The sequence below is a fragment of the Onychostoma macrolepis genome, chromosome 21 (assembly GCF_012432095.1).
Source record: "Onychostoma macrolepis isolate SWU-2019 chromosome 21, ASM1243209v1, whole genome shotgun sequence".
Taxonomy (NCBI): domain Eukaryota; kingdom Metazoa; phylum Chordata; class Actinopteri; order Cypriniformes; family Cyprinidae; genus Onychostoma; species Onychostoma macrolepis.
This window is the reverse complement of record NC_081175.1, coordinates 14,425,373-14,569,551: the sequence shown is the minus strand read 5'-3', so window position 1 is coordinate 14,569,551 and position 144,179 is coordinate 14,425,373. Positions and strand designations below refer to the sequence as shown.

Genomic DNA, 144,179 nt, shown 5'->3' with positions numbered 1-144,179 from the left:
CGGGCAACATGTACACTGTAGTGGTGTTTCAGTCCTGAATGAATGATTCAGCTCACTGTAAAAAAAAAAAAAAGTCACTGGCCACTGCCTACAATACCATGTCCATCTAGCGTTTAAAAAAAAAATCTCCCCCATTAATCCACACACTGACAGTCTGTCTGGAAAGCACAAACAGAGACAAGCGGAATTATATAAACAGCGAAAGTTCCCAGAGCTGTTGGACTGTTACATCAGCCCTCATTTGTTTCAAAACTAGATCATTTGAGGACTGGAATTGTTGATGATGATGCTTTTGCAAACGTGTAATTATGAAGCAGTTGTGCTCTACGGTCAAGAGATATATCTGAGTATGGATAATTAAACCAGTGCTCTTCAGATGCTCAGTCTTTGAGAGCATGAATAACAGCATTTACTTGCTTCCCTGTGCATTTAATGCTCCGAAATGACCAAGCAGGGGATGTTTTAATAAACTACAAGAGAGATTTACTCTTGAAATTTACTTAGGGTAATTAGAAGACCCATTTTGTAAAATTGTCTAGTGAGAGTTGACAGTTTTCCGGGAAGGATTCCAAAAATTAACTTTTTTTGCGAGAGGAGGGAGACATATTGTTGCGTTTCCTTCAATTTAAGCTTTGCAAAGGTTCGGTCCAAGACCTTGTCAGATTAAAGTCTTGACGAGTGACAGAGCCACAGGCCTGCCAGCCGAGGAGGTGGATAGTGAGAAAGAGAAAGAAAGAGAGAAGGTGGGGCTTCAGCAGAAAAGATGCACTAAACACATCTGTTGTTTGAAACCACTTCCCACTGGTACCCTTAATGTCTGTATCATCAAGAAAATAGGTTTCTTAATTGCCTTCATTAGTCAAGCTGGTGCGACAGTAAAAAATCAATAATGGTAAAGAATTACTCCAATTCCACCTGTTAAAGAGAGCTGGGTATTCATATGGCAGATAAGTGAAGGCATCAATTGTGTGTACACACAGGGTGTCATCGTAATTATAGGTTAGCGTGCAGGATTTTTATACACCCGCATGCACAGATCCAATATTTTAATTGAGTTTCGGTCAACGGTGATTCACTCTCTGCACAAGGTTACTTTATCTAAGGATTTAGCCGGCCTGCCTCCTACACCCACAGATAAGCTTTGTCACTATCTGTGCTTCTTTCTCCTCCTTAAATGCCAACATTCACCAACTACTATTTATGTGTCACTGCTTCCCCACAAACCCCTTTCCCCTTTGAATGGCCAAGGAGTGGAGAGCAATTGCATGCACCAAAAAACCTGTATTTATTGGAAACCTTCAGAAGTGGCACAAGGGGAATTATTTTTACCAGGCATTAACACGGGCTGTGACAAGAGCACTTTGACAAAATGGGGAGCTGTCAGTACCCGCGTCACCAATCACCACAAACAGCAAGGTCCTCCAGACGTGCGGGACAGCCAGACAGTCACTGGACCTCAGCTGGGAAAAGGACAGGAAGGCAGAGGCGGTAATTTGTAATCTTCCTCTGAGAATACTACCTCTGTCTCTTTGTCTGAAGACCCTTTTAGTCTGCCTTCAATTCCAATTTTATGATCCCAATGTCCTTGATAAAAATTAATGTCAGACTATTTCCTTTCTGAGGTTTTGCTTTTCATGAAGAAAATCATATGCAAATATGATGAAAATGATCATGGATTAGATAGATGTTGCAATAAATTATTAAGAAATATATGAGTATATATATATATATACTCTTCCAAAATGTAGGCAACTTAATTATACTGCCTCACAAGAATCCTTGCTTAGCAAATTGGAAGGCAATGCCACTTTTGTCTTTCACATAGAGGTAAACCCAGAATGCAACATGATGAGCTCAATGAAAAAAAAAAAACACACAAAAAAAGATTGTAGACAAGGTAATAGAAATGTTTATTATAAATTGCCTTTTCAATTAAAAATTTAATTGAAAATGTCACCTTTTCACCCAGCATATGTGCACTCAGTTTAGCCATATTAATCTTGCTGTTAGCTTAGTGAAATGCAAACTGAATACAAAAGTATTGATTAACTGCTAAATTTGGTAACATTTTAGTTATTTCACCCAGTATATTTTTGGCATATTAATAAAACTGCTAGCGAAAAAAAAAAAATTAAGTGCCAAAATGCCATTTTAATGAAAGTGATAGTTCACCCTTATGTTGTTTCCCAACCTGTATGATTGTCTTTCTTCTGCTGAGCACAAAAGATAATATTTTGAAGAATGTTGGTAACCCAGCAGTTGACGTTAACCATTGACTTCCATAGTATGAAATAAAACACTGTGGAAGTCAATGGCTATTGCATTTGCATTTTTGAGTGACTTATTCCTTTAACAACTGGCAATATTTGAGTTTTCTATTTTTAGTCTTAACAAAATGCTAACTGCAAATTAAAGGCAAAGGTATTGATTATAAATTACTTATATATATGTGTGTTGTGTATTTTCTTCTCAGCAACGTGTTAAATGAAATACTATTCCAACTGGTCACTTGGTTAGGGTGCACAGGCAGTGATACACAGCTGCAGCTGACATTATGTCGCTCATATATGTATCTAACAAGCATCTGCTATGAATACAAAGAACTTTGAGTGATGTTGCATCCAGTGCCACAATGTTATGTCACACTGGCCTCAGTGGGGAGAGGGGTAATGTTTAAAGATAGACCAGTGCAATGGTTGCTTGTGCAAGGCAAAGTATTTTTCCCTTATTAATTCTCCTTCATAATATGTCTTGACAGAGCCTCCCAAAGCTGATCCATAATGCAGTCCTGCAGAGAGCTTTGCCTTGCCCAGGCTTGCCTTTTGAAGAAGTTATTGCTTTGATGTATGAGGGAACACATGAAACAGTGAGGGGAGCGAGGAGTAATTGCGTTGTGTCTACGGGGGGACAGTATTTAGCCCACACAATGACTTCAATCTCTTAGCTTCTCAGCCAAATGGACACTGCATCATACTCAGACTGCGACTGAGGTATCCGGACAGAGCCATTCCCTTTCACAGGCCAAAGTTTAATCTCTAGATTGAGACGCGTAATAAAACTGTCGATTGTTTTGTTTCCCCTGCAAATGACGACAGTAGTATAGCGACCGTTTCTGATGAGACGGGTGAACAGGGGCTTTCCTTCTGATGGGGTAGTTCAGCACAAGGTCAGGATGCTTTGTGGTCCTCATTTTTGGGTCAAAGCCTTTTCGTTTGATGGCCTGTCCACCACGGAAGTGTTGAATGCGACTTGAATGTCAATAGTGCCTACCGGTGAGGACAGAAAAAAGAACTACTCCGCTAAACTGCACTTGAGGAACATGAATGGAATATTGACACTGTAAAAAAGAATCCTTAGAAAAACTGAAAAAGTACTTGTCATTTTCCACCAGGACATTTTCCATTAAGGTTACACACATTTTGTTTAATACAAAAACACAACACAATGCATAATTCAAAATATGGATAAAACCTTTTATTTCAAGACGGGGGGAAAAAAAAACCTTTACATTAATGCAGTACATTGTGCCCTATTTTTACAAACTTTTCTTAGAGTGCTTTTTTCCTTTACACACACCATCACTATAGAGTTTGGTTTCACTAAACATAATGAAAATAATGATGAAAAGGTGTATAGCAATGTATTACTGTGAAAATGTCATGCAGAGGTAGCGTTTTAAGGCTTTATAGGTGACAGCTGAAGTGAATACTCTTCCAAAAGGTGGGCAACTTAATTATACTGCCTTCTGATAAACCTTCTTTAGCCAATTGTAAGGTAATGTCACGTCTTTCACAGAAAAGTAAACCCAGAAATGCGGTACAGTGAGCTCAGTGAAATATTAATCCAATATGGTAGAAAATATAATAGAAATGTTGATTATAAATTGCCTGTTCAGTTAAAAATTTAAATGCAAAATTAATGGGCAATCAGTATATTGTGGCAAAATAATCATGCTGCTAGCTTAGCAAAATGTTAATGTCACGATACCAGGAGTCAAGGAAGCCAGGAACAAGGAATTCACAAAACGAGAGTCTTTAATAAGCCAACAGAGCACAAAGAAGACATTCAGAATGACGTTTAGGACTGACAAACACTAACTGAAAGGACTGGGGCTTTTAAAGACAGGATAACGAGGCACGAAAGGAGACACACCTGTAATCAAATCAACAATCAAAGGGAGACAGAAACTGGGTCACATGGGGAGCAAAAACACAACAAAACAGTCCAGGGGCATGACAGTTAAATGCAAAGATATTGATTATAAATTGCAAACTGCATACAGAAGTATTGATTAAGAATTGGTGAAATATGAGCTATTTCACCTAGTATTTGTGTACTGTGTGTTTTAGGCATATTAATAATAAAATATTAGTGGGGAATAGTGAAAATCTGATTAATGAGCTATGTTGAAAATGCCTGCTTGTCATGTTTGCCGCCACTCTGCAAACAGGCCTGAATGAGTAAGACTGGTGGAAATGGAAGGGCTAATTACAAACAACTCACTCGCACAGACATTATCACTGTCGGTCATGTCTGAATCAAAATGAACTTGAAATGATAATCTGTGGGTGAGACTATTTATAGCAAACACTCTAGTTAGTTGCTTACATTAGGCTACTATTGGTCCAAAAAGGTGACTATTAATAATAACAATAATAATATTAATAATGTTTTTGAAGCAATGTACCAAAGTGTGTGCCTGAGACAGATTTTTCCTACATTGTGTAGCAAAACAAATATGCATATGTAAAAGGATTTTTGGTAAGCGTCTTAAAGAGACATTCCTCTGATGTTCCTCTTCAGCCTTAAAGAACAGAAGCAAGGTCTGTGCCCAATTTCTACCCAGCATTATAACAGCGCAGTGTGTGTGTGTGTGTGTGTGTGTGTGTGTGTGTGTTTGTGCTCACATTTCACTGGCTTCACAATCCGCAGAGGCAGGATAGTGAGCATTAAAAGATCTCCAAACTTCTGTATCAAAAGCAGTAGGAGTTTGTAAAGCCAATTACACTTTTCTTTTTCTAATGGTGGAACAGTATGCAGCTTTGTGGGCGATCATTTATCAAAAGTTTGAACTGACGTTAAGTGAGATAAATTTGACATTTTATATTTGCTTCAAAGTTAAACAAAGCACTTTAAACAGGCTGTATTAATTTTAATTGGCTGTGATCATGCTGACTATGGTCCAATTATGTTTAATATTCGTGCATGTGGGCCTACTCTTTAGCTTAGCAGCTAATTATCAAAACACTTGCTGCATTCATATTGTGTTGCTAGACTGTGTGCCGGCAGCTGCTGATCTTTTCAATGGGATGGTGCCATGGCAAAAAAATAGAGTTAAATAGGGTCCATATACTACAAATATGAATTCATTTTAATATATATATACTGTATATATATACAGTGGGGCAAAAAAGTATTTAGTCAGCCACCAATTGTGCAAGTTCTCCCACTTAAAAAGATGAGAGAGGCCTGTAATTTGCATCACAGGTATACCTCAACTATGAGAGACAAAATGAGAAAAAAAATCCAGAAAATCACATTGTAGGATTTTTAAAGAATTAATTGGCAAATTCCTCGGTAAAATAAGTATTTGGTCACCTACAAACAAGCAAGATTTCTGGCTCTCACAGACCTGTAACTTCCTCTGTCCTCCACTCGTTACCTGTATTAATGGCATCTGTTTGAACTCGTTATCAGTATAAAAGACACCTGTCCACAACCTCAAACAGTCCAACTCCAAACTCCACCATAGCCAAGACCAAAGAGCTGTCAAAGGACACCAGAAACAAAATTGTAGACCTGCACCAGGCTGGGAAGATTGAATCTGCAATAGGTAAGCAGCTTGGTGTGAAGAAATCAACTGTGGGAGCAATTATTAGAAAATGGAAGACATACAAGACCACTGATAATCTCCTCGATCTGGGGCTCCACGAAGATCTCACCCGTGGGGTCAAAATGATCACAAGAACTGTGAGCAAAAATCCCAGAACCACACGGGGGGACCTAGTGAATGACCTGCAGAGAGCTGGGACCAAAGTAACACAGGCTACCATCAGTAACACACTGCGCCGCCAGGGACTCAAATCCTGCAGTGCCAGACGTGTCCCCCTGCTTAAGCCAGTACATGTCCAGGCCCATCTGAAGTTTGCTAGAGAGCATTTGGATGATCCAGAAGAGGATTGGGAGAATCAGATGAAACCAAAATAGAACTTTTTGGTAAAAACTCAACTTGTCGTGTTTGGAGGAGAAAGAATGCTGAGTTGCATCCAAAGAACAGCATACCTACTGTGAAGCATGGGGGTGGAAACATCATGCTTTGGGGCTGTTTTTCTGCAAAGGGACCAGGACGACTGATCTGTGTAAACGAAAGAATGAATGGGGCCATGTATCGTGAGATTTTGAGTGAAAACCTCCTTCCATCAGCAAGGGCATTGAAGATGAAACGTGGCTGGGTCTTTCAGCATGACAATGATCCCAAACACACCGCCCGGGCAACGAAGGAGTGGCTTCATAAGAAGCATTTCAAGGTCCTGGAGTGGCCTAGCCAGACTCCAGATATCAACCCCATCGAAAATCTTTGGAGGGAGTTGAAAGTCCGTGTTGCCCAGCGACAGCCCCAAAACATTACTGCTCTAGAGGAGATCTGCATGGAGGAATGGGCCAAAATACCAGCAACAGTGTGCGAAAACCTTGTGAAGACTTGCAGAAAACGTTTGACCTCTGTCATTGCCAACAAAGGGTATATAACAAGTATTGAGATGAAATTTTATTGACCAAATACTTATTTTCCACCATAATTTGCAAATAAATTCTTTAAAAATCCTACAATGTGATTTTCTGGATTTTTTTTTTTTTCTCATTTTGTCTCTCATAGTTGAGGTATACCTATGATGAAAATTACAGGCCTCTCTCATCTTTTTAAGTGGGAGAACTTGCACAATTGGTGGCTGACTAAATACTTTTTTTGCCCCACTATATATATATATACACATACAGAGATTTTATGATCAGATTAGAGGGAAAGATAATGGTTAACATTTTTAACAAGTAGTAAGGAGAAGATGCAGTGGGAATTATATGCATCTGCTGTTTCTATTTCCAACAAAATGTAAAAAGAGATAATGACATAAGTGACAGCTTAATTATAGATTTTTACCAGAACCAAAATTGAAAGATACTGTATATATGGATACAAACCAGTTTATTAGAAATACAGGCCTAGTTATACAAAATTAAGGGTTCATGTTGAGAACATGTTGACACCATATGAGTGATTGCAACTTTGTCTGTCAAACTGAAACTCTGAAATCATAAGCAGCACGGTTTTCCAGCTCGGGGCAATATGATAAAACACAATTAGCTCAGGCAGAACAAAAACTTTCTGATAAGAAGCTTCCAGCGCTGTTTTTTTTTCCCTGTTGTTGTTGTAAATCTTCATTGACTGAGCATCTAGGGTGCATAGAGATTAAACTCACTACGCCACAGTGAGTATTAGCTGCCGAAGCTTAAGCAACCGGTTGGCAGTGAAGTGTTTATCACTCGCCAGATTTAATTAAATAAAGAGAGCACGGCTCTCACGACCTGCGCGGCATAATTGGATGAGCGCTTTCCATGTTCTGAGGTTACCAACTTGTGACTATCTCACAAAGAAGATGACACGATGCAGAGCTAGTTTAGGCCATTTCCCTCTCCGAGCATCAGTGGTCCCTTCTTACCTCTTGTTTCATCAGCCAGCTCTGCTGCAGTGGACCTGGGCAGCCCTCAGTGGCTCCATCTGTGACATGCCTGTCAGTCTAACCTCGAATCAATGCGAGTCACCAGCCAACCAGAGGCAGCTGCTGATAATTTAAAGCCGCGATGTGCTGTCACCAAGACAACCATGCAAAAAAAAGCCTAAATATGATATGGGACGGCAAACTCTGGCGCTGTCTGTCACTGTCGAGGTGTATAGAATGGTGAAAATTGGCATCTTTGAAACACGATTGAATGAATGCACAACGGGGAACCATTGGAGAAAGTCGTGCCCTCTTAAAATTCAACAATATTAGACACTCTCTGCTCGGCGGAGCAAAGAAAAACAGCCTTATATGGTTATGGAAATTTTGTGAAATTGGAGGGAAACAAGCCTGCCTCGCCATAAGCTGAGGATTGATTCGGCTTTGTGTTCTTCATCTCGAGCAGGCCTGAGTCTCATGCAAAGTTGAAGCCAAATAGCGGTAAGAAATGAAGGTAATAACCACTGCGCTTCAAAAAGCGCTTTCCATTTTAGTGAGTTTTGAGGAGCTTATGGTGAAATTCGTAATCAGCCTCAAATCTAGCTTGAAGAGAAAAAGAAATCTAATTTGATAAGGAGGTAATGAAGCCTCACGGTAATTATCCAAGATAACCTATTTGTGGCACTGGTTGAGCAGTGATGAAAATTCTATTTAACATAGTTGGCTGATTTCTCTATTTTGATCAGTGCGAATCAAGAGACGGTGTGCTTTATAACCCTTGCCAATTTACTTTGAACTCCCCAAGATGCCAGGGATCATTACTTTAAGGATCCTCAAACACCCTCCTGTTACTAGGTAATTCAAAGCAAGAGGTTTGAAGTCTCGGCTGATAACTTGGGCATTGTAGCCAAGGTGCTGAAGCATTGCTGTTGAGCATGCATATGAAATAGGCACTTCAGAGTGGACAGTGGAGCAAATGCTTCACCTGCGTGACCAAGGCTGTTATTTTCCTCTGATTTCACCTTGCTTGCTTCAAAAAAAGCAGTTGAATCACAAGAAAAGGATTATCTTTTCTGTCTGTAAAGCCAAAATTGACATACAGCAGCATTTCTGCTTTTGCTTGACTGCTGTGAATGAAAATAATAGCAAGCATCCACGTTAATTTGATAACGCACACTTTAAGGGCTCCAGTTCAATGAACGTTTAGTGATGGTGGAAGTGTTGCCATAGATGTACACTACCACCTTCGCCGCCAATAAACCTGCACAATCTCTGCTGTTAAATGAACAGAGCTGGTTATTAGAAGTGACATGATTAATTAAACAGACATAAATTAAAACATTACGAATCCATCAGATGAAAGCGAAGGCATGTAATTAACTGCAGAAGTTAAGCTGCATACTGGTTGCAGTGTATTCGGTTGGCAGGGAAACTTGCATAATACTGTATTGGAAAGACACATACTGTGCTCTGGAACTGTCCAACACTCTGTGTTCTCTAAAGACTGAATTACCATCTCAAATATGAGCAGCAAAAAGAACCTTGACTGTTGTATTATCTCACTACATAAACCCTTAATCCTCATCATTGGAGAATTAGTTTAGTTGTAAAATAAAGAGCATCTTTTCCACTAAGCAGGGATTTGATATTCGACAATTTCGGAATGGCTCTTAGTTAAAAACCTTGCATTCGGTTACAACAGATTCCTCCTCATTTACCTGCCCCAGTTGTTTTTATTTCGCCCCAGAACAAATGTATTCACTACCGAGTCCATTTAAATACTACAAGGCTACCAAATATCCTTCAGTTTTCTCAGGCATGCCAGGCTGGGGAAGCTGTTTTGCCGAGCTACATGTACTCTTTTGAAAAAGTAGCTAATGAATATATCTAAAGGGCATTAACTTTTAAATATATATCTGTCAGACTGCATACGCACTTATACACTGGCGTTCAAAAGTTTGAGGTCAGAAAGTTATTGAAAGAAATGAATACTGTTGCTCATCAAGGACAATTTAAATGAATCAAAAGTGACTTACATTTGAAATAAATGTTGTCCTTTTGAACTTTCTATTTGTGAAATAATACTGAAAAAAAAGAAGTTTCATTTAAGTTTTAAACCTTGACATTAATAAAAATCAGCATTTTAGAATGATTTCTGAAGGATCATGTGATATGATCCACAGGAATAAATGGCATTTTAAAATAATACAAAAAAAAAAAAAAAAATAGAATAATAGAATAAAAAAATAGAAAAGTGTTATGTTATAATATTTCACACTATTTCAGTTTTTACTGTAGTTTTTATCAAACAAATGCTGAACATAAAAAAAACATTAATTATGCTATTATTATTATTTTACATGTCCAATATAATATAAAATAAGCTTGTTACTGTAAAAGCTGCACTATTTCTAAAGCATCTGAGTTACTGTCCCGCTACTGACAACTAGTTTAGTTACATGGCTACTTTTAGATGAACACTGAAGACACCCTTAACTAGTTTCCACCCCGTGAAGCATATCAGTCCTCCAAGAATTAAGCCCAAATATTACTTTCTAGGTGTTAAAATGTAAAAGTGTGTCCCGTTTCAACAGAGTATATTAGAGATCGTCGGTAAAGGAGGCAGCGTCCCCCCCCCCCCAAGGATTTTCTTTTTAATCCATTTCTCTTTTGTAAATGGCCTGATGAAGTGGAGTCCATCCACCTGCCAGTGTGTCATGACTGACTGGTCATGTGTCACAGTTAGAGCCAGCTCAAACACACTCACCCAGCAGCATATCTCTAATAGCAACCAGCTGTCTGCTCTGTGCAAAGAGAAATATTGACAGAAGTGTCTGCTGGAAAAGTATGCCCGTCTTATTATCTGCCCGTTGGCAGGAGCCGGAGAGTCTTGTGGCTCGAGGAAAGCTTCATTGCCCATATTTGTTGAGCTAACAAATCTGGAAGCTCAGTTAGTGCAGGATTCAGTGGAGCCACTATTGTCTGTCATATTTCTGTGGCTAGCCCTGATAGCATACAGCTAGGCTGGCTAGGGAGCAGAGAAGAGATTGGATCACAACAGAAAGCCAAGTCCCTTCACAAACCTGGATCCCTCTGGCATAAAATGCTCGACGAATAGTCCAGTTTGTGTTTATTTGTTTGCATTTAATCATTCGAATGAAAGCTCCACGGGCAACGTGACTGAAATACCAAGACTGGCTTTCAAAGTGGCCACACTTTAGCATAGCCGAAAGCCTCCGTACCTTTTGATTTGGGTTTGAGGCTGTTAGCGCTTGCCAAATTTAGCCCGGCCGGGTTGTTTGGTTGCTAAATGAATGCACGAACATGCGCCGTCTTCGTCCGTGATGTGGAGTGTGCCGTTCTGACATGGAGCAGGAGTCTACCTGTTATTTTCACTATATTAATATTCAGCACAGCTTGTTGCTCTAGTGCAGGCAGCCAGTCAGAATGACAATGTAATTGGGGAAATATGGGGATTTTGGAAAGCGGCTAGAACAAAGTAATTCCGAACTGACAACTTTGAGGAAGATCAAGGTGTGTTTCCTTGTTTTGGCAAGGTTCAAAAAACAATTGCGCATTTAGAGTTTCCATTTTATATCAGTTTAGTGAGAATTACAGTGCTTGCCTGACTAAACATCTCAGACAAGGGGGTGTTTTGTCACAGCTGTTTGAGAAACTGATCTGAACCTCTTGACAAGACAAACAAATATCAAAACAGGGTTTTGTACCGTGCGTGACAGGCACGTTTGCGCGAGACGACAAACGACAGCGTGCTCGTTCTCGGCGTCTCGAAGCGAGACTGTGATTGTGCATAAAAACGTGCGGAAAAGGAATCGTAATAAAGAGGTGAGTTAACGCCGGAGAAGATGAAAGAGAGAGACCGTTCATTTAATGTCAACTGAAGGAGAGGCAGACGTATGGATGATTGAATTCTGCCATTACTGCATCTGGTCATGCTTGATTTCAAATAATGACAGCAGGTGCTTGGATATCAACAGGATATATCTGCTGTTTGCAGTCTGTCAGTAGACGGAGGTGGAAGACGGTGACGAGAGCCAAAGCTGGACGACAGGCTGCTGTCCACAGTCAAGCCATTTACACGTGACAGTCGGGGCAATGGCATGTGGGAGAGTACGTTCAAAATACAGCCCACTTTCTTTTCATACATGGAAACTTTGTAGGAAACTCTTGAATGATATGCATGCATATAATGTAAAATATAACGATCCCCACCTGTACAGTATATTCTATAAAAACCTTTAAAAAAATTCTAAAGTCAACATACTTCCTAAATGCTAATGTTATTTTAATTTGATATTAATATTATATGCGTTTTCAAATATTAAAACACATTAAAAAAATATGATACGGAAAATATTTACCTCTAATGAACTTGAGAAATGATGAAAACGATAAAAAGTCTGTAAAAAGTGTGGCTCTTTAAAGTTCTGTACTTCACTTTCATAAACTTGGCGATTACACAACCAAGAGGTTTATTCTAAATACTGACATATTTCCCATATGTCAAATGCAGCTGATTTTATAAATAATTTCATAAAAAGACAGATCTAATGGGGCTTACTGGTAATACAAGCTGATAGTCAATGATATTGGATTGCTTTCCCTCTCTGTGATTTGAGTCGCTCAGGGGACTGTTTTTCCGTGAAGCGTTTAAGACAGCTGACAGTGTCCTGTTTATAACACACTAATCACATTCCCTTCACAATTCATAACTTCATTGTCAACAAATACAAAGCAACCCAAACAACCACTCTCAGAAGTTAGACACTAGAAGTGCTAAAAGTACATTAAATACTAATGATTTATAAAAATTTCATGTGTATACCTACACTTATGATTACAAAAAAAATCATTCAAGATACCACAGTTGTATACTAATATACTGTATGTCCAGTCATTAAATTTATTGGCATTCTAAGTGTGTTTATTTATTCCAACAACTAGTGCACTATTTAGTTCTCAGAGATGCCTACTGTTGGTTCTGATTTGGCTTCAGTTGAAACTACTTTTGTTTAGCAAAAATACACAAGGTAACAGGCAATACTGTGTCTAAAAAAAGTTATGTAATATTAAAGGAATAGTCACCCAAAAATGTAAAGTCTGCTGAAAATGTACTCACCCTCAGGCTGTCCAAGACAGATGAGTTCGTTGGATGAGTAAATCTTCATCAGAACAGATTTGGAGAAATGTATCATTACATCGCTTGCTCACCAATGGATTCTCTGCCGTGAATGGGTGCCGTCAGAAGAGTTCAAACAGCTGATAAAAAATATCACAATAAGTCACAAGTAATCCACACAACTCTTGTGAAGTGAAAAGCTATGTTTGTAAGAAGCAAATTCATCAGAGAATTGAGTCCATAATCAACAATGACGCTTCTAGTGGAAAAAGTCAATTCCCTGTTGACTTCTAACAGCAAAACCCACCGACATATTTTTAAAACTGTTTTGGACTTGTAAACTGTGCTTGATCTGTACATATTTCTTTACCCATTCAGACGAGATTACTTTTTTTCACTGGAGAAAACATTATTGGATATGGATAGAGGACTCATCTTAGGCGGGAGCAACTGCTTGAAGTTAATATGTGTTAATGGCAGATTTGTTTATTATAAACACACAGTTTTCATTTCATGCACTGGAGTCGTGTGAAATACTTTGTCAGCTGGATCCATTGGTGAGCAAGTGATGCAATGTTAAACTTCTCAAAAAGAAACAATCTCATCTACATCTTGGATGGCCTGAGGGTGAGTACATTTTCAGCGAATTTTCATTTTTGGGTGAACTATTTCTTTAACTTCTTGTTTTAAAGCAATATCAACAGCCTTAAATACGACGTACAAACCTTTTAATTTAGTACATTTTTGAGCTATTCACATATTCCTCAACCTTGAAGATATTTTAAGAATTCGGTCTCAATCCAGGTCCACTTAGGTTATCATTTTTGAGCACTTCACTGACAGCACTCAGGTATATAACCACTGACACCCTGGTCAGTTTAGATAAACCAAAATGAAGTCCATTGAGGAATATTATCAAACTTCAGCAGCTGCGCTCTCTAAAAGAGATACCCACACATATCACTCCATTTAATTGCTGGTGTAAGAGAGACTGTTTCCATGCCACCTTCTGTAATTTCCAATGTAGCAGTGCCAGTGTAATCTGATGACCCCCAAAGCAGATATTGCGTAATGTATAGTAATCTGTAGAGTGGGCAGGATGTGATTCTTGAGGTGTGTGATTGACAGCTCTCGAGCTCCGCCATTCATTCAGAGCAGCTCTGACTCTCTGCACTGGCACTCAATGCAACTCTATGACTGCTAATGATTTACAGAGGACAGCATGTATTCATCCGGCTATGAAAGAGGCATCAGGATATATGACATGACAGAGACTTGAGTATTCTCACTTAATGAACACACTCCTTCTTCTTTTTCGTTGCGGTTTATCTTTTCATGAATAGTTCCATGTGAAGTCATAAAAATAATAACAGGGTATATATTTCCCCCCCATTGCGTCATCCCAAAATATCTGGGAAAATTTCCATTTGAAAGATATTTTTCTCAGGGATTGGTGCCACTGAGTGTTTTTCAAGTGACAAATAGATGAGACATAGATGAAACGTGTAGACTATCTCATCTCATCACACATCTCTGTCAGGGTCGAGAGAGGAAAATTACAGTATGAAGAAAACCCAAATTACACTACGATAAAGTAAAGCTGCGCTATAATGACAAAAATAATTGTCGGTTATTTTCCGTAAATGCCATATTTTTTTCCATTTCAATTATTAATTTCAATTAAATACATTTTAATAATATTTATACTTATTTTGTTTGTGAAAACCACATTCTTTGTATAGGCCACATATCCAAAACAAGCTGTTTCTGAATGAATTTATTTCTGTTTATACTGTACATCAAAAAACATCACTTTGGTCCTCTGAGCATCATTAAAAAGCAAACTATTCGTGAATGTTGAGTGATGTTTCTTCAGCATTCATTTTTATGTGCCACTGCAAAAGAAGTAAAACATACAGTAAAACAAATCTGTGAATTGCTTCAAACTCATTGCAACAGCTGTAGATACTGAATAATTTGAAGTAGTAGTTTGAAGTACAAATTTAATGCTGTAATCGACTGTTTTTACAATTACAAATCACAGCACCAATAATTTGATCAACTGTGCATCTCTTTACCCTGTTTTTGTCATGCTTTAATTTAAAGACGTCTACTATGTCAATGAATTTCATAGCATGATCACTTCTTAACTGGTCAAGTCTGGCACTTCATTTTCATTTCATCTTCCATCTGAAGATAGTTGAGACCTCACTCTTTTCCTTTTTAAAATGAAATATAATTTACATTTATGCATTTGGCAGACACTTTTATCCAAAGCAACTTACATTGCATTCAAGTTACAGTTTTTACATTTTATCAGCTCTTGCTTTCCCTGGGAATCAAACCCATGATCTTGGCATTGCTAGCGCCATGCTCTACTATTTGAGCTACCTGTAGCTCAAATAGTCCTGTAGCTCAAATAGCTCAATATCACTCCCACATAGAGCCATCCTGGCATGTTCAACCTTTTAAAAAAAAGTTTCTGAGAACTAGAGAATATTTTGTTGAATTGTTGTTGGCTGAGAACCAAAAAATGCAGCACTGCACTCGTCACTCTGAAATTATCAGGGGTGCTGAAGACTTCTGCTCTTTGCTGTGCTCTTCCTCCTTTTTATATCGTTAAACACAAGTCTTGTTGTGGGAAGTGTTTAGCACTGGCACAGAATTCAAGGCAACTGGATGTCCTGGAGCAAGACTTGCATCCACAGAGAAGCTGAATCATTTTCCATACAGAGCATGTGAGCTTTCAGATGTGCAGGATCTAATTAGAATCACCTCCTCTGCCTTGTCAAGATTGGTTTGTGTTTGGGTGTTCAAAAGAGGTCTTTTCACAGTTTGCCAGGTCTGAGAAGCCAGCAGTTCAGGAGCCAGTGGACTATACACATGCATATTCAAAGATTTTCTCTTTACTACAGCCAAGGAGGTCTATAATACCTGGAGACAGCTATCCGATCATCTCAAAAAGGCAGTTGTTCGGCTGGCGCAGGACTCCCGGAAGTATGTGGTTTCAAATCTGCCATCTTTGCTCACGGATGTTTGGTTCTACTGTCAGGTTGTTTTGAGCCAATCAGCTGAGCCGAATGGTGAAAAAAGCAGGATTCTTATAGTTTTAAATTTAGAATTTATTTCTATTTCTTGTTTGCTTTTCAGTTGAGAGCTGTAGTTGAATTTTAATTTTAGTTTTAGTATTTTATGAATGGCAGTGTCAAGCATGTTCATGTTTAAGGCAGACAGGTTTTAAAGGTTTTAAGTTTTATACTATAAAAGATTGGAGTTAGTAAGATTTTTTTATTTATTATAATGTTTTTAAAGGAATTAAAGATTTCTATTTTGAATGAATGCACTTGTTTTGAACTTTATATTCATCAAAGAATCCTGCAAAATGGTATCACAAAAATATTAAGTTTTATATTAACTGTTTCAACATTGATAATAGTAAGACATGTTTCTTGAGCGCATTTATTTATTTATTCTAAAGGATCAGGTGACATTTAAGACTGGAATAATGGATGCTGAAAATTTTTGCTTTTGACATCACAGGAATAAATTACATTTTAAAATATATTGAAATCGAAAACAGTTATTTAAAATTGGTATTCTATTTCACAATATTACTGTTTTTATTGTATTTTCAAATAAATCAATTATCAATAAATTATCAAATTCTTAATTAATAAATTATCAAATAAATACAGCCTTGATGTTGATGAGTGTAAGAGTTGTCAAAAAATCAAACATTTGAAAGGTAGTGCACGTATCAGGAACTAAAACTTGAATTTATTAAGTTTTGGCATGATGAAAATGTATTTTTGTTTCAGTATTTTCCAGATATGTAAGCTCTTATTTTATTATTGATAAAAATACTACATCAAAGGAGGGGGAAACAATTTCATGCTTTTAAGAGCCCTCTAAAAGCAAACCAGATCCAATTTCTACTATAACGTAGGTAAAAAATAAGGTAACTTAAAAAAAAATGCATGCATACCTTTCAATGGTTGCAAGTGGAGGAACATGCTTATTGCAGCCAAATGGTGTCGTTGCAGTATCTACTAATGGTGCCATGATAACCAGCCAAACTTTGACCTCTTGGCTGCAGCTCACAATGTGAGTATAGCGTGTCATGGATCTGCAGCATCATGTGCAAAAATAACAGAATCATTCATTTGCTTATTCACTGATTTATTGCTTAGGCAAACGTATGAGCTACGTATCAGCGGGTATTAGATTGCAAGACATGTCTGACTCTTTCTCATTCCTTGAACAGGGACTCAAGGCCCCCTGATTATTGCATGTCCTTTATTCAGCCTTGAGCTCGCAGTCATGGTAGGACTTGTACATCACTCTTTTCTGATTTTGTAATAGAGGCACCGAAACACTAAAGAATCCGTTTGATACAGCATGGACAGGGCACATATGAGTAGCAAAAGCGAAGAGAGACAGGGTGCATTTTAATGAGAACTGAGCAGTGTCTCAGCTAGAAATTCAGAAAGAGACAGGGCCTGTTTGGCTCACTCTCCTCAGCAGTGCATTGCTCTGACAAGCTCCCAGTTTTACTGAAGTGTGCACTTGTAATAACAAAGCCCCATTTCTATCCAGTCACTTGGTGGCATGAGATCTGCCAGACTTGATGTCTCGCTGCCTTCACCTTTTTTCCTTTCTTTTTCCCTTTTTCTTGTTGCTCTGTGTGCGTGATACGACGTCTGCCGGCATCTCTGGCTATGCTTCATGTTTCTCCTATGTCTGTGCTGTCAAGTCGACGCTGACAAACAGGATTTGACAAACAAGCAATACGTGAATACTAAAATCTGTGAAAACTACTTCATGTGCCAATGAGCGGCACTTCAACTCAAAGCAGTGGAGAAAAAAGATGTCATTTGCTGCACGAGGTGATTAGAAACCCATATAAAGTAACAAAAAGGACAGCAATCGAGTGACAGATTGAATACCGTAAGTCATTATTTCACAGAACATTACAGCACAGAGAGATGTGAAAATGTCTGTAATTTCTGATATTTATTCATTGGCGGGAGATGACTTCCTAAAGAGACCAGGAAATTGGAATTCTTCATGTCCTCACTTACATTAAATATGGATTGCGGAAGCGTATGATAGGGCCGCTATTTAAGTGGCTGGGGTTAAAGTAGGCAGTGATTGACCACCTCCTGTTCCTGCCTGACAAAACTCCATTTACATGCCACATCTAAAGACACACTGATGACTCGACGGAGACACTAATTCTCCACTTTAGCACCAGCAAATGAGAGTAACATAAAGAGATAAATGTTGTGAGCGGCATTTCGTAGATGTTCCTTCATGGTATTTTGTGCACATGGATTAAGTCATTCAGACTCTCTTAACCATTTGTTAGACCTTACTGGGTTGATAACACTCATGGGCAAAACTAAATATTGGAGAATTAACTAAGACGGAATTGTGTACTAACAGCAGGGAGTAAAAGCGATTGAACGGATGGCAGAGGAAGACAGACAGTGAGAGATCAAATGAGACATCTGAAGATCCAAGGCCAACAATCTCTGATTTCTACCCCCGAGCGACTGATGATTTGCCAAGTCAAACCAAACCTTCTCATCTGTGAGCTTAGTTAGCTTCCAAACCAAACCCTCATTTGGACGTCCTCAAGCCTCTGAAAAGCCTATGTAGGCTGCCATTTACGGAGGAAAAAAACAGAGACAGTGGAAGGATGCTGGTTGATACACGGTTTGAGACTTGTAGTTTTGCTCCCGCTTTTGGCCAAGTCAAAGAGACAAAAACAAGAGAAATCCTAGAGCATTTTCTTGAAGACTCTGTTGGTATGAATGAGGAAATAAGGTGCGTTCACATTCTTATAGAACATGAAATTACAACTTGTAAACTTGTCATTTTCTGAGAGCTCCTGATGGCTTCAGCAGTAAAATGTAGTTAGGTAAGGAGGTATCTCTGATTAATAATTCCTATAATGTCTTAATACTACAAAAATAATCTGAAAATAAACATAATAAAGACACACAATAGAGTTTAATGTAACTAGCACAGTTGAATAACTATCTAATGTCATGCTAAATAAATGAGAATCCACTTTCATAATGACTATTACCTGTTGTATTGTGGTTCTGTCTATTGATTACTGAAATTACACAATCATTTTGGCGTTAATAGTGTTGCCACAGAAACGCATAATTCTAGAACAAGAACAGTTCCAAGTAGAACATCCAGGTTGTCGTCTATAGTAATTACAGTAATTATGACACGTAATTGCAGCATTATTTTTTATCTGTTATAGTTTTGTTTTGTTTTTTGGTTGTTGCTGATTGTTTGCTTTGATTCATAGGGAAATGTCTTTACAGGGATAGTTCACCCAAAAATTATAATTCAGTCATCAATTACCCCCAAGTTCTTCCAAATCTGTATGAATTTCTTTCTTCTCCTGAACACAAAAGAAGATATTTTGTAGAATGTGTGTAACCAGTTGGTAGTCCCCACTGACTTCTATTGTATTTCATTCCCATACTATGGGACTCAGTGGGAAAAACTTAATAGTGATTAAAAGATGACCATTTTCTTTTTTGGGTGAACTGTCACTTTAAATGTAAAAATAATTTAAACTGCACAAAGTTTTACATTGTACATTTTATTAAATATGTTTAAAATAATGTATATTCACATGATCTGTCATAGCATGAGGTTGCTTTCTCATGTTGGTGACCAGATGTGTTTGGCAATTTAATAAACACAAACGTCTGACAGCTTTATTTCAAACTGATATCTTGTAAACTTGTTACAGAGTACACTGGTTCACCTCAAAGTGTAACACCTTGTCGTGTTGCTCCAGAGCTGCTGGGGGCAGCAAAGAGAGTAATACTGTTGTATTGGTTGCTAAGGAAGATGAATAAGAGCCAGTGAGACATAAACATAAAAATTCCTTTTAAATATTAAATCTCCAAATATGCACCTCTAAATATTAAACATTTAAAATGTATGTACTGAACATGAACACATTTTTAAGCCTACCACAAAAAAGTACTGCAGATAACATTGTTGCACTTCAGCAGTCATTGTTTATCGATATAGTAAGGCAGATCATTGAAGCCGTTGCATTCCTTGCACTGCTTTTTCGCATTTTGCATCATGCAGAGCAATCCTGGCCGAGCTTTCGGTCAGTCTGACAGTAATTTCAACAGTGAATGTGTATGATTGCACAATTGAGCACTATGGTGTCATTCTCTGATATGGTGTCATTCCTATTGTATGTCATAAACTTCAGGCTGCTCCAAAAGATACAAAACAAATTCTTTGTATTTTAAAGCAGATTCTGTCTCATGTTGGAGTGAGAGAAGGAGGTTTTCAAACAGACACGATCATTATCCTCATCACCACATTTCATTGTGTCAATCACAGTAAATGTGAGCTCGCACACAAAGCTAGAGAATATTTTAGTCATGGTGCAATAATGGGAAACCATTTTAAAAGAAGGACACCTTTTGTGTGTGCTATTAAGTGTTATTGAATTCACACACAGTGGACTTCAGAAGTCAGTGTACATTGGAAATGTGTGACTTAGAATCTAATTTCAAACTGAAAAGAGCTTTCAGGATTTGAAAAGAAAAATACTATGGTATAAAATAAATCAGAAATATTTAAGATTCTGCTCTATGGTTATATGAATACTACCATTTGTTATTAAAAAATGGTAACACTTTAGTACAGGGACCAATTCTCACTATTAACTAGTTGCTTATTAGCATGCATATTATTAACATATTTTCTGTTTAAATACTTATAAAGCACATATTCTGCATGACCATATTCTACATCCCTAATCCTATCCGATACCTAAACTTAACAACTACCTTACTAACTATTCGTAAGCAGCAAATTAGGAGTTTATTGAGTCATAGTTAATGTTTTTTTAATAGCGAGAATTGGACCTTAAAATAAAGTGTGGCCAAAAATTGCAGATGGACCCCTTTGTATGTTACACACCTGGTCATGCAATTGAGCAAACATACAATGTGACATTTATATCACAAGCAAACATTGTCTTCTTAGTGTCGGATCCATAAGGGATGTCCTTCACTATAAAAACAAATATTATCTGAAAATCTCTGGCATGCATAGGTCAGAGAGTCAGTCAAAGAAGCTCTAGCTGACATTTAGTTGCACCGATAAATACCATGACATTTTACAAGATGGCCTTGCCTTAAAAGAGGACCTCCAATAAGGGAGTATATCAGTCAATCCATCACACTATGCTCAGCATGTAACTGATTTAAGTGTGTTTACACTGTATCCTGTTATTTACAAGCTCAGCAGAGTGTTCCCTCCAATTACGGACAAATCAGCCAACATGCATCGCCTTGAAAGTGACGTTTTACCCCTAACTCGCTTCCCTTGATCAGAGAACAGCCCAGCTTTTATCCACTTTGGATTCACAAACAATATGCAAACCGCAGTCGCACATAAAAGCAGCGCGGCATCTTTGTTCTGTCAGTTCTTAATGTCTTCCATAAAGGCTTTGCTTATTCATTAAGAGGGTTATCTCCCCCGCAGCAGAATTCCCTCAGATTGAGACTGTCACCCCTGCTGCGAGGAAGCGCACAACTGACGGTCTGGATAGATCATTTTAGAGTGGATATTAGAGAATGATGTGTGCCTCACAGGTTTCAGTGTTGACTGCAGGAAATACCCAGAATTCCCAGGCTGATCACGCACACCTCTAAGCTAATTTACTTCAGTTTTATCCTGCGCTAACTCAAAATGCTGTCAGAAAATGCTCAGAATGAGCACTGAATATGAATGTAGGTATTGATTATTGTTGGTTCAGTTCACCTGTTTGAATGGGTACAAATCAGTCATTTTTATTGCTCTGTTTGTTTTAAGAGAAATTTGCCTCCAAAAGGAGTCATTTTGAAAGACTTTCTACAGCACTTAAAAAAATATTGTGTGTATGTAAATTGCATTTCTGTCCATTTTTCACAATTTTAACATAAACAAACTAATAAACTTAATGTAAACTTATAACTAATGTTATACATGAAACAGGTACGATTTCTGACAATTTATTTTAGAACTATTTGCAGTTATTTGATTTTATTTAAATAATCGTTTTCAAAAATGCATTCAAACTGCTTTGAACCAACATAAATCTGTTAAATGTGAAAACAATTACATTTATTCAGTTAAAAACCAATATTCAGTTAGTTAAAATGTATGTAATAAATCTGATCGATTGATGATAAAATTTATAAACCTTGCATTGCATATTTAAAACATTTTCAGCTTATGCTATTACAGAAACGTTACCTGTTTGTGTGACTGATAAACATTGTAGTGAACAGCACATTCCAAGGCCCAGTTTAATCACAGGTCAAACCTCTTTCCAGAGACCTTGGCATTGTTGTATATTATCAGTATGTATTATTTTTTTTTTATTAGATATTATATAGCTGATATCAGTTAATAACAAATAATTACACTTGATTAGTTTCAGAGAAGCAAGCATTTATCTTTTCATAAGATAACTCAACTCTGCCATGGGAACACCCAACTTAATCACGCAGTGATTTATAGATTTTATGCATCTTGTGCACTTTTTCCTCTTTATTATTCATGGAATTCATTTAGTAGTTGTTGATTACTCTTGCTTATCTTTTGTTAATAAAATTAATTTTATTACACGTGATTTATTTCCTTGTGTATTCCTAATACAGTAAGAGGCTCTACAACTTAACAATACATCACCAGTCCTTTTGGATAAATCATTTGACCAACTCTCTCATTTACATTAATTTTAATTCTATTCTAATACTAGATTCATTCTAAATTATCGAACAGCCCCTGCTGACAGTGTTCTCATGCCAGGGTAAAAATCCTTGACTGGTGCTCCGAACTAAGAACGGGGGAAGTGATCATCCGATATGCTCATAACCGCACCTCAAGTGACGTGTGATCCAAAAATCACAATGTCAACAGTGACGTGAGTACCAATCCCTACATAGTTGGCATCCCTGTTCTTGGAATGAGCCTTCTGTTTTATCAACACGAGTCAATACACTGGAAGATAACAATGGAGGTAACTTTGGCATCAAAATTTAGTTCACTAAGTTCACAAAGTTCTTCCACTGAGTCGGAAACCAATTGCTTAGCAACCCTGATTGATAGTTTAACTGGTCAACTCTTTGGTAGTATTTATGAATAGGACTGGTTGCAAGGTGGATAGAAGTGTGATTTTATTGCGACATAAATTTTGAAAAACATTTGTTTGTTTGTTGTTGGGATTTTTTAGCACACATTGCAATTGTTGATTATAAGTAATTGCTAATAGAAATATATCATATAGTTTTTGACTAGCCTATATAACTAAACCTGCCAAAGACAAAATATACCTTTCCCATGACCAGGACAAAGATAGGGATTTAAAGTGTCAGGAACTCAAAAATGAGCTGGCTGATCTGAGAAGAGACAACTTAAAGTAAAGAGCTAAAAATATGTAGATTGTCTGCAGAGACTAAAAACTTGCAATCCAGTTGAAAAAGCTGAACACTGATGTGGTTCACTCTGCAAAAATAGCTGTCCAATTCCCATAATGACATCAGTACAGATGGAGAGGTTAAGTGCGGTAAGTACCAATCTGAATAAGACTAAAGCTGAGTTAAGTTCAGCTTTGCTGGAAATTTCTCACGTAAAAAAAAACAAACAAAAAAAAAAACATGCTCAAATGACAGCTTTCCAACTCAAATATTACCTAAATCCAGCTTAAGGAACAGTTGGGTACATCAGTGTTGTTGGTAAATAAAGATGGTGTTGCAGAACAGAGATGTGAAAGGAGTAAGGACAAGGATGAGTGAATTGGAAATAATCAGGAACAACCTGAACCACAGAGGATGCACACCTACTCCACTGGTTAGGTGTAAGGGATCCTCTGACTAATAATCTTTCGCACATGTGAAGGAAATGTTACCAGCAAAATGGTAATGGTTCACTCATTCCTATAACACAGCTTCTTACTCTTCCATAGGCTGGGAAACTAGTTGCTCCTTACCTGTCATCTAGAGACAGCTGCCTGCATATTCTTAGAGACTAGGCATGTTACATGGATCTTTTTAACCATGAGACTTCTGATAACAATATATAGTTGTATTTAAAGGATGTAAATGCAGCTTTGACATACTTTCCTAAGGCTAGTCTGAGAAAGACCAATGCACAAACTGTCTATGGCATAGACAGACAGAGCCAGGTTATCACTAACAATTATGACAAACTGTGTAATCCCCTCTATCAGAGTATACTTTGTATCAAACCCCATCTGCCTCTAGTCTCTCAGCTTTCCTAATTAAGGCCATCATGAATCTGCCAGAGAGTACTATGAGTGCTTATGGAATATGTATTTTGCTGGCAAAGATGACCCTAGGGCAGAAGAGGATGTCATGTTTAAGAGTCTCTTTGTGATTAACCTATACCCCACTGTTAGGAAACCACTTATACTCCTGGTAGATGTTGACTGTATGTCTACAGTAGAACTGAGGCAGCTTGTAGTGCAAAACCGGGACAGTGAGAGGGTAGGCACAAATAAGACAGAGTATGATATGCATCTGTTCTTGAAACTGGGAATAACAGTAAGACACCCCATCAAATGAAAGGGTCAGAACTAGCCAGAACAGGCTTGTCCATTGCAATAATCTCCAGCAGAGCACCCACAGCCCTAGGTTCTGGGCATAGGCGGAGTTTAAGGGGGGCTGCCCCCCGCCAACACCCCACCCCCCTCCGCCCCAGACGAGAGCCAATCATGATTTTGTCTGAGCTATGAATAAAATATAAAAATTAAATCATTTAAATTTTCTAATTTTATTTGTATTATCTTATTATTTTAGTGGATATAATAAGTACGTTTTGGGCTAAATTAATTTCTATGATATTTAAGCCCCATCGTTGCAAATCGCAACTCATCATGATTCTTAATTTGTCGCTATAGGCTATATGACAGAACTCTCCTTTCATTATTTTCCCGCTTTAACAAGTTAACTGAATAATGGAAATTAGTGGTATTTTTTAATAAACCTGTGAATAAAAATGTCACTGCTGGCTGAATTGGACATGCGATTTTCACATGAAGCGATGGGCTTGAGTGTGGCGTGTGATACAGCATTCAGTTGTGAGTAAAACGGCATCAGTCCTCTACTAAGCATGTAAGCAAGCCTTAAGATTCACCCTCAGCTTGTGACAGCTGAAATGGATCTTGTGAAATGTGCGATCGCATCGTCGATCAATCTTGAGAAACTTAAAGATGAAGTACGGAATGACAAATATCCAAACTTTTTCAGACTAATGTTACTGCAGCTTGCACTCGCACTGCCCACTGGTTCGGCTACATCAGAAATAAGTTTCTCAGTTATGAGGAGAATATGAAACTGGCTTCGATCTAGCACACAGAGAACGTTTTGATTGAAAATTTATCAGAAGAGATGAAAGAAAGATAGTGGTCATCTACGCAATTCGGAAAAAGACTTCTGCATTAGGTATGTTTTTTTAATACTCTTTGTACAGCAGTCATTGTTAATTCTAAATGTATTTTTAATGTAGAATATGTGTTACATAAATACATGAAATGTAGAACATATGAAAAAGTGCTCGTGGCTCATCTGCCAATGGGTGCCCCCTCACCCATAAAAGTGAAACTCCGCCTATGGTTCTGGGGTTACAGTGGACACAACAATCACTGGCATGACCCCAGAAAGGAGAGCAGGAAGTGGAAGGACAGAGGGCAAATACTGAGATAACTCTGAGAATAACTGTAAACAGGATAGTCATAACAGAAGTAGGAAATCTAGAGAAACTGAAAGTAAGGATGCTGAAAACTTAGCAGAGATCCAGCACATACTTCTTAAAGCCCTCAAAGATCTCAAGTCAGAGGAAAACACCTCCAATGACAGAGACTTGGTTTTCTTAGCATAACCAGGTCAGGGCCTCTCCACAGCATCTGAGTGTGGACATGAGCCAGGGTAAAGGGCGGTTATCCCTTAACTGAATCCCCTAACTCCTCGCTCTGAGTCTTTGGCTCATGAGGAAGAGACATTAACAGATACAACCAGGTTCTGAGTCCCTGGCCTGTCTCTGGTCCGTCCAGTGAGACATAACAGATACAACCAAGCTCTGAGCATCCAGCTTTTGAGGCAGAAACAGATACAACCACTTTCTGAGCTTCCAACTTGTGAGGAAAGAGACAACGAGACAACAACAAATAAAAAATAAAAAACAGAATGGGATTGACCATGTTCTGAGTCTCTGGCTCAGAAAGGCAGCAGACATACAGACATTTGTAACAAAGTTAAACTCCAGCTGGCAAACATTCACTTTAAGGTATACATTCTTCTGCTTGTTCCAGATTAAGGACCTTCTGCACCTACTTTAGGCCTCATTTGCATGTTCCAGATTTTAGGAAATTTTGGTGCTCCAGGAGATCAGTGTATCACAGCGTTTCGAGTTCAAGGCTGCTGAAGTGGATTCCTGCTTCTTTCTTTACTGCATTGTTACCCACACACAAGCAGTGGAAAAAGTCATCAATAGCAGACTGCTTATTTAGTTTAAGCTCAATATTGACTTAAACTTAAACTTGACTTAAACTTAAACTTAAACTTATTGAGTTTGAGTTTAACCAAAACTTGGCTAAATACAGACAGCATGTTACATGTCCCACCAGAGACAGTACACTGTAAAAAGTGATAAATTGGCTTAACTTATGAGGAAACCCGTTACCTTAAAATGATTAAGTAAATAATAATTTAAAAAAATAAGTTAAGTGAATTGTCAAGTTCACTTAACTTTTTCTTAAAATTATTATTTACTTAATCATTTTAAAGCAACGGGTTTCCTTATCACTTTTTACAGTGTAATATATTGGATCACTGTTACACAGCAATAAAGGATGCATATCACTCTGTCCCACAGGCAGCTTTGGGGCACTCTGATCACTATTTGGTTCATCTCATACCGACCTACAGTCAGAAACTGAAATCAGCTAAACCTGTATTAAGGACTGTAAAAAGATGGACTAATGAAGCAGAGCGGGATTTACAAGCCTGTTTCTCTCTCACTGATTGGACTGTTTTTGAAGCTGCTGTCACCTCCTGCACTGCAGATCAGTGACGATGGCGTGTGCCAGGTCTTCAGAAAGAACAAGAGAAGAAAGGCACCAGGCCCAGACGGTGTGACACCAGCCTGTCTGAAAACTTGTGCTGACCAGCTGGCCCCCATCTTCACACAGATCTTCAACAGATCACTGGAGCTGTGCGAAGTCCCTTCCTGCTTCACCATCATCCCCGTCCAAAAGAAACCCCAAATTACTAGACTTAATGACTACAGACCTGTGGCTCTAACGGCTGTGGCCATGAAATCATTTGAAAGACTGGTTTTGGCTTATCTGACATCACTGGACCCTTACTGGACCCCCTGCAGTTTGCAGGTCCGTGGACGATGCAGTCAATATGGGACTGCATTATGTTCTGCAGCATCTGGACAGACCAGAGACTTATGTGAGGATCCTGTTTGTAGACTTCAGCTCTGCTTTTCATCATCCCATCACTCCTCCAGCCCAAATTAACTCAGCTCTCCGTGCCCACCTACGTCTGTCAGTGGATCAGTAGCTTCCTGACAGACAGACAGCAGCTAGTAAGGCTGGAAAAATTCTCATCCAGCACCTGCACCATCAGCACTGGTGTCCCTCAGGGCTGTGTTCTCTCCCCACTACTCTTCTCCCTGTACACCAATGACTGCACATCTAAAGACCCCTCTGTCAAGCTCCTGAAGTTTACAGACGACACCACACTCATCGGCCTCATCCAGGACGGTGACGAGTCTGCTTACAGACAGGAGGTTAAAGAGCTGGCTATATGGTGCAGTCTCAACAACCTGGAGCTGAACACACTCAAAACAGTGGAGATGACCGTGGACTTCAGGAGATTCCTGGGCACCACAATCTTCCAGGACCTGAAGTGGGACAATCACATTGAGTCCATTGTTAAAAAGGCCCAGCAGAGGTTGTACTTCCTTCGCCAGCTGAGGAAGTTCAACCTACCACAGGAGCTGCTGAAACAGTTCTACTCCGCCATCACTCTGGACCCCTCACATCCAGCACACTCCCTCTTTGAACTGCTGCCGTCTGGTCGACGCTACAGAGCTCTGAGCACAAGAATGACCAGGCACAGGAACAGTTTCTTCCCTCAGGCAATCCATCTCATGAACACTTGACAATAAACGTGGAACACACAACACTATAATACATTATTTATTTAACACACATACTTATTTACATTTCAAATTTTCACATATCATAACTGTACATACATAATTGTCTATATTACACTGTAAAAAGTGATAAGTTGACTTAAGTTAAAAAAATTGAGGAAACCCGTTGCCTTAAAATGATTAAATAAATAATAATTAAAAAAAAAAAATTAAGTGAACTTGACAATTCACTTAACTTATTTTTTTAATTATCATTTACTTAAAAATTTTAAGGCAACGAGTTTCCTCAATTTTTTAAACTTAAGTCAACTTATCACTTTTTACAGTCTATATATTGTGTTTTTTTGCTATTTTGTACATTGTCTATTTTGTATATTTGTATATTATTCTTTTTATTATCTGTCTTGTCTTGTCACTGTCATTCTGTTGCACGGTGGAGCTTCTGTCACTAAAACAAATTCCTTGTATGTGTAAACATACCTGGCAATAAAGCCCATTCTGATTCTGATTCTTATTCACAGTCAGCTAATGGAAATATCACTTAACCAAACATCTTTCCAGAGACCTTGGCACTGTTGTATATTATTAGTGAATGATGTTCTAATTTACATGAGATGTTATATATAATCTTTCGTCTACTTGTTTGATGCATAATGAGGTTCATCACCTTCTTAGTTTGAGAGAAGCAAAATTTTATCTTTCCATAAGATAATGTATCTATGCTATGGCAACACCCAACCTAATCTCTTGCATTTTATGCATCTTTTGCACGTTATTCCTTTATCATTCATGGTATTCATTTAGTAATTGTTAATTACTCTTTTTTTATCTTCAGTATGAGGCTCTAAAAGTTAACAATATCTCACCATCCTTTAGACAAATCAGTTGACCAGCTCCCTCCAGTTTGCATTAATTCTAAATTATCGAACAGCCTCTGTTGGCAGTGTTCTCATTCCAAGGTAAAAGTCTACGACTGGTGGCCAAACTAAGAAAGGGGGACATGATCATCTGGCACCAGTGTTGATGTGAGTACCAATCACTGAAATATCCATTAAATTATGTTTAATATCCATTACATTATGTTTAAAACTGTATGATCCTAATGGATGGACATTTTATGTGCAATTAAAAAACATAAATGATAAATTAAGGGCTAAACATGTTATTGAGTCTGTGCACAATAAATATTCTATTCCAGTTTTATTCAATGAACATGCCTTATCATCTTCGTTGAACGTGCCTTTTTTATCATCTTTATTTTTTTTTTATATTGGTGTAAATTCATTGCAATAATTAAACTATTCACTGCAACAGACACAATGAAACATAACTGTGGTTTAATTAAAGATGTAGTTTATTTACTTATTCTAAAACACTAAGTATTACAACACTGCTATTTCGAAAAGCATGTGTAAATGGTGTTTGTTCCTTCTAACAATTTTATGTGAAAACAATCAATTATCAGTCTGGGTAGCACAGCACGGGCCACAGAATTGAGTTTTATAGGGAGGGCAAGAAATAACTGAACTAACTGAATTATGGTTTAAACATTTTAGCAAAATGCAAATCTACACTTTTAATTATGAATCCACAAGTAACATGCACCCTCAGGGATATCATGATAGTGAATGTTGCCCTCTTTATCAGTAGTTCAGCCCTGTGCTAGCAATAAACAAGCGTGGCAGTTCATTTCTAGTATTATTAGCTGCTCACCGACTGAATCAGAAATAAAAGTATACTACTGCGCACGCAAACAAACAAGCCCCCAAAAGAGGCCATTCCGTTTCAGTTTGATGCTCATAATAAATTCAAAATGACATCTCCAATTCCTCCACATTATAAGAGCGGTGCTAAAAAAGGAAGAGGAATTGTTCTTCATCTAAGTGGAACTGATAGACAACCTCAGGTGTTTGCTTTGGGCCTTTCATTTTTGATGAAGCAGGCAGAGCTAAAAGAGCTTTTTACACAATCCACTAGGGATGGAGGCAGGTTTTTACATACAGTAATAACACAAACATGATCATAATCCTCAGGGATGAATGTCATCAGCATTTGCCACATTGTGACTACAGTAATCATTATTTTAAAAGGCGCCATTGTCTTTAGATTGCCTTTGAAATGTTAAATTAATACTAGATTGCTTTTAGCTCAGTATTTATAGAACTGTTTGCCGCAACAAAAATGCTTAACTTTTTTTTTTTTTGATCATTAAAGACAACATCTTGTTGACAATAAAAAAAAAAACCTGAACAAACGCTATTATTTCCTCTGTAGTGTAATTCAGATTAGTTTTATTATCAACAATAACAAGGACAAGATGAAATAATGCGCATGATGAAGATAAGTTAATTAAACATACTGTTGACGAACACGACAAGAAAAAAAAAAAAAAAGATTTTTTAAAAAGTAAGATACTAATACTGCCATAACAATGTTTTCCTAAAAACAAAACAAAAAACAAACAAATGCAGAATGGGCGTCATTGTTTCAAATGGTATGATCATACTCAAAATTACGCCAATACAGAGATATGGGTAAAATAATTAAAATAGTCCATGTGACATCTGTGGTTCAACCTTAATTTTATGAAGCTATGAGAATACCTTTTGTGTGCGAAGAAAACAAAAATAACGACTTTATTCAACAATTTCTTCTCTTCCGTATCAGGCTTTGACGCGCATTCACAAGCGTACCATGACGCATATGTGCATTTCTCTGCTTGCAAACACGGTGCACGCATGCATTGTGGTACGCTTGTGAACGTGTCATTATTTTGGTTTTCTTTGCACACAAAAGGTTTTCTCGTAGCTTCATAAAATTAAGGTTGAACCACTGTCCAATATCACATAGACTATTTGAACAATGTCCATACTACCTTTCTGGGCCTTGAACATTGTAATTGTGTTGCTGTCTATGGAGGGTCAGAGCTCTCGTGTTTCATCAAAAATATCTTAATTTGTGTTCCGAAGATGAATGAAGGTCTTATGGGTTTGGAATGACATGAGGGTGAATAATTAATGACATAATTTAAATTTTTGGGCGAACTATCCCTTTAATATATAAAATGTTTGAATATTTATTTTAATTTCTCACCAATTAAAATTAGGCCTATATATCTGTAAACTAAGATTAATGAATAGGACATGAATTTTTCACCAAAAATAATAATAAAAGCAAAGCACAAAATAAATTTCCCCCCAAAACAAAAACAAATCAGCATCAACCACCGTACAAGGGGATTTCATACCTTTGAAATGAAAAGATTTCCTTAAGGTGTTACTAGGTCTTATTAATTTGTGTGGAAATACATTCTGTGGAAGGGACATTTGTAAACAGCCTGCAGATATCATTAGAACGCCAACAGAATGAGCATTGGTCTGCGCTGTAATTGAAAGATAGTGGCCGCAGCTGCAGTACAGCAATCTCCATTCAGCACGCAATGATACCGATTCAAATAAAGGGTGGAGATTATTCTAGGTAGACAGAAATGTAATGATTAATTTCCTCTTTGGGTTTCTCGCGATCATAATAATGGGTAAGAAAATGTGGCATTGTTGTGCACAAAGCAATAGTGCTCCTGGTGGTACCCACAGTGTGAACTTTGAAATGATGTGTTCCTGTACCTCAGTTAGCTGCCAGGATACAAATGAGTCACCCAGCATCCCACGCCTGCATGCACATCCACCGTATAATAAAGCCATTTCACCCAGCATGAAATAAAAGACCATTTTCAAGTTCAGTGATTGGGTTCATAAACTCTCTCACTGCCTAAAACACACACACGAGTGCAAGCAACAGTTCGCATATGCACAAGAGCACGGCTGCAAACTTACATACTGTGACACCAAGCCATGTCGTTTTCTGACATCAGGCATGCAAAATAAACAAGACTTGCTAAATAAAGCAAACAAAACAGATATAATTCCACATTGTTATTACAAAAGTGCACCCAAAAATGAACATTTGCTAAAAATGAATCCTCAGACCATCCAAGGTATAGATGAGTTTGTTTCTTCATCAATACGGGTTTGCAGAAATTTAGCATCACTTGCTCACCAATGGATCCTCTGCAGTGAATGGGTGCCGTCAGAATGAGAGCCCGAACAGCTGATAAAAACATCACAATAATTTACAAGTAACCAACACAACTCCAGTCCATCAGTAAATGTCTTATTAAGCATGCGTGTTTGTAATAAACAAATCTGTGTCCATAATATTGCTCCATAATATTGTTTTCTCCAGCGAAGCGTTTCATGTGAATCAGGAGAGAAATATGCATAGATCAAGCAAGTGAAAACAGTCCAAAACAGTTCTAAACAAATATGTCTGTGGATTTTGATGTGAGAGGACAACATGGGATAGACTTTTTCACTGCAGGAAGCATTATTATGGATTATGTATTTTGGCCAGAAACAATGGTTTAAAGTTAAAATGCCGTAATGATGGATTTGTTTCTTACAAACTTTCAGCTTTTTGCATCCCAAGATATTAACTGACACACTGGAGTTGTGGTGTGGATTATTGTGGTGTTTTTATCAGCTGTTTGGACTCTCATTCTGACGGCACCCATTCACTGCAGAGTGAGCATGGGTGAGTAAGCGATTTAATGCTAAATTTCTCCAAATCTGTTCTGATGAAGAACCAAACTAATGTATATCTTTGTTATCCTGAGGGTGAGTAAACTTTTAGCAAATTTTCATTTTTGGGTGAACTATTCCTTTAAAGCAATCATTAAAAAAATTAGAAGTAAAAGCAAAATGCCATTTGATTTTCACAGCATTCAACCTGAAGGAACCCTGCTAGCCCACCCACTTCAATACACAATAAAGCTGCCAGCTTCAACTCTTATCCTGATTATAAGCTCATTTTTATTCCATAAAGCATTGAATGCAATGTCACATGCCTTTCATGTGTGGTCATTTGCATCAAATGATCTGTGCTGTAGTTTAACACTGCACAAATAACCCTTCCCCCTCGGACACACATTTTAATCAAAGTTGCATGCATCTTTAACAAGTGATTCAATGGTCGTTACATCTTAGTTCCAATGTTAATCCCTTGTCATAACCTTTGTGGCAATGCATTCATCATAAAAATCATAAACTGTTGCCATAAACACTAATTAGCTTGCCAGGATGTTTTTAACAAGAGCATGAATTAAATTTGCCTAACAATGCATTGCCTAGAGGTTTCTCTCCTCATTTAAATAATGAAGAACAAATATGGTTAATTTGAGTTTGTTTGTTTGTTTGTTTGTTTTACGGTAATAAAGTTGTATGATTATTCCTTCCCACACTTTAAGAAAAAAAATGTCTTTTTGTGATGTAAATGTGATGCAAACAAGAATTCTGGCAAAGCTGTTCTTTTCACTGATTTGGTTTGTCAATAAAACTACTCGAATCTACATTTCTTCTGCACCTTTCCATTCTTTAATCACAAATACCTGAATATTGTGTGATTCAACAGCACCCTCTAGTGTGTGCCATGATGGTTAGATGATTGTTGCTATGCTGCAAAGGACAATAAAATGTCAGTGTATTCAAAGCTTCAGTGTTTGCTATTAACAGTCATGTTACTTGAGCAATCTGGCTCTCTTCTCCACAATCAAGGTGTCTGTCAATCTGAAGAATAAGTGCAGAATTACATAACCTGATTTGACCTCAGATTCCCATCCACAATATAACACCACCAATGAAATACAGTACTTTTTTTTTTTTTTAATTTGGAAAGAATGTGCATTTCATATCAAAAGCAGACCACAGAATCTCTTTTAAAACTAGATGACTGTAGATCAGAAAAAACCTTCACCAGGTCTATGAACCATTTATCAGTTCATAGATAAACAAAGCTATGGAGAAAGTCAGTCTTGTGTACTTTAACAATGCTAATAGAAAGGTGAACTGAGGTGAAGTGAAGGGATAGTCTGTCAATCTTAATACATTCTTTGAATGTTTATGACAGTGAAATTACAGACGCTTACTTGACAGAAGCCTGTTAATTTAAGTTATTCATATTAAGTTACACAAAAGCAAGAAACCAACAGGGTAGCCATAGCGAATGTTTCTATTTGGCAAAAATATACACATTTTGTCCATGCTTCTTTTTGGCAATTTTATGCATAACTGATTATTTAGTAATAAGAGTCTCTTGTGAATAAGAACTTATCTTAAGAGCAAAAATCCTAACTTGAAACTCATTCATGATGCTTATTCTGCCTACCTACTCTTCCTTGACATGAACACCATTTTTATTATTATTAGTCTGGCCGTTTATGCTGTTTGTGTTCAGCTTCCCTTCTGCCATCAGTTTTTTAATGTGGTCGTGTGGCCCCTTCCCCATCAAGGCTGAAGGGTAGCGGTAGGAGCCTCCGATGCGGTCCCACAGGGTGAAGTACTGCCCGTAGTTGTAGTCGAAGAAGAGGTGGTGGTCTGTGTGGTGAGCTGAACCGTTGATGATGTGTTCCATCAGGTTGGGCACGCGGTAGTCTCCGTCGTGGATGGAGATGGTCCATATGTTGACAAACACGTACAGGATTAAGTAGAGAATCTTGTGTAAGGGGAACAGGAAGGGGTAGATGTGGTATGGCAGCCCCTGAAGAAATCCGTCCACAGGGTGGAAAGCATGGCTGGCGAACGGAGAGGGGATCTTCCACACGTGATGAGGTTTGTGAAAATACTGTATATGAGGGAAAAGATTAGACATTAAAGACATTAAAGGATTAAAAAATGACAATAGTGCATAAAATCACCAAAGCAAACTAAAAAAATGAAAACTGAAAATATAAAAAATAAAAGCTAATTCAGTATGTTTTCTTGGGAATATTGTTTCAATTGATTAAGATTTCCTGTGTCCTCAGTAATATCACCCTATTAATATTTTGTAATATTACTCTTTATTCCCATCCTATTCATTTTCTTGCCCTTTGTTAATTAATAAACTATAAGTAACCGAGCTTGACCAGGGCACATTTACTAAGTCTCCTACATGCTTTAATAGAAAAACTACCTTAAATCACAACTCACACATATTTTATATATATATATATATATATATATATATATATATATATAAACACTACATAACGGGAATTTACCCGTCTTTGCTCATATTTACCTAAATGTCAATGCAAGGCAGTTCATATATATATATATCCTAAATACCTTATATATCAACTTGTGGTGAAGGAATCTGTGAACCCAGTAAATGCACATGTCAGTGAAAAGCAGGAAAGAGACCATGCTGAAAATCAGTCCTGACCATCCTGAAAAACAAGCAGAAATAGCATGAGATGGTTATGCCCATAGCAATACGATTATCTAAAGCACATCTGACAGGCTGCATCACTGGCACTTTCTAAAATTAGGGCTGTCAGTTTGTTGCATCCAGATTCAATCATTTTTAATGTTTCTGGCCTAGCTTTCCTTAAAGTTTAAAAACTGGTGGTTTCCAACATATCCAGCACTTTATATACCCATTTGATAAAGCAAAGGATCTTACCGAGTGGCGATTCATCAACACTGTCGTACAGCTTGCTGTATCCTCTGACCTCGGCGAAAAACAATGCTACTGTTGGTACGCTGATCCAGGGCAAAGACCACAGAGCATACTTTATTTCACGTTGCACCTGGTTCTGTGGACAAAATTATAACAACAATCATACACATATATTATATACATATATAAATATGCTCCTCTTAAAGACTGTAGGTTGTTAGATGAATAAACAAACCTCCAAAAATTGAGGGTGTTGCATTAATTTGTGGTCAAAAATGAAGAAGTAGCTCAAAGCACCCAGGCCTAGATATAAGATTGCAGCACCCAGGTTGGTGACCACCATCAAGCCGATGATCTGCCGCAGAGGCTCGTCCTCTGGCCATGATGAGGGATACACATATGGAGTGAAGAAGTAATCATCTGCAACGTTGAGCACAAGGTCCATCTTTGACCCTAAGAGTTGGACATAAGTGTTATTAACTGTCTAAAATGTGATTGAACAAGGCCTTTCAATAAATCAGTTGATCATCATTGCCATATTCTAACAAACACTGAAAATACACACACACACAAAAAAACACTCCAGTGCACTTTAATTAATATTGTAAATGATAACTTTGTCCTTTTCCAAGACAAAATGAATCAGAAAAAGAGCAAACAGAATGAATGCAGAGTATTATTGTTAATAATACATGTTCATGTCTGAAACCAAATTCTGTAACTGTAGGAAACAATCAGCTCACCTGTAAAGGTGCTTTTGAAGACACAGCAGAAAAGAAAATACGTTAGGTTAAAAGCCTCATAGAGGCAGTCCTCCTGTGCTCAATGTAGAAACACAAACGGACGCAGCCAATAGCGGCTCACTTCCTAACAGCGCGAGCCCGTTTCTTGACATCTCATTGGACAGATGAGAGATCTGGTCATGGCGTTAGTGATAGGAAGTCCAACTCCTTTCTGCGACACGGTTCTTTTGAACAGTTCGTTTAGAAGAAGAACCGGTTCAATGATCTTTGACGTCGTTCCGTAATTGTATCATCACGAAGCACACATCTTTGTGACTTTCTCGATTGGCTGTTATTATTAATTATTGTTATTGTATTTAAATCTGCCTCAAGTTCAGTTTGTTATAGACATGATTCAGTCATTTAGAAAATACATATAATTTATATTTCCAATAGGCTAAACAATTCTAAATTCATTTTCTCTGAAATGTTTTCGTTCGTTTTAGTAAAACCAACTCTGCATAGAACTGTTAAACATATTTCCGATACGTTTTGTGTGAACCGGTTCAACAGAATCAATAAAAAGGTCCGTTCACAAACCGTACAGGCGTTAACTTACAGATGAATCATAGACTGCATCCCAAAGTGCATACTATCCATCCTAAATTCTATGTGATATTAGTAATTTTCAATACTATTTAGGGCAGATAGGGTGGATAGTATGCACATTGGGATGCAGGGATAGTCTATTAAAGAAAGATTGTGATTACTCAGTTTCATTAATGTAAGCGCTTCATGTAAGCAGAAAAGGGCCAATGAGTAGGAGATGCCGTCATCAGAGAGCGACATAACAACAAACTGCAGCGCTGGGCAGAAGACTGCACGGGTCTGTATTATTACCCTTACTAAGATCATTTCATAGCTTTCATAATAAGAGTGCTTTCATGAAATCAATGCACTGCATAACGTAAAAGTGTTTCAACATAGTTTGATCTTTTGATTGTGTACCGAAGTCTGATCATGGACAGTGAAGTGCAGAGAGATGGAAGAGTTCTCGATCTCACAGACGATGCCTGGAGAGAAGACAGACTGCCATATGAGGATGTCACAATCCCACTGGTAAAACTTAACATCTACAGTGTTGATATGTGCGTTTCGAACTGCATACGTTAAAATGTATTATCTTAAGTAGTCTTCGCAATGATGGCGAGTCATTTTCTTTAGAGACAGCAACATATTTTGCACGTGGAAATATTTGAGCATGAATACTTTACATTTGTATTATATGATATCACGTTTGCCATAATTGCCTATAATTCCACTGTATGATTTAACTTTACTGGCAGAGTGAACTTCCAGAAGCAGAGCAAGACAACGGCGGATCGACTGAGTCAGTCAAAGAGCAAGAGATGAAGTGGTCAGATCTCGCCCTGCAAAGTTTGCATGAAAACACCCCAAACATTGGCACTTAGATGGGAAGATGCTCCGTTCGCTATGTGGGTCACTGATACAAGATTTATGATGCAAAGGACTCATTTGAGATTATGAGCCACTGTGATTTGCATTAAAAGCGTTTAATTGTTTTGATATTTAAAAAAAATACATGAAATGTGCTGTATTCATTTAAATTGTGTTTTTTTTTTTTTAGGAAATTAATACTTTTATTCAGAAAGGATGCATTAATTCGATCAAAGGTGACAGTAAAGACATTTTACCGTTACATAAGATTTATATTGCATAAAAGTTGCATTCTTTGAACTTTCTATTCATCAAAGAATCCTGAAAAAAATATATCACGGGGTCCACAAAAATATTAAGCACTATTTTAAGTAGTTTTCAACGGTGAAAAATGCTTTTTGAGCATCAAATCATCATATTATAATGATTTTGGAAGGATCATGACACTAAAGTAGAATAATGGCTGCTGAACGTTCAGCTTTGACAAGAATAAATTTAATTTTAGAATCAAATTTGATCAAAAAATGCAGTGAAATAAGAATGGGAATACTTTCAAAAAAATCTTACCAACCCCAAACATTATCCTTATACTTTATTTGGATAAGAATTAGACTTAAAAAAAAAAAAAAAAAAACTCCATCTTTATAGTTTGTGATATTTTGATTGTACTAAAGTAAAATACTACAAATACAACATAAGCAAGTGTAAAATAGCTGAATGAACTGAATTAAATGCACAAGCAGTAAAGAATGGAATCAATGAATCATTCCTTCTTTCAGGCTAAGCTGAATTTTATTTGGGTTCAAAGGTGACAACTGAGATGCTCCATTTGTTATCACAAATATATCTGAAACATGGCTAACTGTGAGCATATTATGTTTTAGTCATAGCCAACATGTATGATAATACTTTCTTGGTATTACAGAAAGATGTTCAGCTAGGTGGCTCCTCAGGCAAATGCGTAGAGGTTTGGGGGAATGTGACCAAATAGCTATGGATTTATAGTATAATGGCTTGAGATTAACATATCAAATGCTATCTTAAAGGATTACAACAACCCAGTCAAATTAAATCAAATAGCAGCAGCTGTATTATATTACAGATTTAAGCTGAATAAGTATTTGTTTTAAAGAGAAATACTGGTAATGTTCAGCCTACTAATTTGTTTGCTATACTAAAACAATCCTCCCCAAAAATGTGCATTAAAGGAGTAAATGTCATTTGAGGCTAAATGAAATCAGACCGCAGGTTCATACAAGGTTAATTAAATTAGGCTCTGAGGCTTTAATGCTATAGTTTTCAGAGTCAAATCCTCATGAGAAGAGTGCAAGTATGGAGATGCTGCATTAAAATTTCAGTTTGGTCCCATAAAATAGGTTACATATGAGTGCCTTTATTTTTTCCACACTAGCCACCCAACCATTTTTTTTTTTCACAGTCTAAAACAAATAAACAAAAACAAGAAAACAGCATATTAAATGTCAATCATAAAAATGCTGGAAAATGAACTTCATAAGACTTGGCAAAACACAAAAACAGATGTTATTAGGGAATCAACCACAAACATACAGATTATGCCATTGTGAGCTTGGGCTCAGTTGAATACTCGAACACAAATTTTAAAGGCATCGTAATGCAATAATAATTACTGTCTGACAGAACGGTAACATGCAACGACTTTGCAAAACAACAAAAAAACGGGTCCTCTAATCATAAACTGTCCTTTTAAATAACTAAAATATTGGTTTATCTCCACCTGACTGATTCATTTTGAGGGCAATGTACATTGTACTCATTGTAAATGCACAAATTGTTCAGCATTATGAAATGAATGGACTTTTCAGGTAAGTGGTTCCCCTTATATAAAGTTTATGGATCTTATATAAAGTTTATGGATCTAAGTGAAATTTAGTAATGCAGCTTGGTACAAAAATGTAAGTAAGGTGCTGGTCTAAAATCAGTCAGAGACATTTTAATCACTAAATGTATCAAAAACTCCCTGGTCAATAACACAATTTCCTGAAAGTGGGACGAGAAATGTGTCACTTCACACTGGCACTCTCACCTTCAGGCATTCTCCAATATCTTAATGAACACTTCTGCCATCACAATCTGCATTCATTGTTTGGTCCCTCCAACAACAAACAGCAGCCAATCCAAGCAGAGTTCAGTCAAATCATGTCAAGTTTTCAAATGAAGAAAGAAATCCAGTTGCTTATGATGAAACCCTATCATATATAATAATGATGGCACAGTTTGGACAAAATGGAAAAAAATGCACATTTTGGGCCCCCAACCTGAAGGCAGAATATTAAGAATTTCATGAACCACCTAGTTGTGTAAAATGAAGGTAGGATGACTTAAACAGGGCTTCCCTTCCACTGTTACTGTAACATCCAGAAAGTACACAATACATATATATATATCAAGGTACACAGAACTGTTCTGTAAAATGTAGATTACATGCATTTCTAAAATGCAAACCTTTACACTTCATTTATACCCAGTCCCAGACCTTTTCAAAGTAATAAAACAGAAGAAAAGAATCCCTTATATCCAGTAGTACTTCTCAGATACACATAACTCATCTGGTTATGATTCATGTAACATTTGTCAATATCACAGAATATCTACAGCATATAACAAGTTATATTTCCATGTCACAATGTTTAAACAACTGATGAAACTATGGTACATTCAGTTCAGTAAAAAGTCTTTTACATTTCTTTGTACATTTAAAAAAAAAAAAAAAGGAAACTGAATGTAAACAGTCAGAAGTCAGTCCACTGTCCTGCAGAGGCTGCTAAACTTCAACTGAATTATTGACACCTACAATAAACTTAATTTTCATTAAATGCCTGTTTACTCAGCATTAATCTCAGTCTCTGGCCTCTGCACTGAAAGCTCAGCCTGTATGAAGGCGCCCTGTCCCAAGGCAGTGGAGTATGCGCGATTACTATGTGGAGTTGAGAAACCAGGGCTGTGATAGGAGCTGGAACCACCCCTATTTGATAGTGAGGTTTGGGACTGAGGTCCCGGATGGTAGTCATCCAGGTTGTCATAGTGTGACTGTAAAGTAATGGCACTTTGTCTTTGTCCCTGTGACTGATGAGAGTAGGATCCACTATGGTCTGAATTGTCTGGTAGATGTGCGGGAAGATTGGATTGGTTGTAATGCTGTCGCTCTCTAACGCTATGGGATCTCTCTGGCTTGGGTGGAGGAGCTGGCTTCGCTGGAACTGCTTGTTCATCTTCACTGGCGCTGCTCGTGGCTTTAACCCTGCATATGTGGCGATCCAAATCTGACCTTTCGTAACGAGGTTGGGCGGTCCTGCTCTCCGAGTGTTCCTGCCAATGTTTACTGCTCAGTTGCTTTTCCCCAGGTTCAAACTTCGGGTCATGATGACCACCCTCTGGTAAGTGCTGCAGGCTTCGTGGTGGAAGTTGCGATTGATGTGAATGGATGGACGAGTAGGTCCTAGAGCTGCCTTGTTTGGTGGTCTTATCCCCCATCCCATTTCCTTGGCAGTGTTTCTCTGTTTCCATATACATCAGGACATCTGGATCGGAGATCAAGTGCCTGGGAGCATGCTGAGGTCCAGGAACGATATTATATCTGGCCTCTTTGCTCTCGGCAGCCATCAATACAGTTTTGCCGGGATCTGATTTGCTGCGCAAGTGTAACATGTCTATATCCATTGGCATGTAGGGTCCTATGTTGTCATACTGAGACATAACAGAACCCTTCACCTTTTGTCTCGCTCTGCTTTCCCTGCGGATAGAGTGTATGCGGAGCCTCTCTGCTTCATCTGGATCCCATGCAAAGTAAACACTCCCTTTTGAACCACCGTAAGGTGGCATGTCTCTGCTTACGAAGCTATGCTCCTTTAAAGGAATGAGATGCCTTGAAAGGTAGTGGTAGCCTCCAGATTTGGCTCCAGACCGAAGGAGAGGGGCACTGTCCCGACCGCTGAAGGAATGGACGTGCCGTAAGCGGATCGTACCGTAATGGTCCACATCATAGAAAGGGGCATCCAGAACGTGAGAGCCAGAGTAGGGGCTGTAGCGGTACTGAACTCTTCCATTCTCAAAATAAGGCTGCAGTTGTGTGACGTGGTAGTCAACTTGAGAGGCCGGTTGGTGAGACTTGCAGTGGTAGACTGGGCGCTGGTAGTAAAATAACTCATCATCTGGTGGAACCTCTGTTCTGGTGACCGGCATTGAGCGGATAGCAGTGGGGGGCACATGTAGAGAGTGGACCCTGCGGATTGATGGGTACACGGTAGGTCCATCTACTTGGCTGTAGCCATGGGAGTGGTGCAGTGAGCCTGGAGAAATATATTCACTTCTCAGTGGGCCACGAGATTTGATGGACTGGTGGTAGGACCTAGGTCCAATCGTATTGTATCGGCCATCACCGTGGCCTCTATAGGAAATCTGTGGCTCTGATTTCGAAACATAAGAAATATGTGGTGGAACACTCTCTGGTCTGTAATGGTATGCCATCGTAGCCTGACCTGAAGGAGATACTCGCTGATGGTAATATGCCTCTGTGGTGGCCTCCAGTTGGGCAGCATCCCCTTTTGAGTGGTAAATGTAACCTGACTGATGAGTGGAAGCCCTACGGTGAGATGGATGAGATTGCGGGGGAGTCTCCTCCACTGAGCCTCTCATGGATGTTTCTAAGATGGCATGAAAGTTGGTGGGGGTTGCAGCCTCAGTATTGGAGAGAGCAGCCATCGCTAGTTTACTTTCAATAGAACGAACTGGGGGGGTTGGCGGCGTCACTCCCTGAGTATGGTGTGGAGCACTATCTGCTTTTGGATGGACAGGCTTTATGGCTTCCCATGGTTTTTCCACAGGATCAAGAGGTGCTGCGGGGGTTGGTGCAACTCTAGCATTGGGCTGCGATTTGGGCTGAAACTGCGGCTGTGCTTGTGACTGAGAATGAGGCTGAACTTGAGGTTGAGACCGAATCGCTGCATGAGGGTGAGTCTGTATTTGTGGCTGAGGCTGGAGAATTGCGACTGGCTGATCTGGCATCTTTGTGGGTTTTGGTGGCATAACCATTTCAGTCATATGGATCTAGGGATTAAGCCCAAACAAACACTGTTAGGTGTCTTGCATATTTCCCTTTTTGTATTTACATGTGCTGTAATTTTAGTTATTGATATCAATACCAGATTAATGACAGAATAATTTTAAGGTGAAATGGTTACACAACATGCAAAAAGATGCACTCTAAAGGTTCACATAAATACTAACAAATTAAATAAAAACAAAGGCAGGCAGCTTTTGATCTAACAACTAGCAGCACTTATGCTTAACATGCTTTTCTAATTTTGAATTTACAATGGCGAAGGTCTGGCTCATGAATATTTAGAACATTGCTTAACATTCAGCCTTGGCACTGAAGTACTAGTGCTACTGACATTCCTGCATGTGCCACTGCTTACCTCAGAGCTGGGTTGTTGAATGACAGTATCCTTGCTGCTGATAGCTGGTGTGGTGATTGTAGAAGTGGTTTTGTCTGTGTTCACAGGTGTCTGGCCCACAGCTGGCTGCTGCCTTTCTGGGCTTTTTTGTGTTTGGGAGACTTGAAAATGTTGACTAGAAGGCATAGCACTCTGGCTTGAGGTCTCTGGTGAGATAACATCCTGGCTATTGCAAGAAATGCTGGATGGCTTCCCGCTCTCAGCTGTGTTGAGGTGCAGACTGACAGAGCGAGTTAACTTTTCAGTTGGGGTGGAGGGTGGTGAAGACGTAGGAGCGGATCTCTTTGATGCTTCGACTGCAGCTTCCTCCAGGGATGGCTGTGATGGCAAGGAAGGAGGAGGAGGCCAGTCCATGGTCTCCAGTAACTCTTGTGGCTTAACGGGTGACACTGGTGTAGGGGGTCCAGAGGATTGCCTCTGAGAAAGAATGGTGGCCTGCTGGGCAGATTCAGCTAGAGCTAGTGCAAGCATGCGGGCAGCGTTCTTTGGTGGGGGAGGGGGAGGTATGAGGGACACAGAGCTGACAGGGACATTGCCCTTTGGTGAGTCCAGAGCTACGGCTCCTACGGATGGACAAAACAGAGGGAACTCAAACAAGGAGAAGGCAGGCTAATATTCATGAGAAGGTAAGATAGGGAAATGTTAAATTTCTACAGATTGTGGACAGATTTCTCTACATTGAGGGTGTTCGTGCAAAGCGCTACTGGTAAAAGCCTGGTGAACTAAACCTGAAAAATCAAATAATTATCTTATGAAATCCAGTATACCTTGGAGGTTCATATCACAGTCGCATCAGGGTTAATGTCAGTGTTTACAATAAAATAAAATAATTTTTTTCTTTTCAAAAATCTATTGTCTAAGTTCTTAATGTACTCTCTGTATTCGTGTTTGTTTCAAATATATTTGAAAATCTTTTATAAAATGACAGCTGTTTCACCCTGACATTTTGAAAATTTATTTTAATACAGGAATTAAAAACTATAATTCTCATTCTATAAGAGGTGAATTAAACTAATTTAGGAAAAAATGCCTCAAGAAACATTATGGATTTAAGCTACCATATCCCTGTATTTCAGTTCAGCTTACCTGGCTGCTCTTGAGAGCAGGTGACCTGTGGTGGCTGTGAACATTCAATGCTTGATATGTCTTTACTCTCTTTACTCTCAAAGGTAGCAGCTTTAGAAAGAAGCTCTTGTTGAATGGCTTCACTCAGGGGCAGATCGGTGGCTCTTGACAGAGAGCTCAATTTTGCAGGAGAGTCGAGTGGAGATGGAGGGGAAGTGGGCTGAAGCACAGTGCTCTCTGGTGCTTTCCTTATCATGGAGGCAGCCGATTCAGAGATGCTTAGAGGAGTCACAACAGCTGACTTCTCACTGCTCTCAAGGGATTTAACTGGAGCTTTCTCTGAGAAAGATGCAGGGGGCAGTTCATTTCTATCTTTTAAGGCTGGACTGTGGTCTGGAGACACAGAATGACTCGTAACTTTAGCTCTGACTGGCGAGACTGGCTCTGAGCCACTGGCACTGCCCGGGCTCCTCTTCAGACTGCTTTCATCTGTGTCAAGTGAGAAAATGGAAGTCTCTGGCAGAGGAAGGCTACACTGGAAAGACATGGGGTCAAAGTCTAAAGAGGCCATGCCAATGTCAGGGGGGCTCAGGTCCACATCATCAGCGGAACGTGGCGGGGAGATGAGAGCAGGCACACAGATTGGTCCATCATCCCCATCACTGTCCCCTTGGCCCAGGTTGTCATATGAGTTACAGTGTTGTCTGCTATCCAGCAGGTCACCATTGAAGGAAGCAGAGAGAGCATCGCTGCTGGAGCGAGGTCTGCGTGGCCTGTACACCTTAGACTCTCCTGTGTTAAAGGAAAAGCAGAAAAGTCAGAATTTCACAATGGCTGGTTTATAAGTTGAGGCTGAGCGTTTTTAGAGCTTTAAGAGTCTGTTACCTTCAACGTTATGTAAAGAGGTGAGAGACTCCTCACTTTTGGCAGACCGAAGAGTACCGGTGTCTCCTCTTCCTCCTGAGCAATAAAGTGGGAACAGAGAAGTTATAATAAATTGCTTATACATAACCAAACAGAGTTCTAGAATACTTGACTCTGATTGGTCAATCTGTGGTCAGATATTGTTGTCTCTCGTAAATACTCTGCAGTCTCTCTGCTCTCACATAATAAAATCATTTAAACTAAAATCAATATTTCATGTCCATTTATGTATTCAGTAAATAGCAGAGTAATTAGCAGGCTAATATACAATCAGCTGGTCATTACTGCAAAATAAACCACTTCCACACGATACAAGGCCTGATTAACCTCTGGGTTTATTTTGTGTTAATGACTAATCTAATATTTAAAGATGACAAAATGGCACAACACTAACCAGCCAATGCCATGGCCTTGAGTTCGTTTGGTTCACTGGGATTGCGGTGTAGTTTTCGTTTAGACATCGAGGAAGACTTGCCCAAGTTGAAAAAAGACCGCCAACTGCCAACTGGAGACTTTTTAGACTTTATGGGCTGTCTTTTCCTAGGAGAGAAAAAAAAGATAAAACGTACAAAATGTAACACTTTGAGAATAACAGGCATATAATTGGTTTCTTTATGACAGCATAAAAAAAAATTACAACATTTTAAAGCTCGCTTTATACCTCTCAGTAGGAAATTCAATGACTGTGTGGAATTTTCCCTGTAAGGCTGCAGGACCCTCTCCCACCTCTATGTACTTGCTGTCTGCAGTGATGGGTGAGTTGATCTGGGCCTGGGTACGTGCCTGTGCCTCTTCTAGTGTTAGCAGCTTTGTGGACGGAGAGGGTACCAGCAAAGATTTAGGCCGAGACAAAGAGTTGTGTCCTACAAAGACAAAAAATGTGTGATGAATATATAGCAGTGCAAAAAATTTAAAATATGTTGAAATCTGTCCATATTGCATACCTGTTCCCTCTCGTATGAGTGAGCTCAGTTTGGGGCTGAAGAGAACATCCACATGGTTGAGGATGAACTCCACCACAACCGACTGTATTCGCACCTCCATGAAGGCTGCTGTGCCGCTGAAGCAAGCTGATTCTATCTGCTTTGACCTTTTAAGTTGGGAATGAAAAGCAAAGATTAGTTATGAATACTAGGTTTTTATATTCATAGTTACAAAATTGCAGAGCTGGGTAGTAAATGATTACATGTAATCTGGATTACACAATCAGATTCCAAAAATTGAGTACTTGTTGTAATTAGATAAAATTACATTTTTAAATACTCAGAATCAGGCTACAGTTACTTTTTTATTAATTACATGATTACATATTATTCACTCAATAGCAATAAATTATTCACAATTTACTGATTCTCCCCAATTCTTCTTTTTCAACTTTTACATTTTCTTTTCTAAAATAGCCTACAGCTTATATACATTCTGAAAGTCTTCCAGTTTTGCTGACATTTTGCAGTCAGGTGGATATAATTACACAGAAATTTGAGAGACCACACAGCATTTGACCACTGGATTTACAACAATCATTTCAGTTTTAAGAAGTGTTTTCTTAGCATTTCAACATTACATCAACTACTGATGAACACAATCTTTTTTTGAATTATCACTCAGAGGGTTATTTAATCATGTATTACTTTGTCTTTGGAAGGCTTTTGTCTTTTAAACATATTAAAATGCACAAATTCACATTATTTCTTATTTACATAAGAAATACTTAAAATGCGGTTAATGGTCACATGACATGCAAGGCACATGGTCACATAAACAAATAAAACATTTACATTTTTAGTTAGGGTTTTATTTTGATTGATGTTATCTTAAAATGATTTATTTCAATTTTACATTTTTTTATGATTTAATTCATTATTTTGCAATTCATTAAACTCACAAGCCCCCTGCAGTTCCTTGACGAACCTCAGTTTGGGAAACCTTACATTAATGTGCATTAAACATTAAATGTAATGTTTAATGCACTTCATTTAGTCAATAATAACGAATGGAATATATTTTCTTTTTCTTTGCATTTTTATCTCGTTATGGTACAAGATTGTCCTATTTAAATCAATGTGATAAACGACTTAGGTCAAAAGTAATCAAAAAGTAGTCTGACTATATTACCTAAAATGTGTAATGTAATAGATTACGTTACTAACTACCGTTTTTGTCATGAAATTTGGAATCAGTAACGGATTACAATTGGTAAGTAATTACCCAGCTCTGTAAAACTGAGTATCTGTTTCACATACATTACAGTTGCATCATGCAGAGATCTTACCTCAGTAAGTTGGGGGCCCAAACGATGGCCAAATTCTTCGTATGCATGTTTGTTACATAGCTGAAGGTTGCTAAGTGTGAAAGATGCCTCATAAGAAACTCAAGGGTTCTACAAGAAAAAGCATGAATATTGAACGTTAAAACTACAGATCCATTAAAATCTGATGCCAAGTAAAATGAGCAATAATGGATTAGATTCAGAATCACACACTCATTTAAGTGAACAATGCCTTGAAATGTTGAAAAGAGAACTGCAAGTCCTCCAGAAACCAGCAGAGGGCACTGTGGTCATTTACAAACCTATAATGCGGAGGCGGCAGCTGCTGAATGACATCATGTATTTTGATCAGCCTCTCCTCGTCCGTGGCTGCTGACACAGCCTCCTAAAAAGGCGAAGAGCGGGTGTAAATCAGGGTCACTGCATCTAGAGCAGCTCTAACCAACAAAAATACTCTCAAAACCCATGTTCACATTATACCACCGAGTGGACAAAAGCACATGGTCAATCGCATTTCCTGTGCATTATAGTTTCACTGCTTCCATAGCAACCTGAAAACATTGACACACTCTTTACTCTAGCCGTTTTCATTTGCAGCGACTTATCTCCAGATGCTGTAAATGTCACTGCTTTGTTTGGCATGCAGATGAACTCCTTGTGAAGCAGGGTTCTTAAGAGACAAGCAATTCATTTTGTATACTCATTAAAAGCAATCAATAGAACGAATAGCCTCAAGCCTTCAATGACTCCTGCGCTGTTTTGCCAGTCTCAGATAAGAGACCCACGCATATTACCACACCAAGAACTAAAAAGGTTTTGATATCATAAGTATGGGCTGCTTGTTCTAATATAATAGGTGCTCTCAGCTGGAGCTATTTGTATGACAAAGAGTGTGTGAGTTTGAGAAAAGCCTCTTTAAAGGCCTGTCGTTCTGGGATAAACGCTTACCGAGAATTTCTCATACAGCTGGTAGGTGAGAAGTGGGTTGGGAAGCTCTCGAAAGTAAAGCTTGCACAGGGAACCCACGCAGTGTATGTCTTGAATGTAAACATCTTTTGTCAGATCTGGGATCTGTTCAGAGTCAAATTCATGCCTAAAGTGAAGAAAGAAAGTGTTTTAGGCTTAATACACTATCGTAGACAATTTGGTGTGCTTAAAACCTAAATTGAAGTGAATTCTGATTAAATAACATTAGCTTTTAATATCAACATTTGAAGGAATTGACAACAAAAATTGGTTTCCAGTGGTCGATGCTGATGAAGAAGTTAATTCTTTTATTTAGCAAGGATGGATTAAACTGATCAAAATCACAGTAAATACATTTATAATGTTACAAATAAATGCTAATCTTTTGAACTTCCTTTCAAAGAAACCTGAAAAAAATGCCAAAGCCTCCACAAAAATATTAAGCAGAACATGTTTTCAACAATAAAATAGGAAATGTTTCTTGAGTGCTATATCAGCATATTAGAATGATTTCTAAAGGATCAAGTGACAATGAATCAATTGCTGCTGAAAATTCAGATCTTCTTTATTAGGAATAAATTAACAAAAATGGAAAATAATAATTCGCAATATTACTGTTTCTACTGTATTTCTGATCAAATGAATGCAGCCTTGGAGAATATTAGAAAATTCTTTCAAAAACTAAAAAAAAAAAATAAATAAATAAAATAAAAAAAATCAGACAGACCACAGACTGGAATGATAGTGTAATATTTAACAATTTACACAAGTAAAAAATAAAATTGGAAAAAATATTTATTATAGCTTTATAACAAAACTACATGTAGGGGAGAGAAAACTTGTTAATCGGCCAAGCAAACAAGTCAACTTGTCCTGGACCTGGTAATAAACCCCCATCTAATCACTGGTGTACTCATTTCCTCCTGTATTCAAGAATACAAACATTCCCATTATGAAATGTAATTAGCAGCAGCTTAATATTCAGCCACTGCATTCAGAGTTTCTCAAGCGGTATGATAAATCCCTATCTCTGCTACTTGCAATTAAGGGAGTGTGTTTATGTCCTACCGCAGCTTCTGAATGTTGGAGGCAATCCCAGAGAGACGGTACATTCCATCAACCACTCCATGCTTCTCAATGAACTCAGTGCAGCTCTTGAGTACCTGGGGGACTAGAGGTTTAGACAAAATGTTACTGGAGCATCCTTTTTGGCACGTAAAGTGTGAGACTTGTCAAAATGCCAATGGAATAGAATGCCAGATTCTTTGTGCAGTAAATTTCAGATTTTGTAAGCTATAAATAACTTCAACGACTGCCGGAGACAGGCCCGATCGTCAGATAACAAGTCCGTGCTCTCCTGTATAAGCAGAGTTTATAGCTTCACATTTGCTCCAGTGGCATTAGACAAACTCCAGATCTCCAACGTGACCTTGCGATGTTTCAACCAGAGGAATCATAGTCACAGACAACCCTGACTGGCCTCTAGTCTTGACAAACTTTATCCGGCAGATGAGTGAGTCCAAGTCTCTCAGAGGCAGCTGTTCATCTACATTCCTGACATAACTGTCTGAAACACAAAATCCTCAAAAATGCAAGAAAGTTTAGTCTCTAAGCCATCTCAAAAATCATTCAGTCAGCGCTTCACAATAAGGATGGCCTGTGGCCACCGTGAGTGTGTTTCAGGCCAGTTAAAGGAGCTGTCACTTGCCCTATAAAGCCAGTAATACATTCTTCATGTCTTCAAAAGCTAAAGCTGTTTAGCTGGGAAACATAGATAAATTGTCAAAACTGAGAATGCTTCGTGACATTCTTGGAAGCATCAGTCAGAATGGTTTGAAAATGACAAACAAAATCGCAATCTTTTTTTCCTGCAAAAGTGTTTATAAATTTACAACCATCACTGAGGTAAATTATAGCTGAATAATTTCCAGTTGTTTATGCAAAACCTAGTAATTTGCTGTAAAGACAAGAAAAATAAAACAAATACAGTACCATTCAAATGTTTGGGGTCAGTAAGGTTTTTAAAGTTTTTGAAAAAAAAAAGAAAAGTCTCTTGGGCCCACCAAGGTTGCAATTATTTCAAGCTAAAACATTATCACAATTTTAAAAACAGTTTCCTATTTTAATATATTTTAAAATTCAACATTCTCCTGTGATGGCAAAGCTGAATTTTTAGTAGCCATTACTCCAGTCTTCAGTGTTATATTTCTTATTATCGATGTTGAAAATATTTGTGCTGCTTAATATTTTTTTCAGGATTATTTGGTTAATATAAAGCTCAAAAGCACATAATTTATTATAATACTAAAATATTCAATATTATTCAATAACTGTTTACATTACAAATGTCTTTACTGTCACTTCTGATCCAATTTAATACATCCTAGCTGACTAAAAGGATTATTTTCTTAATCTTAACGACCCCCTACTTTTGAATAGAAAGATTTTTTTGCCCAAAAAAAAAAAAAAAAAAGGCAGTGGAGCCAGTGGAAACATCAACAGGGCAACAATAAAACTACTGGCTCGATTTGGTCAGCAGAATTTTTTGAGCCCTTTCAATACTTTGAAAAATACAGCAAATTACTTCAGAAGCCAAGATCCTTATGGCACCAACTGAGAAAGAGAAAAATTTGATTAATGTGTTTTGTTCCCAAGCGAAACACTGTTCAAGAGTATAATAAGTGCATTGCAGGGAGGTCTGCAGAGCTTTATGTTAATATGACTGAGCCATACTAACGACTCTCTACTTGAATAAAGTGTTTTGCCATTTCGTCTCACGTTCCTCTGAGATCAGAGCGTCTGAGACGGAGGGTACACATTCAGCCATTACCCGTTTTACAAACACATTAAAGCTGAGTGGGCTCATGGGTGGGAGAGGACAGTGAAGAGAGCGAAAGGTTCAGATCTAGGTAGTAAACCTAAACTTTATCATCTATCTAACCAACTACAACGGATGACCTTTTGTAGGAAGACATTTTTAAAGAATACCAGGAATTTCTGCTTTGAGGATACTTGCTCCTGAGGGAAAGAATGTCCATTCTGAAACATTTAATAAAAGCAATGTTTTTTTTCCCCCTCCTTCTAAATGTAATGGTCGAGCAGTCGTATCAAGTTGCGTGGATCCCCTTTGAAAAGGACAAGGCTTAGATTTTAAGGGCAGGCAATGGCTCAGGGAGGATTTGAAGTCAAACAAATGGAGCAAATGCTGAAGGCTGCCAGGGAGCTTTGAATCAATGGGCAAGAAATCTCCAGACACGGCCCCCTAACCATTCCTCCTGACCTTTAGACCGCTTTAAGCCAATCAGATGCCATGACAACCTATGCAGCTAGATCCAAGGGTGATTCTAGAGGAGGGGGGTTAGCTATGCTTTCCAGCCCACCCACACGGTGTCACATTAGTGTCAAGCACTTTCTGGAGCATGAGTGCGAGTTTGAGTAGGACCAGAAGGGGGCAAATCTCACCGTCATGGCCAGAGTTGAGGAGATGTTCTCCTAGGTCACAGCCAAACACCCTCTCTCTGAGGATACCTCTTTGCTTCAGCTTCTGCTTGGTCGGCCTGGACTTCATGAATGTGCGCAGAAAAGTGATCAGTTTCCCGTGTTTCTTGGACACTGGAAGATAAAAATAAAGACATGCAAATTTACATAATATTTTCACATCAGGGAAAACTGCACTGTGAATCACAAGCAGCGCAACAACAAATGACCCCAAGAAAATCCGGTTTAACAACAGGCCAGTGCCAGCCACATCATGTCAGTGAGCCAAGATCTTATGAAGTAAAAAAGCAAAAGCACTAGGTTGTGTGAGAATAATGGGTTTAGGCATTAACCCTGTTCCTTTACTGAAGGAATTTCCCAAATCCTCCATTGGAAGTGTTGCTTGAATAACCTAGATCACAAAGGGCTGTTTCGTCAACCGAGCAGAATTATTAATTCACCCAAATTCCTCTGAGGGAAGTACATCCTCCATCTTTGGGTGTTTGTTCTACTTTTGGTAGAGCAAAATCAAACCACTTTATTCTCTGCATATCAATGCAACTGTTACAGAGGCGCAAGTACAGTAGCATATAAATCAACTATGAATGACTTCACAAGTCTAATCTAATCTCAGCATTGGAAGAAAAAAGCCTGAAAATGAGTGGCTGACAACATCTGTAAAAGTCTTCTCATGAAAGTAATAAATGTTTCCTTTCATTTCATTTTTGAAGGAGGCCAAGCAGGAAGGACGTCTCAAGCTGTTCGGTCTCTGGAGCAGCTTGCTTTGTTATTACACCCTGACACTAACCACCATGCCCAAAAACAAAACAAAACAAAACAAAACAAAAAAAAAAAAAAACACAATCAGCAGCCTGACCTAGAATTTGCATGAGAAGCTCTTGGACGATTCAGAGGAAACGTATCAAGAGAGAAATTCCAAGTATTTGACAGGAACACAAACGCACCAAAATAATTCCACTGGATTTGCTAGAAAACCTTGAGTCCTGTAATTGCTCATTTAACTTGGATTGTTCTGATGTTCCTCATAAAATATTAGCAAGCTTAAATATTACAAACCAAATAACTGTTTGCATAATGAAGCTGTATGAATCAGCAAACAATCTGTTGGCGGAAACAATTTCAGAGCTATTACAAATGCAGCTGGGATTCCTGAAAACCACAAACTCGTCCATCTGTGTTTATGTTTGTGGGCACATGTGGTGGATTTAGCAGGAGACGGAGTAAAAATGATTAGCAAAATAAATGCAAATATTACACTGTTATTTAACAGTTTAACTCCCTGGTGATTTCAAGGATGTGTGATTCTTTGCACGCTGAAACCACAGTGGACGTGGCAAGGGGACATCTGCCAGCTGTGATCTCATCTGTTCCTTTGTGTCTTTTTACCTTTTAAAAAGGCATATTATTCACAATTTTTCATCATAAAAGTTATCAATTTTTCCAACAAGCAGTTGCAGCTGGTCTCGATGCAATTAATCCTCTCATATCCAGTCGAGGTTAATAATAAAAAGAGCCGTTGTAGGAATTTCCTGTTCTACTTTCCAAGAGCCAATAAAGTAACTGCAACACATTTCACAGATCCTCTTATTCTGAACTCCACAACAAACCAAACACAGGGCATGTGCTGAACTTCACAGAAGCGGCAAGAAGACTTACTGAAGAATGAGTGTTTCCTCCAGGCTGCACTTTACCTCCGCTGAGGAGACACTGATGACGTTACAGCGCAACGTGCCTGACACATTATACGTTTTTCTTTTTTTCCCTCCAAATCAACACTCAGAACGTGACTTCCGATGACTTGCTAAAAATGTATTTTTAAGAAAACACAAATGACTTTGTTAAACTCATTAAGACTACTATTTTCTAATCGCAAAGTCAATAAAATGCATTTATCACAAATTAACACCAGTGCACACATTTAAAATGCTATTGTTTTCAGCACTACAAATGAATAAACCACACACAAATCTGGCTATAGAAAGCACTTCAGTCGCATCTACAAGTCTGAGATAGTTTAGCAATCTTATTAGCACTAAAACGGCAACTTCATAACTTACCTCAATGTGAAATATCCATGAAAAAAAAAGGACAGAAAAACAGTACTTGAGTATTCTTAAGTTTGCCAGGCTGCAGCTGCGGTAGAGAGCTCGAGACACAACGGTGAAGGATCATCACAGACCGCACTCCCTCTCTCACTCTCCCTGCCAGCCGGTAAAAGCTAATAGTCAGCATGCATTCTTTCCTCTCTGCTTTTTCCCTCCTCTCTTTCTTCTCGGAGTTTGTCCAGCCCCTAATATCAACTTTCAACAGTGCTGGCTTCTAACTGCAGAGATCGGGGCGTGAGCAGCCAGGCAACCCAGAGAGCGACAGTTTCAGCCTGCAGGCTGTTGCATTTATCAGATATCCACTATCGAGTGATGAATGTGCCCTGAAAGACAATGGCAATACAACACAGCTGTCTCCTGTGATGTTCTATTTAGGCTACAGCTTCAATACGACTTAGTAAAACTACAACAAAACAAGAAGCCAGACGAACATAAATATAACTCATTTGACTACACCACCAGGGCAACAACAATGCACTCTTTCATAGCCAAGTCCATGTTCCATTCAGCTTTTACAACCCAGACTGACATGGTACAGCAATAAGGAACTGACAAAGACAAGCTTGTCTGCACTCTAAAGCAACAGGTTTGTGGCCAAATTGTCAAACAACACACAGATGTGTGTTTTGCAAGGTAACGCTTGTGTTAAATGAACAATAAAAGTCAAAACATTAAGAAATAAAAAGTTGTAACTTTATAAATGTCTTTACTGTCACTTTTGAACATTAATGCATCGTTGCTAAATTACATCATTAATCATACTGACCCCAAACTTTCTAAAGGTAGTGTCTATACATAATGATAACACTACTAATAATGATAAAACAAAAACACAAACCATTATGAGAGTTAATAGGAATGTGCACGAGTACAACAAACACCAATAAACTGGTTTCCCAACCCAACAGCTAACAGAAGTTCACATAAAAGTGAACAGAACAGTTCAGAACAGACCAGTAAGGAAGTACACAATCCCCTGTAGGACAAACGGACACATATTGCTATGTAAACTTAATACAGTTTGTCTCATTCTCACACAGTTCCTTCCAGCTGTCTTGGCTTGTTCACAGAGGCAGCTGCCCTTTACTCCACTGAGAGGAAGACATTTTTGCCCCACAAGAAAGTTAGGAAGTGAGAGGGAGCTAAGGGAGCTACATCTGGAGCAGCACCTGCTACAGCTGAGAATAAGGGAATGAAATAAAAGCAACTTAGTCTGTGAATGTGAAAGTGTCTGCACAAGAACAAGAAATTATTATACTTCAGGCATTTTTATAACATACAATACGCCCTATTCATGCTTGAAAACCTTGGTAAATAAAATATTACAGCAACCTTTATCACTGTTACGTCACCTGCATGATAGGACAGTATGTGGTTAACCATTTACATGGGGCATTTGCTTAATGAGGTGAATGATTCATAAGGTATTTTGTGTCGTCTGATAGGCGCTTGCTGCTCGGCTAAATCTTTGCAGGGGAGCAGAGAGGTATGTTGTATTTGAGCATGTACAAAGGCAGTACACAAGAATGTGTTTGAGTCGCCATGGAGAGACTATAGTTCATATTGTCAGTAGACAAAGATGGGATTATTTTATAGCCTTTCCTAACCAGGGTCATGTAAATCAGCCCAGGAGTGTGTTGTAAAATAACTTCACAATAGGGCTTTCTGGTGCACTTGAAAGAGTGGTGGAACAGTGCCATAAACTGAAGTTACAAGCTTCATTTCAAATACAGACACATTAAGTGTTGACACAGTCAAATAAGTATAGATGCAATGATATTAAAACAATTATCAGTATCGACTAGAATTTTCATGTTAAGGATGACAAGCAATAAATAACAGACATTAAAATCCTATTCTATTTTGTCTACATAAATGAAAAATTAAACAGTAAAACTAAAATCAATCAATTTAAATGATTCATGATTTTAGACATCATAGTGCACAGTATGAAAATAATTAAAGTTATTTATTTTTATTATATTTTAAGTGCCTGTTTATTGATGGCAAAGATAATCAACATGCAACAATAGGGATGATGAGTATGCACAATGAAATATACAACACTGGCTAATATTCCCATATGGCTGATAACTGATAAATGGCATTACAATTCTATACTATTTAAAGCTGCAGTCCATAAGTTTTGCCTCTTTGTCGCCATCTCTGTTTGAAAACCTGGAATTGCAGCTCTGTGAGAATTATCTTCCGTGCGTGGGGTTGTGATCCGGTGTAAAGATTAACTTTAAGTGAACATTTAACGATGACAAAGGTAATCTAAACATAAAAATAGGGGAAATAAGCATGTACAATTAAATATTGTTTGGCAGCCAAAATAGTCTCTACACATCATGCATCTCTAGAAGTAAAATAAAATGCAAAAACATTGTTAAACAGTAACATGCATTCAAATGCAGGTCAAAAGAGAGAGAAAGTGCTATCAGGGTAAATCTATAAGACAAGGGTCAAAGTCACACACTAGAGACACCAGAAGAGTGTTAAGTGAAAAACGAGACTCTATATTTGTAGTGCTTGCATCTAATCTTCATATAGTTAACACGTGGTGTTAGGAAAGACCAGTTCTAAAAACTACATTCTAAAGATACAGAGTGCCAGTAGTGTTCAGAGCACCCGTGAGTGGTAGGCGACCGTGCGGAGATGCACAGGAGAGTTCAGGGTTAGTCCGTGTTAGACATAGTACATGGATAAACTGTTTGGTCTACCTGAGCTCAGCCTGTAGGGGTTTAATGGGTCGGGTGCCCATGCACTGTCCTGCTTTACACTCTCCATCTCCAAATCTGTATGCCGGGAGGAGAGAAGGGGAGAGGGAGGGACCTAGTTAGAGAACACGAGAACAACAGCTGCACATGCAGCTCTATTAGCTTAGCAGTCTTTCAGGAGAGTTTCCCCCCTCACTCCACATTTCCTGGCCACTGGGAAAGTTTCACAACAGTTCTGAAGCGGCTATAAATGATAATAAACAAGACGGTGCAGTAAAATGCACGTGAAGACAAACACTAGACTAACATGTATAAGAGTGCTCTAAGTTGCAATGCAAGAGAGAAACAGTTTTATGATACTGCCAAAAGACAACTTATGCATGCAGGGAGAAAGTGTGATAAAATAATGATAATGTGTGTGTGTGTGTGTGTGTGTGTGTGCGCGTTTTTGTGACAAATGAGGACAAGGGTATGACATCGGTATTTCAAGGAGAAGGTGACTTCAGGACATTACCCCATGTCCCCACTTTTCAAAACACTTATAAATCACACAGAATGGAGTGTATTGAAAATCTGAAATAGCACAAAGTTTCCTGTAAGGGGTAGGGTTAGGTGTAGGGCAATAGCACATACAGTTTGAACATTATAAAAACCATTATGCCTATGGGATGTCCCCACTTTTCACAAAAACAAACGTGTGCGCACGTGTGTGTGTGTGTGTGCGTGTGCGCATGAGAAAAAGAGAGCAGGAGATGGAGGGTGTGAGACTATATGTATTTTGTGTTTAAAGGGATAGTTAACAATACAAAAATGAAATGGTCAGCATTTACTTGGCCTTATGTCATTCCAAACCGGTACGCTAACCAGTTACTTTCCAGCTCACACAAAACCAAAAAACAAAAACCCAAACAAAAACAAACAAAAAAAAGGCCAAAAAATAAACAAAGAATAAAAGAATATATAAAAAACAAAAAAAAAAAACAAAAAAAAAAAAACCAGTCTCTTTCCAGCTCACACAAAACATTGTCCAAAAAACAAACAAAAAAGAATATACAAACAAGACACTAACGAAAAAACAAACAAACAAGAAAAAAATAAATAAACAGAAGATAACCAAAAATTATATATATATATATATATATATAGTGGTATGCCAAAGTTTGGGCACCCCTGTAAATTTTCATGATTTTCCTTTATAAATCATTGGTTGTCTGGATAAGAAATTTCAGTTAAATATATCATATAGGAGACAAACACAGTGATATTTGAGAAGTGAAATAAAGTTTATATGATTTATGGAAAGTGTGCAATAATTATTTAAACAAAATTAGGCATGTGCATAAATTTAGGCACCACAAAAGAAAAATTAACTCAATATTTTGTGCATCCTCCTTTTGCAGAAATAACAGCCTCTAAACGCTTTCTATAGCTTCCAATTAGAGTCTGGATTCTGGCAGAAGGTATTTTGGACCATTCTTCTTTACAAAACATCTCCAGTTCAGTCAGGTTTGATGGTTTCCGAGCATGGACAGCCCGCTTTAAATCACACCACAAATTTTCAATAATATTCAGGTCTGGGGACTGAGATGGCCATTCCAGAACGTTGTACTTGTTCCTCTGCATGAATGCCTTAGTAGATTTTGAGCAGTGTTTAGGGTCGTTGTCTTGTTGAAAGATCCAGCCCCGGCGCAACTTCAACTTTGTCACTGATTCCTGGACATTGTTCTCCAGAATCTGCTGATATTGAGTGGAATCCATGCGACCCTCAACTTTAACAAGATTCCCAGTCCCTGCACTGGCCACACAGCCCCACAGCATGATGGAACCACCACCAAATTTTACTGTAGGTAGCAAGTGTTTTTCTTGGAATGCTGTGTTGTTTTTCCGCCATGCATAACGCCCGTTGTTTTGCCCAAATAACTCTATTTTAGTTTCATCAGTCCACAGCACCTTATTCCAAAATTAAGCTGGCTTGTCCAAATGTGCTTTAGCATACCTCAAGCGACACCGTTTGTGGCGTGTGCAGAGAAAAGGCTTTTTCCGCATTACTCGTCCATACAGCATCTCCTTGTGTAAAGTGCGCTGAATAGTTGAACGATGCACAGTGACACCATCTGCAGCAAGATGATGTTGTAGGTCTTTGGAGCTGGTCTGTGGGTTGACTGTGACTGTTCTCACCATCCTGCGCCTGCTTATCTGAGATTTTTCTTGGTCTGCCACTGGCCTTAACTAGAACTGTGCCTCTGGTCTTCCAATTCCTCACAATGTTCCTCACAGTTGAAACTGAGAGCTTAAATCTCTGAGACAGCTTTCTGTATCCTTCCCCTAAACCATGATGTTCAACAATCATTGTTTTCAGGTCATCTGAGAGTTGTTTTGAGGCTCCCATGTTGCCACTCTTTAGAGAAGATGCAAAGAGGAGAAACACTTACAATTGGCCTCCTTTAAATACTTTCTCATGATTGGATTCACCTGTGTATGGAGGTCAAGGGTCACTGAGGTTACCAAACCAATATTGAGTTCTAATAATCAGTGCTAAAGGTATTGAAATCAATAAAATGACAAGGGTGCCTAAATTTATGCACATGCCTAATTTTGTTTAAATAATTCTTGCACACTTTCCATAAATCATATAAACTTTATTTCACTTCTCAAATATCACTGTGTTTGTCTCCTATATGATATATTTAACTGAAATTTCTTATCCAGACAACCAATGATTTATAAAGGAAAATCATGAAAATTTACAGGGGTGCCCAAACTTTGGCATACCACTGTGTATATATATATATATATATTTTAATTAATTTAATTAAAAATTAAAAAGTCCATGCTCCATGGAGAAAAAAAGTCATGAGTTTGGAACAACAAAGGTGAGTACATGTTGACATTATTTATTTCTGGGTGAACTAGCCCTTTAAGGCAAAACGAGAGGCGTTGGGGAGAGTATACCAGCACGCACAGGGTGGGAACAGACTCCAGGAGGCCGGCCGCAGACCAGAGCAGGGGGACGCTGAGGGAGCAGTGGAGGAAGCATGGTCAAATAACACATCACACATGCATGCAATAAGTGCAAAGCAATGCAACATACATTCCAAATACAGTGTCAGAGTCAGTACATGTACAAGCTATGAAAAATAGAGCTAAACCCCAGCAAAAAGCTTCTGCATAGTCAAAGAAATTAATGTACCTCATTTGTTTCTTGCATTGGCCTTAATAATGAAACAGTAAAAAGCATTGCTGTAATTACGGCCAAGAGCCCCGGGGCTCTTTTTTCGGGCTGATTACACTGTGCTGTGCCACATCATTGCATCTCTGCGATAATATTAATCCTACAAGGCGATGTGTACCACAGAGCCCTACCACCCACCCACTGCAAGCCAGCATTCTGATTGGTCCGATGAGTCATGATGATGATGATGATGATGATGATGATTCACCCCTCTGCAGATGCCAATAAGCATTGATTTGATACACAAAATGGCTAAAACCAAACAGAAACGGCTGCAGGTGATGGATAAGTCTCTGGATGGCTTGGCAGGCCAGTTAGTCCAAGTTATGATGTAAACTGACCTCTCTTAAAGCAGTCCGCATGGTCCACAGCCTCTCCAAATATGACTAAATGTATTGCTCTTGTTAGGATTGTGAAAGCTAGCAACAGCCTATTTGAGATTTTATTAATCAAGTTGTTTTTTTCGACGTTTCAGTACTTTCAGAGATATTCTGTAAATAGGGGAAATAAGTCGTACCATTCTGTGCCACAGTGTGTGATGTACATTAAAGGCACATACTCTCCAACAAACCATCAGGAGTGAAATGAGGGAAAGCAAACAACTGTGCAACACAGATTAAACTATGAATGTAATAAATGAAAAGGGTCAAAGGGTTCCTTCGTGAGGAGGGAGAAAAAAAAATAAAAAATGTAGACTGGGTGTGAACCACAAATTTCACATGCAGTCTGTTGACAACGTGCTTCGAAATCTGAAAACCTTGCATGTCTCACAACCAATTTGTTGAAATCTGAAGTGACACTTTCTTAAAAAGCAGCTGTGCCCTTCCCAAGGACGACAGGCTCTAAAACAACAAATAGCAGCTTGTAGTCTTCTCTTCATGGAGGTTTGAAGATCTGTGATTCAAGCAACAGGACCCAGAGGCTCCAGTCAGCACCTGTTCCAGCTCACTCAAATACACACACCACACAGACTCAATCCATGGCTGATTCAACACGTCACTTCTTATACACTTTGCTCCAATCCACTCTCTCTCCAATATGATTAATATCTCACTGCAACACATGAGTAACAAGCTAACCTTCCAAAACCTGCATCTTTTCAAAGGCCCAGCAGCCTCAGGAGGAATCTGAATGCATATGAACAGCAAGTGTGACCTTGCGTTCGCTTTCCTGATGATGTTTGCTGGGTTGCTGGGTTGCTGCGGTTTATAATGCTCTGCAGTAGAAGTAAGCTGTTATGGGATGGTTAATACAGACGTGAGCAGAGGAACCGATGAGCTGTCCCAGCAGGATTTGAGGTATGTGTGTGTGTGTTTTGTGGTACCTGGTTTTGGCACTGAGTTGGTAACAGACTGTGGGACCTTGTCGTTTATCAGCTCCACACACTCGCTGGGAAAGAAGCCAACCTGTGAAGAGCAGAGAAGGTTTGAAAAGCTTCTTCTCTCTCTGGAGACAGACATGCCAATGCTCATCGTATCACTCTACATTCTGCACTTAGTCACATTCAGAAAATAACATGTTACTGTGTCATAACAAACTATAACTGTGTTAATATATTATAATAATTCTTAGGCAAACTAATGAGCTAAAATAATGAAAATAGTGAATTCTGAACATTTTTATGCACAGTCATGTGATAATATCTGCTAGATTATATTAATAGTTTTATTTGTTTAATCACAACTAGAGGTTTCTAAAAATGCAGCCCTATCTCATTTAATTAATGATCGTATTTTGAGCCCACCGGAGTGATGAAGTGAAAACAGGCATCTATATGCTTTCATGCTGCATCAGCATATCTAGAATGATTTGTAACTCAAATTAGAAGAGCTGAGAAAACAATAATATACACTACCGTTTAAAATTTTGGGGTCTTTTTGGGGCATTTTTAAAAAGTCTCTTAATCTCATCAGGGTACATTTATTTGATCAATACAGTAAAATACAGTAAAAATAGCAGTAAATTCAATTAAGATTTAAATTTCCACTTTTCTATTTTAATGTATTTAAAAAAAATGCAATTTCTTTTTGGAACAACAAAGCTACATTTTCAGCAGCTGTTACTCTAGTCTTCAGAGATCAATCAAATGTGCTGATCTGGTGCTCAATTATTTTGTATTATTATCAATGTTGAAAACAGTTGTGATGCTTAATATTTTTGCGGAAATCATGATACATTATTTTATGCTGCTTTGATGAATAGAAAGTTCAAAAGAACAACACTTTTTTGAAATAGAAATATTTTGTAAAATTCTAAATGTCTTCTCTATCACTTGTGATTCATTTCATGTTTCCTTGCTTGAAAATTTTTTAATTAAAAATAAAAGCATATATCTCTTACTGACCCCAAACTTTTTGTACTTTTTTTATACTTGAATTGCACTGTATGTAAACAGAAGTTGGGGTAAATGCTATATTTGCTATATTGCCACTGAAAATATTACGTTAACTGATCTATTTGCATGATTGCAAATACTTGCAATTTTCTGTTATACATTCCATACTGTTCTTGTTAATTATAATAATTTAATGCCAGGACAATGGAGGATGCCAGGACAAAGTTTAAGTAATTTTTTTTATTGTGTGGGGGGGTGACATTCTAGTTTCATATCAAAGAAAAAAATCTCTGAAAACAATAACATGAGGATTATATATTTCAAGGCCTAACTTATAAACCTGCAGATAAAAGGACCTGAAAGAAGATTCAAAGTTCAGTCTCTCATGCACTAACATGAACTAAAAGGACACACAGAGGCAATTGTACATGCTTGCCATATTTTACAACCTAAAGTTTGATCACCTACTAACCAATTTATGAATTTTATTCAGAATATTTTATTCAGATTTATGAATCAAGGCCATGACAAAAGACAAGGCTTTCTGTATCATATGAGTTTATCTTGCAGAAAACATTAACCATGTCTATTAGTATAACCTTTACTGTGTGACCAATCACAGACCTTTTAGCAAAGCTCAGTCTCTTCTACACTAGAACTTGATTATGACTCTGACGACCCTGCTGACATCAGTGTGTGCTGATTCTCGTGGTGGCAGCTGGCATTGCTGCGCACTCTTTTTCCATGCAGACAGATGCTGGCTACCTGACCCAGCTGCAGGCTGCCAGAGCTCAGTGTCAGGCTGCCCCCCGATGGATCCAGCACACATGCCACCATGAACTGGTCTCCCTACAAAGGCCCTCGATGTGACTCACTGGAGATGCAGAAATGGCATAACATGCCAAAGCACTGAATACCAACAGGGCCAAACAAAGACGGCAATGCTGGGCATATGCTCGTGGGCCAATAAGAGAGCATAGTTTGGCAATTTGGCAGAATGTTAAGTGACTCACGAGTGGGTCTCACCCATGCACACGGGTGAAAGATGAGCCAAACTCATCTATTAAACTGGACTGGATTCTTTTACACATAGACTATGTTTTGCACTGACAACTGAGATCATCATTTTGTTAGTCATATTTGGTAATATGAGAAATTACATCTTGCTTTTGACACTTTACTAGGTGGTGACAAAGCATTTACCAAATGGATTAAGCAATACTTTTTTTTCTTTTCTTTTTTTAGAAAATGTAACAATTTAAAATGTTACTGTTACAATTAACTACAGTTTTATCAAATTTAAATGATGTCTATTTGATTATATGAAAAGTGATTTTAATCAAGTATAACATTTAACTGTCATTTTAAACATGAATCAATTTAATATTTGTCTGTTTGTTCATTTGAAAAGAGTTTTATTAATGCATTATTTTATACTGATACATTTTTAGATGCAAATCATTTTCAACGTAAATTAAACAACTAAGTCTGTTTTTTGCAAATTCAAAGTGTATTTAATTTTAAACATTTAAACAATCTCTTGTCTATTTGTCACTTTGAAAAATGACTTGATTATGCATTATTTTAAATGAATCAGTTTAATTTTAAACACTTCATTTTAAACATGAATAAACTATTTATTTGTCAATATAAAAAGTGAGATATTTGTCTATTTACATTCTTATTTTTTTAATTATTAAACTGGTTCTTTTTTTATTTTTAAATAGCACTTTTAGTTCCTCCATAGTAGCCAAATGGCGGGCTGTCAAACCCATAGTTTGCAGGTTCAAGCCTTATTGAAGACTGGAGAGTTACTGTGATCACAGTGAAAGCACTTAATCGTCAGTTGCTCCAGGGGGACTCTACCTGCAATTTCTAAACTGCCATGTACACTTGAAATAGAGGGCTAAATCATGCAGAACAAACCTGGAAACCATGTTTTCCTCTCCACCAGGTGGTGTCCTCTTTGGGTGGCATGTCTATTACAGAAACAATATCCCCCACCTGAGAAAGAGAGAGAGAGAGAGAGAGAGAGAGAAATTAATCCAAGACTCCTCACAAAATAATCATTATTAGTATGACAATCACACTAGAGGTCTTCATGGGCCCAAAAATTTGCACCCAAACCCAAAGAGACCCGTAAATATGCTGCGCGGAACCGACCCGGACCCGTGTTTTATTTGAAAGTGGGACCCGAATCCGTGCAGACCCGAGAAATGCCTTTAAATGTACTACCCGGACCCAACGCGGACCCGACCATTATTTGAAAGTTGGACCCGAATCCGGCTGGGAAGACACAGACCCGACTGCACCCGTCCTGATCGGCACATATTACACAGCAAATGCTATTGAGTCAATAAATAAGAAAAAAAAAAAAAAGGAAAAAAAAAAAGATTTTTTACCTTAACTATTGTTAAGTAGCCTTCTCCCTGACTGCGATACATACAATCCTCCTTGCCAATAAATTTCCATCCAAGGCTGTTCCTCTCTCTTGCCAACTGAAAGAGCCTTCCTAATCCACTCATTATTCCAGCTTCAAAAGTCTATTTGCTGTCACGGTTGGAGATGGATGACTAATGCAACTTTGCATTTTATTTAATTTTTTTTCTCTCGAGTCAACTTCGACTGTTGCATTTACCGTTTTGAACTACAATAGCAATACTTTTTGTTGGTTGTAATAAAGACTTGAAGCAATTAATTTTTAGCAAAAAACTTACAGAACAAGAAGTGCGTTACACTTTACTGCATGCATGTTCAATAACAGGTGCGTCTCTTCTTCAGTTTTGTTTCAGGTTTTTTTTTTTTTTCTTCACATCACTCATGAAAAATCCATGATCACCGTCCGCTTGCAGTACTACATTAACTCCGCCCAAGCTCTGCTTCTGGCGGCTGAGGTAACGAGTTTTTTTTTTTTTCACATTTCCCGCTCACACTTTTCTCATCCTAATTTTACAAACTGCAAGTTACAAAACACACGCAAGCTGACTGACACTGATCACTGGCGGATGCGGTGTTCTCCGGGTATCGGGTCCCCTGTGAAGACCTCTAAATCACACATCTTCAATACTGCATTAATCTGTCTTCATTTTTATCCCAGTCACCTCAAATGACAGCTCATCAGCTGCCTGGGCAATGTAGCGCTTGATCACGTGGGCCGCTGCGATAGCTGGAACATTTATGGATGATTCCTCATGCACCAGCAAGTGATTCCCTTTGTTGTCAACCTGGAGAAAGAGATAAATATGACACCCCAGCTAATGGCAACATTGAATATATGTTCAGTGAACATTCCTCATCCTATTCAAGTGAATAATCAGCTATCTCTGCTCGAACGGTATCAAATCAGTACCTCCATCCATGTGAGGGCCGGCCCACAGTTGATCTTATTATCAGCAATCGCTGAGAGACGGGAGAGGTAAGCCATCAGCATCTGGGAAATTGCCTGTTGGGTGAAAGAGCGAGAGAGGGAGGGTAAAGCTAGTGTGACAACTTCCAAGGGGGTAATTCTATAAATACAGAGTACTTTTACAGGGAGGTTAAAAGCTCACATAAACCTAAGATGAATGGTTTGAGTTAGCATACTTTTTCATTAGAAAATGATAGGGTAGGTGTAGGGAATGCAGCTTTCTGTGTAGAAACTGTGTCGAGTTTCGACATAAAACATTCAGAATTAAAATCTATGCGTATTTTGAGTAAGCAACTCAGCTGCATTTGCATTTCTACACACTCAAAAACAAACAATGCTAGTCTCTTCAGTGTAATATGCCGTAAAAGGCTTGGTATACATTTATTTGTTGCTAAACAGTTATTGTTTTTTGGAGTGTATGTTTGGTGACTGTGGCTACTTTAAAATGGTTCCAATTGCACGGTGAGATATAAAATGATTTGGATTATACTTCCACATGGCTTGCATAAAAACTAATATAGCAGAAGGAGGTGAGGTGGAGATGTTTTATATTTATACAGCTCAAAAGATCAGTCTAATAAAAGAGCTCAACCACACATCTGTTTCTAAAACAACTTCTATTTAAACCCCATTACATACAGAAGTTATAATAAAAAAATGTCCTAGTGGAAAATAGAGACAGGAGGGTGTCAGCACATCAACAAAGAGCTTAACATTAAAACCTGCGATTTAAAAAAAAAAAGAAAAAAAAGAAAAAGGAATTTCATTGTGGTACGGCACCAAGCCTATAGAAGCTCTGAAGAAAGTGTGTTTTTGTGTGTGTGCGCTTTACACATGATTTTTTTAGGTAGAGAAAATTAAAGAGCATTTCTTAAATAGGTTTTCTCTCTGTCTGTGATTCTCCACATCCGAGTTTGGTCTGCAGCATTTGTTTTAAATGGCATAATGCATCTATGCGTGTATTAATCTGTAGTACTGTAAATACAGACAAAGAAGGTCAAAAAAGAACTCATTACTTAATCAAGTGCAAAACAACTCTCTTTTTACCTTGCCAAAAAAAGCTCTGCACACAGCAAGCCGTTTTAGTGCATGTTTCTTTAAATGCTAATGAGCTCTGCCCCTCTCTTCCGTGGGGTGACGAGCAATTCTCATGAGACTATTTACTTTAGCCGCTGAACTTGCTAACTAGCACGTTATTAGGAAAGGCGATTTGCTAAGATTCATAAAAGAACCTTATACTCACTTCTTGATGAGGCTGGATCACGAATGATTCGTGCAAACATAAATGCATTTAGGTAGATTCGCATTCCCTTCAAAAACAAAATCCACTGTGTCTTCAGTGGCTCAGATGTCGGCAGTAAATGACGACTGCTATGTTTATTACATCATCCAACAACAGAACACCTCAATCGCTTAGGAGACATTCTGGTCTACACCTGCTCTGGTGTCGAAACGATGGCGGACTGATGACAGCTCACTCAGGGCGGGTCTAAGGTAAAATGCCGGTGTCAATCAACAATCGTGGGAGGGGCCTGGGTCTGTATGATGTCACACAGCCAAGAAGCTGAGAACGGCTTGATTTTGAAAAAGGGGATATTATTTATAGGGATTTAAAAAAAAAACAACAACATTGGGTGGATTTTTATCATTATAGGCTGGATGAGTACAAACACTGCCAACTAGGGGTGTGCGATATTTTCTGGGATTTTATCAATAACGATAATTAGACAATATTTTGCTGAGTGTGTTATTGTGCTGTTAAAAATCATGAGTGCACAATTTTATAAAATCTAAACATTTAGTGAAATATTATTTAGAGGGGAACAAAAAGTGAAAAGTGTAGGACTAAATCTGGTAAAATGTCACACATTGCTCTTTGTATTGTAAAATACATTAATGAAAACACAAACGTATTTATATATAAATATAAACTATAAAATTAAAAGATATTTATTTTAAATGGAGTCCTATCTATCATATGTTGCTGCCTCCATTACTGTGCTATACATTAGATTTTAAATAGCCTCTTTTTCTGTCCTATCATTGCGCAAAAGTATTATAAGAAAAGCTCCAATACAGAGTGACACAAAGTACTTATGCGCATCCCGTGCACAGAATGATGAGTCAATGAATGAGTCACAGCGCACTGTGCTCCGCATAGAGAAGTTCAAAGCACAAAGAAAAGAGATATTGATGCGTAGTTTATTAAATCTGTGTGATAGTTTGAGCCTTTTCTTTTAACAGTGTTAAATCTGTTATTGAGCGCTCTTGAAGAGTGTTTCATCGTCTTTGACTGTCATAACCGAACGTGACATGCAGTTTGAATGCTGAATGGAGGACAATAGACAGCCACAGCGGAGAGAAGAGTTTACGTGAACTTGAATTTGACTAGCTATATATATATATATATATATATATATATATATATATATATATATATATATATATATATATATATATATATATATATATATATATATATATATATATATATATATATATATATATATATATATATATATATATATATATATATATATATATATATATATATATATATTCATCTGTACCTCACATTAAACTATAAAACAGCTTGAGAACACTTGGACATTGACTTTATGGTGCTTTATAATGTTTTTGTGCTTTTGTGGGGCTTAACAATAACATAGAATAGTATACGCAGAATATCGGATTTGGATCGATCTCATCTGACCGATACCCGATCCGAAGAAAATGCCAGTATCGGAGCTGATACCGATCCTGAGTATCGGATCGATGCATCCCTAGTTGTCACCAAGCAAATGAAAACAACACAGAAGCTGCATCTGAAGTGGCATTTAGATGTATTTACACACTGTTTAATGCAGGACAGGAAAGCATTTAACCTGCAATTACAAATGCATAGATAATGTTTAGATATACAGGTGCTGGTCATAATAATTAGTTTATTAGTTAATAAAAAGTTGATTTATTTCACTAATTCCATTCAAAAAGTGAAACTTGTATATTATATTCATTCATTACACACAGACTGATATATTTCAATTGTTTATTTCTTTTAATTTTGATGATTAGAACTTACAGCTCATGAAAGTCAAAAATCAGTATCTCAAAATATTAGAATATTTACATTTGAGTTTGAATAAATGACCATCCCTACAGTATAAATTCTGGGTATCTCTTGTTCTTTGAAACCACAATAATGGGGAAGACTGCTGACTTGGCAATGATCCAGAAGAAGAACATTGACACCCTCCACAAAGAGGGTAAGTCACAGAAGGTCACTACTGAAAGGTGTGGCTGTTTACAGAGTGCTGTATCAAAGCATATTAAATGCAAAGTTGACTGGAAGGAAGAATTTGGGTAGGAAAAGGTGCACAAGCAACAGGGATGACCGCAAGCTTGAGAATACAGTCAAGCAAAGCCGATTCAAACACTTGTGAGAGCTTCACAAGGAGAGAACTGAAGCTGGAGTCAGTGCATCAAGAGTCACCACGCTCAGACATCTTCAGGAAAAGGGCTACCAAGCCACATCTGAACCAGAGACAACATCAGAAGCGTCTTAACTGGGCTGTGGAGAAAAATAACTGGACTGTTGCTCAGTGGTCCAAAGTCCTCTTTTCAGATGAAAGTAAATTTTTCATTTCATTTGGAAATCAAGGTCCCAGAGTCTGAAGGAAGTGTGGAGAGGCACAGAATCCATGTTACTTGAAGTCCAGTGTGAAGTTTCCACAGTCAGTGATGATTTGGGCTGCCATGTCATCTGCTGGTGTTGGTCCACTGTGGTTTCTGAGGTCCAAGGTCAACGCAGCCATCTACCAGGAAATTTTAGAGCACTTCATGCTTTCTTCTGTTGACAAGCTTTATGGAGATGCTGATTTCATTTTCCAGCAGGACTTGGCACCTGCCCACACTGCCAAAGGTACCAAAAGCTGGTTCAATGACCATAGTGTTACTGTGCTTGATTGGCCAGCAAACTCGCCTGACCTGAACCCCATAGAGAATCTATGGGGTATTGTCAAGAGGAAGATGAGAGACACCAGACCCAACAATGCAGAAGAGCTGAAGGCCACTATCAGAGCAACCTGGGCTCTCATAACACCTGAGCAGTGCCACAGACTGATCGACTTCATGCCACGCCACATTGCTGCAGTAATTCAGGCAAAAGGAGCCCCAACTAAGTATTGAGTGCTGTACATGCTCATACTTTTCATTTTCATACTTTTCAGTTGGCCAAGATTTCTAAGAATCCTTTCTTTGTATTGTCTTAAGTAATATTCTAATATTTTCAGATACTGATTTTTTACTTTCATGAGCTGTAAGCTCTAATCATCAAAATTAAAAGAAATAAACATTTGAAATATATCAGTCTGTGTGTAATGAATGAATATAATATACAAGTTTCACTTTTTGAATGGAATTAGTGAAATAAATCAACTTTTTGATGATATTCTAATTATATGACCAGCACCTGTATTAAACAAAACGTTGAATACAAGATATTTGAAATGATGTAAATCATGAAAAATATTTTTTTTTAAAAGTCGCAATTGTGAAACTAAAACTGCCAATAATCACTGGCAGCAAATCACTGTTAATAAGTGAGTCTTTGCGATTGAACCGAATCATTTAAACGGAATTTCATTCAGGAATGAAACACCATCATGTTGCTCAGAGACCCAAAACAGTGCTGTGGCTGTGTTTGGAATGATTTTTGTTGGCGACAGAGCAAAAACAGGCAATATGGTGCCTAAAACGCAAGTCTTTTTAACTTCTTGTTTATTGAGCCGTTGTAAAAAAATCAATATCACATTTGTAATCATGGTAATTTTTGGAGAAAAACGGTACTCTTCTTGTGAAACTGATTAACTATATGAAGTGGTATAAATATATACATTTTCTGCCCCCGTGTCTTGAATTTGTGATCATTCTAAATGCATTTTGTGTGCAATGTGACATGCAATGAAAGAACACTCTAAATGTGCACTCACACTAGTCTAGACTTCACGTAATGTACGCGTGCACTCTGTAGGGGTGTTTTGAATGTTTTTTGCAAAATACTCAATGTCAGATCGCACATCATTAAAACAACAATTACGATATTATCGCAGACGATACATGTCGCAAACTTCTACTGTCAACACACATTTATGTTTAAACAACATGTAAAAGTGAATTTTGCAACCGATGACCCCTTTAATGTTTATTCAAATATTTATCTTCAGTCATAGCATATTTGCATGAGACAAATATTGTAGGGCAATTGGCCAAATATAAACAATAATGTACACAACATTTGTACTAATTTTACACTATCATTCAAAAACTTGGTCAGTAAGATTTTTTTCGGGGGTTAATATTTTTATTCACAAGGAATGCATTAAATCAATCAAATATGACAGTAAAGACATTTAAAATTTTACACAAGATTTCTATTTCAAATAATTGCTGTTTTTTTTAACTAAGCTTTATAGTAACCACCGTCTAATTAGAGGCTCTGATACCTGATACTTTTCTGAGATATATATATATATATATATATATATATATATATATATATATATATATATATATATATATATATATATATATGTGTGTATGTGTGTAATGTAATATCATATAATAGACAAGTGTTTTGGTGACTGGTGGACAACCAGTCAACGAGAGAAAAGAGCGCTAGATATTAAAATGTGCCAATGAAAGCCCATAAGAGTTTATACGTGATCCACAGAGCACTGATGGAATCTGTTCCAGCTGAACCTATCCCAAGATCCACCCTCCTGTCAATTCCTTTCCCAGATTTATGCTGGCAGACTCACCAAAATGTAAAACTAAAGCCAAAAGGGGCTGCAAAGGAAGCATAATTAGGTCAAAGAAGACCGAACAGACAGCTGTGAGAACTCATGCTCGATATGGCTTCATGTACCTCTAAAATCCAAGGGAACTCTGCTTGTGTTGACTATACTAGAAAACAACATGAGGAATGTAGGTAAACAGAAATTGAACAGTGTTTTTTAATGATACGGTCGCTTGCTTCAGTTATTTGCTATGTTTTGTTTGTGTGCTAATGAGGCTCATTTGTGTGAGACATCACATATTTAATGCATAGGCAAGCCTCATAATTAGTGTGTCCTTTGAGGTGTTTGTTCCTATAAATCAGAGCCAGTTAACCTTTAAAAATCATCTCAGAGCTTGTAATACCAAGCTCCTCTTTCAAGATTCAGATGCATCTTTACAAAGATCTCACTACAAATAAAACTGCACAATCCAATAGGTGAAATATGACCTTGGAGCTGTTTTCTTGTACTGGGAAGCTCAAAGTGCCTGATAACACACAAAAGCATCGTGGGAGCTTCCACTTAGCAGCTCGGAGAGACTTCCATTACTGCAAAACATAATGGGCGGCATTATCAGCCACTCAAACTTCAAAGCAGATCAATTTAGCTGTGAAAATATGCCACGGTTCAAGTACTCTGTGAAACAAATGCTAGGTATGCCCAACACAGCAGGGATAAGAGGCTTTTTTGAACACTACAGGGATATCCATCTGACGGTCTCTCAAGGGACGCCATTAGGTGCTGCTAACCAGCCTCACTGAGCACTCACTCATCACAGATGTCTAAAGCTGCTCTGAGAGGGGCATCTTGCAGGATAAGCACTGTGTATGGAAGGTCTGACCATTCTATGTTTACAGAAAAGAGACTAAAATGTCTCACTGGCCGCAGGGGAGTGCTAAAAGAGAAGCGTTTGGGGGTCTTACCTCTGCTCTCTCCCTCAGACTGTCGAAACGGGGCAGCTCGGGGAGCTGGGAAAAGCGGCGGTCATAGATGCAGAGATGGAGATGCTTATCCAGGACTCGGAAATCTTCATAGCTCCGCCTCACGATCCAGCTTCGTCCCTGCAGGGTGGTAAAAGAGAGTCGTAACTTAAAAAGGTAAACAAGCAAGTGTTAGAGAGTGTTGACTTTTGGTCTGCAGGGTAAATATGAGGGCTTGGTTCTTGGATAAACCTCATCTGGCCAGTGCAACAACATGACGACCACACACAACAGCCACTTCAGAGTAGCCACATTACAGCTGTGTGTGTTTAATCCTGAACAAAGCAGCATTCAAAGCATTGAGGAGCAGGACAGTGACCACACAAATGTATTTATTTTTTTTACAGTTACAGCTAGATTTGCATTTCCTGAAGGAAATGCTAATACTTTTCAACAGAAAATAGAGTCTAATGTTTGGGGAAAATAATATATGGACCCATGGAAGCCAGATGTTTGATAAAGGCATATCCCAGATCACTATGCATTCATTGGGAGATTTCAAAACTGTATTATAAAACTTCCAGAAAATTATGAAGAAAAAAGAATTGCATCAGAAGAAAGATCTGTTTAGTGTTCAGTGTTCAGAAAACAACACTGGCTGAGCTTAAGCAGGCGAGCTCTGGATTTTATCAGCTAATATGAAACAAATTGTAAAGAAATGTTGCATAAAAAGGACGCAGTTACATCACAGAAGTTTGAGGTCAGTAAGATTGTTTATTGTTTGTTTGTTTTTTGAAAGAAATTAATAAATGTATGTTGCAAGGATGCATTAAATTGGTAAAAAGTTACATTAAAGTAATTTATAATGTTATAAAAGGTTTCTATTAATAAATGTTGTTCAAAAATCTATCACGGTTTCCACATAAATATTAAGCAGCCAAACATTGATGATAATAAGAAATGTTTCTTGAGCACAGATTTGCCATCACAGGAATAAATTGCATTTTAAAATATAGCTCTATAAATAGAAAACATTTTAAATTGTAATATTTTAATATTCAAATAAATGCAGACTTAAGCATAAGATACTTCTTTTGAACACATTTAGAAATCATACCGGCCTCAAACTTTACATGACACACAGTACACTACCATTCAAAAGAACATGAACTCTGAAAAGTGTCTTAAAAGGGCTCAATCTACATAATTACACTACATTACTGTCTGAAAGCAGGATGCATCAGCAGCTGTATAAAGCACCTGAGAATTCCCAATTTGAAGAAGTTAGTGAAAGTGAAACAGAACATGCTGATGGGATCCTATGGAAAAGAGTGTGGGAACAGACTGAGTGTGTTAACTTTCTCATCCCTGCCTCTCATGGTGGATTCCCTTTGGCCCAATGCTTTTGTGGCTGCCCTGTGTAAAGCATCAATCATCCTGACATTCCTGTGCAGCTTGACTAGGGCACATTGTGTGCTGCTGCAGACCCACTGCTGACCAATCAGATCTCTTAATTAAACAACATACTGCAGCACATGTATGTTCCAAAAAATGGTTTATATTTTATATACAGCAGAGACTGACATGATACTCATTGCATGCATTGCAAATCAATTTTGAATAAAGTTTCATAGCTAGTAAAAATTTATCTGCCGCTGGTGTGAAGATTAGACACAAAAATTAATTTTGGACCCTTGTATATGTGATAAGACCACAATGAATTAGACTATATTCTTGCTAAATGTATAGACCTATTATCCGCTCTAATGAACCACAAATCAATTTATGACACCACCCCTTTTAAAAACCTATCCATTTCTTCCTCTCTCTTCTGGAATATCTGCATTTTCCCCTTCATTTCTTCAGTCTCCAAGCCACAGAGCCCATATTCACAGTAAATGGAAAACCTCAATGTCTTTGATTTGACCTAAAAACATCTCTCTGAATCAGGGCCAGGGAAAAAAAAAAGACCTCAAAAAATGCTGGTGTACTAGCGCACACATAGGGAAAACAAGCACAGTTGTTCGGCCTTCCTGCTGCCAGGGCATTTCATAGGGGACTGAGTAGTGCATTTGTTAGGAAAAACTGCAATGAGAGTGGAACTAAAGTGCTTTTCCTGTGCGTCTGATGCCTGTCCATTCAGACGGGTCCTGGCCAAATCTGCACCCTCAGTCGTTAAAGTTTTTTTTTCTCCTTTATAAACACACAGGAGCAGTGCTGTGGATTTGCACATCTCACACACCACACCAGGATGGAATGAGGTTTCCACACACAAACCAAGACTTCAGATATTTTTCCACTGACTTTTCAACCAGAGCTGCCAGTGCTCAAATCAAGTGCACAAGCAGCAAGCTCCTTAAATTCTGCACTAAATTTAAAGGGACAGTTCATTTAATGAAAACAGAAAAAAATTATGTAAATACTGTTCAGTTTCTCGCACAAACCGATCGTTTCGTGTCTTAGGACATCAATGTATTGTCACGAGCTGCAAGGTTTAATTTGAATTTGTCTGTGCATGTTTTTTTTCTCTCTCAAAAATTCTGTGCCCATTGACTGGCATTATATGACTGAAAGACTGCAACGGTTTGAGTTAAAAATCTTTGTTTGTGTTCTACTGAAGAAACAAAGTCACCTACATCTTGGATGCCCTGGGGGTAAGCAGATAAACATCAAATTTTCATTTTTGGGTGAACTATCCCTTTAAACTTTGCAATCCAATGGGCGAGAGACTGAAAAACCGGCAAGATGCAACGAAACACCCAAAGACACCAATGTGTTTGCGCACAGACAAAAATTATTATACAATATATTCTGTCTTACCTGACAGTAGATCTGAACCAAATACACAGGCTCTTTTGACTCCAGGCCATTCCGTGTCACTTCAGTCTGTTCATCTGCGAGGGTTAACTGTAGAGAAAGAGAATATGAAAGAAGGGATGAACAAAAATTTGTGTGACAGCTTCAGGCTGCTGATGCTGAAAACACATAAGACATCTATCACATCCTGTTGCTATTATGAGAAGCTTTGGTGCGATCAGTGAATAAATGACTAGCAGTGACGTGTCTCTCTGTAGTCAGGTGCAGAGACGATTCCTCAGGTTAGAAGAGGTGTTAAATGATTTGTCACCAGCTGAGCATATTGCCTGCATATTATAAATAATAAACACAGAAGCTCTGAAACAGTGAACCCCATGACAGACGGAGCACAGACTGAGCCATGCATGAAAAGCAGTCACTGATATTCTGATTACATTTCTTCAGTTCATTCTAGCTTTTAGTGGCATAAATAAAGTATATCAGTCTTATGTATAAACCTTTCTAAGGCTTCATATTAACTGAGACATTGCATGGAATATTTATAAATATTTAATATTACAGTATTATATAGCATTACATATACAAATAATAATAACTTATAGCATTCATATGAAACATACTCTTACCAAACTCAGCATATATTAACTCAGATATTACCCACTACATCATCTTAGGGTGTTCACACACTGACTCTGTCTGTGTGTGTGTGTGAATGCCTCCACTGTTAGTGACAATATTCTGCTGTGACTCATTTGACTGTTCATACTGTGAGATGGGTGATGACCTCAGTGAGAAACACACAAACATTAAAAAAAACTAAAAAAAATTCTTTGTCTTGCCAAAAACAAAGGGTGACTACATCTCGGTCAAGTGCAGTTAGTCACACTCCCACATAAAACAAACATTATCATGCAGAAAGCCTCTATGCTTGTCTAACATCGTAAACTGCATGTAAAGAGGAACGGAACAGCAAATATATCTGCTTTTAAGATAAACCTTAAAAATAAGAGCTTTGACAGCAGCTACTTGGACTTGAGGAAAAGCGTTGAGCTGTAAATCTTGATAGAGCGTATAAAAGGTTGCATCCAGGTGGATCCACTGATAAATAATTTAATTATTTACACAAAGTTTCCCTCAAGATCAATAAAGTGTTTCTCCATCTCCATCCATCTAGTTAAATAGCTTGCGTGAATGAGGTTTACACAGGCAGCAGTAAATGACAATGAGAGTGAAAGAAAATAAAAATAAAATCAACTCTCTAACCACTTTGTGCTCGTTTACAACTGATACTAACATCCATTTCAGGTGATCTAATCACAAGTTGTCAAGAAAGGCAGCGTCAGTCTGTTTGCACTGAGTGTAAATGGACACTGGTGAGATTTTAAACCCTTGGTTTGGTGGAATAATTGCATGTTAGGTTCTGTGCTGTTGCCTAGGATGCATTAGCATTCACACTACAAATGTGGTCACATGCGATTCTGATTAGATTACAAAATGTTTTGCACTCATCTTACACCTACATACTGGTAGTATTGTTTTTTTTTTATTATTATTATGCAAACAAGCATACTATTTACAGGTAACAAATCAAATACAAAATAACCAAGGTCAACAAAACATACATGACAGCCAACATGATGGGTGTGAGTGAGTGAGTGAGTGTGTGTGTGTGTGTGTGTGTGTGTGTGTGTGTGTTTGTTTGTTTGTTTGTTTGTGTAAGTGTGACTGGGTGTTGGGGGTGGAAGTATATAAATAAAAGAAAGTAAAACACATTAACAAAATTAACTCAATTAATCAGAAATGAGGGGAAAGTTGGAGGGTGAGGAGGATGACAAATAGCAATAATAATTGTATTAAATAGTAATTAGTAATAGTAGCAACAATAACAATAATAAACTTATTAATCCGAGACAGGGGGTGGTTGGGGAATCAGGAAGAGGACAAATAGCAATAATAATAATAATAAAAATAATAATGGTAGTAATAGTAATGACGAAATAATAATAGTAATAATAATAAAGCTATAAATAGTAAGATATTGTAAGGCTGCCTCTGGGCCCTCCGTGCGTAAGGCATAAATTAGGCCCAATACTGGTAGTGTTGTTAGCGTCATCTACTCACTTAGTTTCATTGGTTGAATGCAACACTATACAGTCATTAGTTCCAGAAAGTTTGCTCCCAAGAACAGATGGTCTGTATTTTGTACCTGAATGACCCAATCCTTGTAAATAGTACAAAATGTTCCTTTAAATAAGAAAAAAAGATAATGTGAAGCCTGAAATCTGCAGTCAAATCTCACTTACACAACTGTGTGGCAGTGTTAATTACATTTGAGTTCAGAAAGCAGGTTGTATTCCTGTCACGATGAGTGAAAGCTCAGTGCCACTACACTCTTAAGAGCCAGAGGATTATGCCCTTAAATAAGGCAGGGTTACAGAGAGCTGTGAAGTATTAAATATCCGTCTCAGTGAGTGTGCAAGTGAAACTTTAGACATCTTAACAATACCACATGAAGGCCCAGCTGAGCTACGGTCTAAGACTTCTGTTCATTCCACATCCTTACAAGCGAAAAGTGAAATCTAACGCTGCCGTTCTGACGCGAGCGAAGAAACAGACCTCTCACCAGCAAGGTCTATTTGAGAAGAGTGGGAAGAGATTAGAGAGAAGCACACCCAGGTGTGAGTGAAGTTTGAAAGACGTGGGCTTCAGTAAGGTCCGGTGAGCCAGTGCAGCTCCTCGGAAAACCCTGGGTAACATGAGAAGTATTGACCCAGTTAAAACCAACTTTTCAACAGCTTGCCAGTGCTGAGAGAAAGAGAGGTATCCCCACCACTAGTGCCAGGAAAATCAACTCAGATGGGCTTCCAGACCTAAACAGTTAAGGAAACATACTTTAGCAATGACCACAAAGGGTTTTAAATATGAAGTCCCACGGGACGCGCACACATAATCACTCGCAGAAGTGGTCAGCGATCCTTGGCGGGAAAGAGCATTCAACTCTATTGTTTGGTGGAGCCCTTATGGAAAGCATCTAGGCTTTATGGGGATTCTTCAGCTAATCATTTACAAGCACTGACAGGCATGAAAGATATTAAAGCACTCTGGGTGCTCAGGAGGCACGGAGCTCTTCGCAAGAGCTGTTACAGAAATCCATTTAGCGGTGTAAATCTCCATAGGGCATGGTTACGCAGCACTGATCTGAAGTACAAAGCATGAAGTCAATGGTCCTAGTGAGACTTGAAGACATTAGGTGTCTCCTAACAGCATGTCCGCAGCCTTTAAGTGTAAACAAAGAGAGATTAAAGTGTAGGTATGACCAAGAGCAAAAGAAAAGGGTGGGAAAATAACAAGCAGTCAGCAAGAGGGGCAAAGACGACTTACAGAGGTACAACATCCCGTCTGAACTGATTAAGGCAGCATCTTTTGTTCACCCGAGATTCAGGCTGCACACTGGAAGCTCAATTCAGAAGCCGTAATCCTAAATATTCAAGGATTCCCACCTTCGACGTCCATCAGTCAAGCATGTGTGAGAGAAACACACGTTGTTTTTTTGTCCGGCACAAATCCACTCGGCAGAACACAGATGTCAGTTGAGTTTCCCACCCCCTCCGGTGCGCAGTCCCGGCTAAGTTGTTGTGAAGCACAAGGACTGAGGTTCCTTCTTTGGTGCGCTCCTGTAAACTCTCACACAGAGTGGAGTGCTGTCTGGATGGCTTTTTGCAAAACTGCAGTTTTCCAGGACTTCATTGTAGTTTGTTTTTCCAAATTTTTGATGAGATGTTTCGGTCCTTCTCATTCCATGTTATTTGCAATTCCTCAACATCCGAGCACACTCACTGCATGCTTAGTTTACTGGCCAAGAGTGGTTTGGAAAACACATAGAAGAAAAAAAAAAAAAAAGGATGATGAAAAAAGCAGTTCTCCCTTTGCATCTGTTGTGGTGTCCTTTCACTACACGTTCTCATTTCTCCAGACTTTGTCCGTCTCCCCCGCTCCCAACCCCCAGCGCCTCCCCCCTTCACTAGCTTTCAATGGTACAGTCCCTGGGACAAAGCGCAGGGCCAGTGAGCCAAAAGAAACAGTGGGGAGAGCTGTGAAGAGGGGGTTGCCCTTGTAGGAACACAGAGCGGTTCTCCAGCGTGTGCCCTTCACTCTCCATCCAGATCCTCTGGGACCAGCGCAGTCCAGAGCGATAGGAACAGAAGTAACAGAGAAAAATGTTTGTGCTGCAGTGAGAAGGTCTGGAGAAGCCTTCATGAATGACAAAGGCTGCTCGAGGCAGCAGGGCTGCATTGTCTAATAATCAAACTATTGTAGTAGCACAAAAGACAAAGAGCGGAAACAAAGAGCTCCCATATGTCTCGTACTTTGGCAGGGGGTGTTTTCTGTTCAGAGCCATTTTTAATGACCTAATTATCATGTTCATTGATGAAGACAATAAGGACAGGTCAGGACGGTCAACTAGTTCAACAACTGATTATTCAGTTGGTGAGGATGATCAGTTTAATGTAGCTTTTTTTAAATGGACAGTTCATAAAAAAGAAAATTCTGTTATTTACTCACACTTGTGTCGTCCTAAACCTTTGTGACTTTCTTCTGCACAACACAAAAAGAAAATGTTTTGAATGTTTCAAGCATTTTTGCACTGGTGAGGTCCAAAACATTGGAACCACCTAACTTTTATTGCATGAGGAAAAAAAGAAAGAAAGAAATGCCTAGAGGTTTAGACAAGTGTGAGTTATTAACTTTCATTATCGGGTGAACTATACCTTTAATATTTTAATGGTGGTTAAAGAGAATGAACTTAGAGATGCAACTTCTTGGAGCATGTCTGTTCTGTTTCTGTTGGTCGTGATCCTAAACCAGCGTTATTACACAGCATTTCCTTTCCACCAACTAGTCAACTAGTCCTTCAGACAAATGACTAAATGTGTCTAAATGTTCATTTAGAATCAAGCTAGAGCGGGCCAATTGTACAACGAGTACCATGTATACGTGCTGGATGAAGCCAACCTACAATAAAGAAAACATTTACAACATTTACTAATTAGTCAATTTGAAGGTTTAAACTGACTTCTAGTTCAAGGTCTAATGTGACTCCAGAGAAAGACAGATGGGGCATTGCTGCCCACCCATCTCTGCCCCATGGGATCTCATGGGTACTGAAGATAAGACATGGCCTAAGGCAGTGACTGTGACAGAAGTACAAAAAAAGTGCACACAAATACAAAAGGTACAACATTTCTAGCTGTAAATCAGTGCAGGGGACAGGGAAAAGCAATGGGTCACTCCAAATGACATCACTTGTGCCATCACAGCACATCTGAGGGCGATTAAAAAGATTTTCCTGGAGGAGTGTTGTGAAACGCGGCAGCCAACCACATGGAACGCAAGAGGGATCCAAAAGTCCTGCTATTCGACCTGCAGAAATGAGAAATCCTTCCCTGGAGTCCCACTCGCTCAGAAACACATGGCTGCCTCAGTGTGTACATGTGAGTTTGGGAAGGGAGGCTGGCTGGTATCAGTTGTGTTTGGATGATTTCATAGAGGTGGAAGAGGTCACGCAGACCAAAACAAATATGAGCGCTTAGGGACTTCAGCTGAAATCTGAGGATGATTTTAAAAATACCTTGACTTAAATCTATGACACATGACATGCCATTTGCTAAGATCAAGTGTGTTCTAGAAAGATTAGAAACACATATGATGTCAACAAACCAATCATTCTCCAAAGGAAAATTGGCAAAGTTACACAACAATGACCTTTAAAGGACCAGAATTGTGATCCCACTGAATAAAGAAATGCCAAGTCGTATGATTATTCAGTTCCTCACTAATGTGTCTGGATTAGCTGCAAAAGAGCATTCTTAAGGGTGGACACATTCCAGTGGAAGATTTAACACTCTCAAGCATCCAGTTCCATAACAAATCCAGAGTGAGTGTGGAAAATACACATTCCTAAAACCAAAAGGAATGCACTATGGCTGGGACAGAATTAGTCAATTAGTGAGGTTGAACTAGGGGTGGCCGATATATAGGTAGACAAGATTAACCAGTAGAAATTTGTCAACTGGTAGAGATTTTGAACTATCGTCTCTATCGTGGTTACATGCTCACTTGACATTTTTGCACACGTTTGTAAGCAATGCGGTTTAAAAATAGAGTGATTTTAAGCTGTTGAAATGCAAATCAACAGCAAAAGAGAACTCATTTCGCTATATACTTTCTAAGCACTATCAAGGAGGCGTGCCCACGTGAAGATGGTGCTCAAAGAGCATGGGAGTATTGAACAGAGTTATTTTTGCCACTTTATAGACTATGAACGGTTAAACACACACGTAAGCGTCAAAATGCCCATCTTTGCAAGTGGTAAACAGTAATTTAAGTCTTAAGTGAAATCAAAAAGCTGAGACACAAAACACGTGTAACAGTATATTGGATCTGCGCAGCTGCTCTTGACTAAATCACTTTTGTAACTTTAATAAGAAGAAATATTGTATATTTAATTTACACAGTGAAGAATATGCAGTGTTTCTATACATCTGATTACTTCATACAATATATTTCTTATTTAAATTTACACAGTGAAGAATATACAGTGTTGCAATGTGATGCGATACGATTCACCCCTGTTATGATGCAGTGCGATCTGATTTCGATTCGATTCAACACAATGGAAAAAAATTGGATTGATTTTATTTCTTTGGTTCAGACAGACAGCAAATCATAATGCCTCATAATGACTTCTAATACCTCATAATGACTTCTAATACCTCAAGGCCTGTTTCATAAAACAAGTTTACCAAATAGGCCAGGCTTATTTCAGTTAGTCTGACTCACTGCCAAATGATTTGGTTCCATAGAGCAAATTTAACAAAGATCAACCTCAGTCACTGTGGCAACTTATGATGGAAAACTAACCTGGTCCAGGGCAGGCAAACTGTCAGGCTAAGCTGAGCTCCTCTAACACTGACCAATAGGAATGCAATGATATTACCACTGACTCTCTCACATACTAGCCTTTCTCTCTGGTTTTATCACAGCTGTCCCTTTTATAGTTAGAACATTACAATCTAACATTGCTCTTTAAAGCATTAAAATCACTAAACTAAAAAGTTAAAGTCACTAAATTAAAACTACATTTTAACTGCTATGAGAAACACACATTAACTCATCTGAGCTTAGTAATTAGGACTGCATCAGCTTATTTTATTTACAATACTATTACAATAGTACCTTTACAGTTACTACTGCTATGCTATCATAAAAATATACCTATATGTAGGTTTAAAATTCTATAAAATGGCACATTTAATGTCCAACAACGAATATTTTAGCAAAATGCATATTTGACTCAGAATTATTGCGCTCTGTCTGTTTAGAGCGCATGCGTGCAGCAGCCTCGTTCACTCGCATAAGCCTCGCCAACTCCTGACAGCAAAATGGATATATTCACACGACTTTCTAACATTTACAGATGAAAAATATAGTTGTGACATGTCAATTATGCACTGAGGAGAAAACAACGTCTCAAATGCATTAAACAGCACAAATATATTCGCTGTTTGTCACGGTGGATCGATTAGATCCATGATCGACAATAAGGGCTGATTAAGAATAAGCGTACACAAATTAGTGAGACATTGTCGTTTATGGAACCGCTTTAGCCCTGATTGATTTATGTTATGTTATTTCAAGTCAGGTTTTGGACTTTAATCCCCGCTTTTCCTCAGGTCTTCGTAGTGTTTATAACAGCATATAAGTGTTGAAATGTGGGTAGTTAAGAACTGTTTTTATAAACAATATTACCATTATTATTAATCTAATAGTATAAATCAATATAAAATATACCACAATCTGTCAAACACATCTTACCAGCAAACATACACTCGTTCACATCCTTCTCTCCACTCTCTGAGACAGAAATCTCTAAACTTTCCAGTCATCCTACTACTTGTCTGCTTGATCCATCTCATCTCCTTCAAGCCATTTCTCCTGCAGTTGTACCTTAACACAGGAATTTTTCCCTCAGCATTTAAACAGGCTCGTATAAGTTCACTTCTTAAGAAACCCACTCTTAACCCAACTCTTTTAGGGAACTATAGACCGGTTTCCCTTCTACCTTTCATTGCAAAAACACTTGAACGAGTTGTGTTCAACCAAGTCTCTGCCTTTCTCACACAGAACAACCTTCTAGACAGTAACCAATCTGGCTTCAGAAGTGGACATTCGAACAAAACTGCCTTGCTCTCAGTTGTTCAAGCCCTAAGACTTGCAATTGCGGCTTCCAAGTCTTCATTACTTATCTTGCTGGATCTGTCCGCTGCTTTTGATACGGTCAACCACCAGATCCTCCCGTCAACCCTATCGAGAAAGGGCATCTCAGGAACCGCACTTGGTTTGTGGTTTGAGTCTTACCTCTCAGATAGGTCCTTCAAGGTATCTTGTAGATGTGAGGTATCCAAGTCGCAACATCTAGCTACTGGGGTGCCTCAGGGCTCAGTTCTCAGACCACTTCTCTTTTCTGTCTACATGGCATCACTAGGTTCTGTCATTCAGAAACATTTTCATATCACTGCTATGCTGATGATCCTGATGATCCGACGATAGCTGCTCGCATTTCAGCATGTCTAACAGACATTTCTTGATGAAGGACCATCACCTTCAACTCAACCTAGCTAAGACAGAATTGCTTGTAGTTTCAGCAAACCCATCACTTCATCACAATTTCACATTCCAGTTAGGCTCATCAACCATAACTCCTTCAAAAACAGCCAGAAACCTTGGAGTTGTGATTGATGATAAGCTGAATTTCTCAAACCACATTGCTAAAACTGCCCGGTCCTGCAGATTTGCTTTATACAATATTAGGAAGATAAGGCCCTTTCTCTCGGAACATGCAACACAACTCCTTGTTCAAGCTCTTGTTCTGTCCAGACTTGACTATTGCAATGCTCTCTTGACAGGTCTTCCAGCCAATTCCATCAAACCTCTACAATTAATCCAAAATGCCACTGCAAGATTAATATTTAATGAGCCGAAAAGAATGCACGTCACACCTCTGTTTATCAGTTTGCACTGGTTAACACTAGTATTAAATTCAAGGCATTAATGTTTGCCTACAGAACCACCACTGGCTCTGCACCCCTTTACCTAAATTCATTAATTCAGAATTATGTGCCCTCTAGAAGCTTGTGTTCTGCAAGTGAACGACTTTTTCATTAACTGTTCCCATCTGGTGGAATGACCTGCCTAAATCAATCCGAGCAGCTGAATCCTTACCCATCTTCAAGAAACGGCTAAAAACACATCTCTTCCATCTTTATTTGACCCTCTAACTCTAGCACTCTCTATTCTAATTCTATTTTATCTATTTGTCGTCTTTTTATAAAAAAACCCCAAAAAAAACATTTCAATTGCAAACCCTCAATCAATTGCATATTTATTCTCTAACTGCTAGCTTTTCTTGAAAAACTAACACTAGCTTTCTTTTTTCTATATTCGATCTACTCGTTTTCTTTATAAAAAAAAAAAAAAAAAAAACAAAACAAAAAACAACCTTTCTATGTTTACTGCGTTAGGCTAACCAAGACTTGTCATAGCAGTTTCATGTTATTGCTCTTTTGTTGGTTTTGATTGCTTCTAATGTCCTCATTTGTAAGTCGCTTTGGATAAAAGCATCTGCTAAATGACTAAATTTAAATGCAATAATCAAGACTTTTATTACTTCACAGTAAAAGCCTCTGCAAGAGCCTGCAAGCAGGTTCTGCAATTCTGAATTTCAGCAAAGCTCAAAAGAACCTTGTATGACACAATATTTTGGTAACACTTTAGTATAGGGACCAATTCTCACTATTAATTAGTTGCTTATTAGCATGTCTATTATTGACATATTGGCTGTTGTATCATGTTGTATGCATGACCATATTCTACATCCCTAATCCTACCCCATACCTAAACTTAACTACCTTATTAATTTGCTAAACAGCAAATCAGGAGTTTATAGAGTCAGAAGTCGTAGTTAATGGTTTGTTAATGGCGAGATTTGGACCTTAAAAGAAAGCGTGACCAATATTTTCAGGATTACAACGATGACATCTTTAAATTTATCCCCTTTAAATTGTCATCAGTCAACATCAAATACCACTTTTGTAACAAATTGACCACCAAATTTCAAGAAAATTCATATTTTCTCTCAAAATTGGCTGCTGTTATTATGCATAATATTAGGTTGTAGCAATTTTGCCGATGTATTTGTTGAATTGGAATATATGGGCAACATGAACTTTGAAGCAGGACACTGCATCGTCCACTAGATACATTAAAATAAGGCTCTCTCTTTGAACAGCTATACACATTATAAAATTATAATCCAATAGTGACCTAGTTCATCCAGATTTGCCTGAACAGAGGCTGGGCATCATGCCAGCTTTGCCAGGGCAAATCCTTTACATGATTCCACAAATCACACATTGAGAGTACACTCAAAGAAAAGGGAGGTGAGGCGAACACGTCTTGTGAGAATGGTCAGGGAACTGAACCATATTCTGTAGCCAGACAAGTACATTTCACATTATAGGGTGATGATACAAACGAAACATTACCATGTTGGAAAAATCTCTTTGCTACGGACAGGGCAGGACTGTGGAGGTAAGAGCAGGTCTGTGGATATAAAGTGGTCTTCCCACACGCTCTCCAACCCAGTGTGGTGGAAAGAGTGGTATTTTTAACGGGCTACAGAGTGGTTGTGTTTCTGAGTGCATGTGCCCACAAGGCAATAGTGGAGTGTTCCATTGTTTCACTGCAGAGGAGGAACCCAGATACAGCAGAGGATGACATAACTACGTAAGGTTGCTTTGACAGGATTTAAAGTGGACAGGAAATTGAAATGGATAAGATTCAAGCACATGGAAGAGGGTAAAAGAACTAGAACTATAAATCTCCTTATAAAATTACTATTAAACATGAATTCTCGTAGAAAATCCAGTCAAACCTCATCGAGTCAGTTGTTGGATGACCTGTCATGGTAAAGCTGAATTTTCAGCAGTCATTACTCCAGTCTTCAGTGTTACATGACTCTTCAGAAATCATTCTAATATGCTGATATGTCTTAAAAGAATCTTATCTTTTTTTTTTTTTTTTTTTTACTGCTTAATATTTTTAGTGGAAACTGTCTTTCTTTCTATAGTAGAAATCTTTCTGACAGTAAACTTTTGAATTGTAGTATTCAGGTTTTGATAGTTTTAGCATTGAAGCTTTAATTAATGTACTGCGCTTTTGCTATTAAACATTTTCTTATTGATTTAATTTATTTTTAAAGATATATTTTTGGCATTTTCACCTTTATTACGATAGAACAGATCAGAACTGACAGGAAGCGAAGTGGGAGAGAGATGGGGGGCGGGATTGGGAAAGGTCCTTCAGTCAGGATTCAAACTTGGGTTTCCCGTAGCGTAACGACGCTTTATGTTGGCGTGCTGCCCACAAGGCTATGGGCGCTGATGCTGCTAAACATTTTCAACAATAAAACCTTCAGAGTCTTTAAATTCATCCCATTTAAGGTTTTGGATGGGGTTCAGTGAACCCTTATGTGTGTTCTGCACTTTCCTAAATTGAACAACATCCCACTATCTAACCTTTGAAACATACAAGTGTTACTTACAAGGGTTACTTATCAAATAAATTTTTTTTTATAAAGAACACCGGAAATTAAAAAAAACTTAATGCATACTAAAAAGCCTCAAGAGTCCTTCTAGAACAGACATAAAAAGGTGCCTGCACACCAAAAACGCATTGTACTGCACAGATCGATAACAAAGCCAACTCAGCAGCTAGTAAACATCTTAAAGAAATCTTACAGCATGGTTTCTGTAAACGAGGTCCACAGCGATACAAGAGCAGAAGCTGTCAAAACAGCACATCGCAGGACACAGGTACAGCAGCGTGAGGCTTAGCCTAACATGTATTGCGTTTGTATGCAGCCTGCATGGCCAGTGTTTCCACAAAGAGGAAGAGATTGCATGAAGCTATTTAACAAGCTGCTCCAGCAATGCTGAAACGCAGGTAGAGAGACTGCAGGGAGTGAATGGGGTAGTTTGATGCTCTACAGAGATGTTCTTCAGTAAATAGCCCTCTTCTGAGATTGCTGTCATTTGTGAGAGCAGTTTGACTCCTGAATCACCATTGTTTATTCGTAGAGGGCATGGGGCGGGGCTAAAGGGAGACTGGCAGGGTAGTCAAGTTCCCCTCCTCCAAGGTCTATTTCACAGGCCATTTCCTCTTGATATCTCTACCTCACAATACCAGCTGAGACATTTTGTCATTAACAAGCATACGTGGGTCAACTGACTGACATGATTTATGTGGCCACACATGCACACACCGATGGATATGCACATTGTGGCCTGAGATGCGGGCAGACCACATGGGACGTCATGCCTCAGGGTTTATGCATCCAAAATGCTGACTTGGCGACTGTTCTGCAAAAAAGGCAAAAATATTAATAAAAGTAGTATTTTTTTAATGCAAGATCTCATAACCAACAGCTTGCCAAATATTAAATGTCACAAGCTGCTTTTAGCTTCACAGGGTCTTTATTCAGTGTTTATGGCTCCCTACACACTAAGCAAGGAATATCTGTCCACTTCAAACTGTTTAACTCGCTCCTTAAGTTCACTTCACTTTAAACAAATATTGTTAATTTGAGCTTTCCATTCACCAAAGAACCCTGAAAAAAATGCATCACTGTACCGACCAAAGTATTAAGCCGCACAACTGTTATCAACATTTCTAATAAGAAATGTTACTTGATCACCAAATTAACATATTTAGAATGATTTCTGATGAATCATGTGACATTGAAGACTGGAGTTATGGCTACTGAAACGGACATGTTAAAACGTGGTTATTTCAAACAGTAACATTTCACTATACTGTTTTACTGTATTAATGATCTAATAAATGTAGACTTGGTTAGTATAAGGGACTTCAGTAGTATACAGTAGTGTATTTATTACAGCCTTTAATTTGATACACTTAAAAAAAAACGCAATAAATTTTCCTTCAAAAATCTGGGTAACTTATAGTACAGAGATGGTGTGCAATGAATGACTGGTTGCTTTTCATTTGCACCTCATGTGTAGCGATATATTGATGTACAGATGTTCCTAGTGTTTTCAGACCAAACATATATGCTCTCTGATATTTGATTTCTCACTTAAAATGACAAACTAGCCTTTGGATTTCACTTCACAGGGTACTATTGAAAAATGTACTAGCTAGTATGTACACACTCACAATGTGGCAACCAATCAATTTACCATTAAACAGGATAGGCTAGGATGTGCCAACGTGCATAAATTCCTGCTGAAAGAAGTAAAACAAAAGAGTATTTTGTGAGAAAGCGGCTGCAAATATCAGCCACTGTTGGAATTGGAAAGAGAGCCATGCATTAAACAACGAAGAACTGAACTGATGGAGTGTTCATGTGAGGAAATAAACTCCTGGAAGAGATTAGTTTTATATTGGAATACAAAATATAGGTACTCAGTCATCTAGGAGGCAGAATTAAACAAAATATTTCCTCTGCCTCATAAATCTGGATAGCAATGTTAACAAAGCAGACGCTATTTCCTATAACTTGCCCATTAGCACCAGATGGTGCTGATCAACACATCAATATTACCCTAAAAATAAACAGCTGACCGGACCAAAGCAGGAAGAGAATCCAAGTTTCATGATCTGTGGTGGGAATGAAACACAAGCAGAGAGCGTATGAGAAAGAGAAATGAACAAAGGGGCGAAGGAGAAAGTTGCTTTGTTTTAGTATTCTGTTCATTCAAGAGCCCTTAGTTGCAAACACAACTGCCACCCACTCTTTATTAAACTAGCTGATTTGATAAAGAGTGTCATGCTCTGGACTTGCTGTAACAAGACGTGACTCCACTTCATATTTACTTCGAGGGCATGAGCAAGCGTTCATGTCAATGTGATGGCTCAACAGTGACAGCAGCCATACTGGCCTGTCTGACCTGTAGGTTAGAGGCTGCATCTCTGCTCTAGGCTGCCTAATAGCTCAGGAATAAATGTGTCACGTGCAGCAGCTGAAGGGTAAGAGCATTTGACTTTTTCCACAGGCAATATAAATGACTAAGGCTATGTTCACACTTGGCATCTTTTTTGAAGCTGCCAGTGTCTGTTTTACATTATAATCCTATGGAGTAAACAGTGTTTTCAAAAAAGTCCTGAGCGCTTTTTAATACGCCACCGCCAGTGTCTTTTTTTGCAGCTCTGAGCGTCTTTTCAAGTTGAAAAAAGTTTAACTTTTCTGAAAAAAAAACCCCACTCTACGTCAAGCCTTTTTGACAGCTGACCAATGACAAGCGAATGGCGAGTCGCTTCCATAAAAACAAAAACAACAAGAAAAATGGAGAAGATCGCCGGTAGTTACTATAGATTATGGCTGAACGATTTTGGAAAATCTAATTGCGCTTTTTTTTTTTTTTCACCAATAATGAGATTGCGATTTTAATATGCAATTCTTTTTTAAAGCTCTTTATGTTCTGTATTATTCAACAAAGACGAGCAATAAATCATTGCATATAGTATGACCAACACAATATTCGATAGATTAAACAAATTAAGAGCTCTTTTCCAAAATGCGATAAACGCCAAATTAAAAAAATGCCATTTTGCTGTGTACTGAACCTATTCACTGCTCCATCAATGTTTCGTGCCAAATCGCTATATTTACTTGTTTAAAATGTACTGCAAGATGCAGTTCCTTTCCAAACCAATATAAGCATCGAACCTGTTTTTAGCCTAAATACGATATGTCCTCTCGACCAATCAGAATTCGTTTGATGCAATCCAACATGGCGACGCTTTGAAGCATTTGTTTGTGCTCAGTCTTCAAAATGAGTGCTTTAAACTCTAATAACACTTTTGATGGCCTGCATGAGCCAGTGAGACCTACACCTGGGGGTAGAAAACGCCGACTGGACAAAGAAAATCACAAAAAACAACAAAAAAAGAAGGTTCGTCACTCAGGTGGCGCGTTAATACCGTTAATACCCACTGTGGGATGTCAACACAAGACTGGTGCGACCGGTTTCTGTCAGGCCGAGAAGCTGTCACCGGACGACCGTTTTTAAAAAGACATAAACCAACATTTTTATGAAAAAAAGGATGGATTTGTAGCGTTTTGAAAAAAATAAAAATAAACTTTGAATTTATAAATCGACAATATTGTTGTTTCATTTAACAATCATTGTTTAACATGTTCAGACTGAGCCAACAGACCATTTTAACAGGATAAATTGAATATTAACAAAATGTATGGGTCTAGGTAAAAAAAAAAAAGTCATTTTCATGAAAACTATTAAAATGGATTTATAGCGTTTTGGAAAAGAGCTCTTCAAATGTTCTTTTCTGTAAGCCAGGCCTATATGTTACGATGAAATTAGGTGATGCATGAATTGATATCACATTTTTATTAAACTACTACAATCACAGTAGTATATTGACTGATTTGTTGAACTTCCAACCTTATATGCATGTGGCCTAGTAATTATTATGACAACATAAAGCACTAACAAATAAGCCTGATGTAAACATTAATATGAAAGTCAGTAACAAATAACACAAACTAAAGTAGATTGCAGAAATATAAAAACATCTGCTGCTTTACTACACTCAGTATTAAGGTCATTCAAAGTCACTGTAATAAACATATGCAAACATGTGGATTGCGCTTTTTAAACACTGTCTGTGAACTTTTCTAGACAAACTTTAAATAAACAAATAAGAATATTTATTACCTAATTATATATATAATCTTATAATTATCTTGAACTCAAAGTCTTCAGTAATGAAATGCACCGTAACTCTTGTTACTGCTTGAGTAATTTCCATGTGCCATTTTGAAGTACGTTCACATATGGAGTTATGCTTTCAAACATTTTGGCGTGTTGCGTGCCAGGGTTGCCATGTTTTCACAAAACCCACCTAATTGCTACTCAAAACTAGCCCAAAATGAGCCCAATCGCGTTCCGAGGGGGGTCCACTGGTAAGATTCGTACTCCAGGGGCCAAATATGTTTTTGGAGTCACTTAAACCCGCGGACACGAAAACAACAAAGCTTTTTATTTTACTAAAAAAGCGCTCATCAACTTTTCTTGTCAAAAAAGACGCCGAGTGTGAACACACCCTAAGAGATGTGAAGATAGATTGCTAGAGAGACACAGAGGGTAAATAATAATAGTCAGGCTGTAGAAGGTAATTCAAACAGCCTGTAACAGAGCTGAGAATTGTTTAGGACTGAGAAGCACACAAGACTGATGCATCATATCTCGGTAATAAAATTTAAGAGGATGAGATGGGGAAAAAAAGAGTGTGTGTGTCTGCTGAAAAATCCAGCTTCTAGCTAGTCAAAAATTGGTCTTTATCAGGTCCTAGCAGGTTTTGGTTGTTGATCAGCTGGGCTACCAGCCAAAGTGAATTTCTTAAACCATCTTGGTCAACTTATTTAAGAGCTGGTAGAGCTGTACCTGGTTGAACTAACTAGTTTTGTTGGATTTCTTGACTAGCTAGTATGTCCAGATTTTTTCAGCAGGGGATCATTTTAGCCCTAAGTAGGGATGTATGATATTAAAATGTGTGTCGATAATGAATTTTATGGAATAATAATTTGCATATCATGGCCAATATTACCATTTTGAATGAATGAATGAATGAATGAATAAAATTTAAACAAACAAAAAAATACTAAAACTAAAAAAGTGGTACAAGAGAATTAAGGCATTGCAACATTATAACGTTCAGAATGAAAAATCGATATTCATTTAGAAATATGGTAATTTACCGGTGTTATTAGATGTTTTTTTTTAAAAGAACAACTTTAAAAGCACAATATGTAAGTTTTCGCCGCGCATATTCAAAACAAACAGAGACGAAGGCGTAGATAGATGACACCGTGATTGAGTGTGGAATCTTGGGAGTTGTTGTCTTCATCCTCACAGCCGATGCAATCATGGATGAGCTAATGTATTAAAGACTTAAGATCACTGTAGTATGAAGCAGGGTGGGGCTGAAAGTCGTGGATGCGAAATGAGGCAGCTGGAGCGATTGCTAATAAAGGACGAGCGCGATACACTGCTCGAAAGCAGCGGAGCTTTTATTATGCCACAGTCGACCGCTTCCGCTTCTTCCGGTCGTGCGTATGTGAGGTAAAACAGCGCTGTTTTATCATACTAGATACTTTTGAGTGTGTTGAAAGTTCTGTTATAATGCTACTCTATGCGTTCGTCACCTGTCTAGTAAAATGCATAGTGTCTTTGGGGTTTCCATGTTTTCTACAAAATAAAACCGTAAATTGGAGATGATGTCATTGGCAGGGGAAAAAAGGACACGGTCCGTGTCACTAGTTAAAATAGCAATTTTCTCTGGATTTAAACATTCTTCGAAACATTTGGGATAATGTAAGTGCAAAAGTCAGCAAAATATATACCACTGTTCCAGTGGTTTTTGGATATTTAAATAAAAAAAATCGTACATATTGTGGCTTTAAGAGAGCGTTAGTCTATGGTAAAAATCAGCCAATGAACGATATAATGTACTCCAGCTAATAGGCTTCCCACATCCATGCTGCATATGAAAGACATTTTGGTTAGAGTCTAACCAAGACTATTTAATATTCTCAAAATGCAGCAGGTGTAACTGATTTGAGACAACCAAGCATACATTATAAAGAGAGGCATGAAGGGACCACTGCGAATGCTGGGCATTGAGTACATTCTCTGGCACAGGACTGACCCAATGAAAGCTCTGGGTCGAGGGGTCATATATCCAGAGTATACCGAGTAGCCATAAGAGCCTGGAGCAGAAAATGGGGGAAGGGACAGTGGCACACTAAAAAACACAGCCACTGCCTTTACTCATTCACCAGCAGGGAGGGGTGCCTCTGGAAACTATTTCCTCTGGTACCAGTCTCAGAACACTAGTACAACATACACGTGTCATCCCGAGCGGTATTCTTGTGCATTTTCAGCGGCTGGTGAACTTAAGTCATATCTGTAATTGAATCCAAGTAGTGCTTTTGTCTTCAACTGGCTGTGGTAAGCGGACGGTGCCAGTTACCACACACTGCGGTACAGGGCTGAGCAACGGCAAAGAAGGAACCAGAAGACAGGCCCTCCATTGTGCGCGAGCACAAAACAACAGACAATTGGCCACCGTATCCAACAACACAATTAAGATGTTAAATGCAAAGTCACCTCCGGTGTTTTAAACCACAACTGTTAAATGTCAAGCAACATAAGCAGTGCAAGGCAAAAACAATAAAGCATTTAGGAAAATCTAAACCATGTTTTGCTAAAAGCAACAGCAGTGCAACAGTAACAAAATCCCTGAGTGATGCTACAGACAAAAGGGTCAATGCCACGTGAGCAATGTAGCGATTATTGCTAAACGTTTAGCAGTGGGGGACATAAAGCCCTCCCTTAGTGGCACACATTAATATAGGCAACAGCTTCAACAAGGATACAAATGTATTAAGAAAATGCTCTGAGAACACAATTCTATTCACCATTTCTATATAAATGCAAGTGAACTGAGGCTTCACAACATTATAAATGTACAATATGAAAATGAATATTCATTTTGAGATTGGCAAGAGATTACATTTAAAAGTGTCTTTAAAGATCAACTTAAAGACTATGTAATCGGTAGATCACTTAGATGAGGGCAAATACAAAAATTGTGGAAATGAGCATGTACAATTATATATTGGATATTAACTGTTATCAATCAAAAATAAATAAATGGTACAGATACACTACTGTTTGCAAGTTTGGGGTTAGTAATTTTTATTTAACAAAGATCAAAAGTGACAGTAAAGTAAAATTCTGTTCTTTTTGAACTACAGAAATATTAAAAGGTGCTGTATGTAGGATTTTGACTCTACTAAAGCATAAAAATACCATAATATGTTTGCAGATATTTAAGAAACATGCTAAGTTAACATACTTGTTTATCTGAAAAACAATGCTACAGTCAGTTATTCTCCTTTGAAAATGTGCATTCCGGCACAGAATGTCTGTGTTTGTTATGGTTTGTGAAACCCGCCCACTGCCAGTTTACCCAATTGTATTTCGGCACCGCGGGTTGCCAGTTGGTGGAAAGCACAGCATATTTAATTGTCTTCATCATCATCATGTGAGCTGGTTCCTGTTGATGTCATTAATCTGGCAACCTGTGTGTGTCAAGCCTGAGGAGGAGGGGCCGGGTGAAAATAACTGTCTCCAATATTTTGAATTTGGACTGCAATACCTAGTTCAACCACTCGGTGTCAATCCTACATACAGCACCTTTAAGCAGCACAAATGTTCTCAACATTAATAATAAAAAAAGAAGAACTGTCTCTTGAGCTGCAAATAAGCATATTAGAATGATTTCTGGGGGATCAAGTGACACTGAAGTTTGAAGTAATGGCTGCTGAAAATGATTTGCCATCATAGGAATAAATTATATTTTTACTGTATTCACTGTACTTATGATCAAAGAATTGCTGCCTTGGTGAGCATTAGAGAGTTCCTTCACAAACATTCAAACAAAACAAAACAAAAAAATAACTGAACAGTAGAGCATATTGTGCATCCCTAATTAAGTGAATTTGTCAAAATGTAAAAATTTGGAAAATGATGAGCAAGCACAAATGTCTAATATCAAAAAATACATATCAACAAATATCAACCTATCGATCTACCTACCTACATATACATATATACACATAAAATCCCTGATAACCAATGTTACTGATCAGCTCATGGCAACACATTCAACAAAAGGTTCATGGACAACAGCATTTCTCTGGAGGCGTTTCTGAATGCAGAGAAACCCAGTCATTCTGCTGCTCTTTTGGGAGTATCAGTCAGTGATCTGCCTGTAATTACAAACCATTCATAAATCACCAGCAGAAGGATGACATGCAGGGTTCTGGTAGGAACACCGCAAACACGGCTGATGTATCCGTGCCAGCTGTTGTCATACAACCACAGACTCATTCATTCAGGGCTGCAGGATTTCTCCGGGTTTAGTTGTGTTTTGTGCATTAACCATGATCATGTAGCAGAGTAAAGAGAATTATTGATGTTCTTCATCGTCGCCATGGTATCCTGCTACATGGGCTGCAAACTGGTAAAAGAAAGAAGCTGCCGCCCTCTACTGGACACCAGCACAGGCTACAACCTGCTGTATCTATATGATAGTTTACAGTGTTATAACAACAATAATCCATAAACGGTAATACAGAAATTTCGATGCTGCAGCATCTGAATGAGAAATAGCTGTCTCATATTTCGGCATTCCCAGGGCAATTCCTGCAAAGCAGGATTACTATTCAGTGTGAAGTCCCCCTGAAGAAACCACAGCTTCACTCCCTCCCAATTGTCTGGCCCTCGACACCATGCCAATCTATTTTCTCATTCTGTGAGCGCTCCATTATACCCTTAATCCCAAACACAGAGGCACAGAGATCTCCGACACTGTCGCACCACCCCACCTCCTGTCCCTACACAACAAGGCGCTATTCAGCATTCTCACCAATCCTTTTAGGCTTTCACTGAGCCTTGATACAGTTTATAATGAGAAATGTAAAATATGTGAAAGGGAACAGCAATTCTGAAAAGACACTGAAGAAGCCGAACCTATTCACCTAGTCTGAAATACAGATAAGTAGTTTTCTTTCCCACTTCAAAAGAATGAATGCCGAAAATAGGATCGGGTACACTGGGCATTTTGTACATGCGTGTCATTGCATCAGGTCTAGCACAGTCATGATTTTAGATGTAGTCAAGTTAAAAATACTTATTCTGGTTCCATCTGTGCCCTGTCTACCTGTTTTTGAAAGCGAGAACATGTCCTGTAAATGCCCTCTAATCCTTTCCAGAGTGCTGAGCTCTGTTACTGTCTCAGACCGAAAGTCACCATGTACAGTGCTGACCTAAGCTGTCACACTCCTCTAACCTAGTGGCTCCCACCCTTTTTCTCAGGGGACACAAGTCATATGCTTCACGAGTCATATGTTTCACAACAAGTCATATGCTTCACAACCCCACCCCCTTTAAAGCAAACTTATGTAGATAGGCTTTTAAAAACTGATTTACAGAACTGTTTGCAGAAAATTTACTTATCGTATTAAATAACTTGCAAGTTAATTTTTACCCTGTGCATTCTTTCAGTGTTGAATAATCATTTGTTTATCATCACAATTTAATGCCAAGAATTAAAAGTTTTTGCAGCCAGATGGAGCTCAACATAATGGAATAGAATGCAGTAGATTTTAATTGAAAAATCTTACAAAAAAAAAAAAAAAGGGCAGTCATGCTAGAGGCATTGAGAGAATTAACAAAAAAATAAAAAATAGCAAGACCCGACCATAAAAATCAACCTTTTCGTTGTCAATGAAAGACATCCGTTTATTAGCATGGTTTATTCAGACAAGTTTTACGATTTAAAATCATTAGTTTCTCTAAAATCAAAATACGTTTTTGACCCCATAAGAGCCCCGGTGTGGGTGACAAAGCCCAGGTCAGAAAAACTCTTCTCTAACCAAGTAGACCACAAATTATCTTGCAGAATGAAACCAAAAAGCACAAAATTAAAAATGAGGCCAAATTTTGGTGTAATTGCATTTAGTTGTTACTGAACTTAAAATTTTTTTTTTTTTTACTTTTTTGATACTGATAAAAATCATATCCATGTATATACATAAAGGGTAATTATTAATAGATTTTAGTTTAATTTTATATATGATAATTTTAATATTTAATATATATTTAATTTAATACAAGTATATTAAACTGCCTCATGTCATGAATACCCCATTTATTTTTTTTATTTTATATAAAGCTCACCGTTTTCATGTATATATCATGTATTTATTAATATAATTTCCTACATTTAGAGATCATGTCACCTAATGTGCAGACTCTAAAACTGGTGTTTCTCAGTGCGAGACAGAATACTGGACAACAGTGAAGAGATTGAAACTGATACCGCAGATTCACACTCTCTCGCCGTCACACTGAGATTTTTTTGTCATACTTTTGGTGCAGTTTCAATTGAGATCCAATTATGATATAGTGATGCATCACGATTGAATCGTGACATATGTATTGCGATGTATACTGTATTGTGAATTAGTTGGCAATACCCAGCTCCAGCAGAGGAAATCGTCATCTGCAAGAGTGCTATTGCTGCGCTACTGCTGCTGTAGCGATATTAAATCATACCGATCCTCACTTTTCAATCCCCTGGAGCCTTGCATTAGAGACACGCTGCTGTCCTTCTCCCAGCTGTGGCACTTTGGTGTTATCTGCACACCCCTGACATTTCATTGCACAAACACACATGCACATCAGAATTTAATCTCCCATGTGCCTTATTCTCAATACTGTCCTTTTCAAATGTGGTCACTGAGATCCACTCTGTAGTTGAAGCAAGTTCACTGTTATTAAGGGCTTAGGATCTTACCTGTATTGTCCCAAAGTCAACGTTTTCATAGTGGAAGTGGGCACATTCGGCTAACTTTGGAAAATGGCCCTTGGTGAATGAGAGCCTGAAAAGATCACATGGCACAGAGTTCAATATTCAGCTATTATAAACATGAGGGCTAGTCAGTGAGTGATGGACAAACAGCATTCTGCAGAAGCCGTAGTGACTTTGGCTGTGAACGTTTAACACTTACTTTTTGACGTTCTTCACCTTCATGCTGGCGGTGCTGCTGCAAGAGCGCATAAGAGGCTCAGAGCTCAGCTCTGGAATTTCTGCACTCCGTGCCTGAAAGAAAGATACACATGCTTCTTTTCAATGCATGATTGGGACATGACAGTTTATGCCCCTAGACACAATCCAATAGCCCATCCATCGCCAAATGGCATAGTTATGGCCTGTTCGTACCAGGGCCAATATAAATATAAATATAAATATAAGTATAAAAGACATCTGCAAATATGATGAAAAGATGAATATGAGACAAAACTACAGAATGTCACATTTTATCATTAGCTGTTTCAACACATACATCTTTTACCAAATAAAAAGAACAGCACTTTTAGAGTTCATCCCACTCATTGATGCGAGCATAAGTATTGGGACAGTTCTCGCGCACAATCACAGCAGTGAGTCTGTGACCCATAGACATCACCAGACTCTTGGTCTCATCCTTCGAAATACTTTTCCCAACCTTTAATGCAGCCAATTCCAATTGTTGCTTGTTTTGGGGAGTTTCTGCCTTTACTCTCAGATTCAGCTGGTGAAATTCATGTTCAATCGGATTTAAATCTGGAGATTGACTTGGGAAATCTAAGACTTTCCATTTCTTTGCCCTTATAAATTCCCTGACTGAACTGGCAGGGTGTTTTGGGTCATTGTCCTGATGCAATATGAAGCACTTCCCAATGAATCTGGTGGCATTTTCTTGAATATTGGTAGGCAAGATGGTTTTGTACCCTTCCAAATTCATTCTGCTACTGTCATCATACATTAAGTCATCAGTAAAGTTGAGAGGGCCTGCTCCAGAGGCAGCCATGCATGCCCATGCCATGACACCACCTCCACCATGCTTTACAGATGAGGCTGTATGCTTGGGATCATTGCAGTTCCCTTTTTTTCTCCACATTTTTGCTTTTCCATCACTTCGATAAAGGTTCATCTTTGTCTCATCGGTCCATAAACACAGTTCCAAAACTCTTCTGGCTCACCTTTGTGCTTTTTTGCAAACTCTAATCTTGCCTTTCTATTTTTGGTGCTGGTCAGAGGTTTGTATCTTGCTGTGTAGCATCTGTAATTCTGTGTCAAAGTCTCCTGAGGACAGCAGATTGTCAGAGCATCACCCCAGCTTTCTGGAAATTGTTGGTGATTTTACAGACACGTCTGTAAAATGAACCTGTAAGGGTTCATTTTCACATCTTTTATGATTTGTCTGTCATCAACGACTGTTGTTTTCTCAGCCGATCAGGTCGCTGTTGGTTGCTGGTGTCACTGGTGGTTTCCAAACTCTTGATTTCTCCATGCCCTTTGTTTTTGCTTTAGCTATAATTGACTTCCTCTTTTCTTTTAGCATCCAAATTGCTTGCTTTTCTCTAAAAGTCAGCTCCCTCATCTTCATCCTGGTTTGATTCATCCAGTCCCATTTGAAGTTCCAGTCGTGTCTGATAACTGAATATGCTGGAGTTTGTTTTTGGATGAGCTAGGAGAATTTTTCTTGAAACCCTCCCAAACAACATGTGGTGATATAGGTGCTGTTTGACAATTTTTTATTTTATTTTATTTTTTTAAAGGTTTTCTGACCCCGAGACTCAACTATTTTCTGCAATTCTCCAGCTGTGGTCCTTGGAGAGTCTTTAGCCACTCAAACTCTCCTTCTCACCGTGCATTAGGACGATATAGACACACGTCCCCTTCCAGGCAGTTTCGTAACATTTTATGTTGATTGGAAATTCTTAATTATTGCCCTGATGGTGGAAATGGGAATTTTCACTGCTCTAGCTCTTTTCTTAAAGCCACTTCACTAATTTGTGAAGCTCAATTATCTTTTGCTGCATATCAGAAATAAATTATTAGTTTTTTCTCATTGTGATGGATGATTAAGGGAATTTGGGCTTTGTTTTCCCTCCTATTTATATTTCTGTGAAACAGGAAGCCATGGCTGGATAATTTCATGTTCATAATCACCCTGGAGTGCTCAAAATTGTGAATATGTGAGGTACAAACTCATTGTGTGCAGGGATGCGCAATATGTATCGTCTACAATAATATCATAATTGTTTCTAAACACGCTTGCCCATGCAGCAAAATTTGATCTAATTATCATTATCGCTAAAATACTGACATACAATTTTTGGTCAATAATATTGCACACCCCCAATTGTGAAACTAAATCACAATAAATAAAATATATATATATATACATATATACATATATATATATATATATATATATATATATATATATATATATATATATATATATATATATATATATATATAGTGAATAATTAATGATAATAATAAATAATTAGTGTAAAATTTTGCCACAAAAAAACACTGTTCAACCACTTTTTTTTTTTTTAATTCAGACTTTGCGAATAGCCTTTTACAATACCATAAATAACACTTAAGCATTACATTAAAATGATAAATCTTTCTGTGGAAATAAAAGCTAAAGAGAAATCTCTCTCCCTTACACAACACCATTTTTAAAGTTAACAGCACAGTATAACGAGAATATCATTTAACATCAGCAACTACCTGTAGGCACCATAAAACAGATCTTCTAATGGAAGGAGAGAGAAAGCTACAACTGGGTCAAAGACAGGTTAAACGAATATGCCAAAAAGCTGAGAGCCCCTGAACTGTGGTTTCACAAAGGCTAAGCCTGTGCCCTGCCTCTAAATCATTTGACAGCTGGTATGCTTTATAAAACTCTGTTGCCAGTCTCTTCAATGCCTAGCCAAACGAGAGACGCACAGTCATCTAGCAAGGCCAAACAAAACATGCAAGTGATTCGAAACGTCCATGAAATATGAATAATGCTTTGAAAGTGTGGCTCTTAGCTGCCAGACATTGGCTTATTAAAAGTCTCTTGACCGTGCAGCCTTCAAATGAGCGTGCGGCCAAACAGACCAGTTTCTGCTGGTGTAAAACATGGTGTGAAAACTCGACTGGGTCCGATCCAAATCTGGTTCCGTTTCGTTATTCACAACAGTCTGTTGATCATCACATTCTCACTTCTCTGTAAGTGACAGTGATTCTAGGTCACGACAGTGAAGAGACAACAGTCATTAGAGCTCGATGACCTTGACTGTACAATTAACGAGTTCAAGTAATACCCTGGTACACAATAGTATAAAACTGAGCCAAAGAGCATTAAATTAATTTGTCATACGAGTGAGCCGATACATGGTGATTCCCTTGATATGTCCTCACTAATCTGTTTGTGCTCAAAACAACATCAGCCAACAGTCAGGTTGCCATGGAGACAAGTTTTTTTTTTTTTTAATTTTTATCAGTACCACTGAATGCAAGTATGTCAGTGCTGGTGAAATAATCATGAATTGAAACTAATTCAGTATTGAACAAAGGCTGAAAGAATGTTACAGATGCTGTAGATCTTCAGAGCAGCTTAATACGGTCACAGCCCTCTGGAACACTCCATTCTGATAGGTCAATCAGAGGACTTTTGCAATCAAATATGCCACCGCTCATTATTGCAAAATAATGTAAAGTCAGATGATGTGTCAGCTGCTTCATGTCGGGGTGTATTTTGCAGTAATGAATTTCTGAAGGATCGTGTGACAAGGCTGGAGTAATGACTGCTGACAAATTCAGCTTTGCCATCACATGAATAAAATACATTTTAAAATAGAAAGTTATTTAAATTGTAGTGGCGCTGGCAAATTAATTAATTGCAATAAATCGCATCCAAAATAAAAGTTTGTGTTTACACAATGTGTGTGTGTCCAATATATATTTATATGTATATATATATATATATATATATACATATATATATATATATTCAGGAAATATGTATAATATTCATCTATGATATATATATATATATATATATATATATATATATATATATATATATATATATATATATATATATATATATATATATATATATATATATATATATATATATATATATATATATATATATAACATATATTTCTTAATTATAAGTATGTGTGTGTACTTGTATATAGTACACACATACAGTCAAGGCCAAAAATATCGGCACCCTTGGTAAATATGATCAAAGGAGGCTGTGAAAATTAATCTGCATTGTTAATCCTTTTGATATTTTATTTTAAAAAATTTACAAAAATCTAACCTTTCATTGGACAAGATGAATTTCAAATGGGGGGAAATATCATTATGAAATAAATGTTTTTCTCAAATACACGTTAGACACAATTATTGGAACCCTTAGAAATTGTTATGAGTAAAATATCTCTTAAGTATACTCCCATTCATATTCACAATTTTGAGCACTCCAGGGTGATTATGAACATGAAATTATCTAGCCATGGCTTCCTGTTTCACAGAAACATAAATAGGAGGGAAAACAAAGCCCAAGTTCCCTTAATCATCCATCACAAAAACAAAGAATTTATTTCTGATGTGCAGAAAAAGATAATTGAGCTTCACAAATTAGTGAAGTGGCTTTAAGAAAAGAGCTAGAGCAGTGAAAATTCCCATTTCCACCATCAGGGCAATAATTAAGAATTTCCAATCAACATAAAATGTTACAAAACTGCCTGGAAGGGGACGTGTGTCTATATCGTCCTAATGCATGGTGAGAAGGAGAGTTTGAGTGGCTAAAGACTCTCCAAGGACCACAGCTGGAGAATTGCACAAAGTAGTTGAGTCTCGGGGTCAGAAAACCTTAAAAAAAAAAAAAAAATTGTCAAACAGCCCCTACATCACCACATGTTGTTTGGGAGGGTTTCATGAAAATTCTGTTTGGTGAACAGATTTCTATAACATGCTTAAAAAATCCAATCTCAAGCTTTTGAAAGGTAGTGTATATTATTTCTGCATAATATTTTTGATTTATTGCTTTAACTGGAGACACCCGAGCTTCCAGTCCTCCATTATAGGTTTAAATGTTTACCATAAAAATAAATCTTAAGTCCCTCAAGGTAATTGTTACTAGTCACTGAATGAAGCGTATCCTTCGCAGGATAATGACCAGATCTACATTATCCCTCTGACAAGAGCATGTTCCCACATACAGATAATAATGGCTGACAGTCTACATCAGCAATATGGGTCTTACGTAAAAGAATCAAGCACCCACAAAAAAACAAAAAACAAAAAAACATCTTATCCTTCAGAAATGACAGTTGTGATATTGTGCCTATTGGACAGCATGCAGTCGATCTTTAATTTTCACAGCTTGAGGGTGTGCTATTTGCTCTCTTTACTACTGGCTTTGTAAACCTAGGGTGTGGGAGGGAGTCTCTCGGTTTGTGCGAGACTGCGAGCAGTTGGCTTCCTCACCATTGCGCTGATGGTTTCCTCCCAGTCAGGTCGCTCTCGGGGGTGGATGCTCCTGGCAAGCTCTGGCACGATATCGTCTTCTTCCGGGTGCCGTCCAGGCCTCAGGCCCCTGAGGGGAGAGGGGAGGGAGAGAAAACAGGCAGGGTCAGTCTGATAGCCTGTGAAATAATCTGATATAGCCTGCTTTGCGGCTGCCTTTGAGAATTACGACAGCGGAGCTGAGTGGAATATCAGACAGGCAGTGTGACAGCAAAAATGACAAGTCCTCAATGTAAGACGGTGAATTAGAACATCCCATCCTTCACAGAGGTGTTAATGGCAGCATCATTTCAATTAGGCAAGATGTCGAAACTAATCACAGTGACACGAAAGGGAAAAATTATAATCCAGCATGCACAGCAGGGAATCAAAATGATATCTGCCAATTTATGGGGGGAATCTGCAGTTTTCTTTGGAAAAGCCTGCCGTCTAAAAAAGTTGATCATAATCATATGGCCTTTAATGGGTGATATAAAAGAAAGTGAAGATATGATGTCCTTCCAACCCTGCTGAATGAGAGGGTGGGAGAGAAAGTGGCAGTCTGGCTCATCTCACATGGGCAAAATGACAAACCACCACTGATCAGAGATGAAAAGCGCAACGCGGTCAGTGGTACCATTACACTTTCCAAAGTGGGGAATGTTCTGACAAAACAGAAAATTGTTTCCATAAGGCATGGAACAAATTACATAAAAGTTATACTATATGGATTAAACCAATCTGGATGACCTGGAAAATGGCTTTGAATGTTTATTTATCTGCTTTGAACGGAGACTCTCACGTTGGAGTATGATACGTGACCCTGCATCTTACTTACAACACACACATCCAGCAAATGTCACTAACTGTGAGAGAGAGCGTGCCTGCATTTTATTTTAACTATATGTTGCCATTTTGCAATAATCAAGAACTTGACATCACCACACAAATCAGAGCTAAATTAATGACACGGTTTGCATCCTTGTAAGACCTTTAATTATGCTGCTGATTTATGGCGCACATCAAAAATGGTTCTTGCCAAAAGGAATGTGCAGGGAAGGCACTCTTAAGATGATATGATGAGCAGGAGTGCTATTTAAAATTATTCTTGTTCATCTGAAATAGTTTCAACTTCTGACAAAATTATCTTGAAGACGGCAAGAAATGAACAAAGAATAACAGTCCTAGCACAAGGACATTAAAGTCTTGTTTTCAAAGAAAATTATATCTAAACATCCTTAAGACAAGATCAACTCACTTGAGAAGCAAAACTGACAAGACTTATATTGTACAAACAGAATATATATTAAATTAAATTTACTTTTCTTATGCCATTGGTAAATTGTTTTTTCTCAAGCACAAACCAAACTAAATTCTGGCAGATTCCTGTTTAAAACAAGAAAAATAATTGCCTGTGGGGTAAGAAAAATAAACTTAATTCAAAACTTATCCTCCGAAAGCAAGTCTTAACACTGTACAATTTTACTGTGCAAATTGATCCAGCTTGAAGGCTGTTTAGATACAGGATTGTTACTGAAAATAAAGATTAAGTCATTTTGTGCAGTGTGTGCTTCAAAACAGGTCTCTGTAGCACACGTGCATCTCCTCCCCCCTCGCTGTCAGTTTCAGGCTCACTTGAACACAGATCCAACATTTCAAAGTGGAACAGAAGAGGCTGGGTTATCCATACGTTGGCGACCTCAAACTGTCATCTGCTCCATGCAGTTCTGACACAGCAGAGTTTGCATCCATAATTACCAGGATGGAGGATGCAAGTAAAGCAACAGCGTGCTGCATTATGACACTGTGCCAGGACTCTTCGCTGATCCAGGTGCAACCAACTGCAGTGCTTAATCAATAACACGATTAATCACATTTACTTGAACTACAACACGCAGCAGCCACGGGCCTGTGTGTATTTTGGTTAGTGAATCATTCATGGGACAAGAGCACTCATTGAGGCATGGTGTGATGGAGCGGGAGATTCCATCACGTACATGTGAAGATAAGCAAGGTTTTCTGGGGTGAGGTTAGCCAGATATACTATAATGTTAATGACAGGCCCACACGGAATCTGCACCCGCAGAACTTCGCAGTAAACTTTCTGCAAAATTGGACCTCCTGCCATTTACTACATTTGAAATTACTACAAATCCACCACCCCCTGTGTGCTTAATATATTGTATAATATTTTTGCTAATCTGATTATGCTTTTAGCTGCACATTACAAAAGCTCCAGACAAAAAAAAAAACTAAGTAAAATAAATGACTAGGAAGCCACTGGCTCCTAAAATGAACAATTAGAAGCCAAATAACTAATTACAGATATGCTCTATAAAGAGGGTTGTTCAAAACCAATTAAGTTCAATTAGTAATAATAGCTACCTATTGGATCTCACATGCTTAATAACCAATAATAACCAATTTTTTATTTATTTATTTATTTTTTAAGAATTCCATTTTAACAGCATTAGTATGAACAAAATGAGTCTGTGAACCCAGTAATGGTTCTGAACCATTCACTGATCAAGTCTGATTCAAACAACTAACGTAATGTAAGGTTTCAATGAATCTTTTTCCTCACTAAGAACAAGTTCCTAAGAAAAAAAGAAATAAATAAAATGAATAAGATGACATCTGAGAAAACTGCATTTGGACACAAATATCTCCTGAGCATTTTTATTTTTGTCACATTTGTGACTAATTTAGTCACAGTTTGGAGACCTTCCATGAATAAGTTTTCCTGTCTAGATTTTAATTACATATAAATTTAATTACAAAACTCAAATCCCCAGATTTTCCCTCAAAATCAGGAGGTATAGGCAAGATCTGATCCAACTCTTAATCACATTACTCTCCTGTGTATCTCCATTTACTAATTAATTAAAAGGTGTGAAAAACACCTATTTAAAAACTGAACATGGTACCATTCTGGCCTAGTGGATCTTGAGGACATAAAATCTGAGTATGGACGGTTGCGTCTCAGTCACTGCAGGACAACAGAGATAATTGGGATGTTTCTTGGATTGAGATGGAGTGGTCGCCATTGTTTTGTGTCACAATACCCTGGCCTCATCACATCCCAATGGAAGTCATTAACTCCTGGAGGCCAGTGCAGGTCATGCTGGGCTTTCATAAATCATAAAAGCACCTCTATCCCGAGTCAGCATTTCATTAACACACAGATTATATGTGGGAAAAAATGGTGTATCAGAGCTGCTCCTATTCTAGAGATCCTGTCTAAGCGAGCTCCAGAGACTTCAAAATGTTGAAGCAGGTCTCACACTGTCTGCTGCACAGATTCCCCTAAGGCAACTTCCCCTAAAACAAATTACTGTAAAACATTTTCATTAGGTAGCTTGTTCTACCCTTGAGAGAAGCCATCAGGAGAATCCCACAAAAAAAAAATTGAAGTTATTTCAATCACACACACATTTGGGCATTTTCGAGTGGGAATGATCAAAACAACAGCCAGCCTTGGAGAGCTGGTCTAAACGAATGCTCACAGAAGACACCGGCCCTAAAGCTTGCTGTCCCCTGCAGGGCACTTTCTATCTGCAAACACCAGTGGCAGAGTGGCAGAGAAGTAATGCCAGTCAAAGCAGCCCACACAGAGTAACACTTTCCTATTAAACTCACCAAAGATGAAATGTTTTTCACGAGAGGCTGCTGGCACTGAAATCAACAGCACAGACCATATGCTTCTGCGACTCTGAAGAGGGATTTTGGAGAAATTAAATGATGGTCTGTTGGAGGACTGGCGCATCACAATTAGACGAAGCATTCATGTTTGCTTTCACATCTGGTTTTCAATCAATCTGTGGGTTCACCACACACGGACTAGGAGATTGCATTTAAAGGAATAGTTCCCCCCGAAATATTTTTTGATTATTTACACCATTATATGACTTTTTTCATTTGTCATACAATTACAAAAAATGAGTAAATTTTCATATGTTGTTTTTGGTCTATGGAATAGAGCTAAACATTATTGTCAAGTCTACCTTTGTTTTCTATGAATTACAGTGCGTGTGATGACAAGAGACTAATGACTGAATGATGTTAATTTTTGAGTAAACCGCTTAACGCTTCACACACAGTTCTTGATTTCAAGCAGGGGCAAGTCCTGCAGGAATGCTTCGTCACTGTGTGGATGAACAAATTGTCAACTGACAGGAAAATGCTGATAGAAATGCACTCTTGTCAGCATGCAATATTTCAGGAAGCAGAGAGCTCTCCACTGTTTGCTCAGTCTTAAAGACAAGAAGATTCTGGTCTAACATGGATGTATAAAAACAAATCTGTGTGGTTTGTCTAATAGAGCATTCAATAAATAAATCAATCACTTCTTCTGCACCACTATGAATCTACAGTACCACAGCAAACAAAATTATATTTTATCAGAGTTGTGAATCTAAAGACTGAATTGAATGTGATGGAAACACACACACACACACACACACACACACACAGAACAATGGAATCATACAGAGGGACAATAAATTGACAATTTGTAAGGCAATTTGTAATCACATTGCCTTCACCGGCTGCAAGCAAAGCAAACATGCAGCACTACCACTGCAGTTTGACTGGTGAACATACTAATGCTGTTAATTTAATGACCCACGGGCTTAAATGAGCCTGACAAATTATTCACTGATTAATTTGCAGTTACAAAACACAAATCTCAAAAGTATTTTGATGGAGAAAAAAAACTCAGATTTTATTGATCATGTGTGTTAGTACGAGTATATTTCCACTAGAAAAAGAAATATACTTCAAAAGTCCCATTTAACCTGCAATCACTTCAGCAGTCGGGTGTTGAGCTGGGAGAATACGAGCCTTGCATGGAAACAGTGACCTAACTATTAAGGATCTAGCTAACACAAAGGTAGTGGTTTAAAAATCCAAGTAGCCTGAGATCACAAACCCGTTTTATCACTTTAGTGCCCTTGAGTGAGGCACTAAACCCCCAAGTTGCTCTGAGCAAACTGGCCCTGCAATCAGCGCACAGTAAGCCGCTTTGGATAATAACCGTCTCGTAAACGGCAAGTAAATGGCCACGCGACCAACTGATCTACTTTAGAGGTCTCGCACTGAAACCTAGACGCCGTCGATTAGTCTTCAAAAAAGAACTATTACGTATTCTGTTCTGCACTTTTAACAGCAAACTACTTGCCTAGCTGGAGGCTATTCAATGTCAAGAGTCCTACTCTAGAGGCCGCTTATTTAAGACACATGCAGTGCAGTGGCAGGACAGAATAGTGAAGGACTGCAGAGCTTCGGGTAATCACAGTATCAGGGACTGTGGAAGAAAAGCCTCAGCACAGCTAAAGCATTCCCCTAGTGACTATGAATCATAAGCATGGGTGTGTATGAAAATGACGACCACATTTGGAAAGCTTTCCACAACAGCAGAGAGAGCACGCTGCCTCCCCTTGTCCTTTTCCTTGCCTTCCTTCACTGATGTTGTGCTAATATCTAATATATGCTAAACTGTGGCTGCCATGGCAACCCTCGGCATACCAGATTTGGACTGTGTTCAAATGAAGCCGAGGGCTAAAATGGCTGGACAATAATCCTCAAAACTCAGGACAATCACAGAAAAGCCCGAAACCGTCGGTGGGAAGGTGATAGTTGAGGGATTTGGGGCAGAATTTCAGAGTGGACGCCAAAGCATGCATGCTCTCGTGAGCGCTGCCGATCATGTGACTTGCGCTCAGAGCTCAGCCGTGAGAGTGGGTGGGTGGGAGTGTACTGGCACTGTAACGCTTTTTATTGGCTGCCACGGCTTTACTACTCAGCATCGTGGATTTTCATACAGGCTGTGCACTCAGCACCATGTCATCTGACTGCAAAATTTGGGGTTTGGTGACGGCAGGGATATATTTATGAGAGGAATGACGTTATTCCTAAGTGATTAATGACCTCAAGTTGGGTATTTACTCATGCTAGCAGCTTGGTGATGTTGGATATATGAATGCATCACTCTAAGAACCTTTAGCCTACATTGTTTCGGCTGCATCTGCCTGTACCTCCTAGCGCTTGCACTTCTGACATTTCTTCTCGAGCCCCTGGAGAGGAATAGGATGTACGTGCCCAAGCCTTCGCTGCGCGCACACACTGCACACTGAAATAACCTCTACACTTATGAATGAAACAGCAGGGAAGCAGAGGGCATGCTGAGGCAGGGACACACACATTCACACAGGAGTAAGAATGCGACACATGTAGAAACAAACAGGTACCTTAAATGAGTAAAATATCCCAGGTGATTTAGGGGTCTGATGAGGAAGGACGGTGAGTCTTACCTATCAGAGATGTCATGACTTCCTGTGGCTCCGAGCAGTCCGAGAGCTGCACTTCCCACCACTGCAGCAGCCCCATTGCCAGCCTCCATGATACTGAATCACTGCAGGAGCAGCCTGCCAGAGAGAGAGAGAGAGAGAGAGAGAGAGAGAGAGAGAGAGAGGCAGGGAGGGAGAGAATGAGAGCAAGGGAGAGAGAACCAAAAAAAGATGTAGAGTCAGTACAGAGTTAGAAATGAGAGACGAAACAAGATGGACAGGGCGAATGTGAATGTAAAACAAGCAGAAGACAGAAAATGACACAAAGATTGTGTGTCTCTAGTCTAGAGGATCGTGGAAACCTGGGCAAAACTCTGATCTTCGTGCTCTTTTGATTACTTTTAGGATGATGCTTAGACTTTAGGAAAATTTTATTCATCTGCTTTCAAATGGTGACAGTGCATTCATGTACCTTGACCTGATAATACAATAAAAGCAGATTAACTAGGTTGTTATTTGGTGAGATTATCACATCAGCTGATACCTGTACCTGCATGCCGATTAACAGTAACAGTTATATATTTATAAGTACACCAAAGAACCAAATTACATAAGGAGTCCATATAACTGATACATTCATGTACACCAAAGCACACATGAAAGAGGGAAAAAAAAAAAAATTCAGTTTTGGACTGATTGTTTGAATGCATTCACTTACTGGATCATTGGACTGTAAACTTTAGAGTTTAATGGCTTAAAATGATCTGATTGCAAACAGAGAAGTGAAATAGGGTTAAAGGGTAAAAACAGAAATTATGCTTCAGTAATTTTGCATTAATTACGTTAAATTAATTTATCGTGTTAAGGGCCATAAAATTAAAATCACATGCTTTAACGTGTTAATGTTGAGAGCCCTGTAATATTATTATTTATTAATATTTTTTAAAATTTATTGTAGATTAAAAATTGAAGAAAATAAAACAAGTTGTATAAATAATGCTAAAATAACATTGGTACGAGCCAAACAACACAACAAATTGCCGAAGTCCAAGGAAGCATATGGACAACATTCAAATGTGATTCAATATTCCAGACCAGTCCGTTTTTGCCTTTTCTAGTAGCCTCTATGCCCAGAAGTGATCACTCTCTTGGTAATGAGAGCAGAACATTAATACAGTTTTCAGCACAGAGCATCCAGAACTTGACAGTTTGGATTTATTGAATTGTTTATTAATTTATTAATTTTTTTCCCCTCCACAATTTTTTAGTAGACCACCCAAGGGTAAATATCTCTAAATATCAGCATTAGCTATTGAAAAACCTATCGGTCGTTCAATAAAATCAATAAAAAACATCCAGTGTAAGACGGTCTAATGTGCCCTCCCCTTGTGCAAAAGCAGGTACTTAGTGGAGGTTATTAAATCTTGGTAACAGTACCATTAAAGCCGCCACCCAATCACAAACAAAGCTAATGATTGCAATGCAAGAAAAGTCCCACCCTAAAGCTCCGAGTGGATTTAATTGCAGAGACAGGAGATAAATGACAAGCTGAACAAGAGAACATCCCTCATCCATTTAAAACAACAAACCCCTAAACCCACACAGCCACCCTCCTTTAGTAGCCATCAACTACCACCATGCAGCTTTCTTTGTGTCCTTTGAAGCAGACAGGGAGAACTTTATGGAAGACTGGCAGGCAGAAAAATTGTAGGAAGCGCCGTACACCCACGCACGCTCAAAAAGCAGCTTCATGTCAATGAGAGGGAAGGGCTGTTGTGAGAGTTTGGCACTGGCAGAGAGGAACTTATGGAAAGTACCCTTTGTAAACTGTTCTGTCAGAGATGTCCACGGGTTGAGCAACTGGTTAATGTGACAGTTTAGACCAACTGCCTCATACAAGGCGAGTGAAAAACCATTAGCCAAACCATTAAGGATGTCATAATCAATATAAAATCTATCAGTGCTATGACCAGACCAATCACACAATAGTCGTTTCGTAACCTAGTGACCTCCATCCATGCAAAGGCAGCATCCTAATATCATAGAATCTCATAAATGACAGAGTTGGAACAGCACTTGTGTGAGCCGCACAAAAACCTAGCTGACATTTGTTTCCAGTTGTCTGACATTAGCTTGTTGCTAAGCTAACAAAGTGATACTTTAACACAAAAACACCATGGCATTTGCGTTAAATTATATTGCATTCAATGTATATATTCATTTTATCAGTGTTTTTAATGTAAACTAAAACTGAAACAAAATTAATATATAATATCAAGCTGAAATCAAATAAAAAGTAAGTAAGTATTAAATGAAAAATTTTAATGAATCTTAGAAATATTGCCTTGGCAACTACCTAACATAAGTTTAAGTTGAGGTACTAAAATTAATAAAACTGATCTACATAGATAATTACAGCTGTAACAAATGATTATTTTGATGATCAATTAATCTATTGATTATTTTTTTCAAATAATCTATTAAACTATTGATGTTTTTTTTTACATTTAATATATTTATTATTTTCTGATCAGTCCATTAAGCCTTACCGATAATCTTAGTTAACCTAATAATAAATAACCATAACTTCTGCCATTAAGTTCTCAATGTTTTATTTAAACATTTTCTCATAAAATACTCTAATTTTAGCAGAACTGACAGTGGGTTAAATAAATTAGTCCAACTGAGGAGCGAGTTTATCCATCATATATTTTAAAGAACCAACAGCGACTTGCGAAATGCTTTGTATGGGTTGCACGACACACCGGCACTACGGTAGTATCGCAATACTAAAGCTTAAAAATACCCGCGGTGCCATTGCTTTTTTTAAACGGTAGTATCATCCATACGGTACCGTAATATGTTGTATGCATGGCGTGAACATTGTTTAAAACGTTCATTTGAACACGCATGCCAGCAGAAACATTACAAGTTGATTGCCAAATGTCTTTTTGTTGTGCTCTGTGTAGTATAGTCTGTGTATATGCGTTATATGGTGTTGAGTGTTTCCTGATGCTTCAGTTCAGTTTGCAATGAGAAGTCGCACTTGCACGTCATTGTTCATGCGGCAGTTTATCAGAAGAAAGGGTCTGATTCAGACCATCAGATGTCATTTTAAAAAACAGCAGCTAAAGCATCACTTATTCAACATCATAATATCTTACAAGAATGTATTCTCGCAGTCTTATTCATTTGACCACTTCTAGAACAGGTGTAATCGTTTCTGGAAGCATCTTTGCGATTACGAATGCAAATCCATTCATCAGCATAGGGGCTTTGCATTTGGTTCTTATCAATCATTATATATTTTTATTAATTTATAATGTTATGTTTTAATATACATGCTGCTAACTCGGAAATTTCAAGATATGCCAGCAAAAAAATGCTCCTGACAGTTCGGCAATACGACACGAGCAAGAGTCAAGAGTGCTGTTTTTGTGTTCGAATCCAAATCCGCGTTGGCTTGGGCGAATCACTGATTCACTAAGCCATTCATAAAAACACCCTGCGTCCCAATGTGCATACTATCCACCCTATCTGCCCTAAATAGTATTGAAAATTACTAATATCACATAGAATTTAGGATGGATGGTATGCACATTGGGACGCGGACACAGTCAGTTGATTCGCTCCTGAAGGATTCAGCTGTTTTGAAAGAATAGTTTGAATGACTCAGTGATTCAATCACGAATTTCTGCCACCTGCTGGCCGTTTTTAAATTTCCCATCTAAAAGTAGGCATATTACATTATTTTCCAACATATTTCTATATTCAGAATTTTGTATTTAAAACATTAATCTCATAACATTATTTATGCAGTTATATAAATACAGTCTAAATGTATAAATGCCACATCTAAATGTCACTTCATGCAGCTTCTGTGCAGTGCTAAGATGAGTTTTGTTTAGATCATTTCATGGATAACAATAGCCAGTCATTCATTCACATTAATTAAGTATTCAGAGAATAATATTGTCTGTTTTCACTTACATCTATTTATTTATTACATTTTGATTCATATTGTAGAACTGAATTTTAAATTAACAATACTGCATGGTATCGTCATACTACTTGGTATCGTGATACTTCAGCTGGCATAGTATCGTAAGACATTTTTATGGTATCGTGACAAACCTATAAGTCTATATAAGTATAGGCTGAAAATGTGCATTTGTGCATTAGGTTAGTTTGGTTATAGAATACGGTTGCAACATTCCTAAAACACAAAACACGGCATGATCACAACTGTATTAAGCATACAAGCCATTAGCATCTGCTTTCTGCTCCAGTGAGTCTTGTTTTGTGTTAAACATGTCAGAGGATTACAATTAACGTAAACATTGCAAAGCGTTGACGCATTAAATGACACTAAACGGCAAAAGCCATGTCAGTTAGAAAAGGTGCAGCACTCACTCTTGTAGAGATCAAAACTTTATTGGTTAAAATGATGTCTTGGCCATTATCAAGGCCTTCATCAGACATCAAGAACAGCAGTACAAAATAATGCTTTAAACATTCTCTAAATGTCAAAAGCACATACAATTACTTAAACTAACATTAAAACAATCCAATTCAAAATATTAATAAACTACATAATAGCATTTAAATAATATTTAAAAAGCAATTTATAATTCCATTGGCATTGCTAGCACCAAGCTCTACTGTCTGACTTGAAAGGAACAGGGTAAACGTACCTATTAAGCTCACCAAAATCTACATTGAGACATTTTTAGTGCACAAGATATTGGTTTCAGTACAAAAAGTTATGATAAAATAAAATATTAATCTCTCACACAAAAATATTTAATTTTATTTTAAATGACAATAGGGATGGGCGATATCTTATCGTTTGCGATATACCGTTAAAAATGCTCCCCACGATAAAAATTTGTCTTCCCGCGATAATAACGATAAAGTCTAGTTGACATATAGTTGTTGAAGGTGGACATGAAATTGAGGGGTTTATCGCTAAATCAGGAGCAAGGTTATTTTCGTAAACGAAAAATAAAACTAAGACAAAAACGATTGATGAAAAAACTATTTCATAAACTGAAATAAAATAAAAATGTCAAAATATTTGATAAACGAAAACGAAACGAAACTAACAACAGTTATTGATTAACTAACTGAAATAAAATAAAATAATAATTAACAAAAATAAATGATCGTTTTCGTAATCATTACGTTCTCATCCCTTGGCTGAAAAATATATGTGCTGTGTGGCGGTATGGGAAATACATGTAAATGGCGCATCTCTGACGGAGAGACGCAAAGCGGTTTAAAGCAGAGTCCTGCAAGGGTCCTGTTTGGTAAACGTGCACCAGCAGTACATTAACAGAACACCCGACCCGTTATCCAACAGCAGCTCTAATTTATTTCTGTACCAGAGCCGTTTGACAAAGACCGCGTGTCCCGAGCCGAACCGCACCCGCATTAATCTACAACATCAGGTAGGCAAACTTATTTTCTCATATAACACAAGCAATCAAACCATCATTAGGCAAGTTGGTGTTTTGAAGAAATAAAGATACGCAACATGATAATTAACAGAAGAAGAAAAAATGAGAACGCACCTTTCTGTAAACAATAAAAAACGTGCCATAACATCTTGTGATCACTGCCAAACTTTTGAACAAATAAATATGCAAAGGCTAAATCACATCATACACACGCTTATAATTCTTCATAAAGAAAATAACATTCAAATGTGAGCCTTTAAATAGGCCTACGATTGCCGTTATTATTGAATTTCATTAGTCCCAGTTATGATTTATGCGCGGATGTTCACGGAAAAGTGCACAAGGCACGACAGTTACAATATCACGATTATGGTTAAATAAGAAAAAAGACATATAACCAAATTAGGCTACGTTTATTTTCATATTAAATATCTCAACACACCATTAGATATGACATTAAGTGCAACTTGTGTAGATTTATTTAGTAAAAAGGCTTGCATCCTTTGGTGTATATTTGTATAGGCTACTTTTACCATCTATCAATCTCAGCATGGGATAATTTTGTCGCTATAAACGTTTGCCTCACTAAGGTTAAATTATGCTAAGTCTTTCTTTGGCCTTCACTCTGGAAGTGATCTGTTGATTCTGCTATACTTTAATTAAAACTGAAACTAACTATATAAAACTAAATAAAAATGTGCGCACAAAAAAAAACCTAACAAAAATATTAATGAAACAAATAAAAACTAAACTAAATTTCATAGCAAATTTGAAAACGATATTAAAATAAAACGAATAAAAAAAATATAAAAACTATAATAACCTTGATGAGGAGCTCCTTCTACAGTCTGGAACTGGTTTGGTTAGGGCTGTACTGTGCACACACAAAAAAATCGTTCTGAATAAATGTACTACAGTAGCATGTGTGTGATACAGTTTTGCATGTGTATGAGCCTGTTTACAAACCTGTTTTCCAACAAAGATATCATTTATTGACATGCTTTTTGTCCAAATTAACTTAATAACATAGTTGAGTGTTTGAATTAACTTCTTTTTGTGACCAGACATGGTTTCATATTACAGAATGATAGTATTATATACAGTGATAAAGGCCATGTCGATTAGCATTGCATTATACATATAATTTCCATATAAAAAAAAATTCCCAAGATTGAATAACACAAATAAACATATGTGGAGTTTCCAGTGTGAATTATACAGTCAAAACATGTACTCAGTAATGCTCACAACACCCTATTCGGAGTAAAAATAGGAAACATAATACTTTTCTCTAAAGAAACAGGATTCCCTGAATTATCGTCATTGATATCGTTATCGCAATAAAATACCAGAAATATCGTGATATACTTTTAAGCCCATATCGCCCATCCCTAAATGACAAAAGCATTTCAATTAAGATATACATCATTAAATTAAAAAAGTCTGGCTGTGCTTAATGGGTACATTTGTGTACCCTAAGCACACCCCTGATAACAAAAACCTCACATCATGTTTTATTAAAAATTTGTGTTTATTTTAAGGAAACTTTTTAAAGAATAATTGTAAAAATATATTTTTTTCAAGGTACAAAGTCAATAAAAAAAAACAACACTAAAATCAAGCAACAAGGCATTCAATTTTATCAATAATATATTCATAATGAAGTGTCATTTAAGCACATTGCAACATCTAGGTTGGCCCATGTTCAGCTAAGTAACACATTCAAAAATCAAATAAACCAAACCAATAAAACATTCATGGGGATGAACACAGAAACTAGCCTCATTATGCAGCCTTTTATTAAATGGATGTCAACTTATCTATAGTCTCTTAAAGCTGGAATACACTACATGATTTTTGCCCCGATTTTCCACAGATTTACAGTCTGGAAAAGTTAATGCTAGATGTCAAAGATCAGAGCCAGTCTGCAGTTTTGAGTTGACAGAATCCATAGAAAATCGATTAACTTAACTTAAAGTGACAACCATCAGTTAATATTTAAAGTCTGTTTGTGAAGTATTTACACAGACATTCAATGTGAAAGAGCTTAAAGAGAGCACACTGAGCTTAATTGGAGCAGCAACAATTTTTAATAAATTTCATGTAATATTTATTAAAGACAGGATTTTTGCTAAATAAATAGTCTAGGTCATGTATTAAGTTCATACATATTTTAACATGAAAAACTATTACTATCTATCTATGAAATTGTACTTTTTCTTATTGATGTCACACTGAAGCTGTGTGATTTTCATAGTAGTGCACCCTTTAAGCTCACCTTAAAATGATACGAAATCTTTAAAAATAAAAGCTGTGTAAAACCACAGACCAGCAATAAACTATAAATTTATAATATTATGAATTTAAAAGTACAAGCCAGCCTGTGAAGTCATATATTAGCGTAGCACACAATCTTATACAGCTAGTCAGCTAACTGTGTTCTGTATCATCTGTGCTATGTTGCTAAAACTATCGTTTTGGATCTAATGTAATTATTTCCCACATCCAAGTTCCAGGTTATAATATGCAAAAGTCTGAACATTAATCTCTTAATTCTACAATAAGTAGTGAAACTTACCCAAAATAAAGGCTTAAACATCTAAAAAAAAACGCACATTTAAGGGGCTCCTCTTTTGGTGAAAGTTTTTAGACAGCTTTCAAAATGGCCACCGGACAGTGTGAACACATGGAGACCCATATCTCAGTGTGCAATGATCTGATTGACTGGAAATTATAGGAGGAATATAGCAACAAACACATCAATTTGGTTAAGACATCAAGTAGGATAATAAATTATTTTTTCTTTTTATAATCTGATCTCAAAAATAGAAGTGTGCTTAATGGGTACGTGAGCTTAATAGGTACGTTTACCCTACTTACAGGAATACAAAATACATTTCTCTAGACTCTTTTCCTCCTACTGAACTCATTGCAATGCATTTTGGAATTGGCAAATCTGTGAAGGAAACATGCAATGCTGCCTTAGATTGTGGCCAAAATGAGCCATGTTCTTTGTGCCTACTGTCTGTATTGATCCTATGTAGGCAGCTCACTGGGTTTATGAACAGAGCTGATGTCTGTTGTCTGCAGCAGAGTGTTGGGCAGGTTCCACTCAGAGTGTTTGTGAGCTCAGTGAAAGACCTTCTCTGCCTCTCACCATTCAGCAATGGGGAAAAACTCCTGACATTTACACTGCATCATGAAAATTCAGTGTTTCATGAGATTCAAATTACTTTACAGTTATCTAATATGTGAGAAACTGCTAAACATTTCAACACTTGGCTAAAGCTTGACATTGACAAATGAACGGCTCTCTGATCAGTTATCACAAAACTGTTTACTCAACCATTCATTCATATTTTGTTAACATTTTGTTCTTGCAATAGGTCAAGGCCATGAGAGGCTATAGTTTTTGTTGCTTTGATTTCATTTTGAAAATTGTACTTACAAATTAATTAATCTGCACCACTTCTTTTTCAGGCTAGCTGCCAGAGAAGATTTAAATCTTACAGGCTTTGCAACAGCAAAAGGAGAACAAATACATTTTAAACCCACTGTTCCAGACCCCCATAATGGAGCATCAGCTTTATGAAGATCTGGATGAAACATGATCTCATTGACAAGCAGACAATCTGTCTGGTGTAAGACGTGGTGGCCTGCACTAATGTGAAAAAGATGGGGATTTGTTTACATGGCATTACATCAGAGGGCAAGGCCCTGCCTCTGCAGAGCATTACCTCAACAAATGTAACACGAGGACGGTCAGAGAATCTATTCAAATATCTGAAGGGATGCACAGCCGCTTAAAACTAGGAATAATGTTTCTCCTCCATTTCTCACAGCTGTCAGACAACATCTCAATAATACAAGATTCATATCTTCGTATTGTCTGCCGCTGGCAATAGTATGCATTACTTCAGAGAGAAAATAATGTATAAGCATTAAAAAAAACAATAAAACATTGGGAGATTGTGGGGATTTGATCATTAAACAGCCTGAGATAGTTAAGACGTGGCAAACAAATAAATCAACGATGCACACTCCAAGGTGAACATCTGGGAAATCTGTGAACTGTTTGATAAATCTTTGTAAGCACAGAGTGAGGTAAAAGCACTGCAAAAATTATTTTACTTATTCAGTAATATATCATTTCCCACAAAAATAAATGCATTAATATATAATGAAAAAAAACCTAACCATTTTTAAAAGTTTACTTGAGATTTTTCCAGATTTTTATTTTTATTGTTTTGCAGCATAAATCTCACTATATTTTGACAGATTTATGCTTAAAACAATAATAAAATATATTGGGGGGAAAATTAACTTAATTCCACACACTCTTTAAAAGAAAGTCTTTATTTTTTATTTTTTTAATTGCAGTCTCTTTTAAACATGTTTACATGTTTTCTCCAGAAAACAGGACAAAAATAATTAAGAGAACTGTTTTTGCAGTGCAGCCCTGTAGCATCTCTATATCTCAAGATATGAGCACTTGCTTTGACTTTTTACATAGACAAAGACGACGCTGATAAGCAAACTTGTACTTAGCAAATAGGTAATTACCAGAGGTTGTGTCGAAGAGAAGAGCAGCTCTATAAAGCCAATGAAAAGACCAGAGATAAGAGTAAACAGCATCCAGCCGGTGAGTCCATGAGAAACACTGCCAGAGCTCTGATGAAGCCCTGCCTCACTGAACCATATGCCAGGAATACTGCAGCTTTGAATGGATTTACACAGGATTTTCATAGTCAGATCTTACATCTGAGAACCAGACAATAAGAGAAAAATAAATAAATACAAATCCATATTACCTGGGCGTCTAAGTTATTTTGAGCATCGCTGATCCTGTGAAAAATGACTGCGCTATAGGTCAGATAAGAGTACAATTAAGATGAATACATCAGTTCAAACTTCCCATCTCCAACCACTGCACCATGACCACTGAGAAAAACAACCACTCAGCCAACATCAAAAAGGCATATTTTAAAGCCCAAAACTTGAGGAAATGTGAACAATTTATCATGTGGCAGATACAGAGTGATGCATTTTGGAAATAGTGCTATAATATCACTTTCCGTGAGGGGTGACTCAGCATGTCCTTCCCCTTTCATTTGGAGTTCGGGGAACTTCTAAAAGCCCTGCCAGATTCAATACTGCGACCTGCCAAACCGCCTTTGCAAAGAGGAAATATGTGCAGTCACCCGAGTAAAAAAGTGAGAGTTAGGTAAACAGCATCATCAAGGTAAGACCTGTCAGCGTGTTACGATCTACAAGGGCATTTATCATGCTACTGTCACTTTAACCTGGAAATTTTAGACCCAATACCTGAGAATAATTAGCATGCTTTGAAGCGCTTTGCTGTCTGTCCTGAGGGTATCACTATTAGATGGCTGTTCATGCTTAATTAGACTGAGAAAACAAAGGGACAGTTTGTACCGTTAACCAACTTGAACTTACTATATTTGGAAATTATCCCTCTCCTCAACCCCTAAATATAAAGCAACAAGTCCAAATGACTAATGAAAAATCCCAGCCACATTATTTCCCATGGACGTTCTCCTTAAAGCAGGATGAGGTTGTGTGTGTCGCGTTTAGACAGCGCTGTGTTATTTAACTATTTCAAAACATACGTTATGGCTGAATGGGTATGTCGCCCCGCATCAGACATCAGTAATCAATCGGGCCGAATCTTGGGAGAAAAGGTCAGTGCTGATGAATAGCCCAGGCTCTGCTTACATTGCTGGCTTACATGGGAAGTGGGCAGCAGTCTGAATGAATGGGAACAGGCAGAGACTGCTGGGCAGGGAGACTCTCGAGCCTGCAAACAAAAAAACTGTGGCTCAGTGGGCTCACAGAAAAGACTCTCCACTCCAAACAATGCTGGCCGGAAACCTACGGCTTCAGCAGATCGGCTGTACAAATCCAGCAGAGTGGGGTCGTGGAGAGAGCAGCCCACTGTCCCACAACACGGCCCCTGCGTGGGCTACAGGTCACTATCAGGCCTAAGACTACAAAGCTGGAAAAATATATTCTGCAATGGTTTCACGCATGTGAAAGTAACACTGTACAATGCTGCTATCTGTATCAGTGATACACAAATAGAAACTAAGATAATATTTCTATATAAAAGTCTAGAGTTATAACAATTTAAATTACAATTTAATATCTTTTTATATTATATTGAGCCAACAGTAGTAGTAGTAGTAGTAGTAGCAGCAGCAGCTTGAGTTAGGATGCAAATTTCTGTTCATTATCATAAACAGTAACATCTGTAAAAATTGTAACAACCAATTTTTTTTTTATGGTGAAATGTAATTATTCTGACTGTTTGAGTTGGATTAAAATTAACCATTGGTCTTCCATTGGTAGAATACACGTAAACACAGTTAAAACCACACATATATCACATCCACACATCAATACCATGGTAAAAAATAAATAAATAAATAAATGTAACTATGGTTTCTAGTAGTGTTGTCAAAAGACCCGGTACTTCGGTACCAAGTCGGTACTAAAAAAATGAAAACATCACAGTACCAGGTTTTTTTAAGTACCGGTGGTACCGAGTACCCGGTCAACCCAGTTCTTGATGCATACGGCCCTATCATTTCCACGATGCAGAAAACACGGATGGAATCTCGGAATCCAGTTATAAAAACGGAATTTACTGTTTAGCACGGAATTAATCAAAAGTAGGTCATTACACTTGACTAGTATCTGTAAATATTAAGCCGCGAAAGTCGATTCAAATATGAACCCCGCATGTTCTGCGAGTCTGTGTGAATGAGTGAATGAGAGAGACGTGTTTTTTTATTTATTAATTTTTTTTTTTACTACACACACTGAAACGCTCACGGTGATTTCAACATCTGCCGTCTCATTGAGGACATAAATACATAAACAACATCTACAGAACTGCTCTGAGAGTCCCTTCACGAGCATTTTACCGTTTCATTTGAGTAAAACCAGCGTCATATCATATAGCTACACACAGAAATTTAAAAGGTATTCACGGCAACCCGTCAAAATAAAAGTTTATCTTAAAGATATTGTGCCAGAAATATATTACTATTATTTAGTAGAATGTATGTGATACTATTACTACTGTTGAAAACAAATTACTAAATATTTATTTTTAAAGAAATCACACAATATTTCTTCCATATTTAAATTTTTATAGTAAATCCCCTTTATTTACCAAAAAAAATAAATGTTTGAATTTAATTAATTAAAATACAAATTAAATATGGGTGAAACTTGTTTACTGTTTTTCATACTTTTATTACTTGCGGAAAAACTTGAAACACAATTTAAATAAGCATTGATTTTTGTACATTTTATTTTTGTTTGACTTTATTAATAAAAATAGTGTGTTTTTTCCGTGGATTTTCACTGGTATCGGTACCGAATACTGAAATTTTGGTACCGTGACAACACTAGTTTCTAGGTATCTGTATAAAAAAATAAAGTCAAATACAATTATAATACACAAATCCATGGTAAACGATGGCAACTTGTAGACTGAAAAGCCTTCTGACTGTATCGTTGTGAACAGTGTTTCTCCAGTTTGCCAGCGTTGTTTTATCTGGCTGTAAAGTAGTTTAAAATCACAGTCGTTTGTTTTTTTCACTGAATTCAAGCGCTCATGTGACCAACAATTTTGAGTAAGTAAACATATTTGCTCTAGTGAGCTTGTGCTGCCATGCCATTGGAACATTGAACTGAGCGGATAAATAGTCCATTTCGTTCCACTTTTGATGCATAAACATTGTATCGAACTTTTTTCGAACTCTTGTTATCATTTCATCGAGGAAAATTATATCGCGATAATTATCATTATCGTTTTATCGCCCAGCCCGATATTATAATAGATTATATTATTGACCCCAAATGGTTGTGCACCACTAACCATAGATTTTAATGCCAAAATAGGGTGCATTTTTACAGTTTTCACATGGATTAAAACGAATAAATCCAACACAAGAATGGCACTGAATGTCTTGCAAAATGACGTTGTTGATTCAAACGGATCAATGCAGTGGTCTATTTAATGGCGAAGTCACATGCTCGCAAAAAACAATACGAGATTCAAAACAACAAGGGAGAAGCATTAAAAAAAACAGACTGCGAAATGAGAAAAAAATGAGAATGCGAAATGACTCAGACTGAGCTGGGCACTGAGGCTAATTTTCTTTATGGCCTCTGCAGTGCTTCTGTGGAACGGTTTAGTGATTTCACTAATGTAGTTCATCACTACTTTCTGGAGCCAGGTTGAGAGCTAAATAAACTCTACAGAAGTTAAATGAGAAAATTCTGCCAGTCTGATGCAGTTTCACACTTCAGACTCCAAGGCTTGAAGGCTGAAACTCAGGAACTTTGTGGAGTGCTACAGAGAGAGATAAATGAGACCAGTTAGACTGTTTATCAACTAGATAGAGAGCAAGCATATTACAGTGGCCTTCTGAGGACTCTAACTCAATGCAATAACTGATAATGAAGACTCCTTGTGGTTATTGTCTGTCTATCGGTCACTTAACAAATGTGGCCAGTAGGGCTGGGCGATATGACGATATTATCGTATATCGACGATGTCTCATAAGTATTGTGATGTCGATGTCAACTGTCAAGTAACAGATGACTATTGGAAAAAAAAAAAAAAAAGACAAATGATAAACCTAGTAAGTTGCAAAAAATATTTTACACAGCCCTATAGTCACCATACAGGTCTTTTTGCATGCAAGAATGAAATAATTTAGTAGGAGGGTTGGGAATCGAAAATCTATTCCAATTTTGGAAATCAGATCAGATGTGTAAGGTCAGGAATCGAATTATAAAATTTAATTTCAATTCTGCTTCTCAATTCCTGTATGCGCATTTATTGTGATTTCAAAAGATTCAACTGCAAGAAGACAAAATAGAACTCACTTCTGCACTCACACGCGGTTTTCGCGCACGCACAAAAGCTGCCTCTTCTATACACGAACACTGGACTGAGCTTTTTCTCTCTCAAATTCTTGCACATTCGAATGGACAAATACACACAGAATTATATCCAAGTATCCCATAAATACAATCGGTTATGTCTTAAGTGAACGTAAAGTGTTGAGAAAGAAAACAAGGTTGTATTGGATAGGGTTGGGTACCGAAACCCGGTACCAATATGGCACCGGTACCTATGTAACCGGTATGTACTAGAACCGAATCAGAACGGAGATTTCGGTGCCATGCCTGAGCGATCGATTTAAATATTTGTCCTTTGTTTCTCCGAAACGAACGTAAGAAGCATCACCGGCACCTCACGTGAAAAATAATTTCCCGACTGAGAAAATGCACGTGAACTAAAGTCAGAAAGCTCTAATAATACAAGTCCAACAAATCTTTGTAGTAACGCGAGCGTGCTGTTTTCACATTCCGACTTAAAAGCACAACTCGGGAAATGAGAGCATCCGAGGAGCGCGTGAATGCAGTTGCACACTTGCTCTGACGGCAGCAGGTAGCCCTCCATTAACTAGCTAAGCTAAACATTCTTAAATTAAAATGCCTAAAGCTAAAATTCTCTTGTATTCACGTTTTTAAAACCTGTTGTCCAACAAAAGAGAACACTATAACCTTTTTAGTCCACAATACCCATTAAATGCTTCCTTTTGTGATCTGATGTAGCTTCTTGTTACAGAATGACGCAGAAAATATGTTCCATAGGCTACTAATACATCGATTGGCAATGGATTATAAATATACTTAATTATTATGAAAATACCAGAGATGGCTTGAATAACACAGATAAACTATACACTGTCGTAGTCGAGTGTTTATTGTATTTGTTTTATCATTCAAAACGTTTATATCTTGTTTACTCCGTTACATCCATAGCAATGCATTTGTCCATATTGGGGATTTCCTGGAGCTTCATGAGTTCGCTACTTCTGTGACTGGATATGTGGATTTTTTGTGTGAGGGCGCCCTCTGGCATCCAGTATGAATGAAAAAGACATGCGTTTAGTGCTAATGGCCAATTCAATTATTAATTGGTAATTTTTGTTTATTTTTTATTATTTTTAAGTATCGGTTCAGGCACCGGTACCGTTTTAAAAGTATCGATTTGGCACCGGTATCGAAAAAAACTCAAACGATACCTAACCCTAGTATTGGACCAATGCATTTGACAGCAGCCGCTGCCACCAGTCATTAATGTTAATCAAAGAAGAAAAGAAAATCCCTCACAGATCTTGACTGAATCACTTTTGTAACCTCAGTTTATATTTTATTTGCCTGTTGTTCGACGCTGACTACTGTAATGGCAACATGCATGTGTATGCGATTATTTTGGAGATGCATTCCAGTATAATCTATCCTTATTTAGGGTAGGCTATAGGCCTATTCTATGCTGATCTGCAGTTTAATAAAAGTTAAACAGAAAAAAAAAAGAAAAAAAAAAGAACAATTTATCATTGTTTCCGAGTATTTATTTAGACTGTATAATGATGAAAAACCACAAACATGATAATTAAAATATGCAAAGTCCTTCACAGCCTATTTATACAGCGCACACAGTGCCCTATTTTTTACAGATTTTTTTAAACAGTGTATACAGTATAATTATGTTTAATTAAGCTGAGATATAGCACTAAAAATTCTTAATTCATTTACGCAAACGGATGAAGACATTAGCCTATACTATAGGCTATCTCAGTCTGCCTCTCAACATGCATGCGTTCGGAGATTTGGCAGCCCAACACTGAATAATATATTTTGGGCGTTGTATTTTGATTAATACAATAAAAATTATTGTATTAAATTTAAAATTACCCCTGCTTCTAAATAAATGAAGCAGTTATTTTTATTTTGTTAAAAACGGGCCAAAAGAGACCTCCGAACAAGGCTACCAGGAAAAACGTTTTTTCAGAGCTGTTTATCTTGGCAAAAGGAGGTTGCAAAAAGTATTGAATAATCGGGTATGATTAATTGTGGCCAATGTGTATTAGAGAAAAACATTTATTTCATAATGAGATTTCTCTCCCATTTTAAATTCTTATTCTCCAATGAAAGGTTAGATTTTTGTAAATTTTTTAAATGAAAAGATCAAAAGGATTAATGATACAGATTTATTTTCACAGCCGCCTTTGATCATATTTACCCATGGGTATGAATCATTTTGAGCACAACTGTGTGTGTATAGAGATATATATATATATAATTTATTTTTAAGATTTTTAAAGTTTGGGAAGATCCTCAAGCCGGGATTCAAAATCGGGACGCCCGTAACGCAACAGTGCTCCGTTGAACTGCATCTAAATGACCGATGTTAAAATGTCAAACTTTACAGCAGAAAAAAAAAAAAAGTGTTTACAGCCTGTTTCAAAAAGTGTTTTTTGTCTATATAGCTAATTTTGCCCTTCATGACAACTGTGAGGGGGGTGAATATTTTTTTTTAATAACTCGTCCTTTAAATTATATTAAGCCATAAAGTTCTGCATAATTAAGGGTGTGGCCACTTGAGTGACAGGTTGATTGCCTGTTTGTCGAGCTAGGCGGGCGTGGTTTCCGTTAACAGGCTCCTCAGCTCCACCCATGTCCCGCCTCTCTGCCCATTTTTCGATTATCCTAGAGTAATGCACGGTGACGCGCTGCCAAGATGGTGACGGCCGGCTCCGCTCCACTTTGGGTTTCAAAAATGCACTTCAGAAACCTACGGGTGATGTCACAGACACTATGTCCATGTTTTTATATAGTCTATGGTGTGAACATAGTGGTTAATCAAAAGACCCGCTGGCCAACGGTGAACACAAACTGTGTGAGGTCCCCGCATAGATTAAAGTCTTTGTGAACTGTCTCGATCTCATCGTCATGCCTCTTACTTTGATTAATGAGGCAGAAATAACACGGCATGATAATCCTGTCAGTGCCATGCCAGCTCTAAACAGGAACAGCACCTCACCTAAGCTCTTCCAGCAGAGATTCTCAGGCCTGATAAGCATCCCTCTCTCATACTAAATGCAAAGAATTTTCTCCTCCTCTCCATTCCAGCCCCAAAAAGAGAGACAGAGAGAAATCTAGGCCGTCAACCACCAGCATACGACATTAATATTCATGAAACAGAGACTGTGTGTTTCATCAGGGCCTCACTTTTATTTCACTGGCATCTTTGCTCAAAAAGACAGAATGATACAATGCCTCATTACATAGAGAAGTGAACCAAAAGCCTGTTGCTTAAAGTATGTCTCCTTGCAAGGCCAAAACACAAAATCCTGCTCAGGCTCTGAGTCATCTGCAGCAAGGTTGATTTTGGGAAGTGAAAACCTCCATCTCTTTGTCATTTAGATGCAGTGCTGGATTGAACGTACTAGTTGGTTTCAAATGCACAATCAGATCCATGCCCTGTGTCGCTGACATTAATTATCCCTCAATGTGCAGGAAGATTAGGTTATGTCTGCATGCATGAATGCATCATTATGCTTAATTGCTTCCTCAAATTGTGGCTATCCTCATTTTCGCTTCGACAGAAATTCAAGCTATGGCTATATTTAAAATAAACTTAATAATGAGCAAGCAAATAAATACTTTTTCTTCCAGGAAGGGAAAAATGTGAAGTAATAATTTCCCGAATGACCTTTCTTATGCATGCTGGTTCCAAATAAAGCTTTAAATGAAATTTCACAAACTATAAAGCAATATACTGTTATATGAAATGTAAGTAACTCATTTGTTTGTTTCTGCTCGGTTATGCAAAGTGCAAGTTGGTGCTGTAATTGACAAAAATTTGCATACTAAAAGAAAGTGAACTGAAATGTTAAAGCAAAGGTATTCTCACATCCTTTAACTTTGTTAAGGATCTTGCAAACCACAGCACTTTCCCTTTTGCAATGATGCAGGGATGACAGTGTTTAATGGCTTTGAATAGCAAAGTTGATCCTCAAATTCTCATTTGCTACACATCATCTTTTCAATTAACTACAACTGAGTCTCTCTGATATAGAGTGCACAAAGATCCACAATGGTGTTAAGATTACTTTTCAGTACAATTTAAAAAAAAAGGTCAATACTCCTTTTCAGGTATACGAGCAGCTTATAAAATGTAGCTCCTACATCTCTGGATTTAATTGAGAACAACACCAGTCAGTACCTCAGGGTGCACATGTAGGAGCCGATTCTTCAGACTACTTGAATCGCCTAATTAGGACCCAGTAAAAATAGAAAAGCAGACTTTTGAAGAGTGCTGCATGTATAGAGGGGATAAAATTAGTGGCCCAACATCAGAAGAGTGAAATATGGCACCACTTGTCTAACCAGTCTGTAACATGGAGACACAGGCTTGTCTCAAACCAATGAGAAGCAGGATGAAGCTACTGAAACTGAATGTCAAATAAGAAGCAGCTCTTTGCAGTGTGGGTTACCTGTTAAAGAACTCTAATCTACTGCAATGTTATGCTTCACTGCCAAAAAATAAAGAAAATAGCCTCTCTCTTTGTTATTTTTCTTACTCCTCTTACCAATACAGTTCATCAATTAATAAAGGTAAGAAATACAAATCTTAAGCCAATTAAGTTTAATCAAGCTAGATTTTCTGAAAGCAAGTCTTAAAATATTATTGTAAATATTAAAATTCTACATTAAAATAGCTTAAAAAATTATATGTACAGTATGAAAAAGTTCAATTTTAAGATTCACTAAAATTACATTTAACAATTATTTTAAAAGATTAGCTTTTAGTGTGCTTTAGATGACAGCAAAAATAATCTAAATGTGAAAACAGGGGAATGAGCATGTGTAATTAAATATGCAGTATCGGGTAATAAACATTCACTTTTTATTCAAAAGACAAAAGTCTACAGAAAGCATAGGATGGCATACAATGGAAAATACTACTCAAATGGAAATGGATTGGAAAGCTGCATGGTTCCTGCACTTGTCCAGAAGCTTCCACATTCTGATTTCAGTTGCACAATGACAGGATTTTCTCTCAGTGTTTGCACCATCTCTCTCATCAGACAGACCTGTTTGATCTCTCTTTCTAAAAAGCCCTGACCCTAATTCAGCGAGTAGCATGCATTCACAGAGTAATTCATAACGGAACAGTGGAGGAAATAGGCCACCGCTCCGAGGACTGCAGCACATCTCAATGACGAGCCACAGAGAGACAGTCTGGGTTTCAAATGGGCGAATGTCTGAGCCTAGAACATGTACAAACAAAAATGTTATACAAATACACACAATAAAGCATGAGGTGGGGGGAAACTGTTTTAGAGGATCACAGTTGAATAAAACAGATTTTTAAAGCTCATACATATGCATTGGTTGCATTACCAGATATTAGTTTATCAACATCATTAATGATTTGACTCCACAGCAATCGAAAACTTGAGCAGTAAGATGGAGTGTAATGCATGTTTAATGCTTGACAAAAGTATTCCAGGAATGCCAAAACATGATAAAACTTTCTTGATAAGTTCTTTCTTTCAGACAAAACAAATCTATGTTCAGTAACTCATTTGGCTCATCTATAACCTTAAGCAAGATCCCTGTGTCCTTCTGTCTGACTCCGAGACTCACATTAGATAAAGGGACCTTGAAGATCCTGCATCCAACCATTCCAGTTGCCCTGCCATTTGACACTAAATCAATACCCCTGCACCCAAGAGGAGAAATCTGACCTTCCATTCTGGAGTCTCGAGGGCAGGAACACTACACCTCCCATAATATCTATATTCATCCTCTACCATCCAGCCAACGGGCATGAAGCACAGCCATGAGTTTGTAAATAACATTTTGCCATTCCAACTGGAAAGAGAACCTGGCTGAAGATACAACAAACATGAACTCCACTTGACGCTTGTCAAAGAGTGAACTCAGAGCTTACAACATCTTGGCATGAGTATATGATTAAGTATGATTATAGTGAAATTGGTAGTTCTAAGAGAGGCCTATTTTACATGCCAGTATGAAGAGCAGTTAAAGCATCTTCAGCAAATGAAAAGATAATTCTCATATATCAATGTTTTAGCATTAACAGTCATGAAGCAATAACGCAATTTGATATTCATTGATGAATGATCATATTAACATTTTTCATGCGTTTGATTCCTAACTACTGCCTAAATAAGTAACTATTTATGCAGTACAAACAATACATATAAAATTTCACTATTTCAAGTTTAAAATGACAAAACTGCATTTATTAGCACAATTCATTCTACAATACGAGCAAGCCAGTAAATCTTTTCCCAAAAGAAGATTCACTGCTTAACAAAAGCACAATGTGACTGTTTGATTGACAGGTTGTTTGACACATGGCTGAGGAAAGTCTGTGCCTCAGTAAGACAGCACAAGATATCGCACTGATATCAGAGGATAAATCCAAGATAAAAGGGAAATGCAGGCTGGTGACAGCACAGGTCGTTTTCTTACAATAGAACTGGCTATTATGCACACTAGAACCTGAGCACAGTCGACCCTGGAGTCCTTGCAAACATTGCATTCTTTGTTCAAAGCACTGTTTTGAAAGTTGACAGCAGGACGTCCTACTGAGGGAAGTCTGAACCACTGATAATTCGCTATAACTGGCACTGGGCTCCTAACATTGAAAGAGTGAAATATATGAATGACAATTAAAAACAAAAAGCAACAAGCAACAATCTCTACTATATAAATCAGATTTTTGTCCCAACCATAAAAAGCAACAGGACATGTCAAAGACATATTTCTGCAAAGTCGCTATAGTTACCCTGCCCACCATGAATCTTATTGGTTCAAAATACTGCTCCACATTATAGCTGCGCGATTCTGGATAAATTGAGAATCACAATTTTTTTGTCTCGAATTGAGATCACGATTCTCCCACGATTCTGAACTAAACAAAATAGTGTGTGACAAAATATTATTGCTGCAGTCTATTTAAAAGTGTTTAATTAATTTGAATGAATTACTAAACATGTTAATATATATATCTTCAACATATATTTAAATACACCAATTTTTAATATTAAAATTTTGAAAAAAATGGTTTGAATGAATGATTGATTGACTCACTCATAAATACTTCACTTGTTTTATTTATTAATGGATTAATCAGCGTTTTTGAACAAATCTCTTGAATGATTCAATGACAAATATATTTTTAACAGTCACTAGGTGGCAAAACAATGCAATCGACACATTATTTGAAGTGACAGTTACTTTCAAAAAGGGATTTACTCTATTTACTACATTTACATGTGCACGAATAATGTAAGGACTTAATCGCATTATGATGTTTACATGTCAAGAGCAAAGCTCTTCACTCCCGTTTACATGCAATTTCCATTATTCTTATTAGGCTTATTAGAGAGTTGTACTTTTTTTTTTTTTACTGCCTCACGTACCCCGCTGCACAGCACAAATGATGGACTCAGAAAGAGTAGGTGTTACTTGTCACTGTTTTAATTTATTTAAAGGTGCTGTATGTAGGATTGACACCCAGCGGTTGAACTAGGTATTGCAGTCCAAATTCAAAATATTGGAGACGTTTTTTTTCACCCGGCCCCTCCTCCTCAGACTTGACGCACAAGCAGGTTGCCAGATTAACGACACCAACAGAAACGAGCGCACATGCCGACGAATGAAATCAAATACGCTGTGTTTTCCGCCAACTGGCAACCCTCGGTGCCGAAATACAATTGGGTAAACTGGCAGTGGGCGGGTTTCACAAACCATAACAAACACAGTCGTTCCGGGCCGGAATGGACATTTTCAAAGGAGAATAACTGACTGTAGCATTGTTTTTCAGATAAACAAGTATGTTAAATTAGCATGTTTCTTAAATATCTACAAACATATTATGGTATTTTTATGCTTTAGTATAGTCAAAATCCTACATACAGCACCTTTAAGTCTAATGCAAAACACTTTTATATGGTTGTATTCCATTCTTTGGCGCCATAGAAATGCGACGGCAATTCGTTTGCTTACGCTGCCGTCGCATTCTGCTCGCCGTTCTGGATGAGGGTAAGGAACAGAGACTGGTGGCAGCGAGTTGTGTTTTCCCCAGAAATGAGATGCTTTCTTCCCGCCATCGTTTCTAATCTGCATATTATTACAGGTGCATGTCACGTCATTCATGTCACAAGCACATGCACACTTTGGTCAGAGCGGCAATAGGCTACTCCGATTAAGGTGTTTACAAGCCTGTATATTTAGATTAAAATCATCGCACACCACCTATGTTAATACGATTATGCTTGCTGCGATTATGAGCTTAAATCACATTATTCAAATCGAAGTATTGAGTTTACATGAGATAAAGTTCAAATCACAATATTGCCAAAATCTTATCGCATTAAGAGGGTGCCTGTAAACGATGTGATATCTGAACTGCAAACTTTCATCCCAGTATTTCTGTGATAATATGAATGACTATATAAGACAGAAATAATACTGTGCAGTTGAAAAGACTGTTTGTGAAGCTGTTTCTTACCCAAACATGTTAAATGTCTGCTCTCTGTGTCAGTGGCAGCGCGAACGCAGATTTGAACGTTGTATGATTTTTTTCAAAGGTTTAATAGACACGGGAGAATTGTTGTCATTTAAAAATGAGATCGTGTGGGTGTTTGAATTGAGATCGCGATCTTTTAACGATTAATCGTGCAGCTCTACTCCACATAACTATACATTAAACATGAAATATCTTGTGATCAGGTGAGTTCATCATCGAACTGCAGTTTCACACAGTGATGTTGTAATGGAATTTGGCTCATTTTTGTCCTTTGTTTTTTTAAGTTATGACTATGACTCAATATGTACTGCCGGTTTTTGAAAACAGAAACAATTTTATCTGAAACGGACTCTAAAACGATCAGCCTGTGCTGTCATTGCGCTTTTGAAAAGCTAAACAATTCCAACTTGCTGATTATGACTTCCCTTCCCCCATCATTTGAGTATATTGATTCCTGAATAAAATTAAATTTGTTGCACTAAGGTTTATGTTATTAATATTCCATCTCTATATTTACACATGGTCCTGCTTTGTTTGCTGTTGCAAGCAAACACTTCCAAAAGCAGATTCTCATCTAGCATCAATAAATAAAGCCACAAGCCAAAATCGCTGTTGTGAAAAGGCTCCACGGGATCCAGAAACAAGCAATACAGATCCTGTGTAATCACTCTGAAATACTACATATTTATCTCCAGAAGCTGGAAAAGATAGTAGGTTTCAAAGCATCTGCGAGAATGAACAAGCTGGCTCATTTCACTGGCTTGTTCCACGAGTCACAAAGTCAATGTTCCTGACAAAATACCAGTGCTTTCCATTCTACTCTTTTGACCGGCAACATTTCTTTCCCTGTTTGAGTCTTTAAGTCTTTGCTTAATCTTTGGTTGGCAGAGATTTCTTGAAAAAGGAAAAGAAAGAACTGCCTTAGAGATACAGTTCAAACATTCGACAGATAAAGCGGGAATAATCTGACATTAAATTTCCAGCAGACAGGGTCTCTATGAAAGCTGTTGATTATAAATGTCTGATGAGCCAGTTCTTGACATAATTGAACAGGAAGTCTTCTCTTTACAGTGTCTGTTTAAGTCCCAGGTTATTATTTGTATCCAGTGCTATGCATATCAAACTGACATGCCCGCAGAGTCCAGGTGCGAGTCATGTCCAAGGACAGGTCATTGCTTATTAATTCAGCGCTGCATCTGAGAGCTGACAAATACCAGCATCTATACCTCCAAAAATAACTTTGCAGATGGTTTGTCAAAATCACTATAGATAAAAAGCCCATCATGAAAAAAAAAGACGACAAAGATACGCTTGCAACGGCAAGTCAGTAAAGCAGAGCTAAAATCTGTTTTCAGGTTGACCGTGCAGCATGATAGAGATCAGAGGATAACTCGGCAGAAGTCTCACAACACTTAGCCTACAAGAGACTTTTCCCTGACCTCTTCAGCGAGCAAGAAAAACACCACGAGATGGCCTTGAGATAGGCCTACTGTTGAACAAACAAGCAGCTTTCTATCTCCAATGTACATCAAAATATGGGAAACACATTTCACAGCCTTTGCAGTTTCACAAAAGGAAAACACAACTTGGTGTGGGTGAGCATTCAAGTGAGGTTTGAGAAAGGCGTGGGACAAGAAGAACTAGAAAAAATAAAAATAAAAAGAGGACACTGCAAACCCCATCAATAAAGCTTTTGAGAAATGTCTGGAGGTCCTGCATCTATCAGGAACGGAATGAAATCAGTCTGATGCTCCTCACTCACCCCTGCAGCTGGCTGGCAACAGCCACGATCACTCAGTGCCAGTGTCAAGTGCCAGCAGCTGATCAAAGAACATAGGGCAGCCTGTGGCATTAGGATGCACTCCAGAAGGAAAGCAAACTTTATTCAAGTGTACTTCAAGAGCAAAGAAAAGAGACTGCAAACAGCAAAAAAAAAAAATCTGTATTAAGACAGTAGATTGGTCTTGCTTTCATAATATAGCAGAATATGGCTGTGTTCCAAACCCTAGTGAGCTAACCTTGCTGTCTGCTGCCTACACTAGCATCCTCAGAATTTAGGATTAAGCACTTAGCATGCTGCTAAGCTAAAGACACATTACACTATAAGCATACAAATACTGCATTTTTCACCTCGTCCACCATCTTTGATAAATTAAGCTCAGCGCAGTGTATTCTAGGTTGTGTTACATGCATGCTACCTTCAAATTTGTCCAGAACAAGTTATCCAGGAACAATATTCATGTCATAATTACAAATACACTATATATGGTTTCAATATATCAGTCAGAGTGCGACAGTTTATAAAGTTGCTTAAAAAGGTCAAAGGAAGAATTCTACCGTGGAATACCTGACACTTTAAACCACAGTGGACCAATGAGATTTAACTGATGGCTGTTATTGCTTGAATATGAATAATTAATACATTCAGTCTTTAATTATTAATTTATGAGTCTCAATCCATAGTATCACAGGTCTATGCCCTCAGGAAGCAGTTCACTGGCGTAGAACAGAAAGCCGATGATTTCTGCTTCTACGACATTTATTTTGAAATTCAATCCAACAGTCTTGGGAAAAATTACAAGGGCTAATCAGCTTGATTAGAAAGAAAATGCAAAACTTACCCAACGAAGAACTTACAAGACTAATTTTGTTAAACAATGTTTTCAGAGTGAAACATTTATAAGGAATGAGGGTGTTTTTAAAAGGCAACATTAGATGAAGGACAAAAAGGGCTTTATGACAAATTTCTGTCAAACAAAAAAATACAAGAGCAATCTTCCCTGTCAGACTGATAGATCTTGCAGTTTTAAAAGGGCTCAAGTCAGACGTGACCCAGAATATCCTGAATATGACAAAAACACCTCTGGCAGTCGGAACTCAAACTGAACTGGGAATAAAGTATGGAAAAGGCCATTTGACAAAGCAAGCCAGAACATTTCACCTTTAATGAAGCAGCTCCTAACATAGATAGCAGATAACATCAGTGTTGGTCTAGGAGGTTCTTCGTTGTCTTCCAATCCTAAATTGCTCCGTGTGTCCCAATTCTGTCAGGCGTGGTTTCACTCAAGATTTACAAGGGTTTGGAAAAATCCTAGATCACAGCAAATGCTCTTTACCACATCACTCTAACTTAAAGTATCACATTTTAATTTAAAGTATTTGCCCATTTCACTTGATGTGCTACTCTAAAAAGATTTCATATAACAGTAGCTCTGTGGAATATGATGAGTACTGACACAAAAGCTACAGTAAAATGACTATCCTTTATACATGCATGATAACACAGAAGTTACACTTCTGACTGCTTTGAGTAAGTTAGCAATTACCAGTGCACCAGTAAATACAATAAACTCAAATATCTAGGTTGCCTAATAAGTTAAAACACTGCTCAAAGAATAGTACAAACATTGTGCACATCACTTAAGCCCAGGATAACGAGAATGCTGATGCAGCTAGTCTGTTTTCAATTTTAACATTCATATATTTCAGCCCTAAGCTAAATCTACAAGTTAGCTGTCATCAGCCCATTCATGACTCGTCAAACAGCTTAACACTTACAGCGTGACCTTGTTTGACCCAATCTTCACATCCCAATCCAATTAAAGGTGCAAGAGATTATCTAAAGCAGCACATACTGTTTGAATTGAAGCCTCCCTGTTCAAATTACTCAGCAATCCTTCAGAAATGACCAGTGATTTGCTAAAGGGTGAGAAACAAAATTTCAATATTTATTCCCAATGCCATCAGTCTCAATATTTATTGGCGATCCTAATATGGGGAAGTCAGAAAGAATATCTTTCAAGAAGGTACTGGAACTATTTTTTGGCTAACTGCTTGATGCTTGAATCAAGTCTGACAAAAGCCAGCATGTTGTATGCTCTTAATTCTACCAACACTAATGCTCAAATTAACATCGACACGCCAGGCACAACATACTGAACAGACAAAAAACATGTATGTATGCAGCACCCATTTGCATTTCAGTCAAATTAGAGTTAACGGGAAGAATGAGCTGTCAGAACTGAGACTGAAGATTCTCCACAGATGAGTCATCCCTCAAACTGCTCTTTCCCACAGCTGGAGCATCAAGCCGTACGCTTGCTGTGCTTTGGAAGGTTGCGCTGAATACGACAATCACAGAGGCAATTTATATCAAGAGTCATTTCAGGAGCTGATCAAGGCACAAGATTGTTTGAATAAATTAAAGAAGGTGCTTTCAATAGCAACAGGTCTAGTGACATGACAGAACGTCTTCTGCAAACAGACTCTGTGGCTTCTGTACTCTACCAATGAAATATATGATAGAGTAAACAAAAACCAAGTACAATTTTAGCACAAACACTGTACTTTACAGTACTTTAAAAAAAAAAAAAGCAGCTACATATTTTCCAGTTCTCGGGATGTTTTGAGTCACAAATACTAAGAACTGAAACTACATAAAACCCATGTTGAACTAAATTCCCCCAAATGCTTTCTTAACTAGTAAAACACAGCTGTCTAAAGTTAAATTATATTGCTCAAAAGGGTTTGTGAGATCCCAGCAAGCACTGCTACATGAATACATTATGCTGTGACTGCTACTGGATTGTTTTGCTGTTTGTTGTTTTGTCAAATTGTTATTTTTGTGTTGTGTTATGTTTTTTGCAGCTCATCTTTTTACAGTTTGTGTGTCAAGTGTTGAGGTCTATGTACAACATTCTAAAACTATCCCAGTTATCAAGTGACTGTGACTTCAAGAACAAAGATAGCATAGTTTACTTCACTTAAAGTGTTTTATAAAACTATAACGCCATGTTTATGTTTACCAAAATGATAAATCAGTTTATTATCTGCAAAACAAAGAAATCTACAGTTGCCTTGATTCATTTATTGGCTGAATGAAGCACTTGGCATTTAGTGAACAAAAAAATTCAAACTGATAAAAAGCAGTGTTATTCAGGACAAATTTTAAGACAATTGAGGGAACCTAAAAAACTGAATGCATCAGGTTGCATTTTTGTAGATACACTCAAAGAGACCTGTAATAAACTCTGCGAACGTTCCCAAGGTATCAGTTTTGAGCAGGGGAGCTCCTCGGCACACCATGTTGCCAATTGAATACCGAATGAGAACTTCTTTTTGTCAAGGCTTCCTCATTATCCCCCATTGCAGGAATTCCCTGGCTGTTCTCCAACAACCTCTCTCAATGTGGGAATTGTTTATACGCAAAGAATCCATAAGGAATTCCAAAGCATCTCTACATAGTGAAGACCAATGGAGATGCTTTTCATGCTCAACGCACACTCGCTTGCTCAGCTAGAGTGTGGAGGTCAGGGGACGAACCGATGTATGAGATTCCAGCAATTAATGGACATGCAGCCTGGAATGACAAAGCCCTCATTCCCGCACAATGCGTCCTTAGCCCTCAGAGCTGGGGGTTAGAGTTCAGCCAAAGCTTTGTGTGTGGCAGCACTGATTGTACACAGACAATGAATCCTTTGATCGAATTGCAAACTTTTCAGTCGCTGAGAGGATGAAGTATGGTTTCATTTGCCAAATATATGAGGTTATGTAAGCAGTAAGAACACTTTGGAACTTTTAGGAAAATACAGAATGCTGCTTTGTTTTTCCAATTAATTGCATAATATTGATGGGTATATTGTACTGCTCACAAGTTTGAGGTTGGTAAGATATTTTTAATGTTTTCCAAAAATTTATCTTATGCTCTCCAAGGTTGCATTTGTTTGATCAAAAACACAGTAAAACTATTATCTATTTTATTATATTTTAAAATATAATTTATTCCTGTTATGGCAAAGCTGGATTTTTAGCAGCCATTACTGCAGACTTCTAATATGATGATTTGGTGAAATTTTGAATATTTCTTATTATTGTCAACATTGAAATCAGTTGTGCTGCTTAATGTATTTGTGAAATGAAAGAATCCCGAGAAGCTCAAAAGAAATGCATTTATTCTAAATGTGTGTGTGTGTGTGTGTGTGTGTGTGTGTGTGTACACAATGGACATGACATTTGATCAATTTCCTTGCTAAGAAAAAAGTTAATTTTTTCATTTACATTTACTGAAATCCAAACTTTTAAATGGTAGTTTATTATTTAATATGCACTTGCCAAAAAAAACAACAACAATAGGCTAATTTTCACTATTATTTGGCATTACCACTAATAAGGACTGTAATATAGGCTAATATATTACATTACACTCCATTACATTATAGTTAGAACAAGCCCATTCGTCCTGAGGAACCAGATACACTTCTTTGCAAAGGTTTGTAAAGGCAAAACATGATGAGTAGCACATAGCCGTCACATCAGTCAGCTAAGGCTTGCACTTACACAAGCGTTTTGAACTAAGCATCCACAGCTATTAATGAAACTGCTCTGCAAAGTGCTTAGAATGCTTCTCCCACCACCATGACATGGACAAAGTGTTTTAAAAGCTAAACACAAACAGGTAAACAGCATGTTTAACTTGCTGACACAAAGTATCTTTAAGGAGGAAAGGAGGAGATAACGATAAGGTTGAGTACAGTACACATTTCCCCGTAGTTAAAGGTGAGTTCTTTGCACAATGCATTGCTCGACGTCTTTTCCTCATGTTTTCTCAATGCCAGACTGATTTGTCTGTTTAGTTAAGCTGCAATGCGTCAGCCTAATTCAAACATCCTTCAGCTCCGAGGTTCTCCTAAACCCTCTCAAATAAGCAGCCCAATTACAGCACTCATATTCCCTGCCAAGATTACTCTATCTTCAGATACAGTATGCTTCTTCAAGTCCCTGTCGGAAAATTTAACATCTGACCGTGACCGAGCAGAGAGCCCTGTACAATTCAGGCAGAACTAATTGGTTAGTTGTTACACAGCGAACAATATTTTTTAGTACAAAAAGGTCTGGTGTCTGGAACATATATATAACAGTCTTCACTACACAATCCAAATTTCTTATCCAAACTTCCACAACTATGTCAGAATACCCTACATGGAATTTAAGCCTCGCAGAAGTGGGCTAACTTTGCATTAGCCTTGCTCTCTAAGACAACATGCCCATTCAACTGAAAATATCAATGAATTCCTATCTAAAAGAAACTACTGTTTGTTTCAGAGAGGTGGATCACATTAGTAAAGCCATCGAGAGGAAGGTTTGTATAATATCTACCTCCCCACAATGGCTGTCTGAACAGCACTGCCTTATGTCATACTGTTTTGCATGTGTTTGCATAGACTTACAAAGCAAACGCTGTTCTCATCCAGAGATTCAAGGCCATTAACCCAAATTCACATTATCAGCCACTAATGTATGTGAAGAGAGAGAAAAATTATGAAGAAACACAGACGCTTTGATATTTCAATGCGAAGATTTAAATTCTTTCCTCATTTCGCAGAGCAGTGTGATGACCTGAAGGCATTCACCAAGTACACATGAAAAAATGCAAACCCCTCCACATAAGGAAAACAGATGGCTGCTGGAGAGAATCGAAAGCTAATACTACAACACACCCCGTATTATTCTGATGTGGCTGACACTGTATCTTGAATCACATATGCTGTTTTCACCATCACAAATTAAGCTTAGTCTACTGAGAGAGATTCATTTCCATTTAAAATGGTCTGAGGATTTTACAGAAAACCTAAACTTGCTGGCTTTTATTCCGAGCATTCATTTTAGCTCATGACAACCATTTATGAATGGCTGAATGTTAATCAAATGGGATCCTCTTCTTCAGTCAAAAGATTAAATGACATCTGCAAATATTAAAAAAGAAAGGAGGGATGAAACGTGAAGTCACAGGCATTAGAAAGCCAACATAAACTTTTAATAACACACTTCCCATCTTCTACAGTGATGCATTGCTCCTAATACATAAACATCTAACAGGAAGACTAATCGCATGTCTGCATGGAGACGTTCCAAACCTTTCCATTTCTCCAACAAGAATAATACATGCAGCACATTTTGTAATGACCTTACAAATTTGTATTCATGCAGGGAGTGTCTTCACTAGTTATGTAGGTCAGATATCAATATCTTATCCCACACTGCCTGTCTGAGTTAAAGAATAGATGAACTAATGAAATCAGACTTTGATCTCATGCCTTTTGGGAAAGAAATGCTTCAACAGTGCATTACAAAAATGAATTCAATATGAAAGCTTTTCTATGAAGTGGCTGCTTTGGACCCGGTGGGTTTATACACAATAATAATTCAGTCAAATTGCATCTAGGCAATGTGTAACCTGTGTGTACAAGTACATGGGCTGTTATTAGTTTGGATGCTTATCTTGCACCGTATCTTCAATTATACTGTCATTTCTGCGTTAAAAATGTAATGTATTATTGCTTGTTATAGGAAGTTGTAGTGAATATATGACAATTTCAAAGAGTTATGCATCAATGTTCTCCAAATAATTTCTGTTAGAGTGGCATGGAATTTGCATGCTAGCTGATGCAGGAAATTGGAAAGATGAGAGGAATTATGAGCAGCATACAACAACTGTGCCAATCAATAACAGCTCACTGCTTTAGCAGCTATTCAAATCTTCATGACAACACATGGGACAAAAAATACAATGGAAGTCAAGAGGAACTGAAACTGTTCAGTTATTCTTCAAAATATCTTTGTGTGTGTGTGTTCAGCACAAGAATGAAAGTCGTACATGTTTGGAACAACATGAGGGTCAGTAAATGATGACACAGTTTTAATTTTGGGGTGGACTATCCCTTTAAGAGTATCAGACCAGATTGGATCTGGCTGCCTTTAGTAAGACTGCAGAAAAATAAAATTAATGAAAGCTGTATCACAACACAGGCTTGAGCCCAAGCTATACATATACATATTGCTGTAATTTTATCACCAAAATCAATATTTTGAGCAGCACCAAGAGCACAGAGCTGCTTTAATATGCACACAGATGCCTCCAGCTCACTCTACAGGCTTAAGTCAAGTCTGGGAATCTTTCAGAGACTGTAATACAATTTAGGATTCACATCATTACTTTTCTAAAGCAAAGTGGCCAAGAGGAGAGCATTTTTCACTGTCTAGCACATGTATAACAATCAGAGTTCAGTTTAAAATATTGATTTGGGAGTGCAAACCCCTTCAGCGCAAAAGGGAATGCCAGATCTGAATGTAAGGGCACACATATTCTCATTTGCATAGACCAAAGGTTTTTAAACTGGGGTCTGGCTGCAAGAAAGGCCTCTGTGGAAATACTGAGAGAAAAAGTGTAAAGTGTGTGTGTATATATATATATATATATATATATATATATGTGTGTGTGTGTGTGTGTGTGTATGTATCTCTGATTACTATAAATACTTAAGTACAAAAATACAATAAATACAGCACTATAAAAATACAGAGCTATGAGTTGAAAACGAATGTAACAATGTAACATTCAAAACTAAAAACTTTTTCAAAATATTAATTTAAATATTAGGATGTTTAAATTTTAGGATGTGGGTCCCTGTCATGAGCGATCATATTTGCTGGCATCTAATAGATTGAAAACCCATGATCTATAGTAGACTAAAGAAAACAGTAGCTACACGTAAAACCTCAATAGTATGTTTTTAATCTACACCCTTAAAGTAAAAAAAAAGAATAATAAAACAACCTCAATTGCCATTATCATTATAAAACACGAAACGTATGCCTGTCTTTATGAAAGGCAATTCGTTTTTTGACTGTTTCTTTGTATATCTCATCTTAACGGGTGATTTAACGATTGCATCTAGCTAAGGTCCACTAAGTTTAAGCACCTTTAAAAGTAGGCTACAGAATAAACAGCCCACCTCCCAGAGACCGTGTATATTACAACCTATTCGACTCCCACATCCAATGCACACCAGAATAGTGACACTTAATCGAGCAAACTCCAGAAAATACCAACCTGTAAACATGAGCTATTTAATGTAACGTACAGCTATTTAGTGGAGTTTATTATAGGAGAGCACGCGCGCACGCATATTCTAGCCGCTCCACTTTCCCCGCTCGTGCAGGCGTTTCACTAGCAAGTTATGAATAAATATAACGGTAACCAGCTATGTTTATGTACTTACCGGTTGTAGAATACTGTAAATAATCGAGAAAATGGATATTGGGGTGTCAGTGTGGCTCAGCACCGCTCTCTCCAGTGATCCTCCACGAAGACCGCAGCGAGCCAGCTGAGAAACCCGGTGCCAGAGAGTCGCATCGTGAAATTAAGAGATTTAAACGAAAAAGAGCAAAAAGTCCACACAAAACTGGATTGTGCTGCAGAACTCCACTTCAGAGAGATGAAATTATGAAGGTTCATTAAAAATCTCCTAGTGGGGAAGGGGTTTGTCGAGCTAGCTTTGCTGCTAGCTACAACCAACCAGCTGTTCGCGCGGCGTTCCCGACTGAACTTTACAAAAATATGACTGAATACGCAACTAGATCTGTCACGTATCTGCCTTCCATTTTAACGTTTGCGAATATATGAAGAGAGGTGTGCTGTCCACGCGTCCCGCCGCCACTTGCCACGGGAGACTTCGGTTCAACATTCAAAAGCGTGAGCGCGCAGTGCTGTCCCATGCGCGTCACCGTGACCACATAAGCGCGATTGGCGCAGAAGTCCAGATGATATTATGAGGGCAGCAGCACTGTAGCTTCAATTATTTCCCTTTTTATGAGTATTTCTTGTTAGGGCTCGAGGTATGGCGTTTTAAGATCGTGAAATTGTAGTACTGTGTTCTAAAATATTGACATAATCTCAGACTGTTACAGTAGCCTAGGCTGTTAATTATGCAAGACTTCATATAGCCTACATTGGCCCTATAGATAGTGCAATATATGCAGTAAGTGTAAATCATGATTGTAATAGAAAAAAATGATTTACACTTACTTTAGTACTCTGTTATATTCACCGGCAACAAGGAGCAAATTTAACACACAAATCACTGATTATTGAGTAACTGGTCTGGGACTAAACAGGCAACAAACCTGAAAGAAATATCAGATGCATAAATAATGTGTTAAATATTTATTATAAATAATAGCAAATCTAGAATTCACTAAATGAATGAATAAATGAATTGGGTGTACACATGTTTTAGAACTGATCTTCAGCTCCACCTATTGAGCTGTCAGACAGAACACCTTAGGAAATAATCATATTTGCACATAAGGGCGGGCATACATTAAATGTTGCTATTCTGTTTAACTGGTGTTGTTAATAATATTACCAACTTAAAATAAGTAAAATTATTAAAAAATCCCAAGCTATATCTTTATACTCTGAGTCTGACTGATAGAGTATCATCTGTAAGCCTATATTATGTTTTACTTTTGTCTGTCTTGTCTATTATTTTTATTTTAGTTTTACCACAGCCTGTGAGATAGTATTCATAGTAACTTCATAGTGAAAATCTTTTCATAAATATCTGACAATGTTGACCAAAAGTAAGAAGACAGCTGTGAAATATAAGAGGTTTATTTTTAAAATAAACATTGTTCTCCTGTCAGGACATAAAAGTATTTCTTGAAAAGATTGCATAAAATTATTT

General features: G+C 37.8%; 3 protein-coding genes across 9 annotated transcripts; 1 reads left to right on the top strand and 2 right to left on the bottom strand.

Moving 5' to 3' along the window:
- Nucleotides 1-33,789: 33,789 nt before the first annotated feature.
- sc5d (sterol-C5-desaturase) lies at nt 33,790-36,510 on the bottom strand. The gene is made up of 5 exons (XM_058757525.1): nt 36,330-36,510; nt 35,822-36,039; nt 35,590-35,722; nt 35,253-35,353; nt 33,790-34,767 (listed from the first exon to the last, which is right to left on the bottom strand). Exons 2-5 carry the CDS (start codon nt 36,029-36,031, stop codon nt 34,312-34,314), a joined length of 900 nt encoding a protein of 299 aa, XP_058613508.1. The 5' UTR covers nt 36,032-36,039; nt 36,330-36,510; the 3' UTR covers nt 33,790-34,311.
- A 419-nt stretch (nt 36,511-36,929) lies between these two features.
- On the top strand, nt 36,930-37,926 carry anapc13 (anaphase promoting complex subunit 13). Its single transcript, XM_058757526.1, has 3 exons — nt 36,930-37,194; nt 37,322-37,427; nt 37,655-37,926. Exons 2-3 carry the CDS (start codon nt 37,329-37,331, stop codon nt 37,778-37,780), a joined length of 225 nt encoding a protein of 74 aa, XP_058613509.1. The 5' UTR covers nt 36,930-37,194; nt 37,322-37,328; the 3' UTR covers nt 37,781-37,926.
- Nucleotides 37,927-39,290: 1,364 nt separating this feature from the next.
- On the bottom strand, nt 39,291-143,206 carry arhgap32b (Rho GTPase activating protein 32b). Of its 7 annotated transcripts, XM_058757520.1 has the most exons (25): nt 142,713-143,206; nt 109,756-109,869; nt 103,427-103,535; nt 98,100-98,191; nt 97,886-97,970; nt 75,359-75,445; nt 72,542-72,679; nt 65,725-65,817; nt 65,477-65,599; nt 64,302-64,379; nt 61,365-61,446; nt 59,771-59,821; nt 56,812-56,886; nt 51,948-52,097; nt 49,554-49,656; nt 48,468-48,612; nt 47,822-47,904; nt 47,523-47,630; nt 46,195-46,340; nt 45,912-46,113; nt 45,645-45,790; nt 45,212-45,286; nt 44,348-45,118; nt 43,223-43,824; nt 39,291-42,851 (listed from the first exon to the last, which is right to left on the bottom strand). In XM_058757520.1, the coding sequence occupies exons 2-25, from the start codon at nt 109,842-109,844 to the stop codon at nt 40,629-40,631; spliced, it is 5,856 nt and encodes a 1,951-aa protein (XP_058613503.1). In that variant the 5' UTR covers nt 109,845-109,869; nt 142,713-143,206; the 3' UTR covers nt 39,291-40,628. The 7 variants fall into 7 exon arrangements, with proteins under 7 accessions (XP_058613503.1, XP_058613501.1, XP_058613502.1 ...); XM_058757518.1 differs by having other exon boundaries at nt 45,912-46,340; XM_058757519.1 differs by lacking the exon at nt 59,771-59,821 and having other exon boundaries at nt 45,912-46,340.
- Between the last annotated feature and the right edge of the window lie 973 nt (nt 143,207-144,179).

Excerpts from the sequence above, each read along its gene's own strand:
- sc5d (XM_058757525.1), bottom strand. The coding sequence starts at position 36,031 with ATGGACCTTGTGCTCAACGTTGCAGATGATTACTTCTTCACTCCATAT. Across the intron at positions 35,723-35,821 it reads AACACCCTCAATTTTTGGAG|AACCAGGTGCAACGTGAAAT; the intron begins GTTTGTTTATTC and ends TTTTGTCCACAG. Across the intron at positions 35,354-35,589 it reads TGTTGATGAATCGCCACTCG|GATGGTCAGGACTGATTTTC; the intron begins GTAAGATCCTTT and ends CTTGTTTTTCAG.
- anapc13 (XM_058757526.1), top strand. The coding sequence starts at position 37,329 with ATGGACAGTGAAGTGCAGAGAGATGGAAGAGTTCTCGATCTCACAGAC. Across the intron at positions 37,428-37,654 it reads AGGATGTCACAATCCCACTG|AGTGAACTTCCAGAAGCAGA; the intron begins GTAAAACTTAAC and ends CTTTACTGGCAG.
- arhgap32b (XM_058757518.1), bottom strand. The coding sequence starts at position 109,844 with ATGGAGGCTGGCAATGGGGCTGCTGCAGTGGTGGGAAGTGCAGCTCTC. Across the intron at positions 56,887-59,770 it reads CTGGAGTCTGTTCCCACCCT|ATTTGGAGATGGAGAGTGTA; the intron begins GTGCGTGCTGGT and ends CCCGGCATACAG. Across the intron at positions 45,791-45,911 it reads ATTGAATTTCCTACTGAGAG|GAAAAGACAGCCCATAAAGT; the intron begins GTATAAAGCGAG and ends TTTCTCTCCTAG.